The sequence below is a fragment of the Dendronephthya gigantea genome, unplaced genomic scaffold (genome assembly GCF_004324835.1).
Source record: "Dendronephthya gigantea isolate DGI-Jeju-01 unplaced genomic scaffold, DenGig_1.0 000014F, whole genome shotgun sequence".
Taxonomy (NCBI): Eukaryota; Metazoa; Cnidaria; class Anthozoa; order Malacalcyonacea; family Nephtheidae; genus Dendronephthya; species Dendronephthya gigantea.
The window spans coordinates 400544-544722 of record NW_021163024.1 but is presented as its reverse complement, the minus strand read 5'-3'; the positions used below and the strand labels follow the sequence as shown (position 1 = coordinate 544722).

Genomic DNA, 144179 nt, shown 5'->3' with positions numbered 1-144179 from the left:
AGGTGCTAATCGCTTACACGATGTTCTGAGTATCTATCTACAGTGTCTTGAATGTGTTCCAGCTATTGCATTCAACCAGGCCATCTTCGAACCGGAATGTTATACTAAATTATACTCCTACATAATACAATACGTTGTCATCGCTAAGTTGGCTAAGCCGGTACTTTGTTAACCATGAACATTAATCAGTTTGACTTGTCTTGCTAGCTTTGTATTATCCGGGTAAATACATGTTCACAAAACATAACAGGCAAGAATAATTTTATTTAAGCGAGAGATTCGGACAATCTAACAAACTTTACAGGCTTACGGAGTATGTATACTATAGATATGTTGCTCACTTTTTATTACAGTGAACATATAAGTGTGATCAATTGAAATCAAACATTAGTATATAATCAAATTCATGTCTGAAAACTGAACTGAAGCAACTAGAGGTACTAACTCTTACCATGTTAGTTGTTGACACTTTGTTCCTTTCAACGAGAGTACTCGCGATGTCTGCCTCTTTCCTGCTTACTGCCATCGTTTTGTGCTTGTCACGATTGCCATGTTGCTCACTCAAACTATTCTCAGATATATAATCAGTCTCAATTTTAAGGCGTTCTTCATACTTCGTGCCATTCATTCCGTATTCATTATACATGGGTGTATAAAGGCAACGAGGCAAAGGTTATAGGTCGCATTTTGGTCGCGTCGAACGTAACTCAAACAATAGATAATGAGATGATAAACCTCATTAAGCTTCATTATCATATCAATATCTAATGTTTGAATTCCATTCGACGCGACCAAAATGCGACGTTTAACCAAGGCCTTAATACTCTACAGGGTGTTTCAAAAAAAACGCAACCACTTAAATATGCTAGAACATTAATACAGCTCTAAAGCGCAATAGATAAGCACCTCTGGGAATTGAAAATCTTAATCCTTCATTTAAAATGCCAAAAGTCATTTTAGCTGAACTACGGTGCAAACCCGAACAGTATTAATATTCTTGCATTTTTTTTGAGACACCCTGTGAAATTCATATTGTTCTTTGATCACAATAGGTTTTGGGTCTAGATGAAAAAAATCTCCTTTGTTTGTGCACTCGACTTATTTACTAACAACATGCAGGGTGTCCCGAAAAACCCCAAAACTATTGAAATCACCACCTATTGTAAAAATTTGAATGCTCGTGGGGATTAACGCAACTTATAAAATGCTAAATAGGACCACAAAGATTTAAAATTTGCTTGAGAAGAAGGACATGTCGAGGTCATGGTGCTTGAGTTGTAAATTTAAATATTGTCCATATTTGTAGTGTCTTATAAATGTAAATATTGTTGTACTAATTACTAAAATTCATTTGTGGATACAAACATATTTTATTGTCTTCATGCATAAAAATGCTTATGTCAGACATTTATCCACTTGTGGGTCACAACCAGTGGCGTAGCCAGCCCGACAATTTAGTCATGCTATGCTAATATTTGGTGTTCATCGACTGTGAAAACAATGAATTTCTAAAGAAATGAATAACGATAATAACATAAAATTTGCATAGCATGACTAAATCTTCAGGCTGGCTACGCCACTGGTCACAACAGAGTGCTTAGGTATTCAAACTCCAGCTATTACATTGTTATGGGTGATTTCAATGGTTTTGGGGTTTTCCGGGATATCCTGTACAGTCAAGACAATTGTGCATGGCGCCACAATGCAATTACAGCCTCAAACGCCAGAGACCATGCAAAGGCCTTTTGTGTTGTTATAAATAAAGTAGATATTCTAAATATTAATTTCTGTCTTTTTTATGCACCCTGTACATGCAGTAATATATCAATCATTTGACATACCCGGTGACCTGTCGTCTATTGTTAAGTTTAGGGTCATGAAACCTGCAGCACTGTTCATACTTTTGTCCTACGAATCGAGGATTCCTTTATCTGAGGTTGCTAGTGCGCAAAATGCTTTGTACGTCGGAACATAAATCAGCTGATGTTAGATTAGCATTTTTCTTTCCCTACTGATCAAATACCTGCAGGCCTCTGTCAATCTTTTCTCAGCTCCATCCAGTATTTCCTCTTTAAAAATACGGTGCTGATTTGCATGAAAATACCGTTAAATTATAAGTTCAGATGTAAACCAGGTTTTTTCTTACCCTAAACAATGTATAGGTCAATTATGACTTAAGCCGGTTTTCCACTAGCGATATTTTTCGCGTGAAGCGACATTTTACTTTTGTTTCAGAGCTCTCAACTGCAACCATCTGGAACAAATTGCTCAAATACAAAGGAATAAAGTCGCTTCGCGCGCGAAGAATATCGCTAGTGGAAAACCGGCTTTGAAACCCGTTAAACGTAGGCTAAAAACGCTCCGTTATGAAATCAGTTTATAAACTATGTTTCACAGGCTAATTTCTTTTCAAATGCATTGTCTTTACAGGTCTGTTTACTCTATTTACTCTGTTAACATGAATATATGAATATGTGCCCCCCCAATTATCGTCTCCCCTACGCCACTGCTGGTACTTGTCACAGAGATGTCTTTATAAAACGAGCCTTCTTGAGTCAACGTAAGATTTGGATCTTGGTACTCGCCTCAACGCCCGAAACATGTTCTCTCTGCATGTATCTACTGCTTGTAATACGCTAACGTATAGCTAAATGTCCCCAAAATGCTCTATGTTGAATGCAAAGTTAATTATAATGCAAATTAATTATGCATGCTACACTGTCTCGCTGTTGACCCGGCACAAAGCGACACTCAGAGTCAGAGGCATTTATTTGTTTGTTGTTTGATGATCCGTTGCTGGAAAGTCATCTTTGGCCCCAGAGTCGATCCAAGAGAAAATGTTTTATATACTGAATATATTCCTTTATGCCTCGCTATTCATCTTGACAACTGGAGACAGTTGCCCGCAGCGATATCCATCAAATTGTAAATGTTTTCCTAACTCGAAGCTCGTATCTTGCGAGAATATGCAAGCAACAACGACGTTTCCTCGAGGTGTATTCAACAACGATACAAAATGGTTGATAATCGAGAAAAGCAGCATCACAAATCTCACTAAAGACGACTTCATAGGTCTTCCTGTCTTGGAAAAGCTTGACATGAGCGAAGGAATCTTGAATTACATACAAGACGGGACATTTCAGGAGCTTTTGAACTTAAAATATGTTTCACTGAAAGACAATAAGCTCGCGTCTTTCGTGCCTGGAATATTTGCAAATCTCTCGAAATTAGAGCTCGTTCACTTGAGTAAAAATCCCTTTGAATCCCTGCCAGATGGCATCTTTGAAAACAGTCCGTTAAAGAAGCTATATATTACGCATTCTAAGCTGAATTCAACGGGATTAAACGGCATCGGCAGCGGAGGTGTGACCAAAACCATTACTGAGCTGCATGTAGATTACTCAAACATACCTCGTTTGGCAAAGAATCAGTTCAGTGGCCTATCAAATTTAGAAAAAAATCGGTTTGCTTTCCTGCAATATTCAGTATATCGGTGCAGATTTCCTGCAGGGGACAAAGGTCAAAATTGTTGATTTATATAGCAACAATATCGTTCAAATAGACCCGGATGCTATGAGTGGAATTACGATTGAATGGTTTGATTGTAGATATTGTGGTCTTACTACAGAGAAAGTGTTTGGGAATGATAGTTTTTTGCTAAAAATGACTTCGCTTGAACGGTTAGATCTCGGCCACAATGAAATCACACAGGTTCCGAAAGGCGCATTTGAAGGGCTGACAAAACTGACCACTTTGTTGCTATTTTATAACAATATATCAACCATCGAGGAAAATCCATTCACCGAACTGAAACTGGAATCTTTTGGCATACAAGAAAATCCATTCAACTGCGATTGCCATCTTGCTTGGTTTCATAAGTATGCACTGGTTGAAATTGGTAATGACTTGACCGGCAAGGATGTTCTGAAGAAAATGAAATGTGCATCTCCTAGCAACCTAGCTGGCAAAATATTTCCTGATCTGAATGCGAGCCAGTTCTGCTGCACCCCAACCAAAGGTTCTGCTCCTGTTTGTGGCAACGATACTAGCAAAGCAATGACACTACGACCAATTATTAGCATGTTGCTGATGCCGTATTGCTTAATATTTTTATTTACTATTTTCCCACCATGGTGATAACATGAATAATGAACGTTTTAAATCACAGTGTGTTTCAATTAAAATGGAAGTGAATTCCGTGTGTGAACAATCGGTTTGTTTGCAAAATATGCAACGAATTGCTGGTTAAGATTTTGAGGGTATACTGTATATCATGTATTTATTTCAACTTGGGGTGTATTTAAATAATACTTTTTTATGAATCATTATGTGTTCGAAGGTGGTCATAGTAACATAAAAGCATATGCAATTGGAATATGAATGTTTGGGATATACCATGATGTCTTAATAGAAATATAGAATATAGACGTAGAGAAAAACAGCACATATATAGCTGGACCGGTTGTTCAAAGTTGATCAGCTTAAACGGTGGAGAGCAGTGACGTAGAAATGCGCGTGGGGGGGGGGGCGATATTGCATATATTCATGTTAACAAACTGTAAAGACAATCGATTTGAAAATAAATTAATTATGCACAACATGAATAATACATGCATGAATATATGCCCCCCACCCCCCAAAATGTCGTGCCTCCTACGCCACTGCCGTCTGCCAGATAGAGAATATGAAAAAAAAACCCAGCAAAATAAGTCCGGCTAGAAAACTGCGATCGCAGTTTGATCCAAGAATGAATCCAAAGAATATTATGGCCAGCGACAACAATGGTACCTTTCGGCATGCAAAAATACTCTGCGCCGTGTGCCGTCCCTGATATGGGGCATACTGATTATATACGCATTTTGAATCCCTCCAAAAAACCTGCCATGTTGTATTGAGCACGTGTCGCGTTATACAGAATAAAGGAACGTACACAGAAGGACAACTCACCCTGCTCAGAGCATGACTCGCAATATTATACACTGGCGGTCAAAAAGAACTGCTCAAATGTTGCTATTATCGTATGTAACAGGAATCGTGACAATCAATCTTTTATTGTAATAGCGGTCAAAAAGAACTGTTTAAATACAAATTGATAAAAAAGATGCGAATATAGGAGAGAGCTTCATAGGCATTTTGGATAATTCTCTTATCCCAAGCGATATTTCAACAATATAATGCAACCTGCCACACCTCCAAGACAGTCAAACAATGGTTTCAGGAAGAGGGAGTGACAGAAATGGATTGGCCTGCACAGTCAAAAGACTTAACCCTATTGGAAATCTGTGAGACAATGTCAAGGGGATAGTGCAAGAAAGGAATTAATTCATAAAGCGTCCATGATTTATGGGTTGCTGTAAAGACTGTCCATGCATAGGATGAACTTCTTTTGACCGCTAAGATTACCACCTTAACAGAAAGTATGCCACGCCGGTGTAAGGCCGTCATCAATTATAAGGCCAAAGGAGGGTCAACAAAATATTAATATTTCATCTAGCTTAGCATGCAATCTAGTCTGCAGTTCCGTTAATTAGTCACACCCATACCCTTCCCGGATGTATCCTTTTTATCGCCAAGATAGAACCTGGTCTAAAATAGTAAAATGCCCCAATCCTTACAAAAGCTACAAAAGAGACAACATGCTAATATAAGGTAGCTGCCTTGTGAAATTATCTGTTCAACAAATTGTTCTGGCTCAAAAAGGCTGCCAGATACCCGCGAGCACTCACGGAACGGGATAAAAAGGAAAGTACCTGGGCACGAGATAGTGAAGAAGCCCCCATACTTATCTGATGATTGAGCTTCCTAGAAGAGAGGGCAGAAAGGGGTGGCAGACAGACAAGCGTCAAGGCAATTGAATTTATGAAGTATAGTTTAGTCTTGGTGTGATTAATCTTTAGTTAATCTCACAACTTCTTTGTAATACTAGTAATTGCAACTAACTCGAACATGTACCATGCTCGATCGTACCAAGTGCTTTAATTCTATCACATGACCCCTGTTAACTTAAATGGTTTATTTCACTTAATATATACAAACATGTGTTCAAAAAATAAAGACGACATATTGTCAACGTATCTCAAACGTTTCTCGGTCACGTGTCCGTAATTATCTATATCCCTCAATATCAATGTTTGTTCTAATATACTCATATATAATGATTTTTGGCACTTCACTCGATGCAGGAATATTCTAGTGGTTTAAAGTGTCTTAATTTCGAGTGGTACTATACACACTTCAAATTCAAGCCAAGAACAGTTGGAACAGGAACAGAATATAAATATGCATATATCAACAACCCCGAGGTAGGAGATCCCATGAGATAGCACAGCGCATGCGCAGGTTCATTGCACGTGTTGTGCGGGTTCGCGAAAGACACACGAACAAATTTTTTGTCGGTTTTTCAATGAAACATCGGCTTTAACGCAGTTAAATTGGAAGTTGTTGGAATCAAAGAATAAGCAAATCGAATATAGAGGCCTGGTATGGTATGAACACACTGAAATGTTTGCCCAAGTGCACTTATTACTCATACCAAATTTCATTTAACTACGAACTTCTTTCACCTGTGGGAAGTTAAGGTACGTTCACACACAACGATTAATCGGGCCGATTTCTGGTTCTGCTGAATGATAATGGCGATTGCTGTCATTTGGTTATGTCGTCAGATGACGTTTACTGCGAATTTTTTCAAATGTCATTTATGTAAACCCCAACCGGACCGATTAATCGTTGTGTGTGAACGTACCTTTAGACTTTCTTCTGTATAGTCTGCGGTCATGACAACGATATGAACACACTTAAATGTTTGCCCAAGTACACTTTTTACTAGAACCAAATTTCATCTAATTACGTTCTGTCACCTGTGCGAAGTTAGACTTTCTTCTTTTTGCTGCTATCTCAAGCACAACCAGTGACGTCATAACTCAAAATACAAAAAGTGCGATAACTTGGGAATGAGTTGAGATATGAATGAACTATAGCTGTCATTTTTCATCATTTTGAAGATACGTTCAAATAATGCAATAAAATATTGGGTAAAATTTCGTTTCATAACCAGCTTTCTAAAAACATTCTCTCATCCTCAAAAGCGTTGAATTCCATACAAGTGGCTCTCTACCAATCAATTTTGTGCTTCGTTTCCATATGATGAACCGCAATTCTGTTCGCCACGTCTTGTTTCTCTGTTGATCGCTTATGTTCTTTAATGCGAGAATCGAGAGTACGTCCAGTTTCACCAACATAAGTTGCGGGGCATTCACTTTGTAAACTGTTCACGCGGACGTCAATTTGACGCAACATAAAACTGTAAATTTGCAATTGTAATATACGTCTTTGATAATGGCTTTCGTGTAGCAAGCCGAAACGTCAGAATTAATAATAAAAAATTTAATCTGGATGATCACACAATAAATTAATGAAAGACCCCGGATTCAAGCCACACAGATATTGTTCTTTGTTATTTATTCCTAAAGTAGTTACAATCGGGTTGCAAGTGATACCCACTAAATAGCTACTACATAGATGCAGTCAAACTAGATATATTGTCTTGCTTTTACGCTGTTTCTAGTTTAGACCGTTTAAATTTGTTAAGTGATTTTAAAAGCCATGCTTTAGTCCTTGGTCTCTTCGTAAGTTGCTTTCAAGCCCCATGTAGAAAATCCTTTCCATAGTCCGCTTGACGTCTTCCCAGATTTGAAGTAGATTGTATAAGGAACATCCATCTTGGTCTCGTTCACCACTGCGTTACAAACAACTGTGGAATGAGGTCCTGCCATAACAGGAAACTTAGCATAATACTTTTTGGCATTTGAACCGGATGTTCCCCAACTGTGGGAGAGAACCGGTCACAACGACATTCGCTTCTCCTTCGCCCACCATTGGAATGCCACATTTAAATTTTGTTCCAACGGAAATTGTTGCCCCAGCTTGATGCGAAAATGAAAAACTTTTGGTAATTGTCTCATCAAACCAGAATTCCATACTCTGGTTGATAGTACTGGCGTTATGATTTGTCTGTTTTGCGATTACCTTCGGAGTCGTAGAAAGCATTTTGCTTCGTCAACTTTGTATTCGACACGGATTATCTCATCATCATTTATTATCTCATCATCATTTAAAACAAGAACTTCAAAATCGTGAATGCGGTGCTCCTTGCTACCGTAGGGGATGCATGCTCCCTTAAGATTCCCATCGTATTTCTTATCCACTCCAACTTTTCCAGGAATCATCTTTCCTGCAACTACGCCCCTTGCATGGTATGAAGGACCTCCATCGTAGCCTCCTTCCATAGCATTTTTTGGTGGCTTGTCACCAGTTTTGCATCTCACATAGGATGTTTTCAATGTTGATGTGAGCACCTCGAATGTGTGGACGCGGTGCTCTTTTGATCCGTAAGGAATGCACGCCCCTTTCAAACCGCCATTTCTAGGCGAATCTACTCCGACCTTGCCTGGAATATTTTTCCCAGAAACAATTCCTCTCCCGTGGTAAGATGGTCCGTTATCATATCCACCTTGAACAGCATTTGCTGGCGGTGATTGCCCTGTTGAACATAGGACATATTTGACAGGACTCGGAGTTTCAACTGGTTTCAATAACTGTTAAGGAAAAAAAATCAAATTTCAATGAATCCTAGCAATGAATTACGTTATTAAAAACAACCCTGTTGGAGATCTATTCCTCCGACACTGTAGTTTATACTTCGCCTATAGCTAGATAGTCAATTAATGGACGACAAATTGTAGCTATTATTGGAGCAATCGCCGGCACCGTAAATATCATGCATGAATGCGCATTATTTTGAATGTATTATGCAAGCTTTTTCAGACTTAGTTCCCCATACTAACATTCCTTCACTGTTCTTTTCTACAAAATAATATACATATTTTGCTCTTTTCTGCGGCTCAACTTTACCCCACTTCAGTTAAACAAAACTGGATTTACATGAGCCGTTTGTATGCTTCAAGTCTTTGGTCTTGATATTTTTAAGTACATAGTTCCAAAAAAACGTTATTTAAGTTTAGTACTTTTCCCTAAATATTTTTTGCTGTGCAAAATCACGAAATTTGCTGCAAAAGGGAGGTAAATGGGGTTAGGCGAGTGCGAAAACGTTCTGATTTTTAAAGCGAGTGATTTTTTACTCCATGCATAAATTGACACGACACGGATTAACATTTTAAACAAGTTTAAGACCGATTTCCATTTACTGTTAAAACGCCGTTCTGTTGACTACGATATTTCAAATCTTAAGACAACCTTAACCTATATATATATATTCGACGTGAATTTCTATTTCATTCAGTTTTATAAATTGACTGATCGAGGTGATCAGTTTTCATATTTACTCGATCTAATCCACTCTTGGTCTGGTGTTGTATTAACTTTGTTTCTTTGTTATATGTTTGTTATGTTGTGCTTTGTTGTTATGTTAAGTAATTATTCGGTCCGCGGTAATTGGCAACTAGCTGTTGCGGCTCCCGTGTCAATTTATTGTTATTACATTGGCAAAGTTATTAAATTAAGTGCTACATGGTGTTCTTGGTGGAGTGGGAAAATTTAAAAACAAACAACTAAACAAGAACAAAAACAGTCCTTTAATGGTTGACTTTCTTACCTCCTCCTCCGACTTGTCTAGAGACATTTGGATAAATGGAAAAACGTGGATAAATTTCTCCCAGAATTTTGGACCTGAAATTAAAGATAAAACAACTATCAGTTAGGAAGAGCAAACTAAGAGTATTTGAAGACATTCTCGCATCAAAAGTGTGCAGAAAAGCTAAAAAATAAAGACGATAGGCGAACAAAACGCTGCGTGCTTTACGCTTTCAATTAGCAAATTTCGGTAACAGTCTGATCAAAATGATGTCGTGGTTTCAAAGTCAAACATTTACACCACGATTTTGCATCCCACCGTGCAAGTTGCGACTTGCGACCGGTGTCACAATGATTTGGGTTTCCCCGTGAAATCTGTTTCCCTCGGAATAAAATCAGCATAAGAATAAGAATAAGACTATAAGAATAAAAATAAAATCGGAATAAGATCGGGTGTGGCCAGGTAGGGGTGTTTAAGAACATGACATTACAGTAGCTACCTTTTCCTGGTAGGAATGCACAAATATGTATATAGATGTATTATATAGATGTATATAGATTGTACTCAAGTTTTACAGGTATTGCAAGTCTAAAACTGAAAAACTAAATAAAATCAAAATTGGTATTGTAAAACCACAGGCAGCCCGGTCACTGCTGTTACGTCATGCTATTACATATGTATATAATTACAATATACATGCATATATAATAGTATGACGTAACAGCAGTGACCGGGCTGCCTGGGGTAAAACTGAATGGTTTACATTATTCAAATTTTCATCAAATAATTTCAAAACATACACAAAAATACTATAAGTTAAGTAAAAATAAGCACTAAAGAGTGCATAAGGATTTGCAAAACGCATATCAATGTTTTGTTTATTGCGAATGGCGATTGCATGAACATAGCAGCCCAATGTTATGGTTGCCTGCGCACGGGCGCATATGGCGTAGTGATAGTTATATAATAGTATATAAAACCAATTCCCGAACATTCAAAGCCGTTTCCTCAACGTTTAACCTGCTTGTATTCTTCAGTTATATTAAAATTGTTGAAGATATTTCAGCGTTTTTAAAGACAAACGCAGTATGTATTGATAAACGCACGACGAAATTGTTTCAATGCTTCCGCTACAAGCAATTATATTTTCTAAAGTTCTATGAGTGAAAAATGGAACTATTAAATGGAGACACTACCTTCAATTTTGTATAAAATCCCGCTTCTTTTTTAGGGCAAGTAAAAAAAATTAGCAGTTTCTCGTCCGAATTTTTGAAAAAGAGGAGAACGCGGGCACTTTTATTTTTTATTTATTATTTATATTTTCAGTGAAAAATTAATATGAAGCATATGGTAAATTAAATAAATATAGAAAAGTGTCACTGGAATTAAGCAGCAACTGCTTGCAACTTCGATTTTGGTACAAATGTACGCTTGTTTCCAGAGGCCGCGGAAGCATGTCAAACGTGGGGGGGCACTGACGAAAAGGGGCAATTTGTATACTCGATCGCGTGTCACGCACATAGGCGACCATCAGACTATATATATAATAATATATATAATATATATATATAATAATATATATATATATATATATATATATATATATATATACAAAACTACTGAAACGGTACCCTCCGTTTTTAGATTTTATCAACTAAAAATACAAGTTTATAAAACATAATTATTTTATTAATTGTTCAGAGCAAATAATTGCACTGTATAGCCTATGACTAAAGCGACACTTTACTCTGTTTTTCAACGCCTGTCTAAAGCTGCCCTGATAACTAATTGTTTTAGGCTTAGCTAAAGGTAACCGCAAAAGATCACGTCTAGTGTTGTAAGTGCGGATTTGAAATAAACCGGCGGTGGCGGTGATAATTCGAAAAATTTTTTAGAAACAAGAATGAACTTGAGATAATCTCATCGTGCTCGAATATTAGGCCAGTTAAACAGAAGGCACTTGGGCACTTTATTTCTTAAAATTAAAAAGGGCAAATTCATCACAGAAAAAATGTGAAAATCATTTCAGAAAAAGGGCACTTTTACTTCTAAAAAAGGGCACATTTTCTCCTTACACGAAAAGTGGGGGGGCATCTGCCCCCAATGCCCCCCCGGTTCCGCGGCCTCTGCTTGTTTCTTTTCTTCGGGCCTGAAAACCATATTGAATCCAACGCGCTGAACATGGAAATTGCAATTTGCAATTGTTAAGAATGGCGCCAGGCGCATGCCGCGATGGTTTCCGAGCACTTCCGAATCATTTCAGCACTTTCTAATTGTTTCCGAGCACTTTCGAATCTTTCCTGAGCACTCCCAAAATATGCGGAAAATGGCGAATATAAAAATAATAAATAAAAGAAAAGTGGATGCGGCAGGAAAAACGCATGCGGGGGGGGGACGAGAAACTACTATTTTTTTTTACTTGGCCTTAGTTTAGCGAATTTGGCTTTTAGGACCTTTCCCACTTGTATTCCCAGCAGAAAATAGCCATTTGTCCCTTTGCTTAGCTCTAAAAAATTGACTAAATCTTTAGTTGTTCGTGCATTTACGAAAATAAGCGGTATTTTTTGCCCAAAAGATCGCAAATATTCACAAACTGATTCAACGGTAGGCCCATATATATAAAGGGCCTGCTCCTGCTTGCTGGGAAATTGTAGAATGTGTGTCAACTCTCATGCTTTTACACATACTGTATTTTTTCAATTACCTTAAAAAGCAATTTGATAATTAATGAAAAAGATTTAAGTGGAGCATTTTAGAGGTAAATAAGTTAAAATAAGCAAATTTGAGCACGGCAAACATTATTTCTTACATACTGTACATGATACATTTATGACTATATCATGCATGACTGTATGACTATAACAGTGGATGATCAATTTACTTTTTTTGAATAAGCTCTTCAATCATTAAACATATAAAAAAATAAAAGAGAGACAATTTACAACTTATCTAATGTACTAGAGTAACATAAATTATTTATACTTGATTGAATCAGACCAAACTGGCAATTATTGATGGATTGAACTCAATCGATTTCAATCCTTCGTAAAACATGCCCATCCGTATTTTTGGAAAGGTGTAATATCTCTTTTATCTTCCTTTAAAGTTTAAACTATGATTTAATTATTCTATATAAAGCCGTTTAATGAAACGATAACTGTTTATAAAGGATGATGAAAACCACCAAATGGCGGCCATCTTGAATGCAAATATTAACATGCCTAAAAATCTTTCCTCGCAATATATGTAAATATTTTCATACACATTAAATTACTAGCTAGTAAGAATATAATCCCGTGCTTTTGGGCTTATATTCTACACAAACGTTCTTTGATAGAACCTCTAAAATCGCTATACTTTCGCAATATTAAATATATGATAATTAGTGAGAGCTATAAACGTATATGATCGTCTTGGTATAAATATTTATAAGTCTTATAAATCTAGTATTCTCTGTATATAGGCAACATAATTATACTTACTTTAAAATCAAGCGACAATATCCTTAACAAAATCTTCTGTAAATAATACGTATGACTCCAGCAATAGCCAAGACAGAACGACAGAACACGCTTCAAACAGTAAAAATTTTACAGCGGGAAGAGACGATCAAAGACGAACACGTGTTCAAAGTTCAAACAGATATCACGTGTCACTATGATATATATATATATATATATATATATATATATATATATATAATTATATATATATATATATATATATATGTGTTGTATCCAACACATGTAACGGAGAATTGCCGTTTAAAGATTTACACTTACTACTCTACTATACTAGAGTAAATTTAATTACATATTCATATTGCAATGACTTAAAATATTTACATATATATATATGTGTGTTGCCGTTTAAAGATTTACACTTACTACTCTACTATACTAGAGTAAATTTAATTACATATTCATATTGCAATGACTTAAAATATTTATATATATATATATATATATGTGTGTTGTATCCAACACATGTAATTCAGTCTTAAGACTGCGAGATGTTGTTTTTAATAAACTACTACTACTACTACTACTACTACTACTACTACTATATTCGAAAATGGCAACGTTGTATCTACGTTATTTGAATACGTTTTGCTTTGACGTCGTCTCGACGTTAACAAAGGACGTTGCGCAAACGTTAAATAAATACCTGTGTCACACGTCCAAGTTCTACGTCGCTACAACGTTATTAACACGTATAGTAATATCGCGACGGGAAAACAACGTCGTGGGAATGTCGTGGTTTAGTTAGGTCTGACCTGACATTCCCACAACCTTGCGCTAACGTTGGGATTACGTTGTGTGTTAGCTGGGTATGCAGTCGTTCAAGCATTAAATTTTATACGGCGAACGTGAAACACATACGGCAAAGCTGAATTTGCTGCTTTTCTAAATACATCAGAAATAGCCTATTGCTTTCTTACATTACTGCTGAACATCACAAGTTTTATGTAGAACGTTTGTAATTTAGCGAAATTGCCGCACACTTAAAGATAGTGGAGTTAAAACACAAACATTGCTAGCGGTTTGGCGTTTGCCGTAAACGTCAAACTAAAGGTCTCTATTTCGACGTGTAGACAGTGGCGTAGCTAGCCATAGCAACTGGTCCCGCTTTGCTGTGTTGAACGATTTTCCTTGCAACTTGCAATGCAATTCTACTCTTGAGAGATGTAGTGTTGGCAAATATGACATTTTATTACGCTCTGCTGACGTTCTCTTGACATTTCGCAAGGAAAAGTGTATATTGTAACAGCGCCTTAATTAATATGAACTGATCTCCATACATCGTAAACAATTAAACAATGCATTTGTAAATGCTTGAATACGTAATTCATTCAAAAATTTGCAGAGCCAGTTGCTTAGGCTAGGTTCGCCAGTAGAAATAGATTAGTATTATGCGTGTTGTGCCGTTGTGGAGAATTGCCGTTTAAAGATTTACACTTACTACTCTACTATACTAGAGTAAATTTAATTACATATTCATATTGCAATGACTTAAAATATTTACCCTTTTATCTTCCTTCGTATGAAACAAAACCTGCTCCGATTTAGTATAATAGAAACGTTCTCTGCTCAAAATTTTTAGTCAAAAGAGCCTTCGACCACCAGACTATATATGGTCTCCAACATGTAAAGGCGGAGATCCGGAGTTCTTTATATACAGGGTGAGTAAAAAAAAACTGACACCTTTGAAATTCAAATTAGCTGCAAACTTATGGCTGGAATATGAATTCCCATGTACAATCAACAAAAACGATTTGATAAAACTTTTCTTTTGTATTTACAGAGCTTAGAATGCTTTTTAACTCCCAATGGGAACAAACTTTATGCTTTAGGTTAATTAATATGATATGCTTCGACAGCTTCGTATACCTATGAATATTTTAAGCAACTTCTGCCACATTACAGCCGCTATGCGACTAATTTGAATTTCAAAGGTGTCAGTTTTTTTTTACTCACCCTGTATATACACAATTCTATGATCCTATATACACAATTCTATGATCTTATATACACAATTCTATGATCCTATATGCACAATTCTATGATCCTATATACACAATTCTATGATCCTATATACACAATTCTATGATCCTATATACACAATTCTATGATCCTATATATGCACAATTCTATGATCCTGAGCATCCTGTTGACGTCAGGGATCAATTGAAGTATACGACCCCTTCTCTCATGAGTAGTTCATAAGTAGAACAAAGAAAAGGAGCCCAAATGGTGTGTTATTGTTTTCTACCTAAAATGGAATATTGTTCGGGTAACAGTCTTAAATTATTTTCCGCGCTTTCGTAAAAATTATATGTCAAGATTCTAGCGATTTTCTTATTCTGTAATGCCCTTTGTCAATGACGTATCCGTTGCGAAATCCTTAGAATGATCTGCCATCTTTGATCCTTGCACGTGATTTTTAACATCCGAAACATGTTCCGTCTTCCTTGTTTCAAAACAACGCCCTGTTTGCCCTATGTTAGTTCAGGGGCACTGAGGACCTGGTACTTCATGGACAAGTCCAGTCTGTTGCGGATGGAAATCCTTGTTGTCGAACTCTTAATGTGACGTCAATATCATACTTGTGAAGAGCGCGAATAAGTTGCTGGGTCAAACCATGATGTAGGGTAAGTTGACATAGCTTTGGGGCTTTGTTTCCTCGACCCATCTTAAGAACATCCCTACTTGTTCTTCTGGAGTGGTTGTTTTCATTGCTTTTGAGATTACTTCGTTCGGGTGCTTTGTTAGCCTGCTCGCAGACTCCGGCGGAAATTAAACGGGAAACAAGACGCCTATTCTGGCGTTAACTGCGTCGCGTCAATTGGGCATGTTGTAAAACACGGACTGGACTGCATTTGTAAAACACGGACTGGACTGGACTGGACTGGACTTAAAATCTGTAAAACACGGACTCAAAATCTGTAAAACGCGGACTCAAAATCTGTAAATCACGGACTCAAAATCTGTAAAACACGGACTCAAAATATGTAAAACACGGACTCAAAATATGTAAAACGCTAAGTTTGAACTACAAGCGGGTCTGGCTTGCATGGTTAATGATTCTTCGTTTGATTTGAAAGGAAATTAACTGCAGGGTCTTCATATTTCATTTGGCAGTTTTCACACTTTTCTGGCGGCTATACTATTACTTCAGTTCAGAGTGTTAGCAAGATTCCCAAGTAACTACACCTAATTCATAAATATATTATATAATGCGTTCTTACCCATAGATAAGTTATTTTAATTTTAAAGATTTTGTTTTTAAGTAGCTATCACCAGTTTCGTACAGGCTGTAACCTTAAATTGTAGCAGCTTATATTATTTCGTATCGGGAAATACAAACTGTCAAACAGCTGCATTCATGCGACGATTGTGTATGATAGTCTGTATAGTCTGGACTTAAAACCAAGTTACTTCAGTGGTATACTTTAAAATGGCAGGGAGCTTTAAGCTCCCGAAAGTTGTTTTAAAACAAAAGGATTTAGAGCGGTGTTTTAATGGTAACTCCAGATTGTAGCTATGAATCTTGCAAATCGGTCGTTCAAACTACTCATATAGCTATATACCATATTCAACGCGTAAACCTTTTTCAAAAACATCAGTTATCGCGGCGTTGCGAGTTGATGTTGAAAACGTTTTCGTGTAGCATTTAATTTACCTTTCAACAATGGGAAAGTAAATTAACGTAAAAACATTTAGATTGCTCTTAAATTAAATATAACAAATGATCATCATGTTGTACAACTGATTGTCGAGTCCGCATTTTACAGATTTTGAGTCCGTGTTTTACAGATTTTGAGTCCGCGTTTTACAGATTTTGAGTCCGTGTTTTACAGATTTTGAGTCCGTGTTTTACAGATTTTGAGTCCGTGTTTTACAGATTTTGAGTCCGTGTTTTACAGATTTTGAGTCCGTGTTTTACAGATTTTGAGTCCAGTCCAGTCCAGTCCGTGTTTTACAAATGCAGTCCAGTCCGTGTTTTACAACATGCCCGTCAATTGTTGTATGCAACTGTGCCCCATTTCCTGTCAATATTTATTCCTTTAGAAAAATGTTTTTTTCTTAGGGTTTCTAGTAAATAGAACACTTTGTACAGAATATAAGGGTAAAACTGCATTATTGGTGCTAGGCAGATGTAGCTAACGATACACGTGAATAAGGCTGAGTTTGGAATCATGTACTCTAGGAATCAGTTTGTACTGAAATTCAATAGGATCGGTCTGGCCGTTTTTACCTTTGAAAGGAAGGTGCGGTTTGATTGAAAAATGGGCATGTTGTAAAACATGGACTGGACTGGACTTGTAAACTATGGACTGGACTGGACTGGACTTGTAAAACATGGACTTGTAAAACATGGACTTGTAAAACATGAACACAAATCTTCGAATTTGTTGGTTTCAGCTCATTAAACACCCAGGTTTTAAATCACGATGCGCTATGTTATGGCTGTGAAGATAGTCCAGGCCAGTAATGACATCTTTCATGCATACAGGCAAAACCTCCAAAAATGATGAAAAATTATACTCCGCGTCTACAAACTGGAGAAAATCGGCTAGAGAACTGACGCTGTTATCAACTCCAAATATGCCAAAGTTGAAACAGCAATACTGCATCATGATTGCATATGGTTTGGTACACAGCCCCAAAATTTCTGTGATGTTTCTGTGCCCTTTAATACTATTCAAAATAGTCGCTTCTTTAACAAATGGAGCCGCAGAATCAAGAGAAACATTCTTTAGTTTTTTGACAACGACATCCTGTTGGCTCGTAGCGTCGTGAACATATTTTGCCAAAACTACCAGAACCGAGCTTTTTCTGCTTTATTATATTAGCCCATTCAAATTTTGGTAAAACAGGGTTATCGATCGTTTGGCTTTTGCGTCAGTTTGGGAAGCTTGAAACTAATGAACATTTTGGTTTACAGACCTTTACATTGTTGGAGACTGCATGACTGAGATTAAATAAGTAATTTGATATACTCGTGTGATGTACTCGCGCAAGTCTAAGTCTAGGCAGCCTATGATTTGTTGTGAAATAATAAACCCGGCCGACATGCGCTTAACGCGCGCGTAGCTATTTTACATTTAATTTATTTTTCAATTGAATTGTAGTGTCTGCTTGATATTGACACAGAGTAAACAATAGATACAGAGCTGTCTATTACTAGTTACTCCGTAATATTAGCGGCAGAGAGTGTTCATGTCTTACAAGTTCAAGTCCATGTTTTACAAGTCCATGTTTTACAAGTCCATGTTTTACAAGTCCATGTTTTACAAGTCCATGTTTTACAAGTCCAGTCCAGTCCATGTTTTACAACATGCCTGAAAAATGGCATAGAACGGCATACAAGGCTTTCAGAGCATACAAGGCTTTCATGGCATACAAGGCTTTCGTGATTCATGTGATCGTTGTCTGTAAACCCATTTTAGTGTAGGTTTACCATGATCAGTGTGTGCTAGTGTATGTAGAGTGAGTATATCAAACAAGACAAGACGAGAATCCAGCATTATGATTAGCTGTACGTATTTTCTCGAACGACAGACGTCTAGATTTCCTGCGCTATCGGCCATGCACAGCGACTCGTGTACCAAGTACGTGTTATTTTATATGACGTGTATCGTGCATGCAGTTTCCTGCTTTTGGTTCGCACGACCCGAGTTCGAATCCCGGCGACAACAAACCTTTTCAATTTTTTGTTTCAGTAAAATATTTCTTTTGTGGGGGTTACTAGGCTTAGATTACTATTTGAAGTGTGTTTAGCACGAAAATATTTCGATACGAAATCAGACGAGTTCAAAATACGAGTATCTTAGTTAGCCTGCGCGGCCAGGAAGACCGGGTCGAAAACGTAAAAAAAACAAAAAAAAAACCAAACACCGACGGCAATTTTAGACTGCGTTCGCTCAGTGCGCGACGCAGTAATTAGGCTAGGAAATTGTTGGACTCTAATACATTAGCAACGTGATCTAGTTCTTTCATTCTAGGTAGTGAGACGGCTCTACGCATGAGCGTTTTGACGCTTATTTTATGTTTAAAAACACTCATGCGCTTTGATGACTTAGCTTTATCTGCAGAAGCCTGAACTATTTCTTGTCGTTGCTCAAGAAGACCAAATACCAACAGCCCACTGCGTTTCGGAATACGAAACACAATGTGCTTTAAAACATCATCATTAGCGACCTTAAGCAAAGCTTTTTTTTGACACGGCGACGGTTAGAAAAATTGCGAGAAGGACTGGGACGAATAAGGGTTTTCCCCGTCGTAGAAATTTGTAAACAATGTTTAAGCAAAACCTGTTTTTGCAACGGGAACGCGAAGGTTTGTGAATTTTATCTGCTTCTTTGACTTTGATGACGAAAAAGCTGATAAAATTCAGATGACTTTTTCGTTTCTGTTCGTGAGTTAAATGAGAGTAATTTCAAGTAGAAATGTCTTCGTTCAGAGATACGCGAATGATATTATTAGATAGCTACGATGACGGGCTAATAGATGACGACGAGTTTACTTTATTATATATGATATGAATACATCAAAAAATCCGGTATTTCCTTACGAAAACTACGACGTATTTGAGCTGTAAACAATGATTTTATAACAGCGGTGTATCGCTCGCAAACGTTGTAAACTTAACTTAGACGTTTCTCGACATTTGTCATCAAATTTAGAAAGCATTAAAAAGCCTCGATCTGATTTCCAGGCTGTGCCGGACTTTATGCCTATGGCAGGCATCTTGTTTGGATTACAATTACCACGAAATAAACTCAGTTTTAAACTGCATGGTTGTGATTGAATGAGATTTAATGTTAGACGTATGTTTAAATTGGGTTATACTTGTGTTGTCAAAAAATTTAAGAAAGATTGTTTCTTGATTTGTGGTTTCATAACAATTTGGGGAGTTGATTGTAATGAGTTGTTGATTTGCTGACGTTGCGTTATTATTAATACTTGAGTGACATATTAACTACAATGTAGGTGTGAATAAAAAGGCACTTGAGGCTCACCACTTTACATGGCGTCAGGAGTTTAAATAGACACTCAAAATGAGCAAATTTAACCCACCAAAAGAGCTGAGTTTTGAAGGAAACCTAAGCGAGAACTGGGAAAGATGAAAAAAAGAATTTAAATTTTATTTAACAGCGACAGAATCCGATAAGAAAGGAGAGGATGTTAAGACATCACGGTTTTTAACAACAATTGGTGAGAAAGCACGCGACGTTTATTATACGTGTACATTCGCTACGGAAGCCGGAGATGATATGAAATTAAATCCTGTACTAGCCAAGTTTGATGATATTTCAACCCAAGAAAGAATTTGCCCTACACACGTTTTAAGTTCTTTACATACAATCAAATAAGCGGACAAACTATTGACGAATATGTCACAGAATTGAAATCACGAAGCCGTCATTGCGAACTCGGCACCTTGAAAGAAAGTCTGATCAGAGATAGAATTGTGGCAGGGATACAAGACGTTAAGGTACGAGAACGATTACTAAGAGAGACTGATTTAAGCTTGGAAAAAGCAATATCAATTTGTCAGGCAAGCGAAGCGACTAGGAAACAAGTTGAGGAAATGGCAAGCCATATTGTTGGCAACGTGGATTCTATTAATAATTCTCAACGATGAGAGTCACGTGACTCGAGAAACCCGCAAGTATTGTGGAAACGTGCATCAAAGAGGAAGATGTCCAGCATACGGCAAAATGTGCAACAACTGTCGGAAGTGGAACCATTTTGCTGCAGTTTCTCAGTCAAAATCGGTTAGTAATATCGAGCAAGAACAGCCATTAGGTGATGAACGAACTGAGTTTTTCGTAGGCACAGTCGACGAAAATGAAAATGATGGAACTACGCCATGGACTGAATGCCAATTCTTACATCCGGTACTAGCATATTATACAAACTTGACACAGGGTCTCAGGTAAACATAATTCCACAAAAGATCTATCATACTCTTTAAAAGAGACCAAAACTTCATGCAGCGAAAGAGAAGCTGATTGCATATGATGGAAATGAAATTCCTGTTATTGGAAAGTGAGTCGTCAACCTAGTAAGAAAAGAAAAATAAAGCATTCCAGCTCAGATGTTTGTTGTTCCCACAAATTCACCGCCCATAATAGGTTTGGAGACATGTCAGCGGTTCGCTTTGATAAAAAGAGTAGACTCTTAACTGTGACGATGCAAAGTTCATGCCAAGTCAAGAGGTATTTGGAGAGATAGGATGCCTATCTGGAGAATATCATATTCAAATTGACGAAAGTGCAACTTCCGTAGTACATCCGCCAAGACGTGTGCCATATGCCTTAATGGACAAACTTAAAGTAGAACTTGACCGCATGAAAGAGTTGGATATTATTGCAGAAATTGATGAACCTACCAAATGGGTGAGTTCCCTTGTGATTGTAGAAAAAGCAGATGGAAAACTTCGCATATGTCTGGATCCCTCTGACCTTAACAAAGTCATCAAAAGAGAACATTTTCCTATGCCAACTGCTGAAACAGTAATGTCTGAAATGTCAGAAGCAAAGTATTTCTCGAAGCTAGATGCATCTAACGGCTACTGGCAAATTAAAGTTGATGAGTAGTGTTATGTTATTACCTAATCTCCTTTTAGTGTATGTTATTTAATGTTAGTGCGTATCTTGGCGCCAAATAAAAAGCTTCTGGTTGTTGTCAACACGCGTATATTACATGGTGTCAAATAGTGGGATTTTAATGTCATAACCGCTCGATAGTATATCAAATTTTTATTTGCGAACAGCAGATTTATTTCTCAGTATATCACGCTCCGATTTGAACTGTTTGGTTATCTATTTCGTTCGATTCTACATGGACAAACTCAGACCGCCTCCTCCATTTTCCTTCGAAGGAAATGTGTCTCACGGATGGAAAACATGGCAAAAACACTTTCAGTTCTTTCTTACTGCCACTGAATCAGACTCAAAAAGTGATAAGAATCATAAGATCAAGACATCCATTCTACTTACGTGCATCGGACCGAAAGGTAGAGATATTTATGAAACTTTCACATTTGAGCAAGACACTGATAAACTCAAATTAAAGCCTGTCTTAGAGAAGTTCACTTCGTATTGCAACCCTCGCAAGAATATTACCATCCTGCGTCACAAATTTTTCTCGTACAAGCAAGTTGAAGGTCAATGCTTTAACGACTTCATCACTGAGCTAAAGAAACGCAGTTCTGAATGTGAGTTTGGTGATTTGACAGACTCGTTAACTAAGGACATGATTGTTTGTGGCACGACTGACCACACACTTCGTGAACGCCTTCTTCGTGATGCCGATCTCACTCTCGAAAAAGCAATTGCTGCCGGTCATGCAGCGGAAGAAACAAAACGTCATGCCAAAGAGCTCAAGGAACACCAAGAATCCTCTGATGTACACAAAATCAACCGTCGAAGAGATAACCAACCACGATATTCTGAGAAGAAACCTAAACACCCAGACATTATCAACAAGTGCAAATTTTGCAGTGGATCCCACCAACGTGGAAACTGCCCTGCATATGGTAAAATATGTCACAAATGCCAGAAGAGAAACCACTTTGAATCCTGCTGTCCGGAGAAAGAAGTCAAAGGCGTTGCTAAAAATGACTCCCCCACCAATAGCTCTTCTGATGACGATGATGAATTCTACATCGATATGGTCACCAGTGACAGTCCTAGTCCCACTATCAATGAATCTCCTGCAAATCCTTCCCAGTCAGCAACTTTGCCTGGTGAAACAAATGTATTCACAGTTGGTGACTCGAAACTGGACTGGTCTGTCACACTCGAAATGAATGGTGCTGATGTACCTTTCAAGATTGACACGGATGCTCAGTGCAACGTTATTCCCAAGTGTCTACTGCACAAATTGTCACCGAAACCCAAGCTCAAACCCGCTACAATAAAGCTTTCTGCCTACAATGGCACACCCATTCCTGTTTCAGGCAAGTGTATTGGTAGACTGAAACACAAATGTCGGACAGTAAATGTTCTCTTTATCGTTGTTGACTCAAATTCAGTTCCCATCCTCGGACTAAACACATCTGTCAAACTAAACCTCATCAAGCAAGTATACCAAGTTTCTGAGAATATGAATATCCCATCTGCAACCTCAATTCAAGACGAGTTTTCAGACTGCTTTGGTGAAATTGGCTGTTTACCTCGCGTTCACCACATAGAAATCAGGGATAACGTCAAACCTGTGATTGCCCCGGTAAGAAAGATACCTTTTGCACTCAAACCCAAACTCAAGAAGGAACTACAACGCATGGTCGACCTAGACATCATCCAAGAAGTTGAGAAACCTACGGACTGGGTAAATGCTCTCGTCGTAGTGTCAAAACCAAACGGAGACCTCAGAGTCTGTCTTGATCCCCGACCTTTCAACAAAGCCATTAAACGCCAACACCACCGGTTACCTACAACCGAAGAAATCATCTCAGAAATGGCTAGTGCACAGTATTTTTCAAAGATGGATGCCTCTTCTGGATATTGGCAGATCAAAGTTGACGATGAAAGTTCTGAACTACTCACTTTTGGTACACCATTCGGACGATACCGTTTCAAACGCCTGCCTTTCGGAATTCACTCCGCTAGCGAAGTATTCCAAGCCGAAGTAGCCTCTGTCATTTCAAATCTCCAAGGATGTGCCAATTCGCAAGATGACATCATAGTATGGGGAACGACAAAGGAGGAACACGACTCTCGCCTAAGAGACCTACTCACACGCATTCGTGCCAGTGGGTTAAAACTCAACCGACGCAAATGTGTGTTTGCCTCAACATCCCTCACATTCCTTGGCCACACGATGTCTCCGGAAGGCGTCAAGCCCGACCCAAGCAAAATTGAAGCTATTATCCAAATGCCGATTCCCGATTCCAAAGCCGACCTTCAACGCTTTATGGGTATGGTAAACTATGTCGGGAAGTTCATACCTAACCTCTCACAAATCACTGCGCCATTACGCCAGCTGCTTAAGAAAGATGTCCTTTTCCATCTCCAACATCCGCAGCTGAATGCCATCAACGAGATAAAACGTCTCATTACATCTCCACCGTGCCTAAAGTTTTATGACCCAAACTTACCCACCCGATTGAAGCCTGATGCAAGTCAAGATGGCCTCGGGGCCCTTCTTGAGCAGAACCATGGATCAGCAGATGGTGATCGATGGTTCCCAATTGCTTATGCATCAAGAGCATTGTTGTCTTATGAGAAGAATTACGCTCAGATAGAAAAGGAAACTTTATCGATTGTTTTTGGAGTCGAACGGTTTCACGAGTATCTTTATGGACGCCACTTTACAGTTATCAACGACCATCAGCCCCTCAAATCCATCTTCAATAAGTCTATCAGCCAGTGTCCTCCTCGCATACAACGTTTCTTCATGAAGCTCCAAAAATACGACTTTGACCTCGAATACGCTCCCGGGAAGACCATGGTCGTCTCCGATGCCCTCAGTAGGGCATACCTTAAAAGTCATTCCTCTCCAGAGATAGAAGAATCAGATTTAATCCACCACGTCCACTCAGTCATCGACTGCTTACCAATTAGCACAGCAAGACTGACCCAACTCCAAAACGAGACTGCTGCTGACCCAGTTCTCCAACAGCTCAAACAGTTTACTCTAACTGGTTGGCCACAACAACCCCAACAAATTCCTCCAGCAGTCAAACCGTACTATAGCATCCGAGAAGAGATTACCCACAACGAAGGTCTACTACTAAAGGGCCAACGCATTATTATTCCTGCCTCACTACGCCCCACAATGAAAGAAATCATCCACCAAGGTCACAATGGAATTGCCAGATGCAAAAGTCGAGCTCGACAGTCCATATATTGGCCAGGCATGAATTCCGAGATCGATGATCTTGTCTCTAGTTGCCCGCACTGTTTAACACACCGAAACCAGCAACAAAAAGAGACCCTCATCCAACACAATGTGCCTGAAGTACCCTGGACAAAAGTTGCGTCAGACTTGTTCACGCTGTACGGACATAATTATGTTATCATCACCGACTACACCTCAAAGTACATCGAGATCGAACGTCTCACCGACAAATCTTCCCAAAGTGTCATCAACAAAATAAAGAAAATCTTCGCTCGTCATGGTATACCTAAGGAAGTTTACACAGATAACGGACCAGAATATACTGCCCAAGCATTCAAACAGTTTGCAAAAGAGTGGGACTTTAAACACGTAACATCAAGCCCCCACTTCGCCCAGTCAAATGGGTTTGTCGAGAGAGCGATCCAAACGGTGAAAAAGTCGCTCAAGAAGGCACATGATGCAAACGAGGATCCATACCTCACCCTGTTGATCTTAAATACGACGCCAGCATCTGATGGTGTGTCTCCAGCAATGCGCCTCTTTAAGCACCAACCCCGCACCACCCTACCGTCCTTGAATCTAACTAACACTTCAAGTCCACCAAAAAACCACCCCAGCGAACGTCAAAAAGGCCTACAATCAACACGCCAAGGATCTGCCGGACATAGAACCAGGTACTGTTGTCCGCATGCGCATTCACGGGGAAAAGCGATGGGATGAAGTTGGAAAGGTAGTTGCGAAATGCCAGGAGCCTCGCGCATATCGTATCCTTAACAGCAAAGGAAACGTCGTCAGACGGAATCGCCGTCAGTTATTACCTTGCAAGGACAAATTCCGTATTCAGTATGACCAGGACGATTACACTGAGCTGCCTCCCTCAAACATCCAACAACCGAAACCGAAGACCTCATTGCCTGCATGTCAGTCTATTGAGGGCCTGCCCAGATCAAGTACTGTAACAAGATCCGGACGAGTTGTAAATAAACCCGTAAGATATCGCTGAACAATATTTGCCATCGCTGAACAATATTTGCTATCGATGAACAATATTCGCTTCGCTACATTGTACATTCCTTTAGTGGGGAGATGTTATGTTATTGCCTAATCTCTTTTTAGTGTATGTTATTTAATGTTAGTGCGTATCTTGGCGCCAAATAAAAAGCTTCTGATTGTTGTCAACACGCGTATATTACAAGTAGAGCTCGAAGCTTCTAACGTTCAACGCCCCATTTGGCCGACACAGGTTTAAACGTCTTCCATTTGGCATACTTAGCGCAAGTGAAGTCTTCCAAAAGAAGATCGCAGAAATTATCCAGGATCTGGATGGTTGCACTAACGTTCAAGATGACATTTCAGTTTGGGGCAATACTAAAGAACAACATGATACGCGACTCAATGCGGTTGTGAAGAGAATACAGCTAACAGGACTAAAACTAAATGAAAAGAAGTGCTTATTTGGCTCAACTGAGGTAATTTTTCTTGGACACTTATTCTCAGACGAAGGTATCAAGCCTGATCCAACGAAGATTGAGGCTATTCGAGATATGCCTACACCAAAATCGAAGCAAGATCTCCAAATCCTACTCGGAATGGTAACGTACCTAGGAAAATTCATTCCAAATTTGTCCAAAACAACCGCACCCTTGAGGCCACTCATGGAGTCAGACATAGAGTGGCATTGGTCTCGTCATCACAATGATGCTCTTGACAAAATAAAGACATTACTCACTGAAAGTCCAACGTTGAGATATTACGATCCCAAATTACCAACAAAAACATCTGTTGATGCGTCAAAATTTGGGTTGGGAGCCGTTCTTCTTCAAAAGCATGGTGACGTTTGGGCACCAGTTGCATACGCCAGTAGATCACTAAGCAAATCAGAACAAAACTATGCCCAAATCGAAAAGGAGGCTCCGGCAATCCTTTTTGGCTGTGAACGCTTTCATGTCTACCTTTATGGGAAATCTTTCACTGTAGAGTCTGACCACAAAGCGCTCCAACCCATATTCAAAAAACCCATTTGTGAAGCCCCACCACGAATTCAACGATTTCGCCTACGGCTGCAGAAATATGATATGAATATAGAATTCAAGCCGGGGAAAGATCTAACTGTTGCAGACACGTTGTTTAGAGCGTTTATCGCAGCAAAGGAACAAGACGCAGAGAAAGAGGCTGAATTCCAGGTCCATTTGGTCATGTCAAATCTCTCAATATCACAAATCCAATTGAGGAGATTCCAAGAAGAGACAAGCAAGGATAAAACGTTGCAACAGTTAAAAGAAGTTGTACGAGCAGGATGGCCAGAAAAAAAGAATGATCTTACTGAGAACATTAAACCATTCTTTAATATTCGAGATGAAATCACAGAAATGAACGGCATGCTAATGAAAGGGGAGCGAGTCATTGTCCCGTCAAGTCTCAGGAAAGAAATGAAAGCAAGAATACACGAGGGACACTTAAGAGTCGAGAAGTGCAAAGCGAGAGCACGAGAAACGATGTTTTGGCCAAGAATTAAAAGTGAAATAACGGAAATGGTTCAAAGGTGTAGTGCGTGTTTATCTACAAGAGTCTACCAACAGAAAGAGCCGTTGATGTCTCATGAAATCCCAGCAAAACCGTGGCAACAGGTCGGAGCTGACTTATTCCATTTCAAGAACAATGATTATCTAATTGTCGTCGATTACTTTTCTAACTTTCCGGAATATGCTTTACTGAAAAGTACGACAAGTTCATCCGTAATTACCCACATGAAATCGATATTTGCAAGGCACGGAATACCTGAAAAGGTAATATCTGATAACGGGCCGCAGTTTGCAAGCAAAGAGTTAGCTGAGTTGGCCGCTAAATGGGAATTCTCACACACCACATCTAGCCTGAGATATCCAAAAGCGAATGGAATGACCGAACGCACGGTACAGACGATAAAGAAACTTTTAGAAAAAGCAGACATAAAAAACGAAGACCCTTACCTCGCCGTACTCGCTCACAGATCGTGTCCAGACCCAAGTGGACATCCATCACCGGCCGAAAAGCTCATGAATAGACAACTACGCACAAGACTCCCGTCAGTCAGAACGAGAACCAAGTTTTAATTCCGAGGAGAAACGTGCAAAAGAAACGAAACCAAGCTTTCTACCATGATCGTAACGTGAAAGAGCTGCCAAGAATCAATGAAGGAACTACAGTACGCGTTTATCAACATAAAAGCCTATCAACGAAGGCGAATTGGTCAAGAAAAGGAAAGGTCGTTAGACAACATGACACACCGCGATCGTACATCATAAAGACGGAAGAAAGACAGACTCTAAGACGCAATCGACGTGATCTACTTCAAACCAGTGAACGTTACAATGAGGATCATCCAGAGGTGGATGAACCACCGGACGTGCATAACGCACCAACCACACGAGATGAAATTCATAGAAATTCAGGGAAAGATGAAAACAACGAAGATATCGCCCCTGATAGTTATACCACAAGATATGGAAGGGTTGCAAAGCCACCAGGGTTTAACGTCTTCGTCCTGTTGTCCTGGTTTAGGACGAATATTTTGACAAAGTTCGTTGTGGTCAAAACGAAGTTTTCAAATTAAGATAATTATATTGAAGCCAAATTTGAATAGTTCTTGTATGGAATATAAATGTTGTTTGAGATTTTTAAACCGTAAAGAAGCATAACATCTTCCACTTGACAGAACTGGGGGCGGTTGTATCAAGCCCGTTTAGCTTAAACGGTGGATAAGTCAAAATTAAATAACACTCTTAGATTTCTCTTGAATAAGTCGACTTGAATATAATGCACTGAATATGTAGTTGTAAACTGTATCTTTGTATTAAGGTTGAAAACATTTAGTTCGCTTGTTGAAAAATAGGTACGCAATGCGTACATGTGGGTAGCCTGTAAAACATTATTAGTAAATATCAACTGATGCACTAAAATATTATTTTCTAGTCTTATGTTCTAATGCCATAGACAACGGAATAAACGCCCTACAGTTAGCTGGGTGAATACAGTTATAACGAAGTCGATTTATTACGCAATCTATGTATTATAATATTTTATTCAGAGTTAAATACATTTTACGACAGATCAAAACATATATAAAAGCATTTTTACAAGAGATAGGAAATGAATTTTTTTTGAGCAAAATAGGTGAACAGAACAAAAAAGGCAGTAAGGTTCCGGGATGGTGGCACACATCTTCTGATAACATAAAGCTTAGTTTAGAAGGAGAAAGATCTTAAAAAAGATTTCATTGAGGATAAACTACTTGATTTGCCATATCATTTTACAGTCGCATATAACAAAGAGTCGAAAATTGTTTCAAACGTTTCGCATTAACAATTTTAAAGGACTCATCTGTGTATCTGAACAATATTTTAAAGATTTTTGTTCAGTTGAAATGCACTTTTGTTAAAAGTTTTGTTTTTTAAAAAAATATGATTTGTTAGTTATGTTCAAATAAAAGCTTCTTTTTAAACTCCACAGCATTTGGTTTAATAGCTGCATGTCTACAAGCAAGAAATTGACAGGTGAAATATTGCATTATAATTTATAAAACAGGGCAACTTGTTACTACCATTTGCAATAAGGTAATGTTTTGGTTTAATAGCTGCATGTCCACAAGCAAGAAATTGACAGGTGAAATATTGCATTATAATTTATAAAACAGAGCAATTTGTTACTACCATTTGCCGAATTATAATTTATAAAACAGGGCAACTTGTTACTGCCATTTGCTGAATAAAATAATGCTTTATTTATTTTCTATTAGTGTAACTTTGTAGTTGTAGATTCAAGTCATTCAACGCTCACCGATCACCGCTTTTTCGTCTTTAAAGTACTCGCCTTCGCTTTAAAATTTGACAAAAGTATTAACGTGACTTCGGTTGCTTCCGTTCTTCGAAAACAATGAAATTTTCCGGAAGTAGAAGAACCGTTCGTCATCTTTCGTATATCCGACGATTGCCGAAGATGTGGCACCCACAATACATCCCAGTCTACCTCGGCCGAAACACGTCTTCGTCTTCGTACTTCGTTTCCTTGCTCAAATTCGCTAAAAGTTGTTACTCCGGCGTCAGCGACGGAGTTGAAAATTCGCCCCGGTTTTGTTTTGCTTTTTCTCTTTTATTTTCCGTCGTCGCAAGTCTGTAATGGGCTATGGTAATAGCGCGCGAAATATACTAGTATTTGAAATGTGTATGTGACCGTATTTATCTATATCAAAGTCTTATCTCCCAAGAGTTGTGGTGCACAGCTTTGGCTAATTTCCGATGCGCGATTCGATTTCGCTCGCATGATACGGCAATTCCTCCAAGAGGAACAAATAAACCGTTCTTTTGATGCTGTTCGATTAAGTTTAGATTTGATTGGGGTCAGAATATATTTAATACATGTAGATTCTTGTCCTATCTTAATAATATCGCTGTTACTTCGCCGTTTAACAAGATGTGGTCGTGTATGGGCGCGTTTGTTGACACTTCGCAGTTTGCACAGGATTAAATATTTAATATATAAGCGCGAATTCCAAAGGCAAAGTGTAAGACAAAGTGAATGTATCATACGGTTTATTTACATTTTTGAACAATTGAACTTCTATACTTTTTAAAGTACGATGTGCTTCAAAATGTCGCGATCGAACAACATTTAGATTTTAGGTTGGCAAGGCATCTAAATGAGTATCGAACTGTATTGTTTACGTTCAGAGGCTTTCTATTGAAGACGGGCACGTGCGCGGCTCGCCGGAGTTAACGCCAGAACAGGCGTCTTGTTTATTTTAAATTCCGCTAAGCCCGCCACTGTTTTCCGGGAATTTTTATAATGCCATAAACCGAGCTGCCGCCAATTACATAAAAAGGTCGTTAACTAACATCATATGGGCGAATCGGCCAATCAGAATCGTGTATATTGGATTTAATTACGATTTATATTTCTCAACGCGAAATATTGATAAGAAATTTATACAACCGCGGTTGGCCTGTGAATATGTCATAAACAATTCATTCAAGCATTCAAAGTTTAATTATGGGGAAAAATATCAATCAATCTCAAAACCGTTCATTATTTTCTGTTATTACAGGTGATCAACGATATGGCTGCATTAATTTTAGAGACGTTAAATGCACCGGAATCGTTCATCATCTTTGTAATTAAGGAGCAGCGTTTAATAGCTAAGTAATGACAAGGATTGTTAGTTAGGAAGATTTAGTATATTTACTTCAGTCTCAGACATAACAAACTTTTACGTGTCTTTTTATATCTACAGAATTTGACTCGCTCTGGTGGCAATCAATAAGTTTAAATGCAATACAAGCATCACTTGACGCATGACGGGGGTAACAATTTCCGGAATACGTGTTTGAATAGGCAGTGTTGCTTGATTTAATTTTAATTTTTTTAGACAATTTATTCACCCAGCAAGCGATATTTTCAATAAATGATATATATAGAAGCAACGCAGCTGTTACGACGAGAAAAACAAGCGCTTCAGACAATGCTATAACTTCGACATGGACATAAACACTTCTCTTTGGCAAATTTGTCGATTTCACCAAAGAGAATTCAAACTTCCACTTGGATTTCCATCTAAAGCTTACTACATCAACTATGTTATAACTTGTATTGTCAATGTATTCCTAACAATATCGACAGTTTCATTAAATACCGTTACAATTCTTGCTTACTGGCGATCAAAACAGTTGAGAAGAAAGACGACGTATTTCCTTATAATGCTGCTGTCTTTTGTTGATCTAGCTACTGGATTACTCGGAAATTCCTGCTTTGTGTTGTTATTAGTGAAAATTCTACTGCACGATCCAGACTGTACGATTTATGTGTTTTTGGAAAACATATCTCTGTCTTTAGCCGGAATGTCTTTCATGACATTGCTTTTGCTAAACATTGAAAGGTATCTATGTATTGTTCATCCCTTTTTTCATCGTAACAAGGTGACGAAGCTCAAACTCTTTATCATAGCAACAGCGTTGTGGAGTTGTGCCATAGCATCAACGTTATGTCGTTTATTTCTCAACCAAATTGGACGAATACTCACCAGTGTTGTCATCTTGATATCGTTTGTTTCGTTCATTTTTATTTATGCGTCAATTTTTCGAACAAGTCAAACAGGAAGACGTGTGTCTGAACGAAGTAACACAGAACACAAGGACAGGAACACAGCACAAGATTTGAGACTAGCAAAATCTTGTGCAATTGTTGTTGGTTGCACATTTTTATGTGTAATTCCGTTTGCAGTGACAAATTCTTTAGCACCTTTCACATTTTTAACGCTCTCCTTGGCGTATTGGAGTTGTACTTTGGGGCTTTCCTCGTCTACCCTCAACTCGCTTATCTTCTTTTGGAGGAATCCTGTTTTGAGGACTGAAGCAAAAGTACTTTTAAGGTTGGCTAACATCAAAGCAATTCGGAATACGTCTGTTGTGAGCGGCGAGACAACCCATAATCGATAAGAAGGTTTCATAAAAAACCACTAGAGTTAAGATAATGCTAAAATAAAGGATGGCAAATGAATTTCATAATTATCCTACATGCATCTCAACAAATTTTAATGTAGAGAGGTAACAACAGCGTTATTTGTCATATTTGGATATAACTATATTAAATATTCCAGGGCTAGCTGGATATCAAAACTACCACATTACCATGCAATGGATTTTAAGCTTGTTTCAGACAAGAATTTTTCATGTGCCAAACCTAATGTTAAAATCAAAGCTAAAGGCTTTGTTTAAGTTCATTTGCATTTGTTTCGGCAAATGAGAAATTCAACGTCTCAAAAACGGGCATTACTACCCTATAATCCGCAACTTCATCAGAGCAAAATATATATCCTAGGAGGTGTTTTAGGAATATCTAGACATTTTGTGAAGCCAGTGCAAAAATTTTCATCGTATAATTATGTATCCTAAACGTAGCTATAGTTACTACAAGTTTGGCTGAAACATTAGAGAACTGACAGGTTGCATGGAATTGAAGCTATCAATTAACGTATTTAGTCGATTTTAATCTAAATAAATTATTGATATCGTGCATGGGCCAGTGATCTGGCGAGTTTAGATTGACTAAATGAACAGCATGCAATTAAACAAAATGGCGTTAGTTCAACAGCTGCTTGAGTCGTCATTTTTGTTGACAACGTATAGTTTTTGGTGATTGGTCATTAATATTATTTTAGTGTCATCATAAAAAAAATATATGGATGGGCCGGGTTTTTCACTGAGAACTATATAAAACACTCGTAGAACTCATACGCCACTACATCCGGGGTACAGTGCGCCTATTTTTCGTATGTCTCGTTTAGGAGTCAGACATAACGAGTTTCGAAAATTTCCCCGCCATTTTTATCGCTGTTATATTGAAAATAAAAACGGTCTTTGGTTCGTATATAAAACTGACGAAATTAACGTTGAGGCTTGCTCTACTTTAGTTTTTAGGCTATAATTCAAAAAGATTTGCTTATATAATGGTCTTTCGCGGCGTATTTACTTGTCGTCTGTGTGTGTTTTTGTCATTGTTCAATAAACAGAACATTTCACGGTTTTTATGTTCTCGTGTTCTCATGCCCGAACATAAAATGAATTTCTATATATACTCGCTACCGTGAAATATCCTATATAACATCATGTACGTACATACTACATAAATTATTTCGATCTAATAATAGACTGGTTGGAATGTTCTAGTTTGCATCAGTCTGGTCTAATTTTAATCGGGTTTAAAGCAATCTTAATTAATGCCACCGGAAATTAAAAGTTTTTCATTTTTCATGGGCATCCAGTTAATATCAGACCAGTGAAGGTAGGATACAGCAAACATTTTACGTAAAGGTTGGTATTCGAACTATCTACTGCTCATTCATATCGTATTAACGTGACTTTAAAACAGTTTTATTTATTGTTTCTTGCCTCGTTCTTGATAGACATATATTAGTGTAATTTCAGATCATAATCAAAAGCTTTTAAAGTTCAATCCTTCCAATCCTTATTGATTTAGACGTATACTGACTGCTAATTTTGAATATTAAGCGCCTTAAATTGCCAATTTGAGCCGTCTTAACTTCTGAAATATAAATGTGTCATATTTTTTTGAATGAAGGTGATTCCTATCTGCCCTGCCACACGCAAAGGCCTGCCTATGCCCTACGATGCCAGAAAACTTGAATACATCTTCTGTAACCAGGAAGTTTGTGATTCAGTTCAAATATTTCTAGTATATCAGATACGGCTTTCACCCAAATACCATGGGTAACCAAACATCTTTCGTCCGTAAACTATTATTAATGCATCCCCCCCCCCTCGGCTTATTAAACCGACTCTCAACGTCTAGACCTCTCGTTCAAATGCCTATGTTTTTTTTATCCCTTTGTAATCCACGATATCAAGGCATGCGTCATGCACCTCCCACCTTTATCCCCTGCCATTATAATGGATGCTTAGAGCGGAGTGCCTAATTTTTACCCGTGTGGTTATTTTTCAAAATAAAATAATATAATTTCAAAACATCCATGAAAATGAAACGTAGCTTCTGTTCCTCTCAAGGTTGGCGGCACTGGTGCACTTAGCACGCGCCCATGCAAGTCAATAGGGAGCATTAGCAGTGACTACGAGTACGATTACGAGTACGAGATTCGTCATTCTCGTGCGTTGTTTGCTTACGCCATCAGTCAAAACTCGTAGTCGCCGGGCATTTGAGTACGAGTTTTTTGATAAACTTCGTACTCGAAAGCCCAACGACTACGAGTTTTGGCTGATGGCGTAAGCAAACAACGCGCGAGAATGACGAATCTCGTACTCGTAGTCGTACTCGTAGTCACTGCTAAAGCTCGCTATTAGCTCGTGACAATTTCGACTTACAATTATTTCTTCATAGAATGCGTGGACCGAATATATTAATTTTTGTCATTCGTGCTCAATTTTACGACACGAATAGGAACACGTGTAGGTCATCATAGTCACAAGTGCATGACACATGTGTACATACGTGTTAAGTGCGTCAGGGATTATTCTATTGTGCAATAATTTGAACCAATTTATGCAGGGCACAAATATAAACAACATTAATGATTTTGTGCTGTGATAAATACTATAGCATCAAATGTGGTATAACAACTGCCTAAATAGACAAAACAATTCTCGACGTTTCGACCTGTGGGCATTCGTCAGAGTAACTCTGAGTAAATCTCCTGACGAAGGCCCTCCGGTCGAAACGTCGAGAAGTGTTTTGTTTATTTAGGCAGTTGTTATACCACATTTGATGCTATAGTATTTTATCACAGCACAAAATGTTGTTTATATTTGTGCCCTGCATAAATTGGTTCAGATTATTGCACAATAGAATAATCCCTGACTCTGCCTGTTGTTTGAAGGCGCTGCCACGCTGCTCCTTGGTTATAATGTGATGAAATACTAGCTATATTTTCCTGAAAGTTTCAAATTGACCAAGACTGGCAAGAGTAGGCATATACATACAGCAATAATGCCTCCTTTACATATTATTCAGCAAAATAGGCGTATATTATTTCGCTACAGTTTCATGTTCTGCATGAGCGTAATGTCAGTCTGAGCAGTGCACTCAGTCAGAGGCTTTTCGACACAGTGACAAAATATTTCATTTTCACAATTCATATTTTCTACATTTCTTGGACTTTTGTTCCGTGCAGTCAGTCTTCTTGTAGAATGATCCCTAATGTGGTCAGGTTCAAACTAATACTATATATCGTGAAAAGCAAAATTTAAATTTGCTTATTATTGTACGGTAACTATTATTATATACGTGTATTCGCGCCAGAATTTTCCCTCCTGTAATATGTTGAGAGGAGATATTTTTACCTATAAAATTATCACCACTTCGAGAAATATTTCGCAGAATTCTGCTCATGCACTCCAGGGCTATATACGTATAAAAGAGTCGCGCCGTATTCAAAATATAAAACATTCAAAACATAAAACCTTTTCGCGGTGCCGCTCAAAGTTTATCTACATATTAGCTTAATTCTTTGGATTAGTTAGTGAACTAAGTTTTTAACCGGTTTTCAAAATATAATGCGCCAAATAAATGCCGCTATCAACAATGTTCAACGCCATTATACAACGCTGTCTATGCATGAAGTGAATACAAAAGCAGCTTTGATTCAAACGTCATTTTTTTCTAGACGTACCCCAAGAAATCTTTACATTTTAACACAGTTTTTAGATTATATAGTGATCATACTTTTTAATTGCGTTTGGGGTTTGCAAAACGTTTTCAAGCCTGGTATAGTGTTCCATGATAAGAAACCATTTGAGGTTTTCAAGCAGACTGATTGCGTAACATAGAAAATCGATGAGGATCCTGTTTATACCAACAGCCACACGCGACTGTTAAATTGCTAAAAACTATTTGAACACATTTTGAGTCGCTCAATGTATTTTAGATAATGAATTTTAGTGTAACAGCTAGTTTGTGTAGTTTATAAAACGAATTTTCGCCCGTTAAAGGTCAAGAAGTTTAAAGCCTTTGCATGCAGGCTCTTGCATTATAAATACGGCAAGCTATGGATGAACGCACCAAACCAATTTGGAAATTCACTCACACCAGCAGATGGGAAACAAATTATAACGGCGAACTACTGTATATATTTAGAACGAATGACACGATCGAATCACTATAAGTCTATAGAGAATTAAAGCGTATATTTAGGGTACATAAACAAGGCCTCGGCGCATTCTCCGCCACATATCCTGGGAATGAGGTTGGGAATCTCAATGACAATGTATACTGAAGAATGAAATCTGTATAGTATATAGATATTCCGGTCTCTCGGTTCACTAAAATGAACCTTAGCTTGAAAACTGGTTTGCCAAAGACTCGGCTTCGTTGCTTGTTTGAACGTTAATAATTATCACGGTTATACCGGCCGCAGAAACAAAGTATTACTTTAAGGTTACCCTCATAATATTAACAAGAAGGCATACTGCAAACCGCTAACGGCAAATTTAAAGGTAAACGAATTCAGGTAAACTCTCCTTGACCTCTACACTATAAGGGAATAAATAATTTATAATTTGGTCTGATGATAACTGAGCTATATCGTGACTTTTAATAGATAACTGCATGCTCTCTTTAGACTTTGCCGTTTGCCGCAATCTAATAATCTAATAAGGGTATCTATTAGTGTTCATTTTGCGGTCAACCTCTTTAACCACCTTATAACACTATTTCTGTGGCCAAATGCACAACAGATTTTAGCCTTTGTGTTCTTATTCTGTCGTAATTTCGATAACGGAACATTTCAAGAAAGAAAAATCAATTTATACTCGATGTACAAATGCTTTATTTTCACAAATTGTACATACTTCTATAGTGCACTTTCATCCCTTCAATGCTAGCTAATTTTATTAGCGTTAATTCGTTCGTTTCTTATTTATTGTCTTGTAATATCATTACTGCTTGCTCTAGCAAGATTGCTTTTGGTGCATATTAATCCAGGTCTCAGGACTATTTTGAAACAGATATATAGTTGTATTCGAAACTTATCAGTTGTGTAACTCTTAGATGTGAATAAATTACGAGCGAATTATACTGACTTTTATTCGCTATTTGGCTTCATTCATTAACTTATTTATCTTTGGCTTTTTTAACACTTTTGTGTGAGATATCTTGGAGTTTGTTGATATGATTGTTCCTCATTCCCGTCTCCGACTGGCTTGTGTCCACTTTAAAAACTAAATCAAGTTTATATGAGAATTTGTTTGACAAATCTCGAACATTATTGTCAAATTTTATCCGCTTCAAGTCGTGACAAAATTCATCAGATGCACTTCGCTTCATTCCATCGCGAAAACTTAAATTAAGTTCATCTTCATCTTCATCTGAATCACATTCATCCTCAGTCCAGCACGATTCATTTAATTCACAGTTAATGTCGTCCTTCGATAAAGTCTTGTCGGAGTAATCACAATTTTCTTCCAAGCAGTCCTTTTGAGCGACGAGAATATCGATCATCTTTGTTGATATATGTAAATATTAAACCCGATTTCTTTGTACACCAATGTGCATCAAACAATTGTACTTTATACGATGTTAGTTATTAGGTATAAAATGCATACACACCGAGTCCTTTCCGCTGCGGTTTGCACAGATACACTAAATCTTATTATTTTTGTTATCCCATGATGCCAGGCCTTGCGTACATCGCCAATTGTGACCACGTTTCATGTTTATCAAGTGGCGATGCAGGTCAACACAAAGACTCTTTAAAGTATTGTTATTGAAATTGAAAGAAAAAGGCCTAAATTTATTTCAAATGTTAGAGCGAATCCACGACAACGTATCCGTGCTCTGTTCGCAGCGGCCTTTTGATTGGATAATGCCAGCCATAATCACAGCTGCCGTCTTCTGGTGATAATGTGTTTAGATTACTTAGCAACGGAAGTCAACACGGAAGCGTTTGCAGGCCCATGAAATTAATAATTTTGTTCCGGGCTTAGGATTTAAATGAATCTTCGTGTAAATCTTCACAGACGAAAATACATACCGCGATGTGTTGACATAAAAGTTCCGTAAAATATCTTAATATTTCTATAATTATAATATTATTGTTGCCACATGAAGTGTGTGTTTATGTATTCCTATGGTTACCGATTATCAACTGAATATATGTTTCAATAACAAATGCCAAGGAGACACAAGGACTATGAGGAGGCAGAGAAACAAAAGAAATTAAAATAATCTTTTGGGAAATATTAGCATATTTATATCACGTCTTCTACATAAGAAAATAAAGAAATGCCTCAGTAATAGTTGCAATTATATTTAATTAAAAAAAAATGGCGCCATAATTCTGGTTATGCTAAATTCACAAACAGGAAACTTGTCTTTATAATACTCTATCTATAGATGAGACGTAAAAAATTGTAAGAATGAATTGCGAAGCTGAGGCCTAGAGACAGTCAGACAGACAGTTTAGAATACAATATATCTATATTAACTACAGTATATGTATATAAATTACTAGTGTATATCAATTACGAACGAATATAACCCGGGGTGAACGGTGACGTTTATAATTGAAAGATATATCCCCAGATAAGCTAAGCATATTAGACAACACGTAATCTCGTCGGGTCGTGAGACGTGAGGCACAACACGAAAATAAACGCTAGTTAGGCAACTCAGCTTTGCAATGTAGTGCCCCCACTATCTGCAAACAAATGGTTTTGCCATTCATACATACATTCGTATAATACATACATACATCACTTTATTTATTTATCCTACTTGGTGCAAACAAAGTTTCGCTGGGCTTGCAATGCCAATGTGTTGCCACTTTGTGCAAACGATCGGCGAATGTTACAAGTAGCTCGCGGCTATCTTTGACCCTTTCACTAAACCGCACAACCTGTCAGAAACAATGTTCTGTTTTGAACACGGCAAGGTAGAAATTACAGGTAGCGGTTGCGAACTCAACTTAAATATTTCACTATGCGCCTGTACTCAAGGAATGCACTCACTCACGCTCATGTGACCCAGAAATTGTATTATTGTTGATCGAGAAAAACAACTCCTCTAAATCAAGGAAAGATTTAAGGTAAACCTTCACAATCAGGTTCTCAAAAACACCCACTCAAGTGCGGCAAAAGTGCGAGCTTTCAAAACACGCACAACGATGGAGGATTGTTGTTGCGGGATTGAGGAAAGATTATCGCCTATCAGGAAAGTTACGGCATATTCAATAAATTCAATTAATTTTTTTTGTCAACTTGCTTTGTATTGCATAATATTGTAATCACAAATTCTTCGTTTCCCGCGAAAAAATACACAAACTTTGATAATCGTTTCCCAAAAGCTCATTAGACCGGAGTCAGCGAACTTCGTAGAAACAAATTCATAACAAATTCATAACCTTCTGCGATCACTTTATGAGTTTGCTAATGCATCAATATGACGTGTTTATTGCACTGTCTGCACACATTCCAGCCGGCGAACAGGCGCATATTGCTCGCAGGCGAAACATATTGCTCGCAGGCGAAACACACTTTGTACATACAGTCCACTGGTACAATCAGTGCGGCCGACTTGGCGCATGCTCAGTGATACGAAACCGGCCGTCGTAGTTAATTTTTTTGTACGTATAACAGTAGGTGGAGGCCGCCCTTAACATCGAAATCGGCCAGTTTGACGCGTAACATGTTTGTGCCTAATGTCCCGCCTTGAATCCTCGTCAGTGATTGGTGACAAAAAAGCACATCGCCAGCAATAAACATCAGTGGCCAATAAACGATTGCGACATATGAGAGTCAGCCATCAAGGGCCTTGTGTGACAATATGTGCAAATTTTTTAAACATGTCTGCTTGAATCTAATTAAACTTTCCCCTCCTGGTCTCGATGTGGTAATTATTAAAACCTGGGGGCGGGGGACAATTATATGCATCAGGCCGATTTGACTGGACCTCTGAATTGGTATTTAGCAGTTGGTGAAAACGTCACGCTCATAATGTTGTCATGTTCTTCTGCGGTCCTAACGAGTCCTCAATCCCGATAATGCTCTAAGCAATCGATTTTTATGATTGATTTTTAACTGATTTCTTGGTATTTATTATTTTATTTTCATGGAAATTGTCACATATTTGTGCGCGAGAAAGATCGGGTATTCGTATTAACGTTTTTCTGGCTAGGCCCCACTTAGAAGAACCTCGACTCATCCGTGCTATGAATAAAAAATTTTATTGATCAGTTATATCTAATAGAAACGACTAATCCCCTTTTTAATGGCTAAATAATGGTCGGCATAAGAATTTTATCTTCGCCTGAAAACTAATATTGAGGTTATGTTTCTCACTCTTCAAATTTTTTTCGCATTCGTTAAATAATAAATTGTGTTGGATCAACTAAACACTTCAACTGTGTGACCTCAACTGTAGCTGGACCATCAAGCGGAAAGTAATCTTTGTCTTGCCCAGTCTCCTCACGAGCGTGATATATCGCATCTTGGACAGCGAACAAACAGGAAGATGACATACACTGAGGTGGTTCACCAGTAGCTTTAAACCACAAATAAAGCGAAGGGCATAATTGAATCGTAGAATTTATAAACTGATAATTAGCATAATATACTAATGTAAGCGCTTAAGAAAAGGTCACTGGCGCGACCTAATAATTATAGCGTGGGCTACGAATAAGAAAACTTGAGCCAATTTGCAATAAAATTGCATTTAAAATACTCCTAAAATTGTATACATATAAATCCTTCGCTTTTCTTATGCATGTTGTTTAGTTTTAAAAGTCGGAGGAGTGCGAGTTTATTAAGTTGTGTCCGACGTATTCTTTTGTAAATGCAGAGTGCAATAGCTTACACAATAGAAATCCGTCTGACAGAAGCAGAACTGAATACACAAGTAAACGCCTCCCCCCCAATAGACCTTAAACGCCTCCCTCCCCCCTAATAGACCTTAAACGCCTCCCTCCCCCTAATAGACCTTATGCATAATGACGTAATAAGCGTGACACCTGCAGGGAATTCTAGTCTTAGTAGTCACGGCGGTAAATTTTGAATTTTGAAATAACCAGAATTCCCTGCAGGCATCACGGCTTGTTACGTCACTATGCATAAGGTGTATTATCATTCTAGTTACGCCACTGAATGAGGTAAATACTCCGCTTTTACTATTTTACAAACCTCTTTTGCTGGTAAATGCAATCTCATTTTAATGCACATAAATCAACAATACCACAAAATATAACGCCACATGACATTGAATTCCTCAATAAAGAACTTACTTTTTGAGCCAAGAACACCAAGCGGGTTTGGGGCATCTTTAATAAAGTTCACCCGGAAATCTATTGGAATATCTTTTGAAAACGGGGGGTGGTATTCCTAAAATAAAAGTAGGTATTTTCAAGTCGAACACATAAACTCTATTACGTTACACACGACGGAATAGAATTGAACTATAGCAAAAAAGTGTAGCTTGCCTCATAATTACACGCCATACTAATAATGGCATATTTTTTACCCATGCATTGAGAGGAAATACAAACCCATGTTCCATTGGTAAGTTCCAGACCAGACAGAGGATCATATATTGCTTTCTCAGTCAACCAATAACCAAGACCCATGATGAATGCGCCTTCCACTTGTCCAATGTCAATCTCAGGATTCATGCTGCAAAAAAGAACATCACTTATCATTTCCTCGCACAAATAATTAATAAATGGTTAATCCCCTTCCTCGCACGCTATTATCCAATATCAGCGGAATGCATATCAGAGACGGGAAGCCTGTCAGATGTGAATCCGGTCACAGACGGGTTTCTCGACCGAATTTTTCCGTCTAAAAAGACGGGTAAGTTGGACGGGAATTCCGTCTGGACGAGAAACTAGCCTTAGGCCTGATTCAGACGTCGCATTTCGACGGAAAAATCAGACGAGTTTCTCAAATATCAACACGGTCATGGGCGGAACAAGGCTAAATAATAAATAACCAAAATCATTATCGTAATAATTACGACACCCTATTTAATTGAGTTTCCCGTCTCTAATATGAGTATAGCTAGTATTGAAAATCAAGATCTGTTGGTTTTTGTAGTTTTATACACAATTTTCTACTGTGCAAGTTAACGGAATCACTGCCTACCCAGAGTTGCAAAAGGAGTTCAACCTTCCTCCAGTAGGATTTCAAGTTTTGAAAACCTTCCTCAAAATGACGTTACCTCACTAAGTCAAGTGGCAACCAGCGTAAAGAAGTATTTGGTTTTTTTGGTACGTGCATGTGATCAATTGGAGTGTTCAATTTTGAAACTTCCTCACAAACCTCATTCAAAGCAAACCTTCCTCCGGGTGGCACCCGCCTACTCGCAGCTTTTTTGCAACTCTGTGCCTACCTTTTTCCACAGTCAAACAAAATATCCGTTCTGAGTATTTCTGTCTCTCCAGTGAGCACATCAATCTCGGCCTCCGTACAAGTCGCGGCAAAAATGTTATAATTAAAAAACGGCTGAGGAGGCTTTGGCAACAACCTAAAAAGAAGCCAAAAGGTGAAGCTACGAACAAGGAGTGCAAAGATGGCGCTGTTCACATTTGCCTCGAACTATATTGAGATCAGTGACACACCCAGCCAATTAAGAAACAGGCACCAGAGTATGAAAATTGCAAAATTCATCATTTAAAACAGTAAATTCTACAAGCACTACATATAAATACATACATGTATTTTGCAGACAAATCAACACCCTTTTCATAACACTTGTTAATGATCTCAGGCCATGTGGCTTGTGGCATATCTTTTGCTACGGGTAATATTCTTTCCTTGAGCATATTGCAGCAATGTATGACCGCCTGCACAAACACAAGATACAGTTTTTAAATAAGTTAAACGTGAAATAATGTTATCATCATGTATTTAAATTCTATATAGGATGCTCAGGATTTTGAAGGGCTCCCCATTCTTTTTCAACTGAAAATTAACTGTTTCAATGAATTTCAATATTTTTTCCGTTCGTCTTCTCAGTTCAGCCAGTAAAAAGTTTAATCAGGCTTAATAGTATTTGCCAAAAATGCCGATAAACGGATAGTAAAATTCCTCTGAATTATAGATGTCCACTCCATTTCATACAAGGAATGTTTTGACCTTGATAAATGTTATCTTTTCAAGATTTCCTTTGATGAATTCTCGAAGCAACTTTTGATGGCCATGGTTCAGTCCCTCCCTTTCCCTCAAGACTAGGATTCTAGAAAAATACCCCTTCCATTGCCCCACACCACAGAAAGGCGGGCCAAAGGCCTGTTTGGCTTTTAAATAATACTAGTACTTCACCTCCTACTCAAACTCAGACTAAAAGACTAATGTATGACTAATGAGTTAAAGTTGTGTTGCCGTTACATCGTTTAAGCTAGAAAAATGAAAACTCATCACACCTCACAGCATAATTCACTTGTTATACTTCCCCCAGTTCCTGCACCTGTGAACGAAAAAAATGTATTTCAGGGGATCGTTCATAATACTGTGTTGACCTCTTTCAATAGCGGAATTCACTTATGAGGGACACGTTAAAATACTGACTTCAAGGTCAATATCAGTGAAAAGGCACTCGAGTTCTCCCCGTAACACAAAACACATCGTAGGTTGGGAGTTCCTCATGATAAGTGCCACGATGATTTTATCCCTATATAATTGACTTCTCTGAACATATGAGTTTCACGATGGGACGTCTACAGAGGGCGGGGGTTCAAAACTAGTTCTATGAAAATAAGAAAATCTACTGAGAAATGTGGAACTAAAGGATTTCTCTGATCTCATCTTGGCTCTTGTTTAATGCTTTGGCCAAGTGTTTCATCATTGTTTCTGTAATAAAAGCCACTGGCATTAATGTCCCTGAAGAATCACAGGAACGCATTTTCGTGAAGAAACGTGCAAGAATGTACAAATATTCCATTATTCCTTCCTCAATCAGTTATTATGTTTGCGAGGTATTGGCCTCTAGGCCCAATTTAGGGCATGTTTACATGGAGCTAGTTATCCTGGCTAGGCGAAGTAAAAAGCGCATCAAATGAAATTAAAAGTTGGGTTTTCCATATAAAAATAAGAAAATCTACTGAGAAATGTGGAACTAATTTACATACCATTTGGATTAAGAAAACTTGTTGCTGGTTTAATTGCGATCTTATCAACAGTCAGACCAAAGCCGAGTGTGTAAGCAGCGACTTGACAAACCTGCAGTTAGATAAAATTAAAAATATTCAAAAAAGAGTATCGCGGCTTTGTATCAGTAATTATATCGGTATAAAAATTAAGACAATTTGGGAGCTCGAAAAAACCTCTCAGAATGAAAAATCGAAATGGGAAAAATGGCTATAAGTAAATGAAATACACATGCAGCATGCTTGTCGTTGCATGGATTGAATCACATAAATAAACAGTCTAAAACATGATGTGAAGGGAAAGCAGGCCTCCAATAAATGTTGTTTTAAAATTTAATGTCTTCCATATTATCTGCATGCTGAATAATTTGATACCTGAGTCATACTTCTGCAACAAAATTTCATTGGGACAAATTTATGGGGGGGGGGGGGGACGGGGCTGGTTGCAGACATAAAACAGGAAACAAACACACAACAAACAGACGACTTTATATAATTTAGTTATGTTATCATGCACCAGCTAAAAGCCACCTCAACAGCGGGCGAGACTTCCTCGCTGATTTGGAAAAATGCAAAAGAAAAGATAGAAGAATAGAATAAAATAACATAATTATAAATCAAACAGATGCTATGAAGTTGTAAGAAGTGTATAAATTACATACGAGTATTCTATTAACAAGCAATACATATTCACATGGTATACCTTTGTGTCTATCCCTTGTCCTATTTCAACCCCTCCATGTGATATGGCTATAGTGCCATCTTTACGAAATATTGCGACATAAGCGGTAAACCGAACGCCTGGGTGATACCCAACGCCCCATCTCAGTGGCACTATACTCATTCCTCGCTTACGCCAACGATTTTCCTTGGAAAAACAAGGTAAACAAAGATTACCAAGATTATCATTAAAAATTAAAAATTAACATAATAAGACAAAAACACCGCCAGTAGGTCTAAAAGCCACGTGACCGGTGAACCTGAATATACAATTTAAGTCCCGTTTACACTACAGTCAATTTATCGGCACGGCAAGGCTAAAAATGGTACCCGTGCTCAATATTACTAGTGCTCAGGCTACCAAAACAAAGGCCGGGCACGAATGAAGTGGGCACGGGTACCCATTTTAGCCGTGCCGTGCCAATAAATCCAGTGTTGTGTAAATGGGGCTTCAGACGATAAACATGACATTTATATGGCCTGGAGGTACTGGCTGTATTACTTTATCGGTATTGGAGTTCACTGACTGGGACAGTCCCAGTCAGTGGGACGATGCGAAAGTGACGAAAATAAAGTGTAAACCAAACCTTGTTAAATGATTCAATAGCAGTTCTACGCTTTTCAAATTCACTTGATTTCTTCAAATCTGCAATTAAATTTCAACTGAGTATAACAAATTTGAAGTGTGTTGTTATTAATTTACTTCAACTAAATTTGTATGTCAGCGACGAATTACCGGAAAAAAAATGATTCACACTTCGCAAATTAGTTGACTTTCTTCGATAAATAAATTGATATTAAATGATAATTGTCAAAATGAAAAGAAAGCAAGAACAAGCAATTCCCGGACTTTCTATTAGATTTCAAGTTTGTTAGACCGTTCAATAAACTCTTTACAGTCTCACCTTGCCATATTTCAGACATGTTGCAAAAAGGCAGATGTTGTTGATAGTAGGTTGTCTGGAAGAAAAAAAATCGCCTTTCGTAACATGCAATAGCTGTGTATATATTCTAAAGGTTTTTAAAGGGCTTTAATTTCCAGTGGAATCATTTCCACTCAAAATTGAGATCCTTTAAAAAAACCTTTAGAAATTACCTACATCGAGTGAAGTGCCACAAAATCGTAATTGACCGTAACAAAAAAGATGGCGGCATGTACATCTTACCAGAATGCATTGCGGGCATTTAGAATGATTGACTGAAAAAAGATGGCAAGGAAAACACTTAATTACGTGAAATTTTAACACAGCGAAGAAAATAACTTCCTGTTTTATGCCTGTCCTTTACAAGACGTCAGTTCGCTTTTTTAAACGATTTCCGACCGCAATGCATTCTGGTAATATGTACATCCACCATCTTTTTTGTTATGGTCAATTAATTTATCCTCAGTTGTGTACATATTGAATCTTTGTAAAAGACGTTTTAAAAAAAAGACAAACCTGTCCTTTCTGGTAGAAGTTGATTTCTCTTATCTCTTCTTGGCTCTTGTTTAATGCTTTGGCCAAGTGATTCATCATTGTTTCAGTAATGAAAGCCGCTGGTAATGTCCCTGAAAAATCACAGGAACGCATTTTCGTGAAGAAACGCGCAAGAATGTTCAAATATTCCACTAGTTCTTCCTCAATCAGTTGTAACGTGTGATCAGATGTTTACCAAAATCAAACGGCGATGCTATCAAATAAGTAAATGACTTGGATACAACTACTGGCAATTTAGTTACCCTCAATATGAGCATTATGTTTGCGAGGTATTCGCCTCTAGGCCCAATTTAAGACATGGAGCGAGTTATCCCGGCTAGGCAAGGGAAAAAACGCATTACATCAAAGGCTTAACCTGATTAGTCTTACATTATATGCAGTTTTTCACCTCGCCTAGCTGGGATAACTCGCTCTATGTAAACAGACCCAATTTAAACATGTCAGTGTCATCCAAATATGATAAGGACGCGTGGCAAAACGTACTACATTTTCAAACGTCAAACATGTGTTTTGAAGCAAACTTGAAGCCTTGAACGGTAGCAGCTGCAGCAGTAAACGAGTGATTTGTTCAGGTGTGTCACAATATGTCGTTAGCTATAATTATACAGATACCTGGTGAACGTGTATAGGAATTGGCTGCTGTGTTAGTCTTGCAAGGTACGCCTTGAAATTTCCAATTTTCACAATAATACGCTAAAGAAGAACAAAACAATAGAGCCAATTATTAAACGATGTCGAGCAAAATATCGTGATTTGTCGGTGGCGAGCAGATTCAATTATTTGCCGCTGCCTTTGACCTTGATTATTGTTTATAAAATTGAAGCTAATGCGCATGCTCAGGGTATTATTTGCAGCTGAGTAACGTTTTTAACAAATTCCTGTGCACCACAACTCTTGGGAGACAAAACTGTGACGTAGATAAATACGGTCACATACCCTTTTCAAATACTAGTATATTTCGCGTCAAAACACAGTTGCGACGACGAAAAATAATAAAAAAAAACAAAATCTAGGCGAATTTTCAACTCCGTCGTTGACGCCGGAGTAATTAATTGAACATCCAAAAACGCAGGAATACGGAAGTCAGTTAGATGCCATTGACTGCTATTTTGTTCCTCTCAAGCAAAAAAGACAACTTGATGACCATGGACTAAGAACTCACCATTATCCAGAATCAGAGGGAAGAACATTAGTATACATTCAGTTGTCGCATTTCCACAAGCCGCGTAACATGTGATATCAATGCCTTTCAATAAGCCTTCTTCCGAAACACCAATCTAAATATTTTGTCAAATTGAAGGGAAGCAGAACTTTAACTTCATCTCAAACATTACAGTTATACTTACATGAAGTATTTCACCAGGGCTAAAAACTCTTAGATCGCGGTTTAACAGCATCGAACGTTGTGTTCAGACTTGTCAACAACATTGAACGATATTGTTGAAACCGATTCGGGTATAAAAGAATACAAAAATGTTGATAGCTAACAACTGTGAAGACTTTGGGCGTGTTCAATCCTGCCCAAATCAACTAATTTCGTTTGCAGGAAAGATGCCGGAAAGGCTAGGATTCCGCCCGCTGCTGATTTGTAAAAAAATAAATAATAATTATGTCCAACGACGACGTTTAACTTAAAAATATTACTAAATGTGCCTCAACTAGTATGCCCCATTTCATAACGATCAACTAGCAAAAAACTTTGCGCGGATTAAAATTTTGAAAGGTTTTAATTTGCCACGTCAGTGTGAAAATACCTTGTACTTTGCGAGGTAAGAAAATCTCTTCCCAACCATTTCCATGTTGGTTTTGAAGTTCATTCTCAAACGCACAGGTCTAAAACACGAGTTTATTTAGTAGATTTAGATCAACCGAATCAATACAGATTATAAAAGGTCGTGTTCTATTCACAAAATCTTTAAAACCAAGATTATTTTGTCAATTACCTGTTCATGACGTAAGCCGCCAGAGCACAAGCGCTTGAGTTGACTGCAGCACGAAAAATTTTCCCACCATAACCTCCACCACATCGCTTGCATGAAACACTGACACTAAATTAATAAGATGGATTCGAGTATTGTAGCCTTATAAATATTTAGAATGCCTTGCGGCTGTCCTGGTATTATTGTGTTTCTTTCAACATTTGTGGACAAAATTGTGTCTATTAGATTTCGTAACACGTATCTTTAGTTGAAGGCGAAATGATTTTATTATCAGAGAATGGTGAGCAGATTAATTATAGAACCATAAAAGGACGTCTGATAACGCCTCGATAAAATTCTAGACTTTTTATCTTATTTTTTTGCGAAATACCGCTGGCGCAAGCCGCCGCAGACTGTTTTTGGTATTGTTTTTATTAAAGTTAGAATGATTAAAGTTAATTTTTTTTTATTAAAGTTTGAATGAACTTTAGTACCTTACGGGTCAGTTGTTTAAAAGACTAGTTACTTTAACTCAGTGTACGTAAGGGCAGAAATGGGCTATCGAAGTTGTGTATTTCTGACTTGACTAGGATTTAGCTATACAGAAATTTTGTTAAAGAGTTTTATATCAACAGCCCCTATTGGTAAAAATGATGTATCCGTGAATGGTGCATTCAGATTATTGGAAATCATGGAAATCAAGCATGTTATACGTATCATAATAGCCTGCTGCTTGCTGCTTTCAAATATTGAGTCTCAAATCAAATATATATATAAATAGTCACTAACATACGAACATAAAAAGCCGTAGGCATGTAACCTACCTGTTCACTGGTATGTTCAAAACCTGAGCTATTGACATCTGAGTGGTCTTAGTAGATTGTGTCGCAGCGTAGACCTTCATCTCTTCCTCGCTTGGGATACAAAGACACGTCTATTTGAAAAATATTTCAATTAAGGTACGTACACACGAAAATATCTACCAAAGTGAAACCGATAGCAATACAGACGTACGTTAAGAACTACTGAATTTTAGATTTTAAACAAGATATCGATGAATGAATTAATACATACGTGTGTTTCCATGTGAATGTGATGTTGTGTCCCTAGTGAAATTTCCCCAGTGATAATATGCGTTGATGACGCCATAGCTCCTGTGAAAAATAAATCTCGTGCATAAAGCATGAAACAGCAATGAAAGTTTAAAAAGTTTAAATGCAATTAGGGGAAATCCAGTAGAAAAGGACGTCGAATTTATTTGATGTCCTAGACGAATACTTCCGGCAATTGCCAGCTGTTGGAGCAAAGCTGGATTTACTGTTTTGCTAAATGCACCAGCAATGCTTTATTGCTTTCTTATTTTCTTTTACACGCATCACTGCTCAATATCACGAGTTTTATTGGTGAACGTTTATGATTTAACAAAATTACTGAACACTTCAAGAACGGCGTAGCCCTTGGTAAAACACGAAGTTTTACTAAAAACACGCCAATTTTTAATGTCAATGATCGCTCGACCCCACACCTTGCGACAACTAATACCTATTTTCTATATTAATGCGTTTCTGAAATCAATGCTGCATGCATATTCTCCCACAAACTCAATTTGAAAACAAATTACAATTTATTTCTTACCATCAATATCGCCAAAGGTTTGATTTACAATTTGATCTGAGAAAAATGACGAGGCTTCAATTGCGTCTTGGATTGATATGATTGGTTTCTTGCAGTCGGTATACGTTATCTTCACCTTCTCAGCAGCTTCATCGGCCAAGCTTTGGCTCACTAGAGTATACATATACACACGTATGATTATAACCATATATTTTCTGTTTTCTCGTACTTACAACTGCACATAATTTTTTCATTATCAACTGCACATTTTTTTCTTGCGGTCCGAATTCATATTTTAGCGTTGGCTCTGTGCTTTTGAATCTCGCGCGGTCCGTACGGCCTCATACGGATCGCTCGCGTAACCAATCAGATTGCAGGAAACGCTAAAATATGAATTCGGACCGCAAAGAAGAAAAAAAACAACCTTATTTTTATGACACAGTTGAAAATTTCCACGTTCTCGATGTGGTGGCAACACAGTAGGTCAAAGTGGTAGGCACAGAGGTTGTCTCTCGCTGGAAAAGGTTGCGTATGCAGCCCTTGTTACTGCTGCAGTGCATGACCATACGTACTTGCTATGATCATTCCAACTGCCTGGCCGGCATATTCGACATCGTCTTCACAGAATATTTTTTCCTTGCTATCAGGCACAAAATTATTCTCACCAGGAATATCTTTTGCAGAAATATATCTTAATACACCGGGTATTTTCTGTAACAAGAAGGACTGGTTATTGCTGTTGAGCCTGCAAAACTATATAGTGAAGGAACACTAAATGGTTTCTCGTGTAGGACAGCAGGATAGCGTGATACTGCACGCGGGATATTGCGAGACTTTCGGAAAGCGTTGTAAACTTACTAACCAATCAAATTGCGTGTTCCATTGTAGTTATTGTATAATGCTTTATCCTACATATCTCACAATGTAAATAATATTATTATTCCATTTGAACTGAACATGACCCACAAGTAAGTCTAAGTATGTTTTCAATAAAAAATGTGTACAAATGCTATAATAGTCCTTTTCCTCTACCGCACAATGCCTGACGGTAGTGATTTATCAGAGTCACTTTGATGCGAGATTGTTTGTGTAAGGAATTTCTAGTACCATCATAACTGAAATTGAAGGTCTATTCGCCTTGATTCCGCACAGAGCAAATACTGGAAACAAAAGCGATGCCCCCCCCCGAGAAGGGGGGGCGACTGCTCCTGTTTTCAGTACCGTTACTGTACGAGTCGTGCACGAATCATGAAAACAGTACATACAGTACCGATATTAACTTCATATAGCGTCGCTGAAATGGGAATGCTAATAAAAGATTGCATCACTTTAACTAATATCGATCAATATTAATTTTCTTACCAAAACTTCAGATACGTCCACGCTCGATAGTTTACAGTTACCCTTGAAAAACAGAATACAACAATGATTTTAGCAGGATGTTAAAATTAGGGAGAGCACTGCATAATTTCGGTGTACCATGCTGAAATGTTCCGCTGATTTGCTGCAAACGATACAGGAAAAAGTTCAATTAGAATTGTCTGGATCTTTTCCTGGCATTTCCCAATTCGTTTTTCCAATTCAATTTAATTTACATGACATGCACTGCCAATGATCCGAAATGTTTAAAACATATATCTGAAAAGTTTGGACTGCATGTCGTATAGTTTTTCACAAGTACAGCTATCTCTCTTATTGAAGACTTCATAGATTTTTTCAACAGACCCTGTGTTCTTATTACCTTTGTCGTTGTAACAAATGCTCCATAAATTTCTCCCTCTGGCCTGGGTATATCATCTATGTATTCAGCCTCGCCTGAAGCCTAAACATTTATTTACGCAGATTAATTTATAGAAACGATACACCTTCTTGAGAATAAATTCACAAAAATCTTTTAGCCTCGTTCCTAAACGTAAAGAAAGGTAGGCATTGGCTCATGGGAGCGAGACACTCTAGCTATAACGCCGGTTTTCCACTAGCGATATTTTTTGCGCGAAGCGACTTTATTTCTTTGTATTTGAGCAATTTGTTCCAGATGGTTGCATTTGAGAGCTCTGGAACAAAAGTAAAATGTCGATTCGCGCGAAAAATATCGCTAGTGGAAAACCGGCTTAACTCCTGTGTCTAAATTAAAATTAATTACCATGTGGCAAAACAAGGATATTCGCGGGTAATTATAATAACTTTTCTTAGAGTAAACAAAAAAATAAATTCAAAAATTACACCTACGCCTATTTTCACTGTTGGCAACTTAATTTGCGCGAAAACCGAAATCCGTCCAAGTGATTGGCTGGCGAGATGATTTGTCAAGAAAGCTTTAGGATCGCTTTATACTTTTTATCCGTTTGCGTGGATAAAGAGGTGTGGCAGGTGGAACGGATTTAAAAAGCATTTTAGAGAGGTTCACCATACCAATGAGAGTACACAAGCTAATCAAATGCGATATTGTCTTGCAGATTAATCAATCACGCGATTACTTTTTGCAGACTCAAAGTTTAGATATTTAAAATCTAAGAATAAAAAAACTTGCGATTGACTTTTATTTATTTTTTACTTTTGAAGTTATGACCCAATGCTAAAACGTGTGAGCAATAGGAGTTATACAGCAGAACAATTTATATTTTAGTGTTACGGTTTAAACATACATTATCTTTGGAATACATTATAACTACATGCAGTTTTTTATTATACATAGTTTCCTTGATGAAACCAGTCGAATTTCTTCTTCCAATCATAATCCTGTTTTCCAATAAGAACTGAGTTTCCAGATTCAGTCTTTCTTGGCTCGATTCCTTTTCCTCCAACCAAAGTTATTCCGCGCTTGCAGAAATAACGAGGATCACAGTCGCCCGACACTGACATTACGAAGTTTACCTTCACGGCAAAGAAGCAAAATCCAATCAGAAGAATCTTCAAAAGCATTTCGACCAATCGTAAAGAATTAGCTAAACGTTAATAAAAAAATGCAAAAATTAATAAATTGTACAAGAATGTTTTGCCGAAAAATGTAAAATTAAAAAGTATTTAATCTAAGCATATATTCGTTCAGGTATTTAATACTATATGATAAAAATGAGCATGTTTGAAACTAAAAGAAGATATTTGAAACTTTTAGAGTGAACAATCTCGATTGATGGAAACTCTCAAGAGGAAAGCAGCCTTTTGGGGCCAAATGTATAAAAATGTAATCGAGCAACGGAAATTTTCAAATCGTAAATCAGTTATATATAAACGATAATGAAACTGACCGCTTCATTTGACAACGCCACGTTTTTTACGAGCAAAAACTGCTTTGAAAATGTATTGCTTGCATCGTGACCATACAGCCTGGGCATTAGTGGCATAACGACATGTTTTCATGGATAGAAATAACACAAGAACTTCATGTGAAGTTATATTACAGTTTAGAATAGAAAAAAGAATACACGTGTTTTCTACTGTACTTACTTCTTGTTTTCACATCTGCTTCCAAACACTTGGCGTATGGTGTCCCAAAAAGATAAACTCCGCATATTTATAGCATTCTAGCTTCTGCACGCCAAAGGCCAGGTGGGATTTTCATCACGTTTTATCACACCAGGCCCGTCAAACGTTGGAAAGTGAATTTCCACGAAACGCAGAGATTTCAATTAATATCGCCGTATTTTTTCAGCATCTCTTTTTTACCGCTCGGTTGCATCGCGTGTATATAGGAAGAACTTGCCATTCTAATTGCGAAATTTACCGATTTCGTAACATCTTTTTATTAAACGATATGTTGCGTGTAACGTTCAGCCCACAACCTTGGTCAAATCATCTCATTTATTATATATATTAACGCGGTCATGCTATGAAGCGAGTTTCCATTTTCTTAAAAGCATCGACTCTTGGAAACGATCGAAATGTAGTTCCGATTAATATTTAACAGGCAAGAGCTTTTTTAAAATTTATCTATTATATCAGTTCCTGAAATCTTTTTGAAATAAGGTAGGATATTGGCTTACTATGTCAAGCAAACTAGTAGAAGATTAGGCCACCAAGAGCGAATTTTTAGAGATGATAATGAATATTTTACATGACATGTTGTGTCGGTGAAGAAGACAAAGGGAGACCATGCAGAGAGGCCGGCAGAATGTTCCCATCATGCCAGCTACTTTTAATCTAATAGATTTTACACAAAGGATTTTCACAAAGAAAGCCAATATAAATAAATTTAATCCACAATTATTTGATTAATATTAACTAACTATTCTTTACTTAACTAGTCTTGATAAAAACCTCATTATTGCACGGGGTCACATAACGTTCAAACAATCTAATAGGACTTGTATTTCCTGAAGCGAGTCTTTGATTACTTTAAAACAAAGACAATTCAGTTAAAGTGCCCATGTCATAAAATTGGAATTTATATCATTAGAATCGCCGTGAATCGTATTTTACAAAAAATTGTAATCACATTTGAGTGGGGGCTGTCCTGTGCCCTTTGCTACCATATAAAATTGTCATAAATTTAACATTTAATTATGATGCCCACTTTTCGCATAGAAACTAACTGGTAATGTTATTGAAAATGCGTTCTCCCGTGGATTTGCAAGTTCGCATGTACTTGTAAATTAGAGTTTGCTCTTCGTGTGGTTGCTAAGGTAAAATTAATGTGCCCTTTTCTGAAACTATGCTCCCGCCGCCCTAAACTGCTTCCGGCGCCTCTGTATATAAGTATATACATATACATATATATTATACACCTAATGTATGCTCCCGAGGGAAATAGTGCGTTTTGTTTTCCCAAGAGGTTTTTAATTTAAAAAAAAACACTTCACTTTGTTATGACAAGAAGCGGGCAACAATTTTTCACTTGTTTCCCTGGCGGGAAACATGCATTGCATTTATGTAAATTCATGTGACTATACGAATGAATCAATCACATTTAAAATACACAGCACCTATATGTACAACAAATTACATTAATACTATTATTATGATTGAGGATTTTCTGTTGCTCATGAGTGCCGGTATTTCTACAATGTGTTTATGTGTAATTACATCACGCATGTCTGTGTGATTCTCTGGTTTAATTTATTTTCATTACAAGTCAACTGGGCTAGAGTATGAGTAGAGTTCCCATGCACTTTTAAAAAAATGAATTCAATGAGAGTTATCGATATTAAGTGAGAAATCTAACACGTCTCGCGCAAAAGAAACATATAAAATTATGTGCATATAAATATAACCCCGAACATTTCGCTTTTATTATGGCATCTTTTTTGACAACATTCTTTAGCTGTCTTTACTAAAATGTGCGCACTCGCAGCTTTTGAGACGTTATTTACTGAAACTTTTATCTGTTAACTTAAACACTGCTTTCGTGTTTACAACACATTGGCACATGCAATTGGTCATGACTCATGGCGTATTTACAATGCACGACTGTTGCCAGGAGCGTAGAATTATTAAAGACATTTCACGACACATTTTGATAATATATGAGTCACTTTATACAGAATTGTCTGTTAAGTAAGAACAACCACTTTTTTGCGCGGTTAGCTTCTAATATTACTCCATGCATGCAATAGAGTTACTAAATTGTCGCGTCGAACGATTCCCTTTTGTGACGTCAAACACCTTGTTTCGTACCAGTCTCATTTGCGCGGTTTTCAGAGTTTTCATTCCACTAAAATCAATGTTTAGATGGCAATAACTCGAAAAATAAAAATCCAATTTCAATTTTGATTTAGAACTTACTAACTCATTTCAAACAAAAATTCTAAAATTCTAAAAATTCGCATTTTATGACATGGGCACTTTAATTCAATCCCAGAATTTAATGTCTGGGTATAATTATATTGTGATATAAATTTAATGTTTTGCAAAGAGATTTCTTTCTAATGAAAAAATACACCACATATATATTGACCAATATAATAACGGTCGGAAATTCTTCACACATTTCAGCGGTATGGAATCACCACTGTTACCACGACAACATGCAGCAATTACGTCATATTTATGGTGCCTGACTGTTAGAATGTAGATTTAAAATGCAAGATACTAATTAAATATCCTAATATAGTGCATATCGATTTAGATAACGGGCTTCTCGTTAGAATTAGATGACGGAGAATTTTTTTTTTTTTGAAATGTGCATGAAGAAGTTGGGGAGTGATGGTATATGTTGCACCCCAAACGATAATTCTCTTTATATGCTTGTTGTTGTAGATTTACTATAGAATAGGCCAGCAATGATATATATTCAGTTTGTTAATTCCAAGAACCTTTATTATCGAAAGTAATTACTTCATAAAGCTGCAAAGCTGCTACAATGAATTCCGCTTTTCTGGTATCTTAGCGTAAAAGGTTTTCTAAAGATGTCGATACTAAGATAAATCGACTTTAACTTTAATATTCTTGTTAACTGACGGCGTCCATATAGGTAAACGCATTACTGAACAAAGAGTGAAAGAACGGCTTAATGTCTGGGGTCGGTTGTATGAAAGTCGGATAGCGCTATCCACCGGATAGTGATTTTTTCAATCGCTTTAAAATAGCCCGTTGTTTGCTATAACTTTGATTAAATCTTAGTATTCCTAAATCGAGTATCCTCTTTAATAATTGCTGGTTCGAAAAATGAAATTTTATCGCTTTTCGAGTATTTTTAGAACGGTTGAAAAAATCACTATCCGGTGGATATAGCGCTATCCGGCTTTCATACAACCGGCCCCTGGTGTCCTCGCTACAACTGTTTTTTCATTCGCTCCCCAAATGTACCTGAATCATTGCGTTTTTCCGGCTTTTACGACTGCAAGGGCCCTAGGCAAGTGTCCCCCTTGCCCCCCCCTCCATGAACTGCTGCTCAACGTTATATAAATAAATCTGCAACACATAAGTCATGTTATGCCAACCATTTATTGAGAATAGAAATAAATGAAAGAAGTCAGAATATAATAATGGCCTAAGGATATTCATTTGGTATAGTGGCTGAAGTAGATTGGTAGTTATTCCGTAAACAAATCAAGTATATATATAGCATTAACTTATAACATATATATATTAACAATTATGTTTCGGAAAATTGTTTACTGGTAAGCGGTGGTCGACCTTTAATAAGTTTCTTATACTCTGAGTTAGCCATAGATCATTCTTGAAATATAGGATCATCATTATTGTTTTGAGTGATTGGTTTCCTGAATAAAGCCATTTGGATTTTATTCTTCCAATTTCCTCTTTCGGTAGGGACTGAGTTTCCAAATTCAATCGGCTTTTGCTGCATCTTGTTTCCTCCAACCGAATCGATTCTATCAGTGCAGAAATAAACAGGATCACAATCTTTCTCAAGTGGCATACCGTAGCTCATCTTTATGGCGATAAAACAACCAATCACGAGAAACTTGAAAAACATTTTGACCAATCAGAAAGAAACTAAACACATAAGAATTGAAATATTATAAGAACTTTCATATTATACATAAAATATAGTTAAAAAGAGATTTAAATTGCTTTAAGAAAAGATGGGATGCATGCAAGATGGGATACTTGGTATATAACATGTTTGTTTAAACTTTAAACAGATTGGATATAATGATTTACTCCTAATTTAGAATGATGAAAAAAGTATGTAGCTTCCTAATGACTTTTCCTTCTTTTATAAAGCGATAAATTATTTCCAATAGTAATACGTTTGTGATTAGAAACAAAATTAAAAAAAAAAATGCATAAATCGATCGAAGATGGATATGCAGAAATCGAACTTTGCAGATCGCTGTAATTTTACCTAATCGCATGCATAATTATTAATATATATATGTAGCCTACATTTTGAACTTATAGGAATTAGGAACAGTATAATAATTATTCACTGATACAAAAAAAAGCTGATCACATACACTTACTTTTTAACGATGAACAGTCTTTCAAATACTTGGTGATTGTTTTTAGACGAAAATCAAACGCAAATCCACATATATATATAGCCTTTTCCCCGTGAAAAAGTGAAAAATATAAGACTTCCGCACGCCACAGGCCAACTGGGAACGTTGTTTCATCACACCAGTGGCCGTCCATGGTTGCACTGTGAGTTTTTAATCTTTGCAGTGGTTCAATTAAAATCGCCATGTTTTGCTATATTTTCGTGGAGCATTATAAAAAGAATAATTTGTTTTCTATATTTAAAAACACATTCTTTTTCATGCGGTGAAAATTCAATTAAAAAAAACTAGCTGCATGTAAACACTCAGCAGATATCGCTCAATAACATTAATGCATGTGAAATAAAGCAGTATTAATTGTGTGAATATTAATTTCGCCAAACATAAATACCGCAATACGTTGATATTAACTGGCATTCTTTTTTTTGACACGAATTTCGTGACAAATATTTATGAAAATTTTCAATTAGCTACAAGTATTCATCATTTATTCATTTCAACAAATATATCATGTTGCTTAGGCGTGTTGATCTTCCTTATTTGTACTGCAGAATTTTAGGGAAAATATTACACATGAGTTTTTTTTCTAACACTTCATAGTAAACAAAATTATCAATAAAAATCTTTTTAGCCAATCAGAAACGAGGAAATTGTTTAATGGCAACAGTTCAAGAATCACCTCGCCTCTTTACGCGCGAATATTTTCCTTGATTGTCGTCAACTCTAGCTTTCAATTCCTGGGTTTTACGAAATTATCTTTATAAATGACTTCGCCAACGCAAACAAAATATTAATTGAACGTGGGTGAAACTGTTAAAAGCAATCGTACGTCATCCCTTACTCCTACTCATTTCTTTAACAAAACATATAGATACATGCATAATATAAATATAGAAATTCATTAATACTAACAGATAGTGTTTGGGCATCTTCGAAAATAATAAGAATGATGAAATATAAGAAAGGAAAAAGAATATTTTACAGAAAGAGATTTCACACCTGGCGACCGACCAGACTTACATTGTGTAGCGAAACCGCACAATAAGATCTATAAAGTTGCACATTTTTTTGCACAATTTCCGTCAATTAAAACTTCACCCTTAAATGACAATGCAAGTTATTTTTTTTATCTTAATGAAAAAGAATATAGAAAATTCCAACTGACATGTCCACACCGGAAATAATTCATAGCAGTGGCGTGGTCAAAATATAAAACCTTTCTTTAAAATTATTATTTGGGAAGGGCAACGCTAGTGATTATCCCACGTTTAACGTAGGAAAGCTGAAGCCCCATGCAGTTAAGGATACTTATATTTATTCATTTGATTGGTTGATAGCCACGTGAGCAAGATAGCGTGTTACATACCTTCCACGTGCCTGAGGGGGGAGGGATTGTGTCTTGTTTGTTTGGTTGATTGTTGCTTGGGGACAGTATAGGTAATTTGGCGTAATAAAAGGCAATTTTTAGTACTTTTAAAATAAATCTCAACTAAATCTTAACGCAAGGGAGCCACTTCGACGCCAATAAGTATCTACCTAATGTGAACGAGTTTTGTGATTGGCCTTTTGTAACAATAGTGAACAGTGTTTATGATTCGTTCTTTTGGAAATCAATTTCTATAGTTCATTGTATTTTATTGTTATCATAAAGCTTGTTCATATAGGTACGTACTGACTCTCGACGCAAATGCCAGCCTCATACTCGACCCTGGCGCTGCTGATTTTTTGAAAAAACCTCGAATGCATGGTACAATAAAGTTTGCCTGTATAAGACTTTTAAATATAATTTTAAACATTTGCTATTTGATTCACAAACAAGATAAACGTTCCCACGGTTTTTCACTTCCGGTTTGATAAATCAGTTTATTGAAATGTAATTGTGGATGAAAATGAGGCATTCGTCGTGTGCAGTAACGGCGGTACGTGGCGATTTCGACACAATCTGGGCGTAATTAAGCGAAGGTCGCGAAAGATAAAAAATTTCATGCATGCATATGGCATCAAAAACATGCCGAAACCTGGTTAATTATATACATGCTAAAGTATAACAGTAGGATACTTCGTACTCGCAAAGTTAAAACAATCAAATTGCAATTACCTGTAATTTTGCAGTGGTTTTCGTCATGGGCTGCGTCAAAGGAAATTCACTTGGAGTTGTATCAAAACTTTGTTGTCCTGAAGATATCGGTCTTACATACGGAACAGCAGCAGAAATCACTCTGGAACTTGCTTTATCACCAAGAAGACTAAGATAAAACTAATAAAAAGAAAAACAGAATTATTATAAAATAAACAAGATCTATTGTGTTTCAACAATTAGATTCTTGATCCAAAAAGGTTAGTTTTTATTTAGTCCGACGTAACTGGAGTTTTAAAATCATGTTTCCTCACACGGTAGCCCAAATATGAGAGAACTAAGCAGTCGCGTAGCCGTTCTGACGATTTGGCGCCGCTTAAGATCCCGCTTGGCTGATTACACTATACCGAATTCATAGTGTAAACCGAGCTTAATAAACACTAAAATCTTAGCATAAGGGAAAAAACCATCAGGCTGGCTAAGCTACTGAGACACAGTGACTGCATAGCATAAGTCGTCTTACCTTATAAAACAAAGAAAGAGCCAAACTTTTGCGATATTCTGCACTTGCAGTGAGTGGTGTTGACTCTGGTATAATTTCTTTACCCAATGCATTCATACAACCTATATTGTTGATATTAGAAAGTGAACTGGGAACGTAAATGAATTTACAATATATTTGTGGTGATATATAGAGACTAAAGGTAGACTAGGATTAAAGACTAAGGTAGACTAAAGGTAGAGTAGCACTAAGATAGTTATTGAACATCAAGAATTTGAACCAAATTTAAAACACTTGGGAATGATGTCTGTACCAAATTAAAAGGATTAAGTCAGTGTTGGTGTAGTCAAGATTATTAACTTGCACGTCGTGCTTTCCTGTTTTCAACGGAGAGATGGCACGGGTGAATTATAAATTTGTCCCATACATTTTGTCCAACTCTGACCCTAACGCTAACCCTAACCCTATAAATCCCCATATATATTGTATGGGGATTTATAAATAAATTAATTGAATAATTAAATAATTATACATATCAGAAGCGAGGGATATTTGGAGATTCGCAAAGTTTTCACAACGTGTTTTTGAAATTCTTACCTTTTAATGTTTCAGAGTCGAGAATATTCTTTCCTGAAAGATACTGCTGTGTACCGCTTGCCCGAAACTAAAGAAAATTTTAAACAGCATTTTATGACAAAAATGTAGTAAAAGTTTAATGAACACAAAACTCCGAAAATGAACTTTTTTTAATATATTCTCGAGCTTTTGACTGTACAATAGTCTGTGCATCCACCATTAAATATATTTTTGGCTGGTACTCATGCAAAGGATTACAACGCAGGCCTTTAGGCAGAGGTGTCGGGAAGTTTTTGTTGTCTAATTTACAATGATTTAATATTCGGTGCAATTATAATTACATATTACATTATAAGCCTTAAAAAATTACGCCGGATTTCGGATGTTCGATGATCGAAATGATTTTTTTATTAACCTATGTAATAAACAAAATTTCGCTTCATGTTCGCTGAGAAAGTCATATCGTCTTCTCGGTTTTTCTTAACGGTCAGAAGTTTATTCGTTTTATGTCACGTCATAGATTAAAAGTGCTGAAAACTCGAAATTGAGGTGCGACAGGACGAGAAACATACGTATGAAGTGTGGGTGTGATGCAATGGCGATTTCACACAACTGATCTCACGATCTCATACAACATTCATCATACCTACCGGAGAAAGCTTCACACCACCAAACATTAAACTTGGAATTCCTTTTATCGTATAGGTTGAGTCCATCGTAGCCTTGAATCCAGCATTGACGTACGCATGCGCATTCTAATGTAGGAATTAAACGACAATGTAACCAAGAGCTGCGTGGCAAGCTCGTCTAACAACGTCGCATCAAATGTGGTATAAACCAGACGAATATATGATTACGAAACCCCGGCTGTGTTAAAACATTTGTGGAAACATATTTTTTTGGGTGGGAGGGATTCAAATACATAAAATAATAAATATTGACCTAGAAGTAAGTTTCGTCCGTCGGCGCTGGGGGAAACAAGTAAATACGGAGAATAAAATCTCGTGTTCTGAAAAATTAACAAGCGCTTTTCTTACCTGGTGTCGTGGCATGATTTTAAAGGTGCTTACAAATTCATCACTGGCAGTAAACGGAATATCGATTCTGAGGAGCACCTGGAGAAAATTATATTACAACAATGACGATGTTAATGAAAAATTATTGGGGCAGATTGTATTTGGCCTGGACGGGAAAACGCTTACCTTGTTCCGCATGTCAACATTTAGAAAATCTTCCAAACCATAGGACTGTGTTGATCCATCAACTTTACCTAAAATAGAAAATTGTTGTAAAAAGTGTGTTTTGAAGAAGAAATGAGTCTTTAGTCTTTACCAATAACAACAGTGGCTCCAACAGCGCACATTATTATAAACATATCTGACGGAAAATCACGATGCTTGTGAATCATCATCAGATTTCCAGCCCAGCAGCCAACCTATTTAAGATAGAAGGGAAAATTGGAATTATTAGTCCAATATCATTCTGCTAAATGGTAACAAAATTAATGCATTAAATTTTGCTGTATATTACTTAAATTTGTTTGATTGGGCGTATTCTGCGGAAGTCTGGAATAAATCTGATGTTCTAATCTCGTTGAATTTGTACAAAACTGAAACCGATTCTGGAAATTATAAGGGAACGTTGTCCGCCCTGCATGCCCCGCACCCTTCGCTACTACTGGTTAACCAAGTTAACACAGGGAATGTTGACCCCCCTGCATATCCCGCACCCCTCGCCGCCACATGCTATCCTAGTTAACATAGAGAATGTTGTCCCCCTTGCATGCCCCACATCCTCACCCCCCCCCCCACATGCTATTCTAGTTAGCATGCTGAAGAAGTATTTTTAATAAATCGTGATATTTTTGTTAATACTTACATTTCTGACTGGGACGTTGGCAATCTAAAAAAAAATGAAAAAAATTACAAGGTGTATATTATTAATTAACAGCTTCATGCTTAGGTGGTAAGTAAGTACATGGAACAGTACCCTAGTTACACTGTGGCAGTGGCTGGTTGCTCGAAAGTCAGTGTAGTCTAACAACCGCAGTCGACGTTTTTATATCAACTCTATAGTCTTAAGGTGCGGTAATACGGTGAGAGATGTTGCAGGGAGAGATTTAAACGTGTGTGCAATTGTGAACAATGTTAAAACATATTGTTAAGGGTTTTTTCGGGAAAGACCTTGATTTGGAGAGGTTGTTGCAAGGTGTAAACAACAGGTGGGATAAATATTTCACTTTTTACGCCAGTTCATCAAAATTACATGAAATAGTAAATATTTTCCATTTTCGCCTGTTCCCCAATTACACGAGCTATTGTCTCATGTGATATCATGAAACACCCTGTGTGACCATGGGTAACATTCGCAACAAAACAACAAACTCAATGAATAACTTAAATCTTATACAACAAAAGTGGAATGATGCAAAATATGAATGAACGCGAAGCTCTAGGAAAATCGTATTAACGATATTCACGAGGAGTGAAGAAGCTGATCGAGTTTTAACTATAGTAACAAGCAAGGCATTCGAGCAAAACTTGTTTCAGCCAATATGTTAAAAAAGAAATATATTTACCATTATTGGTTAACAGAACTAACTGCTTTATTGTTCATAATTTCATAAGAGGAAATGTATATTTTGCCACATTTACTTTACCTTTTTGATATGAGTTGCAAGAGTTTCAAATGACTTGGATTTGGAAGAATTGGCTCTCAGCTCTCCAATCATTTTGTTTAGAGAGAGTGCTGCACCAAGTTGCAAAGCTGTCTCAGTTACCTGAATTTGCAGATTTGAGTTTGTCAAGCTCAGATTGCCGAGGATAATGCGGTACATTGGAATTGTAGAGTTAGGATTACTGAGATTAATAGAGGGATTAAGTTACTGGGATTATGAAGTTTAAGTTGGATGAGATCAGTGTGCATGCATGTGAAGCAGCAAATCTTGTTTAAGTTAAGTCACGTAACACAAACTACGGAAACAAACTATATTACCTGTACGGTATTTAGTTCAGGAACATCAGCAATATTAATGAAAACATCATAATTACCATCGTTTTTGTAAACACCTGAAATATATATGCAGTACTTCAGTTTCTTGTGCAACGATAGAATAAATCACAAGTAATTATAATTACAGCTCAAGTCGTATCTATCGAGTCAAGTTCATACTAGTGATACTACCAAACCCAATTTTGACGGAAAAACATAGTGTAGCCAGCCTGACGATTTAGTCCCACTATGCAAATACTATAGTGTTCATTGACTGTGAAACAATCAATTTCGTCAAGTGTCAATCAGTTAGGACGTTTTAGGTTGCATTATTATGAGAAGTTATAGAAAAAAAATTTTTCGCAAGAACTACCTTTTCCAGTGTTACCAGCGACCAATCTGATGGCCTCAGAGTGATGTGAATCCAGTATCGTATAGAGATCCTTTAAAGATGTAGGTTTAAACCATAACGGGCGTGCAGATATTTCTCCTTCACTGAAGAAACAACCTTGACATGTTTTAATCTCATCACAGCATTTTCTTTGACATCTGCGAAGGTCCTGGAAATAGTTCGAAACGTATTACATAATGATTTTTTTACCCTCATGGATACAGTTGCGAAAGAGCTGCAGGTATGTAGGAACCACCCAGAGGTATGGTAGTATGAAGGACCACCCAGAAGTATGGTAGTATGAAGGACCACCCAGAGGTATGGTAGTATGAAGGACCACCCAGAGGTATGGTAGTATGAAGGACCACCCAGAGGTATGGTAGTATGCAGGAACACCCAGAGGTATGGTAGTATATAGGAACCACCCAGCGGTATGTTACTACGCAGGAACCACCAAGAGGTATGGTAATATGCAGGAACCACCCAGTGGTATGGTAGTATATAGGAACCACCCAGAGGTATGTTATTATTCAGGAACCACCAAGAGGTATGGTAATACGCAGGAACCACCCAGTGGTATGGTAGTATATAGGAACCACCCAGCGGTATGTTACTACGCAGGAACCACCAAGAGGTATGGTAATATACAGGAACCACCCAGAGGTATGGTAGTATATAGGAACCACCCAGCGGAAGGTTACTATGCAGGAACCACCAAGAGGTATGGTAATAATAGAACCACCCAGAGGTATGGTAGTATATAGGAACCACCCAGCGGAAGGTTACTATGCAGGAACCACCAAGAGGTATGGTAAAATGCATGAACCACCCAGAGGTGGAACTATTTAATAGTGGGATAGATTGTACAATTTTGCGCCAACTGAGAGACTATCTAAAACTAAGGATAGTGCGGCTCCTCCCCCACACCCCCTGATTATAGCTTTGTGGGGGTACAGAACCTTGGTGTGTGAAAGTTGGCTAAGGGCAAAAAAAGTGGGAAAGACATGAAAAAAGCTCATGGTTTGACCGCATATTATATACCTCAATATCAATGGGATTTTCATCTTTCGCAAACGATTTCATCGCATCAAGTATGGGACGGAAACCTAAACATTAATAATAAATTAGGATAAACCATGTTGTGTTTCAATAGTTAGGAAAAGTGTATGTTGTAGGAGTGCATACTAGATACATACACCTTAACGAAAACATGCATCAAACTTCAAATAGCAATTTAACATTTTATTCCATGTGCAAGAGATGACGCCGCCATTTTCCACAAAGATAATTGGGGAGAGGAATAGCTGCAGCGTGACCTGCCCTCCCTCCTTGCCCCCGCGTTTTAGGATAAAATTATCGAGGTCATCCTTCGAGTTTGAAATTGCCATATTCTATTTCCCTATCTGTGTGACAGTGCCGAGATAAACAGGTTGGGTGGAAACGTCATGCCATTAAGTTTTTTCTTTCATTTTTTCATAATAGCGGTTTAAACTCGCACTAAAGCATCGTTTTAAAGCTTCAAAATGTCTTTTACCTGTACAACGACATAAGTTGCCATCAAAACCATCTTCAATATCTTGTTTAGTCGGTTGAGCATTTCCCGAGAGTAATCTTTTAGAAAACAAACGAAAATGAAGAAGGGTTCATTAATTGTAACTCAGGAGTTGGCACAAAAAGGAACTAATGCGAGAGTGAAAAACAGTCACCAACCTAACGATCCACCATTTTCCTCCATATGTTTGGGGGACATATTATGGATATGACTATACTATGTTGTCATAAAACTACTCGTGCATTAGTTGCATATGACATTCCTATTTGCAGCCTTTTGCCATTTCAGGTGGATATTAATATACATTAATTCAAACACTAACAAACATATACCGCAACCGACTGTGGTTTAGAATTTTGTTTCATATTTCAAATGGGTCGTAAAACTCTCGCGGTTTGTAGGAGCCAGTCGAATAAATGTCTCGGACGTGTCAAATTTCAAATCTTAATATTAATAGGAACAATGGTGGACTGAAATATCACATTATTCTTTTGCTTACGATGGGCTTAATTAGTAATTAAAGTGTGGTGCATCATGGGCACCAATAAAGATTGATTACAGGGTGCAATCATGCGAGGGGGTGGTAGGCACTGTAGGTACCTATAGCTACTATCTTGGTAGTGGGTTGGTTGATGTTTAGGTCGGTAGGTTACGTAGTTTTTGCCTGCAAAAAATAATTATAGCAATTTTTTCCTTCTCGTCTTGTATTCTTACCCGTACATATTCATTACCATTCCCGGAGTGCAAAAACCACACTGACTGCCATTATATTGCGCAATACGTTCTTGAATAGGATTAAACCAGAGCGGCTGCTGTTGAAAGAGTAAAAGGAATCAGAAATATTGGTTCACTTTTTTCATGTAAGTTGGGTATTGCAAACGCCGAAATACTTGAAATACGACGAACGTAGTGGGATTTCTTGCTATAAACTGTGATATATTTATCTGCCTTGAACATATATATAGTATGAAAGTGATAAATATTGCTCAAGAACGGCGGAAGAGCTTTAAGTGATGTGGAAATATTCATATATTCATGTTAGCAGGCCGTATGAACATCAATTTCAAAAAGAACTAACAATGCTGAAGGTGAATATATAAATATTAGCCCCCTTCCCCCTACTTCCGCCGTTCTTGTTGCTAAATTGAGAGACGTTTTGCTGGTGTTACTATTGACTTCAGTCTGTTACAGGAAAAAAGGAAAGCACATTTCGGACTCCAAAGAATAGCCAAATTCAAGGAGTGAAAATTTACCTCCCCAATCCTTCAGTCGTTGTAATCTTACATCCATCCACAGCGAAGAGAGGAAGAAGACACTGTAAAATTAACGAAATATATGTCACTAAAGACCTTCATCAGCAGGCAATTTGATGAAATATAAGAAAAAATCGTGCTACGAAAAGCAATAGATAGGATTCAATTCTTAGCATGTTAAACTCTGAGCATGCAGAGGACCTTGTCAGCGGCTTTTCCATTGTGTTAAGGTAGGGACTTTCCCCCAAAATGTACATCTTCTAGTAATGTATGGGGAAGTTTGTTCACTAGGGAAGAGTTAGTCCTAATATTGATGAGTGTATATTTCGTAATCGATGCTTATTTTATATCGACGATTCATACACAACCTTAAATTAAACCTTATTCTGATAATGATTTTAGTTTCTCAACAAATAGTCGGGAGCGGATTTAAATCTTTCTAGTCGTAAACATATAACATTGCCGAGGAAAGAAGCGAAATTTATTTTCTAAAAAATGCATCTTACGCTGTTGACGGCCATCACTTTGTCCTTTTTCGTGGCTAGATCTTGTTTTGTCAACACCACAACACAGGCGCCACACCCACCTTCTTGGCATGTAACCTTCGTTCCTAGAAGATGATATTAAACACACACATGATCGCTGTGATGAAAATACTGCCTAAACCTGAGGAATAAAAATTGAGGCTGAGTTTGCGTTAGACCTTTTAACCGCTTTTATGCTCGCAATGCCTACGGTAGTTGATACTGAAAGTCAATTTAAGTTGTGATGACACTATGTTCGAGAAAAATTAGTTTAGCGATATCAAAACTTAAGTTGAAACTTATGTACATTAAAATTTGACGGATTAAGATATTCGGTAAAACATGACTGAAAATGTTCTATACCTTTCAGTCCAGGTTGTGATCTCAGCCATTCATTAAACGATGTCGTTGAACTTGTGTTTGAAATAAGATACTTCACACCATTAACTTCAACGTGCACTGTAACTACTGGTTCCTCGGACATTTCCATGTAGAATCACGAGCGTTCACTGTCACTGTATTGATATCTGGACTGAAGCAATGGAAATAGAAATCCTGTTTGCCTTTTGGTAGTAGAATTGGTTTTACTAAGGAATAGAACACAGGTAGCGTCGGTCAGGGATGAATATAGGAATTAATCCTCTTGGAATCCCTAAATTAGAATCATGTGCCCAGTACAACCTACTCTACTGTCTATACAGAATGCATAAACGAAAGTTCCCTTAAATCAGTGAGATTCCGTACCTGGTACCCTGGAGTTTTTCCACGTGAGCATGGTTCAAATTTGGAATTATTAGTACAAGTGATTGTTGAAAATTTTGCCGAAATCAGACTCGCTGCATGGACGAGTTTTTGTTTCAGTAATATTAGCATGATAAAATCGTTTCGTTGAGATCTTTTAGAATAAAATTTTCAATGATAGTCTGAAAATTATACTCTTTTTGCTTCACTTTTTCAAACTCTCCATTTGTTTAAAAAAAACGACAAAGGGAAATTTAGCTTGCGCGAAAAATACAGTCATCAGTGCAGCGATTGCTTGCTGTAAAAATTTATTTGAGTTTATCAAGGAGTCAAAGGAGTATGGACCAGGGTCAAACAGTCGCGTAGCCAGCCTGACGATTTGTTCCGCTATGCTAATATTTTGGTGTTCATTTACTGTGAAAACAATAAATTTCTAAAGAAATGAATAGAATATAATAACTCGAAATTTACATAGCGGGCAATATCGTCAGCTGGCTACGCCACAGAAGTCAAAGGAGAATGTAAACAGTGGAGTGAGAAAAATATTAGTGAAAATATTTCCGTCTGCTACTGACCGACGTTTGTCGTCGAAAAATGTCACATGCCAAGATGTTAGGGTAACCTGGTACACAGAATACACAGGGTATTAGCGACCTTAAGCATGTAGGACGCGAACGCGACGACGACGGCTATCAGTATAATGGGTCATTGAAAAGAAATGAATATTTAAAGATCCATGATGGGTTTTAGAAGTCGTATTCGTTCTGTCTACAACGGGAAAACGTGTTTTTTTACGTCTTGCCTAGAACGGCTGCATTTCAGGACCCAGCGAGCCCTACCTCGAATTAGGCTCTATATAGAATTGTCCTTAACGCCTTATACTCGCTAAATCGGTACGATTAATATACAACAACAACTTTGCTATAGCATTTTAATATCTAAAGGAGAATTTCAGCGGCGGCGTCGTGTAGTCACGACCGCTGATGTCAAGGTGGTTGATGTGACAGAATATTGCTATGTCCGGTTTTCATATACATTCAGCAATAACATCAAATTACCGTTTATCAAATTAACATCAAATTACATACAAATTACCGGTTTTCATACATTCAGCAGTAACATCTTCACTGCTGAATGTATGTAAACCGGTAATTTGTCATAAATCGCCATATTTAATGCACTCAATTAAATACAAGGCAATGCGATTAAGTATTGAAGCTCTAGGCTTCGTTGTAAACCCACGTACGTCATAGCCGTGGTTGTAGGAAGTATTATTAGTGTTGTCTGTGTTGAGGCAACAAGGTTTTAACCAAAATTCTTCTGCTTACACGAAGAAATACAACATTGTCAACAAGCTGTGGGGATTTTCGGCTAGTGTGTGTAATACTGCCTCCGGTGTGATGAGCCTTAGACTTAGGTAATGATGTTTATCGAACGAATTTGCCGACATGCGCATGTCTCGATTATAATGATATTTTGACTTTACTGAATTTGAGTACTCTTAATATTGAGTAAAAAGTCCAAGGGCAATACCGGTTTGGGAGATTTTTATCACACTTCAAAACCATATGTGTTTATACCTGTATTTCACAGTCGGGCGCTCTGTGTCATTACTACATTACATGCAAGAGCAACTCCCATGCAGATATCAAGAAAGAACCATACTCTAGACTGATTGTATTCTCGATTTGTCCACATGCATAGGTTGAACGGATTCGTGTTTTTGCTAGACATTTGGCGACCGTATAAACAGTAGATGTTTCGTACTAGCTCGCATTTTCGGGTATAATGGTATATGGTTATTTATAAAGCTAGGATACTTGCATTCCTGGCATCGCACGAAAATGTATATCGTTTATTAGACAACGCATTTACGTTTTACAAGTACATCATATTGGTGAATTATCGGCGACTCACTTGTTTCTTTTGAAATCGTCTTGAAAGCCTGGCTGTTCTTATTCCATATAAATTGATCACCTCACCTATTTGACCAGCAGCGGAAACTGCGACGTAACATAAACAAAGACGTATTAAATATTTGCCGAGGTCACTCATTATGCACAGGTCATGCAAATTAGCTGCAAATTAGTCGACGTAATTTTCGGTTAAAGTGTCAGTCAACAATGACTGACTTAGTGCACAAACAAGACGCTTGCTGAGTGTTTTTATATATGATAGCGCAAGTTAGTTAATTATGTGGAATCGGGGAATCGATTCTCCATCCCCAGTTTCTACTATATACCTGGTATACCTGCAAACATTACTATATCGTCATTATAAGAAAGGTCTATTCGTTTTCACAGACTGATTATAGGATCGAATCTGTCTGTTTAAGCCAAAAACAAAGCTTTTAAAAAGGAGTTTCGCTTATCGTGGAGCAGCTTCTTGGAACAAGCTACCTCCCAATATCATACAAGATGTAGTTGAGAGTCAATCGGTAAATTCATTTAGTACAATTTTAAAAATTATTTTAACTGATTCATGATTATAGATTACAGATGTCTTCGTCCTAGTTAGTTAAATCGTGAATTACTATTCATTCTATTAGACTAATATGGTATTTCTATTATACTTGTGTGGTACACGGCTCTTTAAAAATCGCTAATTGTCAAAGACTACCTTGTTGAAATATTTTTAATAATAATAATAATAATAATAAAATAGGCCATAAGTACTAGTATCACCGACCTAGCCTGTACAAAATTCTAATATTGTGTCAGTTTGTTTTATGCCTAGTTCTAAACCATACTTCAAATGACGTAAATTCGATTCGTTTTCACAGGCTGATGAGCCTAGCAAAAAATGAGCAAGGTTGTGTTTCTCAATTAGTCAATTCAGTTTCCTTCGCATTCGTTAAATAATAAATTGTGTTGGATCAACTAAACACTTCAAATGAGTGGCCTCAACTGTAGCTGGACCATCAAGCGGAAAGTAACCTTTGTCTTGCCCAGTCTCCTCACGAGCGTGATATATCGCATCTTGGACAGCGAACAAACAGGAAGATGACATAGACAGAGGTGGTTCACCAGCAGCTTTAAACCACAAATAAAGCGAAGGGCATAATTGAATTAACAACAGGCGATTGACGATGGGTAATTGTTATTCGGTCACTCGAGAGTAGCTCGGTATTGTTATTCACGTTTCGTCAGCAAAGGATATAAAAATTTTATCTAAGATGTCGGATCTTTCAACATCTCTTTATGCGAAAAACTATATTTGACAATTGGCAACACTCAGTTTCAAACAAAAAGGTAAATACCTTAAACCACTTGAATACATCTAAACCAAAAATATCGCTACATATATAATTGACATAAAATTACCTTTTGAGCCAAGAACACCAAGCGGGTTTGGAGCATTTTTAAGAAGGCTCACCCGGAAATCTATTGGAATGTCTTTCGAAGACGAGGGGTGGTAATCCTGAAGAAAAAATCAACATTTCAGCGGGGAAATTGGAGTACACATGCAAACAATTTTACTAGTTATTCTCTTTAGGGCTTTCTATAACTAATTTACAGATAATAATCGTGGAAAACTAATTTGTAGCTACATGACAAAAAATTTTAAACTGAGCTAATAGATATTTATATTTAATATTAAAACATACATTCAAATATCAATTAGTATATAACTGCTGTATAAGAAGGTTTCCAAAAGCGGTTTTTTTAAGTTTCAAACTTTCGAAAATGTTTGGTAGCTTTCCTCCCATTTATATCCACCCCAAACCAATGATATGTAAAACGTTATTTACCCATGTTCCATTGGTAAGTTCCAGACCAGACAAAGGATCATATATTGCTTTCTCAGTCAACCAATAACCAAGACCCATGATGCGGAATGCTCCTTCCACTTGTCCAATGTCAATTTCAGGATTCATGCTGCAAAACAGAACACTTGCTCCACACACCAACATCTTTACGTTTACAAATGGCATTATTAGAATATGGCATTTTTTAGTATGTGCAGACAAACACAAGGAATATAAAAATGCTCAAAGTATCGCTATTTTCGGCAAAATAGTCTGTTCGGCAAAATGTCTGGCTTTTCTGTGAAATCTCCGATCGGCAAAATATCCGTTCGGCAAAGTGTCTTTCGGCCAAATGTCTTTCAGCAAAGTGTTTGGTCACCGCTAAAAGCACAGGAAATATTGCACGGAGTTAATGGAATCACTGTCTACCTTTTTCCACAGTCAAACAAAATATCCGTTCTGAGTATTTCTGTCTCTCCAGTGAGCACATCAATCTCCGCCTCTGTACAAGTCGCAGCGAAAATGTTATAATTAAAAGCTGGCTGAGGAGGCTTTGGTAATATCCTAAAAAAAACAAATACAGATATCATTATAGTAAAGACCATGCATCTAAACAAATAATAAACGGATCGCGCAGCCAGTAAAGCCACAAACTAGGAGTGCCAAGATTGACGGCGGATATATTTAATTTGACTGCATGAACTGTTTCCGCAAGACTAACGAGCCAATCAAACGTCGTGTAACACCCGGATTCCCTCTTTCGAAGTCATTATGAGATGATGTATTAAACATATTGGAGTAAAACGTTTGATTACTTGAATTCCATATTTTTTTTAATTTTACATAATAGTCCTACATTAATTGAAAAAATAAACAAATTACTAAATAAATGCCAAAGAATGCCTGCTATTAGACACAGACCTATATCTTTTGATTTAAGTTTGGGGGTCACCGTACTTCTTATCCATCTACTCCAACCGATAGGCGATTCTTGGGTAAAATTCGTATACGTAAAACGCCACAGGCATAGTAATGGTAGATCTATTACTAAACCTAATATGATTTGAAAGTAGGGTACTCAAAGAACTAAAAAACAAAATCTGTCGAATAACATCTTATTAAATACTTCTTAGCCACGGGTGGTTTACTAAACCTCCCACAGTTTGCGGGCTAATTAATCGCTAATATCCCCAAACTATGCGTTTGAAAAAAAATGCATAGTTTGAACATGTCCATGTGTTATTTCGAAAACTGTATCGAGCCAGCCTCTCTGGTACATACATGTATTTTGCAGACAAATCAACACCCTTTTCATAACACTTGTGAATGATCTCAGCCCACGTGGCTTGTGGCATATCTTTTGCTACAGGTGATATTCTTTCCTTGAGCATATTGCAGCATTGTATGATCGCCTGCACAGACACAAGATACAGTTTTTAAATATTTATTTACATAAGGTAAACTGTCTATTATATAACTGATGTTACTGTCATTATTGTAGGTCGTATTGAAATTTTTAATTCTTTGATGTTATGGCTGATTCTCAAGCCTCCAAAACGTTCCTTCCCTTCGTTTACAACTATAAAGTCGCATATAAAAACACCGTTTCTTTGTAAATTAAGGGACGTATGACAATTGTAGGTATATACCATAGAAAAGGGTTTGTTTGGAAATTGTTGGACAATCGCCAATCATGCGTTGCGTATAAAATAAAAGGAAATCAAAAGGGGTTTTATTTGTGCGTGATTCAAAATCTTCAAGGAACTGTGTAGTTATGTGTGTAATAAAAGGCTGTGTATTATTGTTGGTGATGTTAAATTTCATGGGTATGCAAAGAGGTAGGTAAAATAGGATAACATGAAGAAGAAAAAAGTCAAGGGTGCGAATCAGTATCTCGTATGCGGCGTTTCGTCTTTTTGTGGACCCGTCTGCGGGGAGTAGGGTTGGCTTTGTGTAAAAGAAAGGGGGTAATTAGCGGTAATTTCTACTTGCGCATGGCTTTCTTTCATAATTTCTATTTTTCTACCACTTCAACGTGAATCAATCACCCTTGTGTAAGATCATGCAGTCCAGAGCAAATTTGCTACCTTGTCCCACCCTTCCAAAAGGAACTGCTTCCACTGGCTTAGGTAGCTAATAACGTTGTAATAATTGTCTAAAATGATATACTTTATTTTTCCGCTTAACCTCAACATCAGATTTGTTAGAAATGTTGTTCACAGTCTTTTGAAACAAAGACTATCAAAGCATTGGTTAATTACAAGGGATTCAAAGCATTGCATTGGTTACACTAATGAGGCAAGTAGGAAATTTTCACACCTCACAACATAATTCACTTGTTATACTTGCCGCAGTTGTTGAACCTGTAAACGGAAAAGCGTTTTAGAGTAGGACAACACATTTGGCACATCTCATTCAACGTGAAAACATTCACAAAACGCGAAACAAATTGACATACCATTTGGATTAAGAAAACTTGTTGCTGGTTTAATTGAGATCTTATCAACAGTCAGACCAAAACCGAGTGTGTAAGCAGCGACTTGGCAAACCTGCAGTTAGATAAAATTAAAGATATTTTTCAAAGGTCCAAAAAGAAAAATTCTACGGGCAAAAATAAGATTTAAGGTGGCTCCCTACTGTTTTAAGAATATTGAAAACTAATGATTTAGATTGAAATTTTTGGCAGGATATTTCTTGCTAAACGAAATTAAATTTTCCAGATATATTAACTAACAGTCTAACAGTCGAAACTGAGTATCACGTCATTACCGTTGTTATGGTAACAATGGCGATTCAATATGGCCGTCATTTTACCTATTCCCGCATTTTACTCGAAAACAAGTTCGGTTACCCCAATTTTTTATTTTATAAAAAGTTTTCTTACAAAAAAATAGGAAATTTGAGCAAGTTTAAAAAATTCTATATAGCCAAAAAATTTCTATAGCGAAAAATCACGTTTTTTAATTTTTAATAATTTTGGCTCTATAGAACTTTTCTTAACTGGTTCAAATTTTCCATTTTTTTTAAGAAAACTTTTTATAGAATAAAAAATTGGGGTAACCGAGCTTGTTTTCGAGTAAAACCTTTTGCTGACCTATTCGGCATGTGATTGGTTAATCAGGTAGACCGGTCGCAACTGATTGGTTTATTTCCCATTTAAGGTCTGGGTAGTAGTAGTGGAAGTCAAATCTGAACCTCGCTATTATTACCATAACAACGGTAATGACGTCATGCTTATGGGCAATTTCTGACTGTTAGAATGTTGGTTAATACATCTGGGAAATTTCTTCTCCTTAGCAAGAAATCTCGTGCTAAAATTTTAAATCAAAATCACAAGTTTTCAATATTTTAAAAAATTGTAGGGAGCCACCTTAAAAAGAGAGTATTCCTCGCGGCTTTGCATTCAGTGTATATAGATAAAAACATTTGAATGACGACATACACGTTTGATTAAACTTGTGGGTGAATTAGTAAAATTTTAACAAAGCCCTCTGAACATTAACAACTTGTTACACGACCCCTACTCTCTGTATCTTTCAGCGGAATCGCCGGGGCCGTAGGGGGAATAGCCCAGTAACACACAAGTAACATATACTGGATTAGAACCACAACAATAACTTTTTCGTTTTATAGAAATGTATTAAAAGCTGTGCCTCCGGCTCGCACACATGTCCAATACTGTCAAATAGACACGACCCGTACGACTCGTAAAATTGGACGAATTGAATGAATGTCTTTTCGACCCGTACCGGCGTACGATTTGTCAAATCGTACGAGTCGTTACGACCCGTACAAGTGGAAAAATGCGTCATTGATCCCACCAAATTCGGTTGGTGCGTAGCTACTATTGTAGTGGGGAAATGCGTCATGCTGTGTTGCCCGATAGAGGAGGTAACTCTATTCGTCGACCCGTACGATTTGTCAAATAGTTAACCTGCACCGTAAAACGAGAACGAACGAATATGCAAGTATGCTAATGTTTTCATTGAAATTACGAAAAGCTGATTGGTTTGCATATTTAAACATGTACGAATGGACGAAAGCGACGAACGAATGAACGACAAAAAGTCGCTTGCTTGTACTAAACATGTTTTCAACCGTATTGTAATGCTTGTATATTTTTTTCTGTCGTTGTGCTGATAGAAAAACTACATTTCGGCTCATTCAATCAAGGATGGTAGAAGATAGTCTTAACTTAAGGCCGTAAAGAAGATACACACAGACATGTATTACCATTAGATATATATTTGGGGATATGCAATACACATGCATGCGCACGTAAAAATCTCACATCTTGTAACTGCATGAAAACGCCTAAAGAATTGTAATTTCATCACATTTTTTATTTGAACCTAATAGGTGGTGATCATAACAGAAAGGAATTTCATGTGATAGAAACTATTTAGCGTTAAGTTTAACTCGACTTTGTGATATTATTGTAATTTCCATAACATGCCAGTTAAAACGTATATTCAAATCCCAGGAGCATAATAAGTTCCATAGCCACAGTAAACTTAAATGCAAATCTGCAGTAACTGCTATATTACGCTTTCCAACATTTGCATATAGGTTCTGAACGTTATCAGGAAGTTCGGCAAATCTATCATGCCTTGCAATATCGTTTGCAATGACGTCCCAAATGGGACCATTCTCCATAAAACGCTCATGAATTAATCGTCTTTCAACCTCTTCTATGCGTCTTACTTGCAAATGTCTTAAAACACATGAAGAAATGCTTAAGAATTGTTGTAATAATTGCATTGAGGCTACTTAACACGACCTTGATTAACTATAAAATTCAATTGAGTTTACGAATTGACGACTTCGGTAAAATACTCAGGGTTCTATATATACATAATATTATTCAACTTAGTTATTCCTCAGTTTGGGATGTTACCATTACAGTTCATCAATCATCGTCATCTTGTTGCATGCCCCCTGTTTTAACCGTATAATATACACGATATCACAACACAAAATTACATGACCAAAATATGCATGCTATGGCTTAAAGTTTACAAACAAATATGATAATAAACTTGTTTTAGCCAATAGAAACCATCTATTTGAACGATTGTGAACCGTACTCTCGTTCAGTTAATGAGGCTACTCGTTCGTTCTCGTTCTACGGTGCAGGTTAACTAATTGGACGAGTCGATTCGACCCGTACAAGTGGAGAAATTAATCGTGAGTCGATTCGATCCGTATAAGTGGAGAAATGAATCGTGCTGGGCTGGACGCACAACTCAACAAATATAAATACATATTCAATTGCCTCGTTCTTTAAAAACCACAAAGACACATGCAGAATTCCACAAGCGAAATATTTCAATTACCAACGCACAACTCAGCGAATATAAATACATATTGAATTGCCTCGTTCTTTAAAAACCACATATTATTCAACATAGGAAATATTGTCTTTCAGTTAGCAATGCACAACTCAACAAATATAAATACATATTGAATTGCCTCGTTCTTTTAAAACCACATCGGCAAATATAAATACACAGTTAGTTATAAAGCCACTACAGGCCACTAGCGATATTTTTCGCGCGAAGTGACATTCTATTTATGTCAGAGCTCCCAACTTTCATGTATTATAGGAAATTAGTGTTATTACTGATGGTCGATCTCAAAAAATCCCTACGGATTTTTTATCGTACGGGTCGACGAATAGAGTTAGTCCCTCTATCTCTAGACACATCAAGGTGCATTTCTCCACTTGTACGGGTCGAAACGACTCGTACGATTTGTCAAATCGCACGGGTCGTCGAATAGAGTTAACCCCTTTAGCTATCTCCAAACACATCATGATGCATTTCTCCACTTGTACGGGTCGTCGAATAGAGTTAGCCCCTCTAGCTATCTCTAAACACATCATGATGCATTTCTCCACTTGTACGGGTCGACGAATAGAGTTACATGATGCATTTCTCCACTTGTACGGGTCGATAAGACATTCATTCAACTCAACCAATTTTACGGGTCGTACGGGTCGTGTCTATTTGACAGTATTGGACAACCCTCCCGGCTCGTGCTGTTGCCTCTCACACTAACTGCAACTAATGACTAATAACTATTCACCGCTTCCGAGTGTCAAGTGTCTAACAATTAAGCATTGTTTATTGTTCCACAATGTCTGATTGTTTAGTTGTGCAACGCCCGTGCATATACAACATATCTCAATCATATTGCTTGTATAACAAACTGGAAAAAACCTCAGACTATAAATAAGTGAAATACACAGCATGCTTTTTGTTGGTTTGAATCACATAAATAAACAGTTTAAAACATGATGCTATTATTTATGTTCGAATCATGCAGGGAAAGCGGGCCTACAAATTAATGTTGTTTTAAATCGTCTTTCGTATTATCTGCATGCTGAAAAATTTGAACATCTCTGCAGGTAAGTTAAATTGACTTTTTCATAATATACAAAACGAATTGCATGGAGTTTCCTCATATTTAATTTTTCTATTATATATCTAACTTTTTCTCTAAAATATTTAACTTTTCCATAAATCATTCTAAGGCTACGAGGTTATTTGTATTCCCAGTGTGGAAAATTACGTTCCACTGATTCCATTGTTTTATTGATAAACATAAAGTGTCTACTACATTTTCTCTCAAACAAAATGCCCGCCCTCAATTTTGGTATATATTTATGAAGTATACCTTTGTGTCTATCCCTTGTCCTATTTCAACTCCTCCATGTGATATGGCCATTGTTCCATCTTTACGAAATATTGCGACATAGGCGGTGTATCGAAACCCTCGTTTATATTCCACGCCCCATCTCATTGGCACTAAACTTATTCCTCGCTTACGCCAACGATTTTCCTTCAAAAAAGAAAGTAAACAAAGATTGGCAAGAATTTCCGTAAAAAAGTAACACAATAACGCGCAAACACTGCAAGAGGTCTACAAGCCTTGTGAACGCGGGACTGCTCAAAACTCGTAAAGCTAAATAAAAGTCGCTAGCTTCAATTTCACTCCCTCGAGTGGCAATTACGTCAGATTTATTTGATAAACCAAACCTTGTTGAATGATTCAATAGCGGTTCTACGTTTGTCAACTTCACTTGATTTCTTCAATTCTAAAATTACAAATTAATAATCACATTGGAGCATAATTCTTAATGAAATTTGCAATTGTTAAATACAAAACGATTTACACGTTGCAATTTCTAGCTTTATTATATTCATTTTGAAATGAATGGTATTTCTTGCAATCTGATTGGTTAAAAATAGAAGAATACTCGAGAAGAATACTAATACTCGGCTACGCCTCGTGTTTTACAAGCTTCTCTCGTATTCTCCCAACATTCCCCCATCGTGCATTATTACACCATAAAGGCACGCGACTCGTTTTTTAATTCTTAAATAAGATTGAAGTTCTGCGCCACAACAATCAGATTTAGTATTTCAGTGTAACTATCCAATCTAATTACAAGGGAAAATGGCACAAAATTTGAATATTCTGTATTTTTAAATGCCCCGTAAAATTTCTTGACAAAAATAGATAAAAATTCCTCACATTTTATACGGTTTTCGGTTCTTTCAGCCAATAAATCGTTTTGAATTTGTTTACATTTTTGTATGATTTCAAAATGAATATAATAAAGTTCAATTAAATTGCACTTTGTGTCGTGCAATTTTGGTGTGAAATCAAACTTGTTATAACAATTTCGTAATCACACGTTTGATTTTACACCAAATTGCACTCCACTCAGGGCAATTACTATTATTTATTTCAGTAATAAAAAACAAAAAGTGTGTAGAAAAAATCAAAGAAACTTAAGAAGCAAGATATTCGATAAGATAGAAGATAGAAGCAAAATGAATTAAGCCGGGCTTTCCTGGCACATCTACTGGCGTTTCAGTTAAGACCGTTGCTTTGAGCTATTTAATGAACTCATTATAATTACAAATTTGATTATTTAAATTTTTAGCCTCTGATTGGTTGAGTGACGTCGGATTATTACTTGGCAATCCGTCATATCACCTTGGTTGTTTTTTGCAAAATGACGAGCGGTTTATGTGGTTAATTAAAAAATCATAATTTTGAAGAAAATTATCTACCTAAGAAACGGAAAAGGCGAATTCAAACAGCCTTAAATAGTTTAAAATTGTATTCTCTACAACAGACTGGTTTTTTAAACAATCACGTCTTAATGCTGTTTTAATTACATACTTAAACAATTATTTGCCTTAGTGAGTGTTATACTGAGTAAAAACCTCGACTTCGCGGTCTCAGATTATTTCTAGCAATATTCAGCATAGTAGGCTAGCCTAAAAATAAGCTTATAGTATTAGCTATCAGTGTTTAATCTCACCTTGCCATATTTCAGTCATGTTGCAGTATAGCAAAGGTTGATGATAGTATGTTGTCTGAAAGAATGAAAGAAACGAATCAAAATCGAAATATATGAACTAGCTACGGAGCTATTTGTTCAGGGTCTATTTTATACCGGCCACGAAACTTTTGCATACATACAGTTGAAATTCTGGATTGAATTATTGTAAAAGCAGTAAGGCTTCGTGAGAGTAGCGATACCTGTCCTTTCTTGTAAAAATTGATTTCTCGTATCTCATCCTGGCTCATGTTCAGTGTTTTGGCCAAGTGATTCATCATTGTTTCGGCAATAAAGGTCGCTGGTAATCGACCTGAAAAATCAAAGGCATGCATTTCCGTGAAGAAATGTGTTAAAATCTGCAGGTGTTCCAAGTATCCTCCCTAATTCATCAACGTGTAAAATATCCCATGCACGTTTACATACCTGGTGAACGTGTATAGCTACTGGTTGCTGTGTTTGTCTTGCAGGGAACGCCTTGAAATTTCCAATTTTCACAATAATACGCTAAAGTTGTTAAAAAAAAGTAGTGGAAAAACCTTTCCAGGAGCACTGATTCCGATAATGAAAGAAAGGAGCACTGCTCTCAGAAATTACGTTATAATAATTATTCAAGCCCTTATACTTCTCGGTCAAATAATTTAGGAGGAAACTATAATGAAATTTTTTTTCCATTTCCCGTAATATGTACTGATGCATGAATGTACCTCGCTGTTTAAAGTGCCTATATAACTTTTTCGATCTTTATGCGTTTGAAAAAAACGTAAAAAGTTAGTTCATATATCAAAAAAAATTTTTGATTTAGTGCAATAATTTCGCAGATACAAGCCTCTAAACTACCTGCGGTTCCTGAGTCCGAACCTCCTGGGTTTAAACACGGCTATTCAATTTGAAACTGCCCATTGTTTACGGGAGCCTGGGACTCAGGAACTGCAGGTAGTTTAAAGGCTAGTATCTTCAAAATTATTGCATTAAATAAAAAAACTTTTTTAATACATTAACTAACTTTTAACATTCTTTTTAAATGCATAAAGATTCCACGAGTGATATAGGCACTTTAGAGATTGACCTTAAAGGAAACTTGAGAAATGAGAATATTAATAAATAGTAATGATATTATTAACTCACCATTATCCATTAAAATAGGAAACATGGGAAGGTAGCATTCAGTTGTTGCAATTCCACAAGCTGCGTAACATGTGAGATCAATGCCTTTCAATAATCCTTCTTTCGCAGCCCCAATCTAAGTTATTTGTCAAAGCAGGGCGTCTATAAGATAGGGCGGCGAAACGCACGGATGGCGTGTTGAAACATGTGTGATGCGATTTTAGGACTGGGACGGAGCGGTCGGCGAAAAATTCTCGAACGAAACAATATTTACTTGGTTTTTAACAAGCTCGATTAAAACCACTCAATCTCTGAAACTATTAACGCGATATCTAAAATAAGATTTCTCCTGTGTAATTTATAACTTTTTCTATTAATATTGTGTCTTAAAATTGTTCCTTCAAAAGTTAACTGACCGAATTTGTCAAATTAAAACTACGGATACGCACGGCTACTTGGTCTGTTTTTAGATGTATCATACGTATTTTGATATTTCTCAGTGAGGAAAATCCCCAAAAGCATTATACTTCAAGATTTGGTGTACAGAATATTGACGAAAATTTGTAGCAAATTTCACTACACAACGTTTTGAACCTTTTTTGCAATCATTTGTAGAAGTGAACGTATTCAAACTTTCTACAACAAAATTGTTTTCACGGCTGCGAGGTCGGAAAATATCAACACAAAATCCCGTTAAATTATATTATATACTTAGATAACGTTCCGAATTGAAAATATGATATGTTTTTCTTTCCTCGTGGCAATGTCGACCTGGCCAAGCTAAAAACAAAAAAAGAAAATGCTAACTTACTTGCAAGAGCATTTGACCGCGTCGCAACAACGTTTTCGAATTTTCAATATACAAAATTTCCATTAAAAAATTGAAAACCTTGCCATGGCTCCTAAAGCTGGAAAATTTAGAAAATGACTCCCTTGTTCATTAACATCGATTCCACGTGCAAATGGTTGCATAATGTTTTGAACTTTTTTCACAATTTTCTCTGGAAAACGACAACCATAAAACGGAACCTTGTTTACAAACTTGTCTTGGTAACCAGCGGACTGGGACGGGTATAAAAAACACGAAGAAACCCTTTCAAGAACAGCAATTAACTCCTTTACGTTGAAATTAACAGTATTTCCAACTGGAAATGACGAATTTGTGTCATCTGTTGCCAGATCAGTGTCATCCAAACTAATAAACATCTCAAGTTCTTCGTCATCTAAGTAACCCACCGCCATTTTGAAAACAGTTTTTCGAATCTTCATGGGGGGTCTGCACATCACACATGTTTCAACACGCCATCCGTGCGTTTCGCCGCCCTATCTTATAGACGCCCTGGTCAAAGTAAAGAGCTTTGTATAACAACGGAGCTTTTACATTATTTACCTCAGGCTATAAGTAACTATAAAGCAAAGTAACTATCAAGTAACCTGTAACAAAATACAGAGACGCAGAGCTTTAACTATTAAGTAACTTAAAACAAATGCAACAGAATTCAATACACGGATAAAAACGCTCAAGTTGCATTACATTTAGCCACCTATTCAAATTTGAAATCGCTTACTTTTATGCGCGGATACATAAGATTTCGGCACTCATAAATCGATAAGATTTCGGAAAATACCTTGTACTTCGCCAAGTAAGGATATCTCTTTCCGATCATTTCCATGTTCGTTTTCAAGTTCATTCTTAAACGCACAGGCCTAAAACACGTAAGTATTTAGTGTAATAAAACTATCTTAATTAAATGCGGGTACTCAGAATTACTTGTTCATGATGTAAGCCGCCAGAGCACAAGCTGTTGAGTTGGCTGCGGCACGACTCCCTTTCCCGCCAAAACCCCCACCACATCGCTTACACGAGACACTGACACTGCAAAAAGAACGAAAATATAGATGAGTATTGTAGCAACTGAATGGTTTTGCATTTTACGGTAGCTATTTTTGTTTTTTACTACGAGGTTTAATCAACTAATCTTTGTGCACATGTAATATAATGTTTCGCTACGGTCGAAATATTCATTGATTGTATTTAACAATTATTGGATCTGGTTTAGTGTGTTATCGAGAATTATCAGGCCAAACTGAGGCTTGATAATTTTCGATATCATGCGAATATCAATAATTGTTTTATTATGTATTTCCTTTTTAGAGAGGAAGCCTGCGCCATTATTGACAACAAACTAGCGGTAAAAAATTGCGTCACCTACGATAATTTTTTCCATGTCGTGTAGGTGGCAAGACATTGAGAATTATCTATAGGTTTTTAGCCAATCACAATCGAGATTGCATTAGTAATGCATAATAATTCTTTTTATTTGCACCTTTTTTTAGTCGAATTAAGAGCGAAAGAAGTAATCAACTAAAAGTATTATCAGGACACTGAAAATGACGTTCAACAAAACGTTGCTATCTTTATTACTCAAGAAAAAGCGAGAATCTTTAATTCGGTCCGGTTTTTTCGGGAGACTTATTCTCCCACGCGGCCAATCTTCATTTCGGCCAATCTTCATTTCGGCCAATCGAAATAAATATCACTGAGCCTGAGACGAGTAATTGTTAAATAGTAATACCTGTTCTGAGGTATATTCAAAACCTGAGCTATTGAAATCTGAGTGGTCTCAGTAGATTGTGTTGAAGCGTAGACCTTCATCTCTTCTTCACTTGGGATACACAGACACGTCTATTTCAAAAATATTTCAAAAAATTCAGGTAAGTTTGCACGGGCAAACTGCTACTGAGTTTAAATTTATTCTAAGTACTTGATTAATTGAATAAAATAATACAAACGTGTGTTTCCATGTGAAAGTGATGCTGGGTGCCAACTGAAATTTCTCCGCTGACAATATGGGTTGATGATGCCATAGCTCCTGGAAACATGCAAAGCCATAAACAATGAACGATGAAATGTTTTGAATAAAACATAAAATATAAGGGCGTTACAGAGTGTCATTCCACTCCACTTCATTTCAATGGCGCCTATAAATTGAACACAAAACTTCCAAATGAAATTGGCCACTGAGCTTAGATCAGTTAGATGCATGTTTTACGAAACAGTTTTGATTTTGGGCACCAATGACGGCACTCAAAGCAGGCTATAACAACGCCTTGCGTACGAGCAAACAATGAAATATTAAAATACCTAACTGAAAAATGGATAAAAAGATCCAGCATATAAGCAATATTACAATTAGTATGTTAGTTCCACGAAAATGCATGCCTTATAGTTTAAACGAAAAGTACGTTTCTTCCCCCTGAATGCCCTCCTCAATATCCTACTGAAACACGAGCAATCGTGGTATCTTACCATTCCTCAGTCCCGCACATTGAGTCTAACTCAATCTACTTTTAATCTATTTACAGTAACGCGCTTTTCTATACACTAACAGCAATGTTACATTTCCTGCCACGTATTCTGAAGACAATTGCACTCTTACCATCAACATCGCCAAAAGTTTCATTTACAATTTGTTCTGAGAAAAAGGATGAGGCTTCAATTGCGTCTTGGATTGATATGATTGGTTTTTTGCAGTCGGAATACGTTATCTTCACCTTCTCAGCAGCTTCATCGGCCAAGCTCTGGCTCACTAGTTAATAATTATGATCATAAGATATTTTCGTACTTATTTTCGCACACGACGCGATTTTGTGCGCGCTTTATAGAACAATGTTATTCACTAAATAAAAAATGTCAAAATTAGGCGTATAATATCTATTAGAATATTCTTGTGAGTCAACTTGAAATCATGGCACAAATACAACTAGTAAATATCATTTCACGAACAGTGTGTTGAAAGAAACTTAAAGGACAATGGCAAGAACAAAAAAATCGGTAAAGATTATCGATCCGGTTAGGTTCTTGTAATACGTTAGCTTGTAATACAATTACATTACAGTTCTCATGAATTGTCAGCCATCTTAGATTAATCTTTAACTCGCTAACTGTCAGTATAATGACGTCAGGTGTGGGATTGGCTCAATAAAATCATTTATACATTGCCAAGTAAGACTATACGTACTTGCAATAATCATTCCAACCGCCTGGCCGGCATATTCTACATCGCACTCGCAGAATAATTTTTCCTTGCCCTTGATATCAGGAACAAAATCATTCTCACCAGGAATATCTTTCGCAGAAATATATTTCAATACACCAGGCAATTTCTGAAACAAATAAAAGACTGGTCATTCACTGTTGAGCTTGCAATACTATATGTCGTTGAACTAAAGGCCGGCGCACAATTTTGCTACTTAGCAAAAAATTTTTCGTGGCCATTAGCGTAAGCCAGTTGTTCTCGTGTGCGGGCGACGTTTCCGGCGACTTTGGTCATGGTGCCACTTACGGCAAATATCATTGATATGTATCATTGATTGTTTGATGATTACTGCCTCGCGTGCCGAAATCTTTCCGTGTGCGATTAAATGAAAGATATCTGCTTGTGGATTGCATGGTTAACCAGCGCATGCGTAGTATACGAAATTAAACCTCCAATATGGCCTCAGCCACCAATTTAATTTGCATCACCATCTTTTTTTCATCATCCAATTTTCGAAATTCTGTAAGAGATCCCGCTTACGCACACTGCACCACTGTAGCTAAAGTAACTTGAAGTTGCGATATTTGTTTCTTAGGAAAACGTAGGGACATCACAACCAAACTCTGATAATCAACTACCGCTGTAGTCTACGCATAGACGGAATATGGCGGAAATACCGTCTATGTAACAGCGCCAAATTCCGTGTTCTATAATTATTTATCCCCAGAATCTGGGGGACGCTGTGTGATTGGCTACATATTTAATTACGAAGCCTAATTGGTTACTCACGATCAACAAAGCTTTGATTGGTTTAGAGTGGAATAATAAAAATATTTTTCTCCGCCTTTCTATTTCGGGCATGGGTCTGCGGCGCAGGCTACTACCGTTGATTCTGTTTACAATTCTTGCTGATGCCATGACTGGAACTATGAGCCTGGTTTCCATATGACGCCAACGTCGGCAAAGTATTATTGTCGGTGATTATTGATGAGTGAAATCATTTTCTCTTTGAATGATTACAGACAATGAGTCGGCGAAAGGTCGGTGCCATATGGAAACCAGGCTTAACTGTACCGATATTACTGCTGCTAAATTTTTTGGAAATGTCGATAAACGATTGCATTATTTCAACTAATATAATCAATATTACAACCGTTTACCGACATCTCCATGTCACGAATAAACAGGTTGATAAGTTTTCTTACCAAGACTTCAGATACGTCAACATATATGCATTCGATAGTTTACAGTTACCCTTCAACAACGAAATATAACAGAAAAGTATAAGAATGATACTCGACTTTTCGATATTAATTTGCAGTTTTCGCATGCTGTCCAAATTATTACCTGTGTTGTTGTAACAAATGCTCCATAAATTTCATCCTCTTGCCTGGGTATATCATCTGTGTATTGAGCCTCGCCTGATGCCTAAACATTTATTCATTCATTTTATAACTTAGCATCAAATGTGTACAACAACTGCCTAAAATAGACAAGAACACTTCTCAACGTTTCGACCTGAGGGCCTTTGATATATTTAGGACCGAAGGCCTTCAGCTCGAAACGTCGAGAAGTGTTCTTGTCTATTTTAGGCAGTTGTTATACCACATTTGATGCTAAGTTGTTTGAAGACGCTTGCTCCCTCGTTATATATTGAAAGGTATCTATATTCATTTTACAGCATTTTATTCATTTAATATTATGCTGTAAAATCATGAATAAATAAAGTATAACAGTAAGGATACTTCGTACTCGCAAAGTAAAAACTATCAAATTGCAGTTACCTGTAATTTTGCAGTGGTTTTCGTCATGGGCTGTGTCAAAGGAAATTCACTTGGAGTTGTACCAAAACTTTGTTGTCCTGAAGATATCGGTCTTACATACGGAACAGCAGCAGAAATCACTCTGGAACTTGCTTTATCACCAAGAAGACTAAGATAAAACTAATAAAAAGAAATACAGAATTATTCCATTATAAACGAGATCTAGTGTTTCAATAATTAGATTCTTGAGTCTATACAGTATAGCTTTTATTTGGTCGTATAACGGCATGGAATTTCAAAATTATGTTTTACAACGTGAAGAGGAGTGCTTACAAACAGAAAATAAACCGATTTTTTCGTTACAAGACGCCAGGAAAAAGCACATTAATTATTTGTTACAATGTTTTGTCCCTGTGAGAAAATAAACTAAAGTAATGAAGATAAGCGAGGACTGAAGCATTTTGTGAGTCCTTTGAGAAAGTATATTCGATTTAAAGTTTATAGCGAAACATCCGCCAATTTATCAGTTAGGTCGATAAAGTACCTGTAAAAGTTTGTTTTTATCTGATAAACACCAACCTTGAGATTAAAGGGTATAGCATAAGTTGTCTTACCTTATAAAACAAAGAAAGAGCCAAACTCTTGCGATATTCAGCACTTGCAGTGAGTGGTGTTGATTCTGGTATAATTTCTTTATCCAATGCATTCATACAACCTATTTAGTATACCGCGTTGGGTATAAAAAATTGTTATCAATGGCTTGGTTTAATTCTCACATCGTACTTCAACGTAATTAGGATAAAACGTATTTTGAGATACCTTGAGTGATAACCTGTTTACCGTATGAAAGCGGCGGAGACTTTGAGATCCTTTCCTCATCTAGTGTATTTATTAACGTCTTACCTTTTAATGTTTCTGAGTCAAGAATATTCTTTCCTGAAAGATATTGCTGTGTACTACTTGCCCGAAACTGAAGAAAATTTTAAATATAAATTAAAGTGGAAGTAAATTTCGTTCTGCGCATCGGTTCTGCTCATAACAATATCAGGTCCTCTGATGTAAAACTTGCCCATACTTCCTGAACGTAACATAGCAATTAGTTTATATTCATTTAAATGAATACGTTGTACGTTTAATGTTTAAAATACATTGTAGTGTCTAAATAGCTAATACCGCTTAGGTTCACTACGTCTTTATAATATATACAACATATTTCAAAAAGTATGGAAGTTCAAAATTTAACCATACGAACTTGACTATACCCTAAGTAGAGATAAATTAATTTTGTCCGTGTATCCTCCCTTGCATAATCTTCTAGCTGAATTAAATTACTCTTAAATTACTTATCATGTTGATCCACTATCAATTTACTGTACGTTTGCGACGGGAGTAGAAATATACGTTTGTATGTGCAGTACGGGGGTGACACTAAGCAGACTTCACACAACTGACAATTCATCATACTTACCGGAGAAAGCTTCACACCACCAAACATTAAACTTGGAATTCCCTTTATAATATAGGTTGAGTCCATCGTGACCTTGAATCCAGCATTGACGTACGCATGCGCATTCTAATGTAGGAATAAAGCGATATAAAATTTCAGAATGCGGTACCACAACTGCCTAAAACACATTGACAAAAAAGCATCTCCACGTTTCCACATGGGGACCGTCGTTAAGACACTTGGGCTCTCGCCCACTCATCGCAAAAAATACTATTTTTAATTAGAAGCAAGCAATCGCAGCGAGGTCACGAGATGATTTTGCGATGGGTGGAAGCATTAGGGTCTGTTTACATGGAGCAAGTAATCCCGGGTAGGCGAGATGAACACTGCATAAAATTATAATGAAAGTCTTTTTAGACTAATCAGGTTAAGCCTTTGATGTGATGCGCTTTTTATCTCGCCGAGTTGGGATAACTCGCTCCAATAAATTTCGATGTGTTTGTATTTACAAATAACAATTTACACAACTTCATAAAATTTACAATTACTTCAAACTTTATATTTAAAAAAACGGACCCACAGGTTGTTTGCCACAGAATAGAATAGAATAGAATAGAGGTTTATTCAAATTACTTTGCAGCAAAAGCTGAATTACGTAATGATTACAACCTTTGTATTAAAATTAATTATGATACTACTGATATTACTTACATCAAAAAGTTTAAAAAGCAGAATAAAATTCAGTTAAAATCTAAAAGTCAGGTAGACCTAAACCTATTTAATTTTATTATTGAATCTGTTGCACATAGCAAAGATAAAAGAGTTTTTGGTCCTTTCAGTTTTAATTAGAGGCAAGTTAAAATTATTTACATTCCTTAAAAGATAGCCTGGATCATATCTTCCAGGCAATAAGTGACGAATCTTGTGATTTTCATCGGACATTACAGATTGGAACAAAGTGTCACATAAATATTCGTGATGATTTTCCATGGATTTAATGTTTAACAATCTGAGAGCATCAAGGTAATGCGTATCGGGCATAATTATCGCAATTGCCCTTTTCTCCAACCGTATCAGTTCATTCTTTAAATATTGTGGTAATGAGTGATAGAATACTGGTATTGCATAATCAACAACAGATCTGATACATGAAGTGTAAAACAATGCTAAATCTTTCGATTTCACTTTGGCACGTTTTAATTGTGAGAGAAAGTATAATCTTTTATTCACTTTCTTAACCACAACCGCGATGTGCTCATTCCATTCCAATTTACTGTTTATAGTGAGACCCAACAGCTTTATACTTTCCACGACTTCTAATTCTTTACCATTAAGAACCAAGGGATCCAGATCAATGGGATTTGCGGAAAACGTAATGCGCAGTTCTTTGCATTTCTCTGAGTTTAGTTGCATCCTGTTTTTTTCAGACCAGCAAGACATTTCGTTTACTAGGCTCTGAGCTTTACTAATGCCGTTTTTCCGACTATCTCAGATGTTGTTGAGTCGTCAACATACTTCCATAGATCCCCTTGAGATATATGTAAGTCGTTTATTAAAATAATAAACAACCAGGGACCTAATTTTGTGCCCTGAGGGACGCCTGATGGAACAGAGTCCCACGACGAAAAGCAGGAATTTCCCAGCTTAATTCTCTGGAATCTATCGGTAAGAAAATCCATAATCCAATTTACGACACTGTGGGGAATATCTAATTGTGACACTTTTTGATCAGGATTGAATGGTCTATGAAATCAAAGGCTTTCCGATAGTCGAAAAGAATTGTTCTAATAACTGATCCATTTCCATCTGTTCCAGTGTACCATTGGTGTAACATATTAATAAGTGCCATTGTTGTAGATGATTCAGGTATAACGCGTATTGATTCCGATCAATCGCCTTTAGTACAGCTGGCTTTACATATTTATTTACCACAAATTCTTCTGCCACTTTAGAAACGCACGAAGTAAGCGAAATCGGTCTTAGATCTTTTTCCGGGTGTTTCACAATCTTAATTTTTGGCATTGGAATAACATCTGCCTTTTTCCAAAGGGAAGGAACATACTGCTCTCGAAAGGATGCGTTGAGAATAAGGGTAATAGGAAATGCAAGGATAAATGAATATTCCTTTAGAAGCCAGTTAGGGATTTCATCTGGACCAGCTGCTTTGTTCACCTTAAGTTTTGATAAGACTCTCTGTACTGATAATTTGATACATTGAGAAAAACTGGAGACTCTTCCAAAGGGTATTTGGGTAGTGGAGAATGTAACCTATACTCATTCAGTGGGTCTAGAAATGCCGCGTTAATCTTATTTGCTTGATCTTTAGGGCTTAAGTTGGAGAATTCCTCAACGCCTGTAAAGTTGGACACGCTTTCCTTGATCTTAAAATTACAAATACGTTTCACCTCGTTCCACCATTTCTGTGGATTTTCTTTTCCCAGTTTTTGAACTCTTGACTCGTAGTACTTTCCACGACATGCCTTTCTTTCAGCATTGACCATGTTTCTGTAATATTTAAATTCGGTTGAGTTAACTCCATATATAGTAAACGCCTTCTGTCTTTTTCTTATAAGGCTTTTCAATGTGTGATTCATCCATGGAGCATCAGTTAGGGAAATTTTAACTTTCTTCATTGGCATAAGAATGTTTAATCCAGACAGAACGGCTTCATTAAAAACGTTCCACATATTTTCACAATTTTTTTCAGCCATAATTAATTCCCAGTTTATTGAGCTGAGATATCTTCCCAGTTCTGCTCTGCAGTTTGCTCGTCTATCGCGTTTCGTTATAATCTTCTTCTTTTCTTTATTACTGGGCTTAATGCTTGGTGGTATCACTATAGTGTTATGGTCAGAAAGACCAAAAGGAGGAAACGCCTGAGGTACCGTATAAATCCAATCGAGTAGAATCTAATCAGACTGATGCAGGAAAATTAATAGTCACCTCGAAATTTATACTAAATAGCAATATGCATTACCCCCAGTTAATACTGTGCGGTTTGAATCATGAAAACTAGACTACTCCATTTAACCGTAAAGGTAATCACCCTCAAAAGAAATCAGAGCCTACACAAGACGAATATCGCTATGATTTTAGACGAAACTAAATACCTGGTGTCGCGGCATGATTTTGAAGGTTCTTACAAATTCATCACTGGCAGTAAACGGAATATCGATTCTAAGTATCACCTGGGATAAAAATATTTAAAGAAAAAAAAAGCAATCCCATCGTTTTAGCGTTAAATAAAATTTGGCCCGTTATCGTGTTTATAGAAGTCAACCATTTCTCTTCGTTGCGTGTCCACCTCTGGCATTCAAAACTATAAAGCAACTGTACATTAAAGGAAATTTTCTTTTCACAAGCTGACCTCCTTATGCCCTTCACAACTTAAAGCTAAAACGTGATCCTTTTACTGTTTTAAAATCGATGCACCTTTAGTGTTATGACTTTGGTGATAGTATTGGGTAAACTTGCAGTCTGCTAGAGTTCCGATATAACAAGGACTTATTGAAATCACTAGACTAGGGGCAGATTTTATCATCGTTATTATCACTAATGCTTACCTTGTTACGCATGTCAACGTTTAGAAAGTCTTCCAAACAATAGGGCTGGGTCGACCCATCAACTTTACCTAAAAGGAAACATTTTTGAAAAAAACGGTTTCGGAGAAGAATTGGGTCTTTAATCTTTACCAATAACAACAGTGGCTCCAACAGCGCACATTATTATGAACATATCTGACGGAAAATCACGATGCTTGTGAATCATCATCAGATTTCCAGCCCAGCACCCAACCTATTTATGATAGAAGAGAAAATTAAAATGATTGTTCCTAAAATTCGATTACTCTACTAAGTGGAAACAAAATTAAATGTACAATTTAGGTGTATATATATTTCAGAAATGATTACTTCTTTTTAGAACAGCAAACCAAGTTAACACCCCAAATAAACATTCTTAATTACGCATGATATTTCTTCCAACTATTTTATTTACTCACATTTCTAACTGGAACGTTGGCAATCTACGAAAATTAAGAAAGAAATCTATTTACGTATCACATGTTTATTATCAAGTATCAACTAGTTATGTATCGTGGTCCGAGTTGCTGGAAGGGCAGTTATAGCCTTAAAGCTCTAATAATTTCATTGCACTTCCGACGCATGCGCATGACCGTAGTATAGTTAGCACGATAATTAGGACGGGGGGGGGGTGCATACTCTTAAATGTTTATCGTTCATAATTTCATGAAAGAAAATATATATTTCACTTCACCTTCTTGATATGAGATGCAAGAATCTCAAATGATTTGGATTTGGAAGAGTTATTCCTCAGCTCTGCGATCATCTTGTTTAGAGAGAGGGCAGCGCCAAGCTGCAAAGATGTCTCAGTTACCTGAATAGCAAAGCGTAAACTGAAAATCAACTTCTATTCCACTGGTAATATCACACTCAATGAATTGGTGTGTTAACTGTAGTGCATTAGATTTATAAAAAAAGGCGTACGTGAGGGGTCATATAACTTTGTATTTTAGAAAATAGATAAAGTACTTTGAAAGCAATGCAAGCCTATTCCAGGTCTGAGGGTGGAAAGACCTTGATGATGTGCGAGTTTTCAGGAATTAAATTTCATACAATTTGATTAGAATTACAGAGCTTAACAAAGTTTTAGAGATTGAAGTGCTGAGATTGGGAAATTTAGGTCTTTATGGATTGAATTACTAAGATTATAGGATTTGAATGAATGGAATTATGACGAGTAAAGATATCTGAGATTATTGGAGTTTGGGTCTAAGGAAATTTTTCACAGGGATTATGGAGTTTAGGTTTTAGGGATTCGATTACTGCCATTAGGGGGGTAAAGTTTGTAAAGTACGAAAAGCTGGTTTAGAATAATGCCGAGATGGATGGCATGCAGTCAACATGTGGAAATCACAGGCAGCCCGGTCACTGCTGTTACGTCATGCTATTATATATGTATATAATTACAATAAGGCTGGCAACTCTCTCGCAAAAAATATAATACATACATTAATACCATCGCTTAAAACAAAAATACTACGCTAGTTTCTTAAAAAAAAAACAGATACAAAACACCTTGGATATATTGACTATATTTATCTGTCGTTTTTAGACTTGAAAAAAACTCTAAAATGCTCAAATTTTGCGAATTAAAAGTGTATTTTCGTTGAATTTTTGCGAGACAGAGGCGGGATATAGTTTACTCGACAAACGTCATCATCGGAGAATTCGTCGGCAAATTTCTGATTGGCTGTGGCAAGTTCGGAAAATTACGAAGGTCAACTCAATGGAGAAGAAAGATCTTCGTTTTTTCCGAACTTGCCACAGCCAATCAGAAATTTGCCGACGAATTCTCCGATGATGACGTTTGCCGAGTAAACTATATCCCGCCTCTGTTTCGCAAAATTTCAACGAAAATACACTTTTAATTCGCAAAATTTGAGCATTTTAGAGTTTTCTTCAAGTCTAAAAATGACAGATAAATATAGTCAATATATCCAAGGTGTTTTGTATCTGTTTTTTTTAAGAAACTAGCGTAGTATTTTTGTTTTAAGCGATGGTATTAATGTATGTATTAAATTTTTTGCGAGAGAGTTGCCAGCCTTATTGTATTTATATACATATATAATAGCATGACGTAACAGCAGTGACCGGGCTGCCTGTGTTGAAATTAGAAGGTCCTGTTCATTAAAGTTTTGAGTTGCGACCTAACAATTTATATCATAAACTACGTAAACTAAATTACCTGTACGGTATTCAATTCGGGCACATCAGCAATATTAATGAAAACATCATAATTACTATCGTCTTTGTAAACACCTGAAATATATGGCAAGTCGTAAGTTTCTGGTAATTAATCCCTAATAATTATCATTAATAAAGTATAATGACGCCAGGTATTAATACGCCAGGTATTAATACCTGGCGTCATTATACGACGTCACGGTACGACGCCAGGTATCAATAAGTTCTCAAAGCTTTCGATTGCATTATTTACAAGGAGTTTTCTAAGACGAATTATAATTTTCCAAATAACTACCTTTTCCAGTGTTGCCAACAACGAATCTGATGACTTGGGAGTCATGTGCATCCAGCACCGTATAGAGATCCTTCAGAGATATAGGTTCAAACCATAACGGGCGTGCAGATATTTCTCCCTCACTGAAGCAGCAACCGTGACATGTTTTAATCTCATCACAGCAATTTCTTTGACATCTGTGAAGGTCCTGGAAATAGTTTGATAACATATTACATCTGAATTTTTCACCCTCATGGATACAGTTGCAAAGGATTCGCAGGTACCACTCGGAGATAACTTATTAACAAAGACGAATGATAGCAGCCCAGCTCTGGGAAAATAATTTTCATTGCGACAAGTAAGATCAGATAAATTTCATGAGTAAAAGTATGGTGATTATAAGGTCTACATTTTGCTTGGAAATTGCTCTTTGCAACATTAATAACTCTGCTTTATTGGCAAGCGAAGAGCTTTGACAGTGTAACCTAGCCTTGAAACACACATGATGAGGGTATCTTCGTGTGTTGAAGTTGACTGAGAGTGAAACAAGTGGGAAAGACATCAAAAGCTTATAGTTACGCCCAGGGCCGTAGGTAAACCGCTTAATTGGGGGAGGGGGTGTATTCATATATTCATGTCTATCTACCGCAGAAACAATAGCGTACAAAAGAAATCAGCCGGGCATAAGATGAATATACACCCCCTCTCCCAATTAAGCTTCTAGCTATGGTCCTGGTTACGCCGTATGGAGTATTATAGCTAGTTGATTAAGCAAGATATTATTTACCTCAATATCAATGGGATTTTCATCTTTTGCAAATGATTTCATCGCATCAAGTATGGGACGGAAACCTAAACGTTAAGTAAAATTCACGATTAATGTCAACATGGGGGTACAGGGGTCAGGGGGACAGAAGGACATGGCGGGCAGCTACCTAAACCAAATAAAATGAAGTTTATTGTTACAAATCTGGTAAAAGTTAAAATTCGGGTACATTGTAAAACAATTAAAAGTGCGATCCTCCCCTCCCAAACGAAGTTGCGCCCGTACGCCTATGAGCATTAACGATACTGATGTTCATTGGATTGCAACAAATCCATAATCCCCCAGAGTTATTGACGAGCCATTAAACCAGAGAAACTGTATATAAAAATTCAAACAGCACTGTTTCACAGCTCGATGTAGGTTAACTCGCTATTTTTTTTGCCCAAGTACAGCAGCTATTTTCCTGAATATACTTCAGCTATTCTGCCGGATAATAATTATTTTCAAAAATATCTTTAACCTGTACAACGACATAAGTTGCCATCAAAACCATCTTCAATATCTTGCTTAGTCGGTTGAGCATTTTTCGAGAGTAAGCTTTAAGAAAAAGAAATGAGAATAAAGTAGTGCTGATTAGTTATACTGCAGAACTGGGGTACAAAGAGTTTGGTAACAAAGAGAAACTAATGAAAAAGAGAAATATTAGACACTTCTTTTAGAGGGATTGTTCCTACGGTACACATGGATGGTCGAAGGTAGTTGGTTAGACAGATGAATAGTTACGTAGTCAGGCAGCCAGGCATGAAAAATGGTAATCAGGTAAATGAATACGCAGCAAGGCAGGCATGAAGACATGCGCTGGCGGGCAGGTTGGTAGGTAGGTAGGTAGGTAGTCACGTAGGCAGACAGGGGCGGAACCATTTCTGCTGACTGATGCGATGTTTAGAACCATGCTTCAACACCACTATGCGGTACATATTCCGGTATATTGGACCTTATCGAGGTCGGATATATATTCCGGTTGTAGATACCAAGGTCGAATGTACCATATTCCGATTTATTCGACCATATCAACGTTGAATATCCCATATTCTAATATACCGCACGACGTTAACACTGAATAGAAATCGATATCCCCCTTAAGGCAGAATATATTAATACAACCTCAAGTCGCAATCGCATTGGTAGATTTTAACTTAAATACGTTCTTCAGAAATCCATAACCAATAGCGTTGTTATTAAGATATTTTTTATTTTGAAATTGAAATTAATTCCTTTTGTTTTGTTCCGCCTAATCCTAGATCCGGCAATGATTAATATCATATACGATCTACCTAGTTGTACGCCAAAAATGCGCACAGACATCTTACCCGTACATACTCATTACCATTCCCGGAGTGCAAAAACCACACTGACTGCCATTATATTGCGCAATACGTTCTTGAATAGGATGATAACCAGACCGGCTGCTGTTGAAGAATAAACAGAATAATAAATATTTTTGTTTTTTAACACTTCACAGTTTTGAAATTTTTGTTTTATTCATGCCAAGTGTGGATCTGAGATCGATTTGCGTATTCTTCAGACATTTGATTTACACAAGAGATATACATATGGGAATATGCTCAATCAAGGGCGATCTATATATAGGCCTTATAAAGCCTGGCAGCTAGCCTGTAGTAATGTAGTAATTTCACTCGTTTACACTGCACTCATGCAATTTTAATGGGTACCAGTTAGATAAGGGTAACAATTCTAGCCAAGCCAATAGATTGAGTGTAGTAACATAAAAGATGACAAAACTGTGGAAAGTGAAAATTTACCTCCCCAAACCTTCAGTCGTTGTAATCTTACATCCATCCGTAGCAAAGAGAGGAAGAAGACACTGGGAATTAAGGAAATATACGTCATGACCGAAAGATTTAAAATCGGTCGGCGAAGGTCGAGGGTTTATTTTTTCCGCATTTTTCATATTAGACAGTACACCTTGACCTTTAACTGTCGCGTTTAACATGGTCAGACATAAACGTTTTCCGTCTATGTCTGAGCATGTTAAACTCTGCGCATGCAATAGACCTGGTCAGCAGCTCTTTCTTTTATGTAAAGAAACATTCTCGGAAAATCCAATATCTTCAAAAGGCATGCATGTAAACATTTTCTCAGCAAACCAGCGAAAGGTAAATTCAGTTTTTGCAGCCAATCTTACGCTGTTGACAGCCATCACTTTGTCCTTCTTCGTTGCCAGATCTTGTTTTGTTAACACCACGACACACGCGCCACACCCACCTTCTTGGCATGTTACCTTCGTTCCTAGAAGATGACATTGAACCCACATAAAGCCAGCCGCACATTGGAGCTATCAGCTGAGCCAAGCGTCAATCGGCAGCGGAGCTGAGCGTCATTCAACATGTTGAATATCTTGAAGCAGATGGCACGAACGCCGGAAAGCGCTGACAACGCCACCGCACACTAGATGAACTTGCTTACGCCAACCGTCACGAGTCACGCTCAGCTCAGCTGATAGCTCGAGGCTTAAGATCATTGTGATGTGAAGTCATAGTAGTTGATTTCAAAAAGTATCGGGAACTGAAATTTTACCAAAAACACGATAATGACTTTTATAATACAAAACTATCGTGACGTATTCCGCACCAGAAAGGTCATAGGAGGAAAGTCTATTGCAATTAGCAGATTTCATTCATTTAAAATTAAACCATGGATCTTGAGCAACATAACTGCCTTTAAAAATGTTCCATACCTTTGAGTCCAGGTTGTGATCTCAGCCATTCATTTAACGATGTCGTTGAACTTGTGTTAGAAATAAGATACTTCACTCCATTAACTTCAACGCGCACTGTTACTATTGCTTTCCCTGACATTTTCATGTAGAATCACGAGCGTTCACAATAACGATACTGCGCGGAAACAATGAAAATTAGAATTGAGCTTTGACATATTGTCCATAAACACTCCTCCCCCACACCCCCTCGTCGCTTTATTATATATTCCTCTCATATAGCCGGTTATGCACTGTACATGTACTGCGTATCGAAATAAGTCGTTTGTGGCTAAAATTACAACCCGCGATGTAATTTTTAAGCAATCTTAAGGCGATTCTCCATTACCGTACGCTTTACTCGCGCGGGCGAAGCGTCTTTTGAAAATCGGCCCATGGGACCATGACGGATCTGAAAAACAAAGCGCGCTTCGCCCGCGCGGGCGGAGCGGACGTAATGGAGAATCGCCTTTAGTCGGTAGAACAGCATTCGGAATATATAAAAACAGTTTGATAACGCGGACTAAAATCGTACGACAAAAATCGCGTCGTGTGCGTAACTGCGGTGGCAATCGCAGCTTAGTGCTGGGGTGTAGAAGTTTTAACAATACGCTATTTTAATAATTCGACATTTTTATACAAACATGTTCTTGTATTAATAAAAAATCACGGAGTTTGTCAAGTGTGAATTATCTATGCATGTCCATGCTTGTACAAAATGTGAAAGCTGTTATCTTTCGTGAATAAGGCTTTATGTTTTAAAAACATGCACGTATAACAAAGGCGAACCTCTGCAAACGAGCATTAACGATTCTTTCGTCGCGTTAAACTCGGGATGTTGTAAAACACTGACTGGACTGGACTGGACTGGACTAGACTCGAAAACACTGACCGAGTCAGTGTTTTACAAATCACAGAAAGATCTTCGAAAATAATTCCGTAAAGTACAAATTAGTACTGATAAATTACCAAATAATTACAATTAGCCTGTTGCCGTATCAATAATCATTATTTATTTTTCATTTAAGAAGCTGATTGCCATACAAGATGTATTTAGCCAATCTCGGCAAACTCGGTCCAATATGTAAAAGTCAAGCTTTCGTCACTTATTAAGCCTAACCTCTATATGCACGATTTACGTCATGTTGCTTTTTCTTATATCTGTAAATTTCAATGCAACTGTGATTTTAAATTAGTATTTACTGCGCTACGATCACTGATCTGGCAAGGATTAATTCCCGCCAGAAACGAGAAACCTCTGAGCTATATAATAATTCCTGGTAGGAATTATAATATAGTCCATGTTTTACAAATCACTGACCGAGTCAGTGTTTTAAAAATCACCGAGTCAGTGTTTTACAAATTACTAACCGAGTAAGTGTTTTTCGAGTGCACACGTCCATATTTTACAACATGCCGTTAAACTCGGTGTTAATGATACTAATGAAGCTTTCGTTCGTTCTTGTTCTACGATGAAAGTTATATTTTAAAACTATTTCTCTGCGGGTGTGCATTAACAATGACCGATTTTATTCAGACTACATTACATTCGGGCCATCAGCCGTATACTCATACCAATAGAAAAAATGGAAGTTCACGCGAGAAGCGGTAGCGTAGCCAGCCTGACGATTACTCCACTATGCCTTTATTGTCCATTGACTGTGAAAACTATGAATTTCTTAGAACTGAATGAGTAATTATAAAAATTAACAAACAACTAAATTGTCAGGCTGGCTACCGGCTGTTATTGACAAGGCAGAAGTAAGTAAAATCAAACCTTTTGAATTGTTGTTCGTCTTCCCCAGGAAACTTGGTTTCACTAAAACTCGCTGTTCAACACGTTGAAGCGATTGTCGGCTGGTGTGAACCTTTCGATGTATATAACAAAAAGCGAGACAATATAGAGCGCCTGAATGCGAAATACTAATCTCTATCAACACATAGGTTTGATAGAATTTTCCGCGAACGTATGTCTCCGGATTATATTACATAAATTTATTATATTCAAGATATGCAAACATTCGGTATTTGTTTCCAATTGGCAAAAGCACGTTTAACACCAAAAAGATTTTCTTACCTACGTTTATTAATACATTCTAAAATGATTGCGTTTGATTAGGATAAATGGATTAGATTATTGACTGAAAATTAAAGAACTTATAATACATTGTAAATTGATCATAATACTGAATAGTGTCTCTTAACGGCGGAAACCAACATACGACTACGGATAACGCAAAGAAATTCACTTCGCCCTGTCCTAATATTGAAACAAGTTGAACTAAGTATATAAAATGAAGCTAAATTATGATCAGATGTAACTGAAACAAATACACGGGCTTTGTGCCCTAAATGACGTCAACTGAATAAGTTTTTTACTCATTTACTTAATTAGTTTTAAATTAGCGTTAGAACATATGGTTAGAATTCTGGGGCCGGTTGTTCGAAAGATGGATAACTTATCCAACGGATAAGTCCTATCCAACGGATAAATCTGCTATCCAGTGGATAGTTATCCATTGGATAAAAATGCGTTGCACGAAGCGTGGATAGTGAAGTGGATAGCTATCCAATAGATAAGGTAAAATTTACCGGAAGAAAACAGGATTATCCTGAAATTTCGTACCACAACGTCAGCTGTTGCTAAGCATTTACAACATTGAACTCATAATCATTACGAATTTTCGAGTATAGTTACTGAATGGAAAAGACTTGAACAAGTGATTTGCTCGAACTTTGCACTTCACATCATAGTGATTTTATTAATCAAACACATTGCAATTTTATTCCTTGACCTTGCAACGCTTTGCCTTTCGGTTCCATAGCAAATTTAGGAACACTATTTTAATGTTCGTGAATGAAATTACTTAGATATTAGCAAGTTTCCTTGGAATAGGTTGAATCTTTCTTTGCATATTCGCGTTTATAAACTGATTAGAAGCGTATAGTAAATTTACCGCCTGTTATAAATGCGAGGATCTCCAAAAAATCGCCGCTCGGAACGGCATGTGTAGGCAACGTGAAACGCTGCTGCGACAAATTGCACTTCGAAAACATTTTTAATAGTGAATACAATCATGATGTGTATTAGTTTGTTGAAACACAGTAACAGGAATATGGCATTTTTTTCTTATTTTATATAAATGTTTTGAATTTATCCACTGGATAGTGGATTTAAACCACCTCCGGACCTTGGATAAATTTATCCGGTAGATAGCGATTTTTATCCGCTGGATAAAGTTATCCAAGCTTCGTGCAACGCAAATCACACGCTGGATAAAACTTATTCATTGGATAGCGACTTATCCGTTGGATAGCGACTTATCCACCTTTCGAACAACCGGCCCCTGGTGTTTATGAAATCCTATAACTCATCACTGGTTCACACTTGTGCATTTCTGTTTTGCTCTGCTCAGTGAAGCTACAGAATAAGTTAAAACGAGTTCAAATATCCTTCTTAATACGCACTCTACACAGCCTCGTACTCAGGCGCTTTAATAGTAAAATATATAACGTTGCATTCAGGTCTTATATAGAGGTCAGCAGAAAATAGCAAGCGCGCAGGGGTGCTTTTTTTGCGAGGAAGCGTCTGGAAGAAAATGATCGATTTCTGGCAAATCGTGACCGATTTCTGGAAAACGCTTGTATTTTGCAGTTTATATTTTCATTATATATATTTTTTACTGGATCGACTGCCGATGCGCTAGCCAAGTATTATAAACGTTTCCTTTGGCGAAGAATCATCTGAAGGTACTTTTATTTAAATATTTTCCGTCGGAGTGACTATATTCGTAGAGTACTCGAATAATCGCCTGCCGTATTTACATATTCACTATTGGGAAATGCGAGCGCATTTACAACATATTAAGAGGTTTCTGTTCATGACATAAACTGAGATAAACTCATATTCCTTTGTTTACAGGTTTAATAATCCGATGACGAATTCAACGCGATATGAATTCAAAAGTAAATAGATTCCATACGTGATACTTATCGAATATAATTTGTAACATGAAATGTTCAATATTAATCAACCTATAACATTTTTAAAAACCGGTGTATCTGTAAAAACCTGAATCTAATTCAAGTAATTATAGTATATAATTATGTTGTATTGTATTATATTGTATAATTCATTTGATTGTTTACATGTTGAAATCATTTTCTGCCAGGCGCTAAATTTAGCAAAACCACTCCAAGCGCCCTCGTGTTTTTTAGCTGACCTCTATACAATAACTGAATGCAACATTATTTTTTTACTATTAAAGCGCCTGGGTACAAGGCTGTACTCTACAATCTTCATAATAACAGCTGGCTGCTGTGCAATTGCCATTTTGAGACTACACACCAGGGTCCGGTTGTACGAAAGGTGGATAAGTCGCTATCCAACGGATAACTTTTATCCAGCGTGAAATTTGCGTTGCACGAAGCTTGGATAAATTTATCCAACGGATAAAAACCCCTATCCGTTGGATAAAGTTATCCAAGGTCCGGAGGTAGTTTAAATCCACTATCCAGTGGATAAACTCGAGATACAAGATAAAACTGTAAACATTTACGATGAAAAGGACAAAAAAGCAAGTTTCCTATTACTGTGTTTCAACAAACTAATGTACATGATTGTACTCACTATTAAAACTGTTTTCGAAGTGAAATCCAGCCATTGTTATATTTGTCGCAGCAGCATTTCATTTCGTTTACACATTCCGTTCCGAGCGGCGTTTTTCTGGACATCCTCACAATGATAACAGGCGGTAAATTTATTATATACTTCTAACCAGTTTATAAAAGCGAATATGCAAAGAAAATTAAACCTATTCCATGGAAACTTGCTAATATCTAAGCAATTTCAATCACGTAATAGACAAGTAAAGACAACAAGGCTACGAATTTTGTTCTTCGCTATGATTAGCCAATCAAAACTTTAAAATAGTGTTCCTAAATTTATTATGGAACCGAAGGGCAAAGCCTCGCAAGGTCAAGGAATAAAATTGCAATGTGTTGAATAAAATCGCTAGTATGTGAAGTGCAAATCACTTAATCAGTAACTAATCGACAATTCAGAATGATTCAATGTTATAAATGCTTAGCAACAGCTGACGTTGTGGTACGAAATTTCAGGATAATCCTGTTTTCTCCGGGTAATTTTTAACTTATCCATTGGATAGCTATCCACTCCACTATCCACGCTTCGTGCAACACGATTTTATCCAATGGATAACTATCCACTGGATAGCATATTTATCCGTTGGATAGGACTTATCCGTTGGATAAGTTATCCACCTTTCGTACAACCGGCCCCAGGTTATTACAAATTTTTAGTGAGAGACGTATTTTGTTGCATCTAAAGCCATCTATAAATCTTTTTTGCCACCATATTTGAAGCCTAAGTATAGAAATGCGGCTAAGTTTATAGAATGCAAACCAATTTTCCACGGTGCCGTTAGACTTTTGTTTAGGAATAAGGATTAAGATAATCTTATAATAGTAAATGATAGTAAATTCACAATTATGAAAATTAACCCAGAATAATTCTCTTATAAAATTGGCAACTCTTTTATTGACAGTTCAAAATACTACATGACGTTTAATGATAAAATAGATCTACATCTTTGATTCCGAGGAACAGAACATAAATAGATATTTATGAACGATTCATTGGCATATTTCTTGTATGATACAAAACGAAGTCAGTAAAGTTAAGACATTTTCTCAAAATTACTGCCGCAAGCAAATAACCATCCACCAATGCGAGCCTTCTTTCGTTTCTCGACATTACTTGACATTGAAATCTATAGAAATGGGGAAGTAGAAATGATGAATATAAGTTGGTTGCAGAGACCTTTGTACAATTATTTTGTATGCAACCCTTTTATTTGTCTTTCACTGGATGAGGCGCATTGCCATTGGAGGTTGGTGTGAGTATTCCCAAGGCAAGTGCGCCCTCTTAAAAACCCGGTATAATAGGGAATAACTGTTCATAAAATCGAGTGGGATGCGAGTTAAAATGCTGACTCTGAGCCTCAGTATCTGCTTTGCAACATACCGCGTCTGACTCGTCAAGTTTTCTTTTCATGCCTGAAACCTTAGCTTTCACATCGTCGAGGTTCTCTGCACCGTGATTATGATCCTGGGTGCTTGTAACCTCGGAGGACCGACCCCGGGTTTTGTTCTCCTTTTCTTCTCCTTCAAGAGAGTCGTGTAATGATTGCACAGATGACGTCTCAGACGATGATCGAGTCGCCAACCTTGAATACTCTCCATGTTTGTCTTTTGGTGGAGTATCGATGGTTCTTTGCAACTGGCTTGGTTCTCCAGTTTCGATCAGAAGTTCTTTATTCTTGTTTGGACTAAGGCAACCAAGTGGATATGATGGCTGGAATTATGACATTGCACACGTTAAATTGTATCGTGAATGACGCATAAACTCCTGTTAGATTGGGCTATTAAATAAGGGGTATGTAAAGGTTAGATTACTTGGATAGAGTGCTAATGTTTGTGAGTTCCACTGCGATTGGCTGGCTTAAGCGAATTGGCAAAGCTAGCCAATCACGAGGCATAAATTTGTTCACATGTTAAATAATGTGTTGATAAACTAATGGGTAAACGAAATTCCTGCTTGTTCAGATGACACAAAAAGAAAAAGATTCATGAAACCAAGGACAGGTAAGTTAAAGCTGTCCATGCACGTATTAAAAAATATTGGATTTCTCACCATATACCCAGAATGCAGCATTGGCCATAGGCACAGTACTCTTAACTATAGTATTTCTAACTATTATAGTATATTAAAATGTTATAGAAGCTATTATTGTATTTACATTTTTCATGGGACTTCTAATGCTGTTACCGCTGTCCTGTTTTCGTTCGTGATTCTTTCTTGCAGGCGCTCTTCTTATTCCTCTTCTTGAGTCATTACAAGCAGCTCGTCTTGGTTCTTGTGCAGGTTGACCTGAGTTTTGAGTAGAGCTAGAAAAAAATACATTAATAACAACAGTTGCGAGAGTGGACGCGTAGGCAGAGCAAGCCCCCCCCCCCCCGGTAAAATTTGGGCCCCACTTGAGAAAATGTTAATCATTGTCATGCCGTTAATAATACAGAAAGTGTGTATGTGATCCTGCCGATGGAGATTGTCCAACATCAATGGCACAGAATTCGTTACAGAATGTTTTGCATAAACTTTGTCTCAGGTCACAGTAGCGGCCTGACCCCATGCACCTGGGTTTTTGCTGGCTCCTCGTTTCTCAAATCCTGGCTACGACTCTGCCCCGCACTCCCCAGCCTAGAAAGGTTGCATGCAATTTAAATTTGGGGGGACAATCTACGAAATTTGGCTAATTTATTTTGAAAAATATTTTGGTGTGCTTGGAAAGTGTGACTTTGAGTGTCATCTGAGGCTCTGTCAGTATAGAACCTTATCTCATTTTTATATGTTTTCGAGCAACTGCAACCTCGTCTTAACAGCAGATCTTGCTCTTCCCACATCCCTCATTAATATTCAAGCACACATCTGAATAGACTAAGTGCTATCACACGCTCGACACTACGTTTATTCTACTACCCACCACGTTTATTCTACTACCCACCACGTTTATGCTACTACCCACCACGTTTATGCTACTACCCACCACGTTTATGCAGCCTACTACCCACCACGTTTATGCTAAATTCATTCATCAATAAAAAGGATTGATCCCGTAATGAGGTGAGGTATGGCTTATTGTCAATGTGACAATACATGCAAACGTTTCAAACAAAGCTGCTTCAGCTTCTACTTGGATAGCTCATGCCCTATTGACGCATGCATGAATACAAAGATTTTAATATTAAGTGATTGTGGGATATATGGATACGTTACGGCTATAATCATTAAATAATTAAAAATTAAATGCGCTTACTCGATGGTTTTTCTTATTTCATTCAGCCACGACTTTGCTTCGCCTTGCGACTTTGAGAAGAGTAACAATGATTTGTCTTGACACTCGATCTTAAGAAAAACAAAAACAGAATAAGCTTTTTAATGAAACGAGTTACACGGTTAGAATAAGACCCCAAAACATTTCTTTATTTTATGGACAGTGGTGTTTTTTAGATAAGCTGCGTCTATTTTCCGTATATGAGGGAGAATTGATATTTACAAATGGATGTAATTTGCTCGCCATGTTTCGACGGTTTTAAAAACTGCGCCGGAGAAAAAAAATCAAATGAATATAAAACGTATTTTAAATACGTTTAATTTTGATTTATACAAAATCGTGATAGTACCTACGTTATAATACTTGGTCTGTACAGTTAGTGACAGTTACCTGTTGAAATCTTATCATATAAAAATGTAAAGTCTAATATATATTTTCAGAAACGGACTTACAGAAAACAATGCTCCGCCTTCATTAGCATTACCATCACCCATCACTTCGTGAACTTTGCAATGCTGCAAAGGAAATACTTGCAAACACAGAAACGGCCTGTTCAAATAACAGAAATATATTTTAAGTGAGTTTAGTTAAAATCTAATGCAGTTTAACATAATATAACATTTATGGTACGCGCGTGCTGATTGGGCGAGAAGCGTGTTTCTATAACTGTATAGAAACACAGGACTTTTCCCACCGAAATTGACAAGCGAAGTAATTATTATTTCTTGTTCTCTCAAACTTCCACGCGTGTTTCTATAACTGCATGTATAGAAACACAGAAAATGTTTTCTACTTCTTAAATGGTAACTATAAGACAGATATTTTGAAGTATTAGGTCAACTGACTCAACCTCGTACCCGAATACTCCAAAAAATTTGGAGTCACGTGGGCAGCCTTTTCCAGGGCTTCCTCCTCTCCCTACGAGAATGCACTGGGTACGAGGTTAAGTTCACTGTAGATCCGGCAGCGTAGCTAGAGCTGTAATCCGCCACGACTACCAACCTGTTGCTTTCTTTCTCGTTATTTTTCTTTGAATAAATCAGGATATCAGAGAAAAGAAAGAATGTCCTCTCCTTGGCCGATCTCCAACCGCTCTTACCGACCTAAAAATATTGAATAAAAATACATTTAAATAACTACGTGTTGTCAACTCGACCACAAACTATGAGGCATGACTAGTACTATAGTTTTGATACATATTATACTGGGGCCGGTGCTATTTAACTACACTTTACATATAGTTAAATTCTAGTTAGCTCGGACATACATTTATTATATGTGTATAGAGATTTATGCACAGCAGAATGATGAAATAAAAATCGTATTTCACAGTGTAAATAAATTTCATGCAATTTGATTGGACGTACGATGTTTTTCACGTGTGAAAAAATGCCATATACGTCTTTTGATTGGACGTACGATATTCTTCACACGTGAAAAATTGTCGTATGTCATTTTGGCGGCAATTTGTTTACATTTTCTTTCAAGATGGCGTCGAATTATAGGAGTGAAATTCAAAACATAATTCTCATATTCAAGATATTTTTACATTCAGCACATTTTCAAATCTTTCGGAAAGAATATCTAACTGCTATTGAACAAAATTACAAAGAAACTGAACGGTAATAAATATGTTTTGATGGATAAAGTTCGATATTGTTGCTCGCTGTGTTTTTGTATATTAAAAGCGTGTCGTTGTCAAATTGATCTCTATACACATTTAATAAACAAATTACTTCATGGTTTGCTCGTTTGTACGGTTTTTATTATGCACTCGTTGCGAAGGATCGCAAACTCACTCGTTCGCTGCGCTCACTCGTTCGTATTGCGATCCTTCACGACTCGTGCATAAAAATCGTACGCACTCGCCAACCATGAAGTAATCTCTATATATATGACTCAGTCTGATTGGCCATGCAATTCTGCTAAACTAGCCTTTCATACAACTGGCCCCTGAAGGCGAAATCATAATTAAACCAAAAAACATTTTCCAGCACACTGCAGTAAAACACAAAACTGATCAAATATAAAGTCATAATCCGCGAAAATCAGCACAAATATGACAAACCTTCAAAAGCGTGCCTTCCTTTAGAAATACACGACCTAAAAAAGAAAAAGTAAAACGATAATAATCGTAAACAGCTTTACATGCATTCTTTTGTAAAATAGGCGTTTCTGTTAAACTAAAACTATACGTTCACAATCCATCTTATAGCTTCAATTTTGAGGGTTTTATTTTGGGAACCGGACAAAACCTGTGTAGACTAGTTTGACTACAATGAATCACACAATTCCATCCCCGTCTTAAAATTTCGACCTATACATGCAGTATTAGGATTATTTACTTGACGTTACTGGACGTGCAATACTTAACAATTGGTTGTGATTGTACCTACGTAGTCACGTGATTACTATCAGTTACCTGGCGCTAGTATCTTTGGCGCGCCTTCACGACTGAAGCTGTTTTGAATACTCAATATTTTCTGAAAGTTCTCATGATGACGAATATTCTCGTTGATATGAAGGGCAACCTTGCTTATTTGGTCGACAGCCTCTGCAGAAGATAAAATCGAAAGTTAATTTAGAAGAACTGGAACGTTATCTCTAAAGGCATTGACTGAGGGATTTGGCTAAATGGAGCGATTGATTTAATGGAGCGTCAGCGCACGGTGCTTAGAGATCTATGTGTATAATAGTTAAATTAACACAACTTTATATTTCCCAAATTACTGAGGCTTACACGATACAAGATTAGTTTTCATATCGGATTATCTACGGTGATTCAACATACAATTCATAATTTTGATATCGGATTTGTTTTATTTAATACGATACCGGATTGATTGAAAACACAAACAAAATGGCGGACAACGAAGGGCAATTAAACAAAAAGTTAAAAAATAAATATTCTCGTGGACAGACAGTGAAATAGAACATCTTTTGGAATCGGTAACCTTAATCCCGCCAAACATATTTTATACCAGATTGGAGCGATTGCACGGAAACAGGAATGTTCCGGATCATTTTTCATGTCATCTCCAGAGCGGAGTGATTTTTACTCCGTGGAGCGTGCCAGATTGCTGCATCCTCGTGTAACTGCAACGCCTGTCTAATATGGAAAGTATAATCCGGAACACTACTAATCCGGTATCGTTTAACTGAAGCCTGAGTAATTTGAACAAAACTGTATGGTGCGTGACTGCAGGATGTATAGATACCTTTCAACTTATTGAAATCTGTATGATCATCTGACGTTTTCCATAGCAAATTTTCCAGTAACATTTTGTATCTAAATACCAAAATAAAAGATTTATAATTCAAAGACTCATAATTCAAAACCACATGAGGATGATAAAATGGATACGTAGTATGTATAAGTAGTTTGTTAAAATTAGGAACTATAACAACGGTTCTGAAGGCATCTTTGAGTGAGGGGAAAAGTTTCAAAATTGCACTGAAATAAACTTGCATATACCGTACCTCGGTATTCTCTGAATAGGCGTTATCAACAGTGCATTCAACTTGAGGCCTTTAGCTTCTTCGAGATTTTCTTGCTTTTCCTTAAATGCTGCAAACTTTGGACATTTCTTCTCCCATTCCTTCAACAGATAATATAATTAATTAGCATCAAATGGCCCTGACAAAACAAGACTTGCTCGCGAGCAATACTGTAATGATGTGTATACATGTATTTACTCTGATATCTTAATTAAGGTATTGTTTGATCTTCATAATTTGTGTCATTCTAAAGGCCCGTTTATACTAATTGTACTTTTTGGTGCAGTATTATTGCTATCTTTTTCTTTTAATAGATGTGAACGAGTGAATTAGTAACGGAGTTAAATAGGAGCCCGTACACATCTCAGCGGTACACATCAGAGCATTTGTATCTTATTACTCGTTCACATCGATCAAAAAAAGAAAATCGCAGCAAAAATCGCAAGTTCATGTAAACGGGCCTTAAATAAAAAAAATCATACGCAAGTTATAAATATGCGGTTGATGGAGTAATATGTTTTAGAAGGTCCTATTTCATCCTACATATGGACCATCTCTGGTCTAGCTGTCATAGTTATATATCGCATGCACTAATTTTAGTCCGGGCAAGGTCAAGGCCCCAATAGAACAAGGCAGTCTTTACCAGCCATGTTAATAGTTATAAAGTCCAAAATCTGACCGAACTCTGGCATCTTAGCATGTGAACAACGTATGCAAACTTGTGTTACAGCCAATCGAATCTCCCCTCACGTGGATGGCCTCCTTTTTATGCAAGGATTTTGCCCGCTCCCCATGCATGCATTGGTCATTTGCAAGACCTCAGCCAATGCGTCCACAACGCCGGTCAAATATTTAAAGATCTTTTATCGAAAGGCAGCAATACGTATCTGCGTTTCAAAATAATTATAATAACCAAAAACTACAAAAATAAACCTCATCCACCTCCCCACAGCGAAGGACCGGCCGCTGCATGTGGCATCCGCATGTAAATATGCTGATACGTTATGTTCATTCATATGTTATCTCTAGATAGTCTATCGATATTCTTCTTGTAACTTGTAATGAATTGCAGTGATTAAACAATGGCACAGTCAGACAATATTTGAGTCGAGCTGACAGACCTGAACAGGGGTCCGCCTGTTATCTAGAGGTCCACCTGTTCCTCTAGAAAAACCTATAGTTTTTACATGCTCGGTCGGGTTTTGAGTGCTCTTACTGTCTCAGTATAACTAATGGTGGTCCCTAGAACATCAGGTATCAACTCACTGAATAACTGAGCCAGAGCTGGCTATCTGCACTTAGAGGTCTCTGTTTCTCTAGATTTAGGTTAATTAGAGCCTCTAGATCTTTTTTTTGAGCGCTTCCTGCCCAAATTATATATGCCACAAAAAGTCTCATTGTGTTGTTGCCTTGCTGAATTGCCAGACGTTCAAAACCCTTATAAAGAATCCCAACATATAAACTACATTAACTGTACAAAATATACAATACAATTATTATAGAACACATAGATCAGTACGTTGCATCACAAAGGCGTCGATTAATTCTTGATCATGCCGCAGGACCGATCAAATTTTTCTTAACTATTCCTTGTTTGAACTTGAGTCAGCCCCAATTTAAAATTGGTAACCTCAGAATAATTTATTTGTTGTTCTTACCGCTAATTAATAGAATCGATCAAAAAGAGATGAATCAGAGAACATTCTTTTACACATATATATACGTATGGTTTGAGAAATTGATCTAGACCAACATGCATGCAGTGATGCACGTAGCGAACTATTACCAGTTCTAGAGACGCAGATCTAAAACCCAAACCAAACCTTGATTGTGTTGAGAGCCTTCTCGAAGTTGTTGGCATATGTACTGTAAAGTCGCAGAAATGGGGCTAAGGCCAAGAATGCATCTCCAATACCCATGGTCTCCATATGAACTAAAAGTTCTCGATTAACATTCTGTATAGCCTCAATATTAGAGAATATCTCATTATGAATCTGATCTGGAAGGATGGACATTTCTCTCATTGGTGAAAGAAACAACTATAAAAATACAAAAATATTTGTCGTGTGCTTTGCTAACATTTTTCACAACGGGCCAGATGAGAAATACCAGCCCGCTCGCTGCAAAGCTCTTTAGCCAATGGACGATTTGCGCTTTAGACTAACTTTTAAGTAGAGGATTAACTAGAGGAAAATAAATCACCCCAGCTAAAAAGATCTTACTTAAATTAGTAAAACTGTCAAGTTTGGCTGCGAAATTTTGTTAAATACGGAAAATATAGCCATGCGAAGTTGGCAAATTTTGTATACTTCTGTATTACGTGCGGAAATGTGTAACTAATTTAGTTACAAACTTCCGGTGGTAATACAAAAGTATACAAAAATCGACAACTTCGCATGGCTATATTTTCCGTATTTTACAACAATTTGCAGTCAAACTTGGCACTTTTACTTATTTCAATAAGCTTTTTCAGAAAATGTCTTTTTTATCGCCGAGGTAAGAAATTAGTCTAAAGCGCAAGTCGTCCATTAGATTGTGACGTTATCACATGGGATAAATAGGTACATATAATAGCACAGAATAGCCATCAGAAGGACAAGTCCACTGTTTTTTGGGTAAGTGTGATTCGTCATGATTTCGATCGTCACTCGATCAGCTGCCAGCAGGTACCGTAAATAGAGGCAACCCCCCCTGCCAATGTTTAATTAGTGCGCCATTTTAAAAAAATGAAAGGGGGGCGATTGCCTCTATTTACGGTACTGCTCAATGACGAATCACACTTACGCAAAAACAATGGAGTAATGTCCTTCTGATAGGTATCCTAGCTGTAATAATAGCGTGCATAAGAACTCGTACCCTTGGGTGACACGTTTGGCATGTGGATTTAATAAATGGATATCAACCAATAAACTGGGCATAGTTATAAGGTTAAAAAAATAATTGCATGCATGATCTAACTGCAGACACTCTTTAATTGACACTTACTGTTGTGATAAGATTTAGGTGTTCTTGATAACTTTGTTCAGTAGAAAATATCTCATCAACAATTCTTCGCCTCTTTTTGCAACTCGTCTTTGATGATTTGAGGATATTACTAAGCTCATCTGTTAAAACTTGGCCGGCCTGTGAAACTTGTAGGGATAGAAAACGTTTTGCTGTCTGGACTGTTTAAAACAAAGAGAAAAAGAGGTATGTAAGTATATAATTTTTATAAATCATTACAATTGAAACATATTATAAAATAATAAAAAATGTATATTAAAATAAAGAGAAGGTTTATTAATAAAATTATTATTCAAAGTCAGGATGATCAACAGCATTATATGGATGAAACGAAGTAGCGAATGCTAGCCAGGCAACATTTGCTGCAATTTAATGCAGGCGAAATAACTTCTAAGATGTGAGGCCATGCAGAGGTTGGGTAAAAAGGTTAATTATGAGTCAATGCTCAGAGATAATAAACTTTTGTAAATATACAGGTTATTATATAAAAACTATTTCTCTGACCACTTCACAATCTAGTTGGTAAAATTATATTAGAGAATTATATCATATATGTCACAACTACAGTACCGTTCACGGGAAAGTTAACAATCCCGTGTGTAAAATGCCCACACTCAATACCAGTGGCGTAACTAGAACGATAATTGGGGGTGTGAATATTCATATATTCAGTTCTGCCCTACGGATTTCTTTTGTAATTGCAGTTGCTTACAATAGAAATTCTTCGGGCAGAACTGAATATATGAATATTCACCCCCCCAATTATCGTTCTAGTTACGCCCCTGCTCAATACTCTATTTGACCTGGCCTTCTGGTTCTCTAGCTCCCACTGTAATTTCTATTATGTACATGCAGATCTAGATCCTAGAATCCATTCAATTTAAGTTGTCATCTAGCTTTCACCAGAATTTTGCTTGCATATATATAGCTATAAAATTTGTTCTTGGTAATAAATTTTATAAAATGAATTTGAAATGAGACTATAGCAACTTATCATGGAGCTAGTTAACACTATGCAGAAGTATATAGGGGTATGTGATCATATGTGGCAGGGCTATAAGCAAACATATACGTACAGATGCCATTTTTTTGCATGAACATCCTATTGGCATGCATATATAAGAGTGTATATGCCTTTTTGTAAAATCTTACATTTTTTATATATAGGTATATTAATTGCTTTTTTCCAGGCTGTGCTGGCTTATAGGTTGTAATTATAATTAGTTTTAATTAGGATGAGATAATACATCATTTAGGTGCTCTTTCTGCATTTTCTATTTACAAATCAAACATTTCTTGTTTGATGAACACAATACTTCTGAATATAATAAACATAAAAATAGAAACCACAATGGTCCTGGATTTTTACAAAATATGTAGAAAATCCTGAAAAACATTACTGTATGCAGTAATGTGCCATATTATAAATTCTCTTGGAAATGTATGCGATTAGAAGTTAAAAAAGCCGATAAGAGCTACAATCCTGGTCAAAACATTGACAACACTCTGTGTTAATTGACACTACAGTCAGCAGTCGTGGGATTTATTTCAAAATTCTCCACCTTTCCTCCACAAATCGATGTTGAGTGATGTGTCATAACTCATTCAAGCATTTAGCATAGATTCAACATTGATTATACAGGGGGGTGAGGGGGGGGGGGGAAACGAAACAGAAATATTAATTGCGTAAAAAAGTTTGTAGATCTGAGCCTTCAATGTAGGTATAGTGTAGCTATTTTGGACTGTAAATAATTTAAATAATGCATGCAATTTAAAAATTAATAGAAAAAAAAACATTTCAGGTTGATCAGCTGGCTATACCTGAAACATATCATTATATAAAAATGCTACCTGACAAACTCTAGTACTTATATCATCAGCTCACAGGGTGATGTGAATTAATGCATGATTGACTGTTGCAAACAGGAAAATAACAGATGTATATGTAATTACATATATAAATTTTTCCAATCACCAAGTTGAGAAAATATCAAGTAAATCTTGATAAAATATCTATATACCTAAATATACCAGTAGTCACTGATAATTTTTAAAGGTAAATAACCACTGACAATTATTAAACATATAATATTTGACATATCAAATAAATGATTATACACCTTGTTTTATATAGTGTTATCCAAGATTTAATCAGTTTAAAAAGATTACACAATTAGGCTTTCTCACAATGATGTTTGTGGGTACTACTTTTAATTTTCTCAAATATGTTTACAAAATTATAACAACATTATTTAAGCAATTTTTTTAGAATCAACAGACCATTTTGAAGAATAACTCCAGCCTAAATTAAAGACAGCCGCCGTAACGAAGTCATATGCTCACAGTTTTGCTAAAAAGTACACTAAAAATGGCAGCATATTCGTCATTGTGAGAAAGGCTAACTGAAGCATATGATTTTTACACACTCACCACAACCCCTCATACCATTGGAGTTATCATATGATTGATATATACAATCTGAATCAATAAAAACATTTTACCCACCATTACCTCTAGTATTTAACGACTAAATATATATACTGTAGAGTCATGCACCCCCCATGCCATTGGAGTTATCATATGATTGATATATACAATCAATAAAAACATTTTACCCACCATTACCTCTAGTATTTAACGACTAAATATATATACTGTAGAGTCTGTATTTAATTAATGATCTACTAAACTGGAAATTCATCAATTTCAGGGTAAACTACAGTACATATAGTGCACATTTTTATGCAATTATAGTTTTTGAGCCTTTGAGGTTTATACAGGTAAGGTTGGAAGAGGACAATCTTTATATACACATAGTGCATGCATTTTCTCTTATAAATGAGAGCCGATTGAAGTTATTTGGCAGAATCCTGACTATAAACAGCAGTGTTTGTTAGGCTAATTAATTAAAATCGAAATCGACTTGAGAGAATAAGCAAGAAAGCTAAATACGCAGAAACCATATTCTTGAACTCCCAGCCTGTTTTTAATCCAATTCTTTGTACTTAAAAAACAGTATATTCACATGATTTACATCGAATTGTTGGATCATATTGGACATTCTATAGCATCATACATATATGAGTCTGAGACTCTGTCAGAGGCGGAGCATTTTTGAAATAAACACTGATCAACAAATGTAAAACTTACATTTTGGCCTTAGTGGACTGCCAAATGAATGTCGAGACATTTCCTTTGATTTCTCTTTGTCTTGAATCTTGACAATAGGAGTAAAAATATGGTTAAAAACAAGTTCTTTTCAAAGTTTTTGGTAAAATTGCAATTTTGAAATTTGAACTTTACCAGTTGTTGAGTATTCGACAAATTAGCCAATCACATGCCAGGTGGAGCAGTTGATATTTGCGTACAGCGGAAAACATGGTCTGTTGCAATACTTGATTTAGGAGGGGATTTTTTAAAAACTCGCGTAAAATGATTCCCTTCGTTTTCTTCAGAATTTTCAGTAAAGCATTTTTTTTGCAATATTCAAACTGTAGATCTATAACTAACAGTTAACGTCTTTTTAAGGAGGGTTATATATATATATATATAATTATATATTATATAATATATAATATATATATATATATAATATATATATATATATATATATTATATATATATATATATATATTATATATATACTTCTATTACATCTACAGTTTTATTTCGCAGTGCAGTATTTTGGCCGTCCCTGTAAACAAGGGGCGCAGGGCTTCTGCAAACTTGGGATCCGGGGCAAATTGCAACTTCGGCCCCACTCTGGCCGCCCTGATAACCCGTTCAGTTGCCAAGCCATAAAGTATGTTCTGGCGTTTTCCGACGATGAACAACGAGGGGCTGCATATAGCACACCATTCGAAATTCGCTTACCCGGGTGTAGAAACACCACAAAACTTAGCAAGCCAAACATATCATATCCGGGTTATGAGGTTGATTTGACCTGAAAGGAAAACTTTTTATACACACGTTTACACTGCAATCACGGAAATAATATACGTAGACTTTTCGTTGGACACGTTACATGACCACAGTAATTGTTAAAGATGTTGATTTAACGGTCAATAGCTGTTCCCCCCTTCCCTCTCACGCACAATGTTGATTGAAAAGACATCCCAATGTAATATCACGCACCTACCTACATTGTTCAAGGGGGGAAGGGGGTTATTTTATTATGTAATAGAGAAGTCTACGAATTAATTTCCATGATTACAGCCCAACCTCATGACTCCTCGACCACCGGATCGTTGCTCGAATCCATCGTAGTTTAGCCTTACTCATAGTGCTCAATATAATTATATATGTTATATGAAATTAATTAATCGAATGGTAATCCAGTTGAATATATAGTTCCTTAAAGTGACCCCAAAAAATGTTTGGTCTGTGGCTAGACGACCATCATTTTAGCTTCAAGTTGACTTTAATGGCAAAATTTATCGCTATATTCACATAGAGTTCCCCTGAGCTTTAATGAATAGCACTAACATACAAGCAAAAGCGTTAGTCTGGATACACAAAGTTGACACTATGTTTACAGATTCAATATGTGCATGTACGAATTATGAATTTGAAATATCAACTGCAATAGCAACTGCAGTGGCCGTTTCGACTGTAAAGAACATGAACTGCGAAACAAATAAAAGGGAGGGTGGTGGTGGTTGAGGAAGTGGTCGCGTTTAGGCCCGCCAATTGTTCCAGGACTAAAAAAATAACTTACGATTAGGTAGGAAAAATGGCATTATATTTGGTCCTGCCCCCCCCCCCCCTTCGTTCTAGATAATAATGTTAACGTGAAGATGGATAATATATGTTACATATATATTCTCCTTTTTAAATATTTTAGTATTGACCTACTAGTATATTTTACCGTTTCAAATCATATACAAAATTGCATCACGCTTTCTAATCGTGACGTCATAACTGAATGCTATGTAGTTTTGATATTTTTGTGTGGCATTTGCCTCGCTTTCGTGTTTTGCGCTTGCTTCGCCTGTCGGATTTTGTGTCGCGTCCTAATTTCACGTGCTTTCCGTATTTTGTTGTTGTTTAGGAGTTAGGACCAGGCAATTGGTCTTTCGTATTTACCTGTTCATTACGAAGTTGTAGGAATTGTATAGATTATTTTGATTTTGAAGTGTTTGAGACATCAGTGAGGATTCTTATCAAAGCATTTATCTTGCAGTGTTTTAACGATGAGGAATCCGATCACCGAACGCACTTGCTATAATCTTTGATGACTTCTAGTTTAATTTGTATTCTACGTTGTTATAGGGCGAGATTGACATTACCTTAATATTTGAACAAATATATTGAACGTGACTGACTTCATTAAAACACTGGCGAAATTTATGCCGGCTTTTTTTAAAGTTTTCATAATCTAAGACGACCCGGCTTCTTGCACAAGGCAGAATAAACGGGACAAAGGACCAATAATATAATTCCGAGAATTTGTCATTGGTTACAAAAGTCCTCTTTTTTGAATCTGTATAATATAATATTAATATTCTCCTGCACGGGACAGCTCTTTATGCAAATATGTTGCAGAAACCCTATATACATATGTTTCAACTGTTGTTTTGAAATATGAATGTAAATGAACATCTGTGTGGCACTTGATATCAAAACGGTTGGAAAGTGCCGGGCATATATACACTACACGCGTTCAACCGTTTGAGCAACGGCGGTGAAGCCTGAGTATATAGAAAGGTTTGCCTATATATTTCCTGAAACTCCTGTTAGCCAACCCAGTTCTGCAGTCGGTTAATTTTGCTTGTCGAAAAATCCATCACAAAAAAAAGGTAAGTGCGTCTTTCACTCATATAAGAGTCATGCAGCTGAGCCGGCTCAGACGGGCAATAATTTTTAACTGGCTCATTTATTATATTTAACGCAAAACGCTGTGTGTAAAATAAATGTAAAATTTCATTTGTTTTCGTTGTCTTCAGTTGCAGAAATCGAAACAAATGCAGAAGCGACAATAGACGTTCCTTTAGCGTTAAAATATAGCCGATTTAATGCTGTTGCTCGAATTTTCATTAAAATTAAGAGAATATAATTTATATTGCTTATTCGAAAACAAGCATTAGGTTGACAGTCGCATCAGCAAGCATCGCAAACATCGAGATGACATTCGCATCATCTCTGTAACCGTTCGATTACCTCGTTGATCGCTCAACGAAAAGGACCTATACTGCTGCATCTTAGGCAGTAAAACTGGGTTTTCAATGAAGTCTGAAAATAATTGCAGCTTATTGCAGTTATTAATATGTGTAATGATCAACGCCACACGACAAGTAATCTACAGAAGCAATCATTTTTTGAAAGCAAACACGTTCTCCAGCTTTCATTATTAACACAATTATTCATCATTATTTATTCTAGCAAAATCTCTCGTGCGTACCGGGGAAATAGATTGGTTTCATTATTTGGTTTAGTTCCATTCACACTTAGTTGACTCCTTACCCAATTCATGCAATTCCAAATTTCTCCTCCAAGAAAACCTGGAGCATATAAAATAGGGTTCGTATACATGCAGCTTGGGTACTCCTTGATTTTTAAATTAATCCCATACGAGTCCGCAATTTCATAGCTATTCGTAGACTATAAAGCATCGGCGCCTTCAAAATGACGATGGAATTAAATATCCTGAATATACAAGGTTGCCAAATGCATTTCCACAAAAAGAATAAGTGCAACAGCCGTATACAAGCTTGAGCCAATTTTTTTCATGTCATGTCGTTGAAACCCGTCGGTTTTTGTTTTACTCCGGGGCAGGCGGACTCTGGCGGGCCTGGAACGAAAAGTGTGAGTTACCTCATGCAGAGGGTTTCTCGTAATTTTTTAAGTCAATTTGAAGTCAAACTGGCACTTGTGCCCAATTTAAATTCTAATTGGTTCTAAATATGGCGAGCGATGTATCGTCCAAGTTCACACAGAGCTGGAGCAATCCAAGTTTACTGGCTGGAGCAATCGATTCCGGGTTATTTTTCGCCTTTGTCAACATTTTTAGTCATATATATGTAGTGCGAGGGGAGAGTCTGTTCACGACAAAGTTGTAAATTAATTGTCGTTCTTACGTGTAAAAAGTTCTTCAACTCGACGAAATCCAGTTTAGATGCCATGAAGTTTTTATGAATGATTTTTGGAACATTTTTCAACTTAGTTCGCATCGCGCTCACAAAGCAAAAAAATGCGCGAAATCCAGCCGCGAAAAAACGGGAATTTGATTAATTTAAACTTAGTGCTAAGAATTACCATATTACCTTATAGGAAGAAAATGGCAAATTCAGATCAAGATGTACACGCCAGACGAAATTCTTGGAAAGATCGACTATATCGAAATTTGATTCATAACTCATATGAAGAGTTTACCAGAAAGTAAGTAGGTTGATAGTAAAACCGAAAACTTGAAAGTAAAAGGGTTTCCGGCCTGCACAGACGCTTTGAATCAGTAGGAATCATATACGGATGAAACATGCAGACTGTAGTCCATAATTATATTGTACAATCTGCAGACATGCCTGCATGTTTCGGCGTACAAACGCCTCATCGCACGTTTTCTCTGAGCAACCGCGCGTGGTTGACCACGGGGCCATACATCTACGTGTTAGACATGCGCAAAGCGTAGTAGGGCCAGAGTGGCTGAAAAGACCTAAAGGGAAGTGAGCTTTTCCATTATAGCAAAGTAGCACCTAGCTTTGCCAGAATGCGCAACAACACTGAAGTGAATTAGCACAATCTGCAGACATGCATATATCCATGTTTCCGCGTTCGACGTACGCCTCCGGCGTGCACAGCTTGGTAAATCATACACCATTTAGTATATACGGTGTTAAATTTATGGATAATCAGTGGGTATGGAGTCAGGTTATAGGATAACCAGTAGATATTAGGGAGCTATAGTCGTGTGATCAGGATTTAAATAACTATGTATTTGAAAATATTATAGCACAAGAGTTTCATCCAGTGGCGTACAGGAGACGATAATTGGGGGGGTTGGCGGCGCACATATTTATATATTCATGTTGTGAACGATTAATTTCTTTTCAGATCCATTGTCTTTCCTTGTCTGTTAACATGAGTATATGAATATGTGCCCCCCCCCCCAATTATCATCTCCCGTACGCCAATGGTTTCATCAATTGCATGATTTGATACTTGAGCTGGCGTATGATACTTTTGATTGTCTGAGTGATGACAGAGTTAAAAACATCACCTTGAAGAATCTTACTAGGAGATTTTTCATCAATTGAAGACGAACAACAGGAATAAATTTTTATAAATATCAATTCGTTAATTGAATTAAGGTTTTAATATCAGAAATTAATTATTATTTTTTTTCCAGCTGCAATAAATAAAATAGGTACGCGATGCGTACTACAGGCCGTAGAAATTCTCTTATACTCAATATTGTGTGCCGAGTAAAAACATTTTCTATACCTATAAACTACGCAACACAATGTCACAACATGTCCGCTTGCAGGCACGCGCGTCTCTTCATGACCTCGTTCATGTTCCAATACCGACAACGTGCACATGCGATCCCCTAGGGCTACTAACGTACTACAATTACCATGTCTGTTTGCATTCCGTATAATGCTATGAAATTTAGTTATATTAGGCAAGCGGTCATACGGGACTCATACCCGTCTTATTTTGTCCTGTATAGTGCTAATTTATAAAGAACGGTTCAGCAAGGCTTTACATTGCTGCGTTAATTCACATTGCATGCCCACAATAGTGTCCAGTGCATGAATATTGCTAATTTTTCAACTAATTGGTTATTTCCAACTCTTAAGAGGGCTCTCTATACCCATCCATCGATCCATGTCACAAAGGCTAAGTCGCCTATCCGGCGTGTTGTACAAATTGAAAGTACCAAGATGACGCCTGTTCATGTTTTTAATATTTTACGATTTTTACCGAAACAATTGTGGGCCAGTATAAGGGCACATTTATTCAGGGCACCAAGATTATTCAGTGCGTGAGTTGAATTTCGAAACAGCTTAAAGTGCGCAATTCATGATAATTATTTAAATCGATGTTTCTAACTGTTCGCACATACTTGAGAAAAAGAAACATTGAGATCTTCAGGATCTTCTCAGCACTAAATGATTCATCCATTCACGCTTTTTAGTGATTATTTATACCCATGTGCTTTCGTTACAAAATAATCGGATTTCGTTTGTGGGAAGCCCAGTTGAGGTTTGAAAACTCTTGAATTCCATGCAGTTCTTTGAACGAGCAAGGTTTGCGTCTTTAAAGCCAGGGGCCAGTTAATTGTTCAAAGCTGGGTTATCTCTGAACCCTGCGCTAAATTTTAATCCACTGTTTTGGTTTAAATGCTGTGGCACCAACAGTCTCGATAGTCCTATGAGCAAACCGGCTTCGCTAATCTAACTTATTATTTGTACTACTACATCAAGAAACAAACAGCTTCATTTAGTCATCCATATTCCGGCTTAGATTTTTGTTGGAGAAAAACGAGACGTAAACAATAATAATGCAAACTATAACAGTCGTGTAAGAATTTCCGAATCAAAACAATTTTTTCCCGAATCATTCCTTATAAGTATGTATCTAATTGACAAGGCGCAATAAATTATAAGTAATTAGGCATTTGCTCATCAGGCATACATGGTTCGAATATCACATCTCTGTATCGCTGAATTGATTAATAATGGAATGTTCTAGTGCAGTATTTGAAATATTGTCACACTGAGTGTGAACAGAACTGTTTTGCGATTACTCCGTTATTTCCTCAAAATCTGAGGGTTAACCAGCCCCTATTTTCCCACTAGCGTTACAGCCATGCTTGTGTTTCAAACAAGATCTCTGTAACAGTAAACTCGATCGCTATCAGTCATTATCTCCTTATGCGAGACGGATGCGTGGGTGACTCGCGCGATGTCCACGCGAAGATCGGACGACGTACTTGGGACAATGAAGTCCTAATGATTATAGCTACTCTTGAGGATTATTGTGAATTAAGGTTGTGTGATTTTTTTTTTAACAAAATATCTGATCAAGCATAATCGCGTTTGATCGCAAATGCCCATATACGTGTGTAACTGATACAGAAAGGAGACAAATATTTAATGAATAAAAAAAGTTAACTTTGTTTGCCCATGTTTTATGCATCTCCTTAAGACAAGAAGCGGCAGTATAGTGTCACTTAGGAAAAAAAATCTACAACAAAGCAGTGTAGAGTTTGTCGACCAGAATGGAGAATTTTTCATGACTTTTAATTACATTTTGACTTATGGCTAAAAACAGAAGTTCAACCAGTAACTAGAATGATTCCGGAACTGATGCTGTTTTGAAAATCCTGTCTCGGGGTTATCCCGAAACGATTTTTCAGGGGGAATTAGGGCCTTTCTGCAGACTGTTCACCGAAACATGCCTGTTTCTTCGTCACAAAGGTGTTTTGTCTGGAACCGTGGAATAACATATCTCCCGACTGATCAAAACTGATAGATTTCCTTTTGTAAACAATGATTCGTTCCAGTTTCCCCCATCGCACACCCCATATGATAACCTGAAGATTACTGATGAAGATCTCTAACTTTTGACGTTTTATTATAATTCATGAGATCGTCACTTGATGTTGTTTTGGTAGCATGCTAACTGATAAAAACAATATTTATGCATATATTAAGACAATCTCTTCTTTCATGGATATTGCTGGTTTAATAAGAATTCTTTAGTTTCAATTATCATGTAAAATATTTATGCAAAGATGCAAAGTAGACTGGATATGAAATCAGATGATGTTTTATCATCTTCAGCTAATAGAGCTTAGCGACCAATAGGAAGCAATTGCATGCTAAAATTAAGTGTCAAATCTCGAGACTTGAATGGCATCAGTGGATTCACTCACAAACGACATGCCATGGCGATAGCAAACAGTGGCTTTCATTATAAAATTGAAACATAGTAATAGTGAACGATAGTAACTCTGATTCATACGTGTTTACACATTCGTACATGATATAAAGAGACTGTATATGCTTGTAGCTCGCGGTAGACTGTCTTCACACTTGCGGTGGCGAGTATATAAAATCTTCAGCTATAATTAATACGAATATACCATGAGTTCACGAATGGGCTTTCACAAGTAAGTTGGTTTACTTTCATATAATCAATATATAATTTATATATATACACAAACCTCCAGCGCGAACAAATCTTAATAAGATAGCATCTGGTTTTTAAAGCGAAGTCCTCAGACTGATATTCATAAATAAAGTACGGCGAGATCGATGCTATTATTGCTATAAACGCCAGCATTTTTCTCACAGTATTGAATCAGTAAACATATCGGTATTTGTGTTGTGTAGATACTAAAATATATCCTCTGCCTCATTGGCATTGCACAGGAGTGTATATCTGAGTGTTATATATTCTAAAAAAATCAGTATCATATACTTCGGCAGATCAAATGCCGTATAATTAATTACACTGCCCATGGGATTGGGCAAGAAATATGATAACATTCGTCGAGTGTTGCACAACGTAATTGTACGTATGTAAACTAGATTAATCCTGTCTGTATAAAACATCACCTTTCGACTAACATGCATGCAAATGAGTCGTATACAGGCACGATATTCGTCTGAAACTACACTGTCTATGTTAACAACTTTCACATACTTTAAAGGCCGGTAGATATATCAAATTTCATATCGTACGCTATACTGCATCAACATTTTGTTGCTCTGTGCGAGTCTCGTCTAGTCAAATGGCCTTGGATACCGAAATTGCCATATCGATTTAGCATGCGAAGACACATACGATGCGTGTAATTTTTGCGACACCCGCCCACACAACATTGATTAAACGACAATGAAATATGTTTACTTTTGAACGCCTAAAAGTGCTCTCTATCAAAACACGAAAGCTTTGAACAAATTTGGAGTTCATGCTGACCGCACTCGAGTTTGAAAACAAACACTTCCTGCGTTGCAAGGTAGTACTGAATAACAACCTCATATATAAGGTAGCCAGAAATCTTTGTTGTCATGGATGGAAAACAGAGTTTGATGTCAGATAACACATCTGAGCTATCGGCCGAAAAGTCCCATTCGGTCAATCATCTAGGAATACCCTCTAGTTACAACAGAGGTGTAAGAAAGTAAGTTGATATTTTTCGAATATTATTTTGCTCTTTTGACCTGTGTTTACATATCGCCTTTCGGACAAACTAAATGCCCTCAATTTTCATCATTTTTGTTGCCTGAAATTGCAAGAATAGTCTATCTTTAACTTGATGTTTGGGAACATTTGTTTACTATGCGACATAATGAAAATGTCGCGTGAATATAAAGTTACGGTGTTGAGGTTTCTGCCTGTATATATGCCTTTTATGGTTGGTGCAAATTTTTGAAACCATTGTGTGATATTGACGTCTTTATGCTGTATGTATGTCAGTTTAACTGCAGTGTATCTCTGCATGTAGCACAGTGGGACATGTTCGTGACAATTCATAGCCCTGGGAGCCATAAAATTGCGTTTGGGTGTTCGAATACCGAATTCTCGTCATGCTTAACTGCACATTTATTACTGTTTTGCGTTCTTTACTCTAACATCAGAATTTCGTACTATAATATCAAATTTGAGATCGGTATCTCGAAGGAAATTTTGTGATTAGCAGGGAAAGCATCTGTAATTATCGTATCAGTATTAAATATAGTCATAATATACGACATTGTCCTCTGCAGGTGTTTCAATATTGCCGATTTGCCGTCACAAGGAACGCTGGGATAGATTAATTATATGTAACCATTGTTGTAGACGTCCTATAGGAAAGTAAGAGGTTTACACAGAAGTCTTAAAAGACAATTATATATTAGGCTATTAGTATATTAGGCTATTAGTTTAAGACTGTACATTTGAAACTTTTCCCTTGAACAAAATATTGCTCGCATACACTCGAACGTAATGCTTATTCAATATGTTGCATAATGCTAATTTCAGGTCAACGGCTGAATATAGTTTGCACTTTACTTCATAAGATTATGCATGCAACGCTTACGAAAAACACTACTAAACACCGCATTTAAAATAAGACAAACATCAATTCGACTAAATATGTCCAGAAAAATTCTTCTTGTTGACGTTTTGACTAACAACAGTCATGACGAAATACATAAACGAAAACAGAAAGTTGGAATTTAAATCACAGGCACAGGAATGATAATAGTCAGATGAAACAATACAAAGATATTTTATACTCTTTAGATACCAGGCCAGGGCCAGTTGTTCAACGGCTGAACATAGTTTACTTCATGATCATAAGATTATGCATGCCCTAAAATTCTTCTGGTCAGTGTAGTTTCCTTAAGGTTTTCACTGACAAGTTTTGAACAGCTATGACGAAATACGTAAACGAAAACAGAAAGTTGGAATTTAATCCACAGGAATGATAATAGTCAGATGAAACAATAGAGAGAATACGGTGATAATTGTATACTCTTTATAGATACCGATGCAGCTACCCAAAGTGCGTATACCTCGAGGAATGCGGAGAAATACGCTTATTCAGTCATTTTGCGAATTCCTTTCTGACGTTCAGAAGCAATAATTTATGTTTTTGGCTAAGTTTAATGATAATCACATACCCGCTACTATATACATATATAATCTGTTGTTTATCTTACACCTCCACTCAAAATGTTGACATAACAAGCACGCTCATAACCGACGGTATTTGAAATTGTAGACAATTAATGTCCCCATACTCGAGCCTTATTATACTCAGCGGTTTTTAAATATTTGGTTTATCAAAAAACTGCAAACTCTTTTGAAATCAGATATTTTCATAATTCAGCACTGATTGATCCTATAAAAGTGCGTAAAACAATGCCTGGTGATGTCGAAGACTCGAAGTTCGTGCTGTGAGAATTTGTGTGGCTATTTACACGAAAAGGAAGAAAAACGTGTTTTCAAATTCCAGATTTGCACTTGTTGATTTTTAAACATCCAGCAATAATTATTAGTTCAGAAATTGAACGGTTAGAATGCAACCGTGTGACAATCCAGTTGCTTGGAAATCAGTTATCTCACTTACCCTTATAATGAGCTGAAATAGATGGCTCTGAAACAGTTTTAAAAAAAAACATTGTATAATTGGTTCACCTTGACGAATAATTGAAGAATATTTTGAACTTTCCTAACAATGTTTTTTTTATCTAGACGAAGTTTTGATGATGCACAGAGTCGTCTGAAATCACGAAAAATTCTTGGCTTGGGTGGAAAAGAATCATCCAAGGTTTACAGGAGCTATAATATTGTTTTATATCACTCCATTTCAATGCATTCAAAAGCATTCTGTTATTCACATAATAGTCTGTGTGTTGGTGAACGTCCTCAATGGCATTTTTGCTAGAATTTTCCACAAATTATTCCAACTTTTTAAACGTCAAGTGTGAAGTGATAGGCCAGCATACATGTATAGGCTACTTCATCTAAATAATATCGTTTTTAAAAATTTTTTCAATGTGAAGACAACCCAGGTGGAAGCTAGCCAGATTTTTTAATCGTTCACCTTTTCACCGTTAAAGAGAGGGATGAAATAGGATAGGCTTGTGTGTTTGGATGGTTTGATCCAAACACGCTGGAATGTCGTGAGAGTTAAGAAAAGCGCGCGCGACACAAGCTAAATGCGAGGGATTTTGGGAGCTTTTCTTAACAACAACAACAACAACAAGTTTCCGTGTTACAATAAGATGTTTATTGAAAAGGGGATAATTTTTTTTTATTAATCTCAGTCCAAAGAAAAGATAACGATGCTGTCCATTATTTCTTTAGGTACTTCAAGTATTAGGAAATTGTGAGCACTTAGAAACAAAGTTGCCAATTGGATTGAGGTAATAAAATTATATCTTGCATTGATTTGTGATCACTGATCGGACGATACACTGGATAGACAACTATGCCAACTATAAGATTAATCATTGAACTTTGGAGAGCAGCCAAACTGAATTCAAACTTGAAATGTTGAAATATTGAACTTTCCGGCACCCTGAACCGAGTAAATTACTACCTTATGAGCGTCCCCACCAGCAAGCGCCCTTTAGATTAATATAACAACCGCCCCAAGCATTTATCGCCCAAATCTTGTTCAGGACGCTCTCGATTGAATGGCTTATTAAATAACGCACGTGGGGCAGATGTATCACCGTTGATATATTCCGTATAAGAAAACGTCTCTCCCCTTCTTGTAAAGATAAAGCCTTATCAGCGAACTAAGTTGCTTTAAATATGTACAAATACTCTAGACATAGGAGCATTTATATTTTTCTAAATGTGGTATAAATGTGAAAATACGCACGGAGCTTTTTTTCATCTGTGACACTAGAGCCCAAAACGCGCCAGCTCCTGCCCCCCCCCCCCAACATCTTGTACGTACAGTTTTTATGATAATGAATATATGAATTGCACTTTTAGCCTATGGCTCACTTTCTCTTCGCTAATGTTTCTTGCAATGGCCCTTCTGGTGAGTGCTTTTATCTGTTGCATGCATTCATTCTGCAGAATGCAGATGCTTCAAAGAATATCAACACATTGTAGAAGTGGCAAAGGATTACTTGTTGAGTGTTGAAGTTTCAAATGGATTAAGAATTATTTGCTGAAAAATCGACTCTCGATTACATTGGAAACTTAATTGAATGTTGCCTTGACCTAAACCTCTGCACATGTACATAGACAGGCGCCTTAGCTTGCAAAATCTTCTTAAAATTTGATTCTTTCGTGATAAAGGCCGGATTGGTCGATTTAATATGAGCAAAGAAGGCCGCTAAAATGTTTTTTCGAAAAGTTATACGTTATCTCCTACATTAGTAATGTTATTGTGACGATTTCTTTCATTACTCTTTTTATCGGATTGCTGAATAACAAATCCTGACGTGTGAATATTTTTGTTTGATTTCAGTGCATCCTGTTATTTAAACCATTTTCATATTTACTGGGTGTTGATCATTCTCCCCGCATAAATGTGATGGAAGTCAGACTGTTGGGAGCTACATTCGCTGGTAATTATTGAATATAGATCAGTAAACACCCCCCCCCCCTATTAGGCAGTCTAGCTACGGCCCTGTTCACGCCCCTTTCAACTGCGACTTGCAATGCAAATTAGTTTTATGTGAAATTCGGTCGGCTCGTTGAGCTTCATTTATCTATGCAAATTGTGCTCAAAATTAATTCGTGTGACAAGGTCTGAACGGATGTTGGAACTTTAGATAACTGATAGCCAGTTCTGCAACAGCATATAAAAACCTGTACAGATTGGTTGTTAATGCCGAAGTTCAATATATTCAGTGCAATTACAATTAATGTTTTTTATATATCTTTAGGTTTATCTGGTCTGACTTGGTTGACAAATGCAACTTCTTACTTTGTGCTAAGGTAATATTCTGAGACGTGTGGGTGATAAAAAGCCACATATAGGGATATTTGTCATAAAATTTTAATATTTTGGGAAGGCAGAACGAGTCAAAACAATTCTGCTCATGACGTCATGTGTTGATTTGATAGGCGTAGTTTCGTAGATTGTGTAACTTTTCTTCGACACAATTCTCAGTATAGTTATGTGTCTAATATCCTTCATAATGGATACAACAGTCTCGTATATAAAAATAGTTTGATTATCAATAATTCCAATCTAACCAAACCATAATTTATCATCTTGAGAAATTCAAATTACAAGTTTGAACACAGTGGTTTGAATGACAATCAATCAATCAAATAATTTATTCAAGATACAATGGTACATCTTAACTAGTGAGACCAACGTTCTTGCAGGAGAACCATGAGGTTAACCCTCTCCAAGTGGTTCCCCTTCAATACAATATTGAATCAATATTGTTCAATACAAGCCTAGTCTGATATAAACTCCTTAAAGTTTAGTCTGGTTTAAACGAAGTTTTCATTCCGCACCTCATACATGATACTTAACTCATTTAATATTTTGTAGTAATATAGTATTTTTTCTAGGAATGTTCTATTAACACATTTGGTTTACTTTGGAATAGCAGCTTTGGGTATGGAGAGGTTTTTCTGTCCATTTTAACTTTCAGATAATTTTCATAATTCAGTTTTGATCTGCAGGGTGTTTAAACGTCAACAGACTTTACGCAGGATATATTCAATTTAATCATTTTTACTTCTTAAGGTCGACACTGACCGGACGCGAATTTTCAACGTTTTTAATTTTTCAAAATCAAATAAATTTTAAACTATCATAATATTCTTGTAGATTACATAACAATAAAACATTTTGACTCCTCTAGCGTCCATAATTTCCAAATTTTACTTCCAGAATTTAATTTATATGCTTCTGAAAACTCAAAATTCGCGTCGCGTTGCCGCATCGCGTCCGGTCTGTGTCGACCTTTATGAAGTATATATGAAAGCGAAGTTATTTAGTTTGCCAATGATACCTTTCTTCAGTCTATAACAGCAAGACATGATCAAAATGAAAATGAAATTATTGAAAATGAAATTGAAATGAAAATTAGTGATCGAAATGAAATTTACCTGATTGATAATAAAACGAAGCAAATTTATTAAAAGCTTCGATGAGTGTATATGTGCCAATATATGTGTGTATGTGTCAAAAAAAGAAAGTCAAATTGCAGTAAACGTTGCCAGTATGAAAGGCATTCATTAATAATTTATGTTTTGAATCACCCTAAATCACTAAACTATATGTTGGATCGTACGCAGTAGCGTAGCCATGCAGCCTGACGATAGCGGGAGAAATCGTCAGGCTGGCTGCGCTACTGATCGTACGAACATATTAACTGCATGTATCAGTTGATATTTTATCGTAAGCTTTTTAACAACCCATTGTTTATTCTTTCTCTTTAGTATTCACCCGCGAACTTTACGTAGAGTACAACAAATACATCGGGTTGTCGTTGATCTTCCACGTCGCAATTTTTTTCGTAACACTTGCTTACGTCATCATGTTACAACGAGTGAATCAACCAGTTCCTGACAAACCGGTCAGTTTTGCTGACTCAGATGATGGCGAAGCATTTAATTGAGAACTTACACAGCAAATGGAATGGTTGTAAATTTTCTTTCATCATGCGTTCGCAAGGTGGATAGAATAATTGGGAACTTGACCGCCATCTAAATGATTTCGATATTACTAGGATATGTATATGTATATTTGTAATGGTACGGTCAGCCATATCTCATACCTTTTGTTTAAAGGAAACAAACGACTTTCGAGTGACTAAAAAGATTGCAAGGATTTGATACATACTAAGAAAGAGGAGGTAGCCATGATCTCATGGTTCCAGAATATCCAAAATTTTTAGAATACTTAGAAAGCTTGTGTATTTGTTTTTGTTGCCGCGTTTAATGGGTGGCCAGTGAAAGGGACGGGGGGGGGGCTAGAATGCCAAACAAGATCTATTATTCTAGCTAATTACACCGCAGATACTTATATTGTAGCTAATTACACCACAGATAATCATATCCATTTCAAACTTCACACCCAAAGCAATCCCGAAAGGCCTAAACGTCCCTTTTCGAGAATACCAAACTATATCATTTTAAATAATTACATGACAGATACTTAGTAAGAGTTAAAGAACAAAGTCTATAGTCAGAATCTAGAGCAAATTATGTAACAAACTGAACCAGAATATAACGATAGAGGGTCTGTATCTATAGTTTGAAAAAAAAGATTAGTATATGAAGAATCATACGTGTGCTGTCGTGTGCAAATGGTTAAAAAATGTAAAAAGTACTGGCCTTTTAATTTCCTCTTCCAAGAAGAAGATATAAAGCCTGGTGCTGCTATGAATCGCCCCTTCCCGTGCAATTTTGTCATTGCTACGAACTAGAAAAAGCAGGAAGTCTGTGTTACCCATGCAATTAAGGATGTGTTACTCAGATTTGGTTTATTTTCACCTTTTCGCTAGGCGTATTAAAAGCCACACATAAATTTAGAAATGAATAAGAGATCTTGAAATTTTGACCGCAGATAACCTAGCCTTGTTTTGGCATAACTCGGAAAGAATGAAATATTCAAAGTTTTTTTGAAACTTTGCACTAAAAACGGATATTGTAGTTTTTGGTTAAGTATAGGATATAATGTACACATATAAATCGCTGCACAATTTATCATTCTTCTTCCCTATGAAAAGAAGAGAATTGCTCTAAACGTTGTCTGATTAACCGGAATTAAGAAGAAACGTCACCTGCATGATTGTGACGTTCATCACAGTTATCGCTTCAGTTGTATTAGAGTGCAGTGGTAGAGCTCCACTGACTGAACTCCACTCCATATAATAACTCCTATACATATAGCTCAATATTTATATAGCTCAGTGGTTCACAGGTGCCGCCCTTACTTTTTTAAACACCTATTTATATACCAATGGCTTAACATCATCAGGTTACTTTACCTTTATATGAGCCAATCCATTGCAAAACATCAGCGAATTCTTGTATACTTTCATTCCACATTTCCAAGAATTTCTTAAGAATTTCAGCGTTAATATTAATTTTTCCTTTGCTTTCGCAGATTCTGAAGAAAAAATGACACTATATATATGGCCCAAACTTTGTACTTTGAAATGTCTTAAAAATAAAATTGCTCCACTGTTCGGGCAGGTCCGGTTTTATATATATGGTTAGGGTTAGGGCTAGAGTTAAGGTTAAGCGCTCCTATAGGAGCTTCATAAAAGCACTTGAGAATGGAAATCGTGTTTAAGGTGCTTGAAGAGCGCTTCAAAGAATTTAATTTTCAAAATTTATCTAGCAGGTATTGTAAGTAGATTCCTGTCATATATTCTTTATTTTGGCTGCTCATCATCCCCCCCTTATTTTATCAGAGTTTTCTACACTCTTTTTTATTTCTGGGATTCTTTTTTCTGGTTTTTCAAGATCAACAAAGTACTACATATACTAAGGTAAACTACCCTTGGCCAAGCTCATCTACTGAATTCAAGGCGCAAGAAAAATGAGGAGATAATTTCTCTTGTCAAATTTCAAATGTTTCCTCCTATTTTTCTAAACATGTTCCGCTCTGGTTCATTGAAAGGTGCAGCAAGCCAAAAATGGTGTAAAATATTCTGACAGCACATAATATTGCTCACAATACGGACTGTGCCAAATTTTTAAGCTACATTCTTACACTTTACTAGCTGAAAGAGGTAGGTGTGAGATATTTAGAAGTTTTGTCCACGGAAACGACTAAACGCTGAAGATAAATATTTCCAGATTTTATTTAAAAAGCTTGAGAACTAGTTTCGTTTTCTTCGCAGGGGAATAGGGGGAATTCCGTTCCCAGCGGGTGGTCTTTAAACGTCTGACGACACTTGATTTTGATCGAAGATTTGCTTTGATTTGTCGAAAACGCAGATGACAAAGATTTTTATCTAAAATATTTGTTTCAATTTCGATGCTGTATCGACACTCTTTACAATATTGTTAGACATAAACTATGGAAGGTAGGTTAGTAGAGTATAATCACAACGATTTGCTTCAACAGAAGCGACTCAGAAGTACGGTGGCCCACAACTGTCACACTATATATTTAACAAAAACCAAATTAATATTGCCCACATCAAATTCAAATTGCCCACATCAAATTCAAATTGCCCACATCAAATTCAAATTCACTCACATCAAATTCAAACTCGCTCACATCAAATTCAAATTCGCTCACATCAAATTCAAATTGCCCACATCAAATTCAAATTCACTCACATCAAATTCAAATTCGCCCACATCAAATTCAAATTCGGCTGCTTGCGCGTGAATTAAAACAAAATTAGCACTGAATTGGCAACCTGAAGTTTATAGGCTTTACTGAAGCTAACCCATCGAGAAAAAGTCCCTTGTTTATCCGTCATAAAGCAACGTGGTTTCTATTCCACTTATCACAACAATTTTCAATTATACGGATGTAACCTGTCAGAAACAGCAGATGGAGAATGTTTTGCACTAATTGTGGTACTTTCTTGCACGAAAACGCTAATTATTGTACTGGATGTGGACAAGGTAAGATTTTTGTGCAGCTAAAATGACAAATTATTTGTTATTGCGATGCACAAATAATACGGTTATTGTATAAAAACATACTTGCATGGAGGTGAGTTCGGATTTGACGCCCCGAGGGTCGCTGGTAGCTGTTGGAACCTACCTCGTTTCGCTCTGTAGTTTAGGTTCGAACAGCTATCAGCCACCCTCGGTGTGTCAAATCCTGAACTCACCTCCATGCAAGTATGTTTCGTTTTTATCTCGTGCAATTTCGGTGAAAAGTACTGAAGAAATGACATATTTTAGTTTATAATTTTTTGTTCAGGCAACGAGCATTTTAGCCACCAACACAATACATACAAACAAGCTTAGGCTTACACTGAAGCTAAAAGAATTCTCTAAAATACGCCCAATTTTCGGCGGCCATCTTGAAAATCCTGAACCCACCTCATAAACATACGTCAGGAGGTGGATTCGAGAACTGATCACAGAATGTCTAGTGTGATTCGTCAGATTCGTCACTTAACAAGTGCATTAAATAGAGGCAATCACCCCCCTGCTAATGTCTAAAATCACGCCATTTTTAATGTTGCCAGGGGGGTGATTGCCTCAATTTAATGCACTTGCTAAGTGACGAATAATGACGAATCACACTTACGAAAAAATAGTAAAGAGTTCTTCTTCTGATAGGTATTCTGTGACAGAATAGAGATGATATACCAGAAGTCTCACTTTTTGAAAATTTGCACCCAGATTTTTTGAGAATGACGCCATCAAATGCAAGCCAAATTCGCCAGCACACGCAAGCACTACACTACGGTTATTCCATAGAGATTATAAATAACACTAGAGGGGGCATTGATATCAAAAACCTTAATCAGAAAAGGGAACGCGCTAATGGTTTTACTAGCGATGACCCATTTAGTGTTATTTATAATCTCTAAGGGTTATTCTTTCACTCGCTCTTTGCTCCATGCTCCGCTCACTAACAATTCTCAATCACGCCATGCTGGTGCGTGCACAGAACTTTTTGATGCTGAAAAAAGTTCCGTGCACACACCAGGATACACCGGTTTCGAAGCTTGGATATGCAGCACTGCACTGTCAGTTCTGTTTTTATCAACCGGGAAAAGTCTGCTAAAATCGGGCGTGTATTGCTAAATGTTTACCAAGGGGGCTTTCTTATATACATTAATGCTAGCAGGAGTGTAAATTTTGAAAGTTGAATGTCGGCAGAAAGGGCGCTTAGAACAACTTTGTCACATGCTCCACACCGGCTTAGTTCCAATCTGAATACCAGGTGGGGTCTTGTTCAAAGTAACATGTATGTTGTTTTACCTGGTCTATCTTTAAAGAATCCAACACGGAGAATGATAACGACTACGATTTTGTTGATGAAACGTACGAAGAAAACGAAGAAGAAATTTTGAAATATTACTTCTTTCGTGGATTTACGTACGAAGAAATACTCTCATTTCTGGCCGTACGCCATGAACGCACTATCAGTTATAGCACCCTTCTTCGGCGGTTGAAGAAATATGGGTTGACGAGAAAAGGTGCCACGCAAAAAGATTCTTTTGAAGACACCTTTCTTGAGATACAGAGGCGCATGGCTGAACTCATTGATGGCCCTGGATCTTCAATGGGTTACCGAGCAATGTGGCATGCTCTTGAGCTGGAGGGAATTCGTGTTCCTAGGGTAATTGTACAAGATTTGTTGAAGGAAATGGATCCAGAAGGAACGGAACTTCGAAAGACACATCGTCTAAAAAGAAGGACTTATAATAATCCTGGCCCTAATTTTTCTTGGCACATCGACGGGTATGATAAACTTAAATGTTGGGGGTTCCCAATACACGGAGCGATTGACGGTTACAGCCGAAGAATCTTGTGGCTTCGTGTCACTCGTTCTAACAACTCACCTGATCAAATTGCTTCTTTTTATTCCGAAGTTGTCTTAGAGCAAGGTGGCTGTCCAGTTCAATTAGTGACCGACTTAGGAACCGAAAATGGAACCGCAGCCGCGATACAAGCATATTTCCGTAATAATTCCGAGGCTCATCGATATGTACCTTCTCCAAGAAATCAACGAATCGAAGGATGGTGGGCGTATTTTGCAAAGAGTCATAGTCATTGGTGGAGGGACTTTTTTAAGGATTTAGAGTCCCAGGGGATTGTGGACACATCCAGTGAAATGACTAAGGAATGCTTGTGGTTTTGTTTTCACAAGTTATTGCAGACTGAGTTGGACTCAGTGAAAGAGCACTGGAATTCCCACAGAATTAGGCAATCACGGCACGATACCGTATCAGGAAGGCCAGACTCTCTTTACTTTTTACCACAACTTCATGATTCAAGGGATTACTTAGTTCAACTACCTGATGCAGAGATTGAATTTGCTTCAGAGCACATAATTGAAGATGTGTTAGGAAATGACCACCAAGAATACTTTGAGTACGTAAGGAATAATCTATCCATGTCACACCCTAAAGATTGGGAAGAAGCGCTTGATATGTTCAGGATAGTGATGGATATAGCAGCTAATGGATTTGGTATTTAAATTCAAATTTGCATTCGTCACAAGAATCGAAAGGCAGTCAATATATTGAGAGTATCATAGTCATTAATCTTTTTCATATTGATGTAACAGAACAATATAATGTTTTATTTATAGTGTAATGAATAACGTTAAACAATTTCAACAAGTGGTATGAACTACAAAAAATTCTTCGTCTTTGCGAAAGCTAGAATTTCATCGCGGTGGGAAGTGAATCCCACAACCTATAGTTTATTTATCAATTGCTCTATCATCTGTGACTGTGCTACGAGGCAAAGGCGCTTTGAGAAGTTGATATTTCCAAACAGAATATAGTTTCTCCGATATTGCTATGAATCTTTGATTAATTGTTGATGTTTCCCCCCGTGATGACTACTGTATCAAGACTAGAATTCCACTCTATTCCCACCGCGCTCAAGCATTTTCAGCTTGCGCGGGGATCCTAGTCAGAGTAGTGTTGTCTGTAGTATTATTAACAATAAAATAAGGCACGATACAGAAACGATGGTAAATCAAATTTACACATGCATGCAGTAGTAAACACGATTCGGCAACGCAATGCAATTTCTTTGAAAATTTGAAGCTAAATTTTTTTTCTAATAATTTTTCTGAAAAATGGCGCAGAGTTGCCAAATCGAATTCATTGTGTTTACTCGTTAAATGTAATGATAGCAAGATGTATCGGTATAATGTTCTATACATTACTACCCGTTAAAGTCGGCAACACAATCAGAATCTCTTCTTAATATTACACATTACTCTTCAGTACGCACTGTAAGCTATGGCCTTGAGAAAGCCTGCCCTTTGGACAAGGCAGTCATAAAAACTCTTTGGAAGTCCTCTCCATCTTTCATGTGACTGACTAGAAGAGTTAGCTCACGTCCACATGCACCAATACATGGGAAGCAGATCGTGTGATTGGGTTGACGAACTAAGCAATCGTGATCGAAATTCACAAAGATGTTTAAAGGATCACCATTGATCGGTCGATGTTTTTGCCCAGTGAGCCAGCCTAATACCCCCGAAACTGTTATCTCTGCTAGTTGGAATTCTTCTGCCTCTTGTTCAGATGGTTCCGAACTTTCTCCAGTTTCCAAATAATTCCATGATACTGCCTCAGAGTAGCCCGATTGCTTCTCGTCATTATCCTCCAATGACATTAGGAAATCTTGGAAATTATCCATCATCCCTTCTTCTATCTCCTTTCGAATAGAGCCATCAACTGAATAGCGTGGTTTCATGAGAGAAAATACGAAGTTGGCATCAACTTGTTGGGCTTTTCCTATAATGAAATGTTGCTTGAACATTTCAGGGTTTTCCTTCATCATTTCAGCAAGTCCATAAAGTTCTAATCCCTTCATGAACTCGCCCAAATACAGCTGTCGCTTGCTGACAATACTTACAACAATTGATCTGCGAATGTCATTGATATGATCTTGATCAATCTTTCCGGTATACCCGTGTTCTATTATATCAGACGACTTTTTGGCTACATCTCCCATCACAAGATTATCTAGGTAGATCTTTTCCTCAGGTGTAATGTCAGTTTCGTCTAAATTCTTCAAGTCCAACTTGGGATTGACCATTGTCTTATAAACGCATTCATGCAAGAAACAAGGGGGTGGACCTCCTTGTGCAAGGCTTACTGCAACAATCTCTCCACAAGTTTGAAAATATCCATTCTGGACGTTATGAGTCGAATCGACGGGGCTACCTGCTGGAAAGATTGAATTACCTATATCAGATATGACCTTTGCAAGAAACTCTTTTGCCATTGCCCCACTATCTATTCCATCTTCACCAGTGAAATGAACTCGTAAAGTTTTATCAGCTTTAGTGCGCTTTGATTCCCGTTGCCAAAGATTTAAACACCTTGAAAGATTGGAACCTCTTCGAGCCACGATAAAAAACTGACCAGTTATACTATCAACTCTTTTCCTCAGCTCCTCTATACAATTTCTGTCCGTCAGCACTGTATTATTGATTACTTCTTGCTCCAAATCATCAGTTTTCAATTGGGTATTGTTGTTATCAATTACTACAACCTCGTCGAGTGGGATCAAATCTTGTACTTGTTCAGCGACAGATTCTTTATTGTCCATATTCTCCCACTCAATACGACTTTCTAACTGCCGTGCTAGATTTTCATCGAGTTTAATTTGTTTGTCAACTACATTTGCAGAACTGTTGTCTGATTTAGGACACTTAATTGGAGGAGACGAATCTTCAGAATCACTATCAAATTCTCTCATGAGGAAATGGTTATGATCATCCATTGTGCATAAGAACAAGTTTATTCGGTTGTAATCAATACCAGACTCCTCGTGATATCGTTTCAGCGAAAATGGTTCTTCAGTTCCAGGCAAACAATTAACAATCTGACCATCTTCATAAACAAGAAGGTATGGTTGATTTGCATTATACAAGTTACTGTAGTAAGCTCTCCATTTCTCCTCTGCCTTTTCATGAATTACAGAGGAAGTTGCAGTGTTTGATATGCGCATTCCCACCTTCTTTCCTCGCTTCATTTTTAGAGTTCTTTCATTTCCATTCCATTCCAGAAGTCGTATAAAAATCAAAACATCCTGTTCTTTTTGGGAATTACTGCCATTCTTCTGTTTTCCACCTTTCACTTTAGAGTTCCATTCTTTTCCCTTGGATGTTTTGTACTGTAGGAAAGATTTAATGGATTTCTTTGGCTTAACATCAACAACACCTGAGTTTTGTTTAGTGACATTTTCATGCTTCTCTTCGATTGCTGTATCTCTGGCTACACAGGGAAAAATATTGACATTATGATTACTATAGGTTAATTCTGAGAATGAATATAATTAGTGAACATGACAATTTGTAAAAGGTGGATGGACAACATCAAAAAAGTCAAAGAAAGTTACTAGTAAATGAAATGTTATATTGTATGCAAGGGGTGTCAATTTAGCATAATGCAATTAACAGAAATGTACTGGTTGCTACATTTTACTGAGCTAAATAAATAATAAACTGCTTTAATTTGTAAATTCTAGTGCTGACAACCCTGCATATTTACCCCAGACCCATTTTAAATCCTTGTTTTTAACCAATAAGCCCCTTTCCACACAAACCCAATTAGCCAGGGTGCAAGCCCTTTCCACCAAACTCAATCAACCAGGGTGAAAGCCTCTTTCCACTCCAACCCAGGGCACACTATATGTAATCTCAACATTTGAGAAACAATTTGTGATTACAATTAATGCAATGTATCAAGTCATCAGATTTTATCAACATTCATTTAACAATTTAACAGTTAACAATCAATTATGCATGGTCAATCTTTGCATTTGAAGACTGTAATTAAACTGGATAGGCTGATTTAAGATGTGCTGGGATTAAACAAGATTGATATTACACTCAAAAAACTTTTCCAGCAAACTCAAAACCAGCACTGGAACAAGTTTGCATATAACAAACTTCCCTTTTCCCCTAGGGAAGACCTTTTTGGCCTCTGACCTAGCCACTATGTCACTATAGTAGTTTGCATATTTATATACAAGTTTATTCACATAGAGTAAATTTAGAACACAATTAACATAATATACATCTACTCATCACATTTTGTAAACCATAGTAAAACTATTGATTGCAAAAAAAAATAATAAATTCAAATGCATGTTATTGCCAAGGAAGCCTTTGAGACTTGTAAACTTGCTTTGAATTTGAGGGTTGGAATTTTTATTTTACATTTTTATAGTAAAACAAGTAATAATTCCATGTTTGAAATACAAAATCTAAATCTAAACCTAGCCCTTTTAGTATGTATTATGGTTGGCAATCAAGCCACAGGGACTCAAAAATTATGGGGAGGGCCCCCAGACCCCATCCAACCACCCATAGCTTTAGGTTACTACCTTGGAAGTTTATAGGTCTTTTTTCATTCATGCCCCACACAAAAAAAATTCTTAAAAAAGGCCCTGGGTTCTCTTCAGGTGTTGTGGTAGAAGCAGGGTTCTCTTGTAGGGCTGTTAAAGAAGCAATGATTGAATCATGCATGCACTTAGGGCCTTTGCAGTTGGTATGTATGTACTAGGGGAAAGGTCAGATTTAAGATTAGAGATTATAATAACGTATTCTAGCCTTGGAATATTACTACAAACCATAGGTTTTTAAAAATTTCCTGGTCTTCGTCTGGCAACCATAGTTGTGTTTAATATGCATTATTCATTGTTTGTTCTGACATCATTGTTTGTTCTGACATCATGAATATATTTAATTATACTTGATGATACACTTATTAACTATATTCACTGTTAATTTATCTTTTCATACCTTGTCCACATTGGGCGCAAAATTTTCCTTCGCTTTTTAAAGTACATCCACAATTGCTGCAAAACATTTTTTAAAGTTTACACCAAAACAGCAGGGCACCACGAGGACGAGGCACTGTGGGACGAGGTACCAAATATCACGAGAAGATAAAGTATTTCGATTTTAGGCCCGATTTTAGGACCGCCTGCCATGCAGGTTACACGTATAAAAAATGAAAATCATGAATTTGAATTTGATGTGGGCGAATTTGAATTTGATGTGAGCGAATTTGAATTTGATGTGAGTGAATTTGAATTTGATGTGGGCAATTTGAATTTGATGTGAGCGAATTTGAATTTGATGTGAGCGAATTTGAATTTGATGTGAGTGAATTTGAATTTGATGTGGGCAATTTGAATTTGATGTGGGCAATTTGAATTTGATGTGGGCAATATTAATTTGGTTTTTGTTAAAGATGATGTAAAGTCCGTTCTGAGCATATATTCTGCGCATAACAATGTTTCTTTACGTTGGTTATATAATCTTTACATGACGTATGCGTCGTTATAATTTTATTATTTTCTTCTCGCTCGACGGGCTGTGATCTGTGATGAATATGCTTATTTTTTATTATATTTTGAAGAAAATATTGTTATATTTTGAAGAAAATATAAAGCGAAGCTTGTAAATAAACCGGCCGTTATTTAAAACGTTATATATTTGTAATTGTAGGACAAGCGAGAAGGTGGCGTCTGTAGCGACAACAAATAGCCTCGCCATTTCGGGCCTTATTCAACAAATAAATTCTTGGAGCATTCCTTTCAGCATAATATTGCTTTTTTCTAGCAGCTTTATGATAAGATAAGTTATCGTCGTGACTCGCAATTCGAGCCTCTTCGCCTTGCGACATAAAATAAAATAATTTTGCTCCCGAACTGCCGTTTGTAATACAACGCGTTAATATCGCATATCATTAACATTCCAAAAGTTGCTCCCCCACTGATGGAATGTGTTGATGCGCGGAATATATGCGCAGAACGGACTTTACCTCATCTTTAAATATATAGTGTGACAGTTGTGGGCCACCGTACAGAAGCGACTAGAAATCATTTTATGGTTGAGCCTAATATTTGTGCAATGCATTGTGTCGCATTATTAAATTACCAAACTAACAACAAGAATTCTACATCATACAGTTAGTTTAAGAAGTGTTCAATATCAGAGGACTTTTTTCAATTTGAAATGGGGGTATTTTTTCAAAGTAAAGGATCCTTTTAAATTCTGACGTACGAAATGTAATCTATTAGCTACTGGTAAAGCATTGTGTACATTAACTGTAGTTGATTTGCTTTCTACCCACATACATTACCAGTCAACAAACAATGAATCATTCACCAATGTGAATTAGCCTAGATGGAACAAAATTTGATCGTGCGAACAGATTTTAATTAAATTTCCAACATGGCAAGCAACTATAAATAACGGTATTTTAAATATGTGTGTTCGTATTAAAAATTTGCATTGCTAAATCCCAAGTTCTAAAAGTTTCGCAGCGAGTTTCCCGTTTTTTTTCGTTGAATATTTCCGCCAAATACTTTGAAATTTGATTTGCCGTTTAAAAATGCCAATTGTGATCACAGAGAATTTGACAGTGTCAATGTTTACATTCGGTTCAACAATGGCTTTTCGAAGAAATCAGTCGGGCATAAGAATTCATAAGAAACCATTAAGATACATTCTTACACCTTAATAGCTGAAAGAGGTAGGTGTGAGATATTTAGAAAATTTGTCCACGGAAACGACTAAACGCTGAAGATAAATATTGCCAGATTTTACTTAAAAAGATTGAGAACTAGTTTCGTTTTCTTCGCAGGGGAATTGGGGGAATTCCGTTCCCAGTGGGTGGTCTTTCGACACTTGATTTTGATCGAAAATTAGCTTTGATTTGCCGAAAACGTAGATGACAAAAATTTTTATTTAAATTATTTGTTTGAATTTCGATGCTGTATCGACACTCTTTACAATATTGCAGATCATAAACTATATGGAAGGTAAGTTAGTAGATTATAATCACAACGATTTGCTTCAACAGAAGCGACTAGAAATCATATGTACGTTATAGTCGAGTCGAATATTTGTGCAATGCATTGTGTCACATTATCAAATTACCAAACTAACAACAAGAATTCTACAGCATACAGTTAATTAAGAAGTGTTCAATCTCAGAGCCTTTTTTCGATTTGAAATGGGGGTATTTTTGCAAGGTAAAGGTTCTTATTATCTTCTGACGTATATGAAATGTAATCTATTAGCTACAAGTAAAGCATTGTGTACATTAGCTTTAGTTGATTTGCTTTCTACCGACATAAATTACTAGTAAACAAACCATGAATCATTCATCATAGTGAATTAAATGAGGCAAAATTTGATCATGTGAACAAATTTTAAATTTCGAGCATGGCAAGCAACTATAAATAACGGTATTTTTAAATTTCTGTGTTCATAGTTGAAAATTTGCATTGCTAAATCCCAAGTTCTAAAAATTTTCGCAGCGAATTTCACGATGAAATAATTCCCATTTTTGTTTCGTTGAATATTTCTGCCAAACACGTTGAAACTTTATTTTGCCGTTTAAAATGCCAATTATGATCACAGAGAATTTGTCAGTGTGAGTGTTTACATTCTGTTCAACAATGGCTTTTCGAAGAAATCAGTCGGGCATGTGAATGCATGAATAAACTCCCTCTAATTAAAATTCCTTTGCAATTTTGGGCTGCCTTTAATTGTATTTTACTGTCAGTGGTACTTACCTGTGCGCTGTAGTGTGCCTGTTTTATAGTTCGCCCTGGGTACGAGACTATTAATATATAATAAATATTTCTCACCAGGTTTGTGTCAGATTCTTAGAAACATTCTGATTTTAAATCCGATAGCTTACGACATTTATGCGCATTTTGCCATTTTAGTACAAAGTCAAAATTGTCTGATATTGTCTTTGTTTTACTACACACTTTAGATTCATTATGTATTTTAAATTATGGTATATATTTTTATGTAAAAGACAC

The 144179-nt window shown here is 36.9% G+C and overlaps 7 protein-coding genes across 8 annotated transcripts; 2 read left to right on the top strand and 5 right to left on the bottom strand.

Moving 5' to 3' along the window:
* Positions 1 to 8024: 8024 nt before the first annotated feature.
* LOC114519710 lies at positions 8025 to 9747 on the bottom strand. Its single transcript, XM_028539882.1, has 2 exons — positions 9614 to 9747; positions 8025 to 8597 (listed from the first exon to the last, which is right to left on the bottom strand). The coding sequence occupies exons 1-2, from the start codon at positions 9638 to 9640 to the stop codon at positions 8025 to 8027; spliced, it is 600 nt and encodes a 199-aa protein (XP_028395683.1). The 5' UTR covers positions 9641 to 9747.
* A 21710-nt stretch (positions 9748 to 31457) lies between these two features.
* LOC114519709 (5-hydroxytryptamine receptor 4-like) lies at positions 31458 to 33265 on the top strand. Its single transcript, XM_028539881.1, has one exon. It carries the CDS (start codon positions 31458 to 31460, stop codon positions 32412 to 32414), a length of 957 nt encoding a protein of 318 aa, XP_028395682.1. The 3' UTR covers positions 32415 to 33265.
* Positions 33266 to 37255: 3990 nt separating this feature from the next.
* LOC114519687 (xanthine dehydrogenase/oxidase-like) lies at positions 37256 to 70821 on the bottom strand. Its single transcript, XM_028539856.1, is given in 40 exon segments — positions 37256 to 40983; positions 41720 to 41816; positions 41981 to 42104; positions 42823 to 42957; positions 43146 to 43276; positions 43856 to 43899; positions 44561 to 44651; positions 45282 to 45446; positions 45886 to 45944; positions 46204 to 46258; positions 46738 to 46847; positions 47389 to 47469; positions 47939 to 48053; positions 48531 to 48609; positions 48720 to 48824; positions 49520 to 49629; positions 49770 to 49849; positions 50331 to 50480; positions 50882 to 51020; positions 51672 to 51713; positions 52051 to 52131; positions 60309 to 60467; positions 60811 to 60911; positions 61387 to 61453; positions 62016 to 62120; positions 62403 to 62480; positions 62568 to 62635; positions 62698 to 62800; positions 63244 to 63267; positions 64025 to 64144; positions 64360 to 64433; positions 64730 to 64916; positions 65789 to 65853; positions 66282 to 66358; positions 67014 to 67095; positions 67098 to 67111; positions 67553 to 67614; positions 68059 to 68162; positions 68440 to 68608; positions 70735 to 70821. Coding segments are annotated over 39 exon segments (3789 nt in total). The 5' UTR covers positions 68567 to 68608; positions 70735 to 70821; the 3' UTR covers positions 37256 to 40804.
* A 724-nt stretch (positions 70822 to 71545) lies between these two features.
* Positions 71546 to 98962, bottom strand: LOC114519708 (xanthine dehydrogenase-like). The gene is made up of 36 exons (XM_028539880.1): positions 98842 to 98962; positions 98290 to 98393; positions 97907 to 97968; positions 97454 to 97552; positions 96604 to 96680; positions 96105 to 96169; positions 95339 to 95408; positions 95045 to 95118; positions 93554 to 93673; positions 92971 to 93073; positions 92842 to 92909; positions 92389 to 92466; positions 89300 to 89404; positions 88735 to 88801; positions 88446 to 88546; positions 87853 to 88011; positions 87416 to 87496; positions 86051 to 86195; positions 85469 to 85618; positions 84822 to 84901; positions 84605 to 84714; positions 83800 to 83904; positions 83657 to 83735; positions 82050 to 82164; positions 81348 to 81428; positions 81125 to 81234; positions 80904 to 80958; positions 79606 to 79664; positions 79244 to 79408; positions 75024 to 75114; positions 74885 to 74928; positions 73847 to 73977; positions 72995 to 73129; positions 72569 to 72695; positions 72141 to 72237; positions 71546 to 71849 (listed from the first exon to the last, which is right to left on the bottom strand). Exons 1-36 carry the CDS (start codon positions 98960 to 98962, stop codon positions 71671 to 71673), a joined length of 3612 nt encoding a protein of 1203 aa, XP_028395681.1. The 3' UTR covers positions 71546 to 71670.
* A 5450-nt stretch (positions 98963 to 104412) lies between these two features.
* Positions 104413 to 116568, bottom strand: LOC114519809 (FYVE, RhoGEF and PH domain-containing protein 4-like). The gene is made up of 13 exons (XM_028539986.1): positions 116427 to 116568; positions 113259 to 113437; positions 112097 to 112312; positions 110256 to 110374; positions 109994 to 110064; positions 109198 to 109329; positions 108844 to 108878; positions 107778 to 107878; positions 107228 to 107324; positions 106758 to 106846; positions 105681 to 105828; positions 104906 to 105235; positions 104413 to 104651 (listed from the first exon to the last, which is right to left on the bottom strand). The coding sequence occupies exons 1-13, from the start codon at positions 116464 to 116466 to the stop codon at positions 104559 to 104561; spliced, it is 1650 nt and encodes a 549-aa protein (XP_028395787.1). The 5' UTR covers positions 116467 to 116568; the 3' UTR covers positions 104413 to 104558.
* Positions 116569 to 124165: 7597 nt separating this feature from the next.
* Positions 124166 to 131647, top strand: LOC114519854 (tumor protein p53-inducible protein 11-like). 2 transcript variants are annotated; one of them, XM_028540036.1, is made up of 8 exons: positions 124166 to 124392; positions 127470 to 127545; positions 128085 to 128143; positions 128724 to 128772; positions 129208 to 129307; positions 129629 to 129680; positions 130269 to 130315; positions 131145 to 131647. In XM_028540036.1, exons 1-8 carry the CDS (start codon positions 124367 to 124369, stop codon positions 131321 to 131323), a joined length of 588 nt encoding a protein of 195 aa, XP_028395837.1. In that variant the 5' UTR covers positions 124166 to 124366; the 3' UTR covers positions 131324 to 131647. The 2 variants fall into 2 exon arrangements, with proteins under 2 accessions (XP_028395837.1, XP_028395836.1); XM_028540035.1 differs by lacking the exon at positions 124166 to 124392 and adding an exon at positions 124809 to 125409.
* Positions 131648 to 137612: 5965 nt separating this feature from the next.
* On the bottom strand, positions 137613 to 141214 carry LOC114519707. The gene is made up of 2 exons (XM_028539878.1): positions 141136 to 141214; positions 137613 to 139603 (listed from the first exon to the last, which is right to left on the bottom strand). The coding sequence occupies exons 1-2, from the start codon at positions 141200 to 141202 to the stop codon at positions 137613 to 137615; spliced, it is 2058 nt and encodes a 685-aa protein (XP_028395679.1). The 5' UTR covers positions 141203 to 141214.
* Between the last annotated feature and the right edge of the window lie 2965 nt (positions 141215 to 144179).

Bases quoted from the DNA above. Each gene is read 5' to 3' on its own strand.
- LOC114519854 (XM_028540035.1), top strand. From the start codon at position 125,297: ATGGATGGAAAACAGAGTTTGATGTCAGATAACACATCTGAGCTATCG. The intron at 129,681-130,268 runs GTAATATTCTGA...TATTTTTTCTAG, and splicing joins ACTTCTTACTTTGTGCTAAG to GAATGTTCTATTAACACATT. The intron at 130,316-131,144 runs GTATGGAGAGGT...CTTTCTCTTTAG, and splicing joins CTTTGGAATAGCAGCTTTGG to TATTCACCCGCGAACTTTAC.
- LOC114519707 (XM_028539878.1), bottom strand. From the start codon at position 141,202: ATGTTTTGCAGCAATTGTGGATGTACTTTAAAAAGCGAAGGAAAATTT. The intron at 139,604-141,135 runs GTATGAAAAGAT...TTCCCTGTGTAG, and splicing joins TTGCGCCCAATGTGGACAAG to CCAGAGATACAGCAATCGAA.
- LOC114519809 (XM_028539986.1), bottom strand. From the start codon at position 116,466: ATGTCTCGACATTCATTTGGCAGTCCACTAAGGCCAAAAT. The intron at 105,829-106,757 runs GTAAGCGCATTT...ATTTTTTTCTAG, and splicing joins GAAATAAGAAAAACCATCGA to CTCTACTCAAAACTCAGGTC. The intron at 105,236-105,680 runs GTAAATACAATA...TCATAATTCCAG, and splicing joins TTAGAAGTCCCATGAAAAAT to CCATCATATCCACTTGGTTG.
- LOC114519708 (XM_028539880.1), bottom strand. From the start codon at position 98,962: ATGTCAGGGAAAGCAATAGTAACAGTGCGCGTTGAAGTTAATGGAGTG. The intron at 96,170-96,603 runs GTTAAAGATATT...CTTAACGTTTAG, and splicing joins CAACTTATGTCGTTGTACAG to GTTTCCGTCCCATACTTGAT. The intron at 88,012-88,445 runs GTAAGACAACTT...TCTTTTTATTAG, and splicing joins CTCTTTCTTTGTTTTATAAG to TTTTATCTTAGTCTTCTTGG.
- LOC114519709 (XM_028539881.1), top strand. From the start codon at position 31,458: ATGGACATAAACACTTCTCTTTGGCAAATTTGTCGATTTCACCAAAGA.
- LOC114519710 (XM_028539882.1), bottom strand. From the start codon at position 9,640: ATGTCTCTAGACAAGTCGGAGGAGGAG. The intron at 8,598-9,613 runs GTAAGAAAGTCA...TTTCCTTAACAG, and splicing joins TAGACAAGTCGGAGGAGGAG to TTATTGAAACCAGTTGAAAC.